Source organism: Arachis hypogaea, chromosome 20 (genome assembly GCF_003086295.3).
Source record: "Arachis hypogaea cultivar Tifrunner chromosome 20, arahy.Tifrunner.gnm2.J5K5, whole genome shotgun sequence".
NCBI lineage: Eukaryota > Viridiplantae > Streptophyta > Magnoliopsida > Fabales > Fabaceae > Arachis > Arachis hypogaea.
This window is the reverse complement of record NC_092055.1, coordinates 139,960,036-140,099,435: the sequence shown is the minus strand read 5'-3', so window position 1 is coordinate 140,099,435 and position 139,400 is coordinate 139,960,036. Positions and strand designations below refer to the sequence as shown.

The window sequence follows — 139,400 nt, the reverse complement described above, 5'->3', positions numbered from 1 at the left end:
ACTGCTCCCGCTCACCCAACCTCCTCCATGAAACTGTACAATCACCGGCAGCTTTCTCCGGCGGCCTCCCGGCGCTGGCGAGTATCCAAGGTACCCTCCGCCACCGGATGCGGAGCTCAATCCCTCTCCGGTAGGGCCGAGGCTGTTCCGTCGAGGCTCCTCCCTCGGCGTCGCCCCCGCTCGCCGCGACGCGAGCGACGCCTTTTCGGCGCGGATTAATCCAGGTCCTGCCTGAGCTAATTTGTTTGTAGAGTCAGTTATGGATTTGAGATGGTGAGGCTTTGAACCGCGTGCAAGTTCGGGTTCGGCGAGTGCTGACTCGGGTAGGAATATTCGTACGGAGAGGGACGTGAAGGTGTCAATGTGAATGTCTTTGGTGGCGACGCCGTCGGAGAAGGATGGGTTTGCGGCTGCGACGGATTCGCCGGGCCTGGACGTGACTCCGAACGGGTCTGATTCTTGAAGCGAGTCTTGGATCCGATTCTGCAAACGCTGCTTCAATAGGAACTTGAAGAAGACGCTGTAGAGCTTCACCGCCACGGTCGGCATTTCCTTTTTCCCCCAACCCAAGTAACCGGAAAACGGAGGGGTATTCTGGGGATTTTGATTATCACGATAAATGCATGGGTTAATTATTACGATTAGTCTTGAAATTCATAAATTACGTGGGAATTAGGGGTCTTTGGTTGTTTTGATTTTGGTGCCCCTAGCTAATTGCTCGTTGTAATGTGAAGGTTGTTGAGATTGAATCATGGAATCGAGCACAATACAGAAACAATGCAGAGATAGAAGGAGGTTGTCAATAACTCCTTAAAATGTTATGAATAATTATTATGAAAAATATTATTTTAATAACCAAAAATTATAGTAACAACTAACAAGTAGACTAGTAGAGTGAATTCTCTAAATTGCCCTCTCAAAAAATTAAAAACACTCCATGCAGATTCTTCTTCTCATGCATGCAAATTCATCGTCTTCTCCATCCACAAACTCAAATTTAGTATTAAGATCAAAGTGACACCAACTATGGTAGGTAAAAACAGTAAAAAACTGCGGCAACGCGAGCGTCCTATAGTGTTGTTCTTGTTGCTTAGTGTTAAAGAATGAACAGTGCATTGACAAAAGTGTCTACCATTAGTAAGAAAAATAAACTACTGATAAAAGAAATAATTTAGATTTTAGATGGTTAAATATACTAATAAATATATTTATTTCTTATAATATAATATTTTAAAGAATAATCATATAACAAGTTTAATTTATACTCTAAAAAAAATTTATATATCAAATTATTCAACAGTTTTTAACTAATAACTTTACATAAAAATAACTACATGTGTGTTTTTATTTTAATTTTATTTACTTAATAAAAAAATTAATTTATTGATGATTTAAAATTACGAAGTAATTTGATTAATTTTAAAATTAAGATACTAATATGAATATATGATTACGATGTAAAAATTAAAGAAAAAATAATTTTGTTATCTTAACTTTTTAGATTATTTAAGCCAAAGATATGGTTCAAGTCTAAGTGTATCAATTTATTAATTCCAACTAAGTGGACAAAATATGCTCAGATTCAGCCTTTCTGCAAAAGAGCCATTAAGATCAATATATGTAGTAACCGGTCATTTAGTTATTTTAGTAACTATGTTTAATCAAATTAATTTAATAATTTAAAATTAATAATAAAAATAAAAAAGAAAATAAAAATAACAACATAAAAAAATTAATTAGATTTAGTTATAAAAATAATATATAAAATATATACTCAAATATATTCTATTTATCTTTTGGTTGTAAAAGAGCTTGTTTTAAACTTATGACGTTTGTGTTTTTTTTGGATTATGCAAATAACTTATTTAAAGTATTATAGATTGAATATCGTATTTATTTTCAATAATTTTCATTAAAATAATAAAGTTTTATTTGGTATGTTAATTAGATTTATACGATTGATGATATAATTAAAGTAAAGATACATTTTAAATTATTAAATTCTTAGAATTTGTTTGACTCACATTTATTTTTTATTATAATATTTAAAAAAAAACTTCCATTTTCTATTTACAATTATTTTTTAAAAGAATTATAGAAATCGAAAATAAAAATGCAAAAGTGACAAAAAGCTTCTTTGGCGATCGTATACTTGTTAATCTCACAGTATAGCCAGCGTTACCATTACCAACAACACGTTTTTCCAGATTCATAATAACAATAATTAATTACTACTATTGTAGATCGTAGGCAATTAATTGAACTCTTCAATTATTCAATACTTTATAGTAGCAAATTCAATACTATAAATACAAATCTCAACGCTTCAATTTTGACTTCGCTACAAGAACAAGAAGCCAGGCATGAAATCCAGATCTTCAAGCTTCAGGAAACACCAATTTCACATCTAGCTCAGAGGAGAAAACAATGGCGAGAGTGTTAATTGTTTCTTTGTTAGTGGGAATTGTGGTTTGCATTGGGTTTAGCGAAGCGGCGAGGAAGCATGAATGGAGGCTCCACACGCTATTTTCTGTTGAGTGTCAGAACTACTTCGACTGGCAGACGGTTGGGCTCATGAACAGTTACAGGAAGGCCAAGCAGCCCGGGCCCATAACCCGTCTCCTGAGTTGTACGGATGAGGAGAAGAAGAACTATAGAGGGATGCATTTGGCGCCAACGTTTGAGGTTCCTTCTATGAGCAAGCATCCCAGAACTGGTGACTGGTAATCTTCTTTTTTTCTGTTTTTGATGTGATGGTGTGATTAGTGTTAGAAGTTATCCAAATCTAGTAGCTTTTGTAACGATCAATTAGTGTTCAAGTTAAGTTCTGGTGGTGACTGGTAAAATTGATAACACTCAATTTTAGGTTACATTGACAATCACTTAATGTTCAAAGATATTAATTAAGTAAGCATTGTATTATTTCTTGATTAATGATGATGCATATACTCTCCTGATTATCCTCGTAATTTCTGAACTAGAAAAATATTCAAATGCATTGAATAATTTGAAAACATCAAAAGGCATTTGGTTTGAAGTTGTTAGGAAGATGATTAGAAGGATGCATTTATTAGAAGATAAATCATTTCTGTTATTTCGTTCTTAGTTTAGAAGGTGAACCTTGGCACAACGAGAAGGATGATAAGGTTTTTGGCCTTGTGACCTGAATGTAGATTGATTGATGTGGTTTGTTGAGAATGAATGCTAATGGTGCCGTTGACTTTAGTTTCTGATTGATTGGCCTATGTTGTTTAGTAGGACATCCTTTTTTTTTTTAACTCTGTAACAATGTGTCGCATGTGTAGTTATGTGATAGCTGCTACTATTGTTCTTCTTTCTTAGGTATGTTTTATGTTGGGATGTGTATGTTCTTGAAATGGATTGTGGGCTGCTGTTGTAGCTAAATTGTTCTTTTAAACTAAGGTAGAGATTTGTGTTTATAGAAGTTTTGATTGGTAGAATTTCTACTTGTAGGTTGAAAAGTGCTTCAATGAGTAGTGACATCTTATGAGGTTTGTAAGAAGTTTGCTGATGTCTCTTCTAAGTGTTGAAACTCAGATCTCTAAGCTTACTCTTTTCAGCAATTAGTGAAGGGTCTTAGATAAGTATTGTTTGCTGATCTTGCTACATTATCGATGTGTTTTTTAGGTTGTACTTTTGGTATTTTGGAAAAGTTTTGTGCTCTCTGCTGTTCTCTGTTCAAGTGTTTTGAGTTTTATTGCTTCATTGTGCCGAATCAAACACATGCATACCTCCTTGCAAATGAAGAGTAATTCCTCCGTCATATGAGCATGAGATATTAACTCTATGTCCGCCATTCAGGTACCCTGCAATAAATAAACCAGCTGGGGTTTTGCACTGGCTCAAACATAGTAAAGATGCAAAAAATGTTGATTGGGTTGTCATTCTAGATGCAGACATGATAATCAGAGGCCCAATTTTACCTTGGGAGCTTGGTGCAGAGAAAGGAAGACCTGTTGCCGCATATTATGGGTAATCACTAATTTCTTACTCATTTCTCATTCAATATATTTACTCCCTTTTCCCTTTAACAATGTGTTATGGAATTTTTATTCATAGTGTAAAATGGATTAAGCTTTACAGTAGGAGCACTTCCCTTCCCTGTCTTTAAATGTAAAATCAAAACTCACAAACTCACCCTTAATGATAATAAGTGTTAGAAGCTAGATAATACCTCCCACTACCAGTTGAGCATATCTGTAGAAGAAGGATGATGATAATGGCATTGTGCGCCTTGACATGCGGCAGTACATATACTATGAAAATATTGGAGTTTGGGATGCCTAGGTCTTTTATATGTATCTCATCTTTAATGTATCACATATAAGAGAATCAAAAGTTCAAAGTGCAAACTAGGATCCTTTGCTTGAACCTATGAAATGCATTTAACTATCTTTTAGCACAAAAAACTATAAATTTGTAGTGTGTTTCTTTCTCAGGCACTATCATTGAAACTTGCCATCTTCCAAAATTCTTTCTTCAGGTACTTACGAGGTTGTGACAATATTTTGGCTCAACTGCATACGAAACACCCAGAACTTTGCGACAAAGTTGGTGGGCTTTTGGCCTTTCATATAGATGACCTCCGAGCTTTCGCACCATTGTGGCTTTCCAAAACAGAAGAAGTGAGGGAAGATAAGGCACACTGGGCAACAAACATAACTGGTGACATCTATGGGAAAGGATGGATCAGTGAGATGTATGGCTACTCTTTTGGTGCTGCTGAAGTGAGTCAAATTCATTGCCTTAAAATGATTGAATTAATTTTTTATTTTATTATATTTACTAAACTCTACTCAAACCATTTAGCACTCCATTTGTAGTGCTTGACTATTCAACTTTTGCTGATTATTTTCTTTGCTTTCTTTTCTTCTTTCAATCTACACTGTTGGATTCCACCCTTCTGTTTACAGATAGGACTTCGGCACAAGATCAATGATAACTTGATGATCTACCCAGGTTATGTTCCTCGGGAGGGAATTGAACCAATTCTTCTTCACTATGGGCTTCCATTTAGTGTAGGAAATTGGTCATTTAATAAATTGGCTCACCATGAAGATGGAATTGTTTATGAATGTGGCCGTCTTTTTCCAGAACCCCCTTATCCCAGGGAGGTATGTAAACAAGTATACTTATGGTAGGAAATTTATGTGTGGTGGTTTAACTAATAATAATAATAATAATAATCATAATAAATTTAGCATTGGTTTGCTGAAACTAGAAAGTTTCTTGCAGGTAAGGCAGATGGAACTTGACCCTAATCGAAGGCGAGGACTATTTCTAAGTATAGAGTGCATAAATATTATAAATGAGGGTCTTCTGCTGCAGCAGGCAGCAAATGGTTGTCCTAAACCTACTTGGTCTAAATATTTGAACTTTTTGAAAAGCAAAGCCTTTGCTGAACTAACAAAGCCAAAATATCCAACTCCTGCTACTTTACAAATGATGGAGGATACCAAAGAAGATGACAATGCTCTTGATGCTGAGAAGCCGCATCCTAAAATTCATACTGTTTTTTCCACAGAATGTACCACATACTTTGATTGGCAGACAGTAGGACTTATGCACAGTTTCCGATTGAGTGGACAGCCAGGAAATATCACTAGACTTCTTAGCTGCACAGACGAAGACTTGAAGCAATATAAGGGCCATGATCTGGCTCCTACCCATTATGTTCCCTCTATGAGCCGACATCCATTAACAGGAGACTGGTAATTATGTGTCTCTGCTATTCAATTCAAGTTGTGCTGTTCTAACTTTTTTCCTGTTAGGTGCTTGTCATGTCTGAACTGATATTTACAGTTTGACTGACTTTGTTGGACGAAGTGATTATCATTAGTAGTTGCAAAATCAGGCATGGAACAAGCAAAGGATTAACTTTTGTGGTATAATTATTTTAAGGATACTAATTTAGATCAAATTCAATCACTATGACCAATGACTATCTTCAAATTCTAACTGAAACAATATATGCCATGACGAAGCTCATTATCTACATTAGTTTGCTTTTTTTTGCCCTTTGTTTTTTTTTCAATTGTGTTTATTTCTCAGAAGTCAGCTATATGTGATCATTATATCAAAATTGTGCTTGATTTTGGTATTCTAAATTATGGTTTATGGATAATTCTATTATTGTTTCAGGATACCCTCAGATGTTGTCCAAATAATCTTCATATATTTATTTTGTACTGCAGAACTGCTTAGTCTTTGTGTTATATCAATTCATGTTTGATTTTGATTACCTAAATTATATACAAGATACCTTGTGCCTCAACTCTTTATGTGCTGTTATTGAGAGCCTACCACTATTAAATGCTTCACTTGCCTGAATGATTTAGATTATAGGAAAAAAACATGATTTTCTGTCTCTTTGTTTTAGGTATCCAGCAATTAATAAACCTGCTGCTGTACTTCACTGGCTTAACCATGCAAATATTGATGCTGAGTTCATAGTGATTCTTGATGCTGATATGATCTTAAGAGGCCCGATTACACCATGGGAATTCAAGGCTGCTCGTGGCCGTCCAGTTTCAACTCCCTATGAGTAAGCTTGCCGAAGTTGATTTATGTTTATGGGATCTGTTAATTTTGTTTTCCTGGAGATGCGATTTTGATGACTAGAGTTTGCATGAACCCATCCATATATGTTTCTCATGATGTCTGTTTCTCTTGCATCCTCGCGGTGAATTATTTACATTTTCCTGTTATTGGTAGCTACCTCATTGGCTGTGACAACGAGCTTGCCAAATTGCACACTAGCCATCCTGAGGCTTGTGACAAGGTTGGTGGTGTAATCATTATGCACATAGATGATCTTCGGAAATTCGCTTTGCTATGGCTACATAAAACTGAGGAAGTCCGAGCTGATAGAGCTCATTATGCAAGAAATATAACAGGAGACATATATGAATCTGGTTGGATCAGTGAGATGTATGGCTACTCATTTGGAGCAGCCGAGGTATTTTCTCCTACTTTTTACACACTTTGTTATGCATACTCTACTGACCTGTTTATGCTTATGGGTTCCATAGTGTTACAATACAACCTAAGGTCCAGCATCTCCTCCTTAAGCCTTTAAAGCATTAATCAATTCTGTAGCTTGGCTCTTGGCTAGAGATCATTTGCTATTGAGTAACTAAGATGCATATGAACACAAACGTTTTTGTTCGTCTTGTTTGAATTGGGTAGCTATTGCTCCTACATGTTTTGGCCACCAACCACACAATTTCAAAAATTCAGTAGTAGCTTCTTTGAATCTATAAATATAAGCATAGTTTTTGCCATCATGTTTACTTTTGTTGTTTTCTGCAAACACTAGCGAAGACCAATCTAGTAAAACAAACATGAATTGAACTTACATTTGGTTTTTTAGATATCCAAAATAGAGTTAGCATATGTAATTGCACACACACACTCTGAATAATCTTAGTTAAGAGGAAACACACTCGTGGTTTAGAAAGTGAATGTTGCAACAACTTATTCAAACAAACTCTTTCATTATTCTATCAGAAAAGAAGGGAAAAGTGTTTGATAATTTCAAACAAATGATGGTGGCAGACTTTGAAACAAAGCTATTGTTGAGTGGCGATCGACTTAAGGGTGTTCCGTCATGCATCTAGATGCGAATAACTAGCATAAGACAAGTAGATAAAGGGTATATTATTTATTAGAAAACCATTCTTGAACTGTGAACCCTACACCTAACAGGTGAAGTTTTTTGGAGAACTGGTCATTGTCATGATTTTTAGAGCCTCTATAGTCAAAGTTCTGGATTGAAATGAGTCATTTCATTACCTATCATTCTGCTTTATGTCTTTCTCTCTAATGACATGTCGTGTTATGTATTGTATGCTATGTAATTACTTCCTTTCTAGTATGAAGAAACTTCACCGCTATAACCAGTAATGTTATTGATGCAGCTAAAATTGAAGCATACTGTAAACAATGAGATACTGATATACCCAGGATATGTACCTGCACCGGGGGTCAAGTATCGAGTTTTTCACTATGGGTTACGTTTTGGTACTGGGAATTGGAGTTTTGACAAGGCAGATTGGCGGGATGTTGACATGGTCAACAGATGCTGGGCCAAGTTTCCAGACCCACCGGATCTATCGACACTAGATCGAGCCAATGAGGATGGTTTTCAGCGTGATCTGCTCAGCATTGAATGTGCAAAAACACTGAATGAAGCACTGACTTTGCATCATGAGAGAAGATGCCCCAATGCAAATTCTTTATCCCCACCAAAAGAGGAACAAAGAACAGAAGAAAGCGGCATGTCAAGGAAATTTGGCATTGTAGATGAAAGTACTGATTCAATAAGCAATCATATCTCAGTAAATCATTCTGAGCAACTGAGAAAGGATTCTGAGGATTTGGATAGTGTTCCAAAAGATGAGATGCCAAGCTCTTTCAGATTTTGGGTGATATTCCTATGGGCCTTTTCCGGATGTGGCTTCGTTGTTGTCGTTTATATGGTGTATTCAGGTCATAAAAGAAGAGGATCAAGGGCAAAACCCCATAGAACACGGAGAAGAAGTGTTCATACAGGATTCATGGAAATGAACGGTCGTGACCGACATAGCCGTGGCCTCGACGTACCTCTGTAACATTCTGATCCTTTTCTTTCCCATATTGTAATGCCGGGTGGTCAGAATTTGATTGGGAGTTCAAATTGAAGGATTAGTAGGCATGTTCCTTGACTGAGCCTATATTGTTCATTCCTACAAAGCAAGCAAGCAAGCAATATTGATTGTTGACCATCCAAGAGGCCTCCCATTTGATGTTTTCTTTGGACATTAATGATTGAGAAAGTTTACAGGGAGAAACTAATATTCTGTTATTGAATTTGAGAGTGCTTGTATTATTTTTGTACCCAAAATTGATAAGATGTAACGTTAGTAATGTAGAGAAAGTGACTGAAGCATGCACCTTCATGTTCAGCTTGGATGATCATGCAGAATAGGTGAGTGAGAGTATGTATACATTTCACTTTTTCTTTATGCCTTGGGATACAAAGGCATTTTGAGCTCTGACATAGTATTATACTTTGCCCATTGAAGAACTCACCTTGTATCATTTATGTAACATTTTCCACCTCTTTTACTGTTCTCCCATCTATTTTAATTTCTCATATTATTTTCTTCCTTCTCCTAATCAATGCTGCTTAGTGGAAAATACTGTGTCCCTATCCCCATTATTCATCCATCTATCCAGTGGCGGATCTACGGGGGCTAAGGTGGCCATGGTCCCCTCCAAAATTTTTTAAAAAAAATAGTAAATAGTAATAATTAATAATATTAAAATTTTTTATATATAATATTAGAAAAAAAATATAAGTTACAAAATTTTATAAATTAAAATAACTAAAAACTGCACTATGTATTAGATATTTTAATTATTGTTGTTCTTGTTAACAAATAGCCCATTCTAATAATTAATAAAAATGGTTCTATTATACTAACTCAAGCCCATACTATTAATTAAAGTAACACTAGTACATTTTTCAAACATTTTTTTCAAACCATCAGAGGTATCGGCGCCACTTTTCTCTCTCTTTTAGTGGCTCCCAGACTTTTGGTCTTCTACTCTTCTCATTTTAATTTTCTTTTCATACCAAAACAAGATATATGAAAAAAAACCACTGAAGAGAAATAAACAGCAAAATATTAACCATTGAATGCACAACAAAGATTCAAAGAGGTATATTTCAGTTTTTTTTAAGTTAATAATAATGTCAAGTATTATTTATATTATTTATTTAAAATAATTAATTTATTTTTTTTATAATAGACAGTGTTCAAAGATTGAAGTGAGGGCAAAACTCAATAGAATTATTTTTAGGTGAGACTTGGAATAAAAAATAATAAGGTAAATCAATAACTTTATTTTTGGTTATTATATACTTCTGTTTCTAAAGTTATTTGTTATTGCTCAATAGGTTTAATATTTTTTTTTAAGAAAATAACATATATGCAATTATTTTTGTTTTTTTAGATAGTTCAAGTTAAGTTAAAAATGTTAAAGATGAAAACAATTCACTCATTTTTCAAGAGAAAAGAGAGAATATATGATGAACAAAATTCAGCTTCAGATTCTTTGAGTAATGTTCAAAATATTATTGAACAACCTGTGACACAACTTGTTCACTTCAGAGATGATAATTGATAATTTTAGTTCCATAAAGCATCGTCCAACAAGTTAAAAAATATCAAAATCTTAAAGTATGTAGTTGAACATTGACTTTTATATAATATAATTACTTTTTTGATATATATGCTACAAATCATATTTTATTAATTTTTTTGTTATATTTTATATTTAATTGACCCCCTCTTATGAAATTTCTGGTTCCGCGCATCTATCCCTTGATTGTTATCTCCAAAAACAATTAGAGTACCACGTATTAGAAAAGTGAACACATTATATTATAAAATAATAAATAGGACTAAGAAGTATCCCTTGAAGAGTTAAAGATGCTACATATGTATCAATTCTAGCAACAAGTATTCCGAAAATTCTCAATTTTTTTCTCTCAATTAATGTTACACTGTAATATCTTATTATATGACATTTTTTACATCTTCTTTCAACAAAAATTGACATTGTTCTTTTATAATAGGAAAATTCAACGAAAAGAAAAAAATCATACACAATCCACATATTTTTTTAAAAAAAATTAGTAAAAATTCTTATTCTTTACTCAGTTCTATTTTTTACCAAAATATCTTTTATCTTTTTTTTTTAGTCCCGCTTAAAAAGTATATATGGTAAAAGATTAAATTTTACAACATTAATTGAGAAAAAAAATTTACTAGAATCTATTCTCGTAATACCATCATTAGCTCATTACCATTCAACTCTAGCAAATCATCCACACTACAAAATCCTTCTATATGCATCAAAATGGCTTATATATTATTTTCAAATTACCAACTATAGACATCCATAGATAAATAGTCAATATCCTAAGCTAGTTATTTTCACCAAGGCGATGTTGCAACTAACTGTGGTTCAGCATGTTACATCTTAACCTTCTACAACTTTGACACTTTGTAGTTGCCACCAACTTTCTCTTAAAACCCTTTTAATACGAGGGTTGAAAAAATGTTACATCCATATCAAAGAACTCTCTTCCTAGGTTGAAAAGTTGAACCACAACAACATTTTTTATTTGAATTGAAGGCAAGCTTCACCAAATTCAAACATAGCCGTTATAGAGAATTTTTTTTATAATTTTTTTTTTTTAATTGTCTCATTTCTCAAATATGTGGGCCCAAACTTGGGCTCCTCTTCCAACCGTTTTGTTAGTGGGCCCTACACATATACTTTGCAAACTTGTAAAAAAGTTTACACACAACGCTCTCACTGCACATCTTGTTTTTAATTAATTTATTTTTTTTTATAATGTGTTAAAGTTGTGTCAGCTTTTCCACATCGTATTGGACACAGAATGCCTTTATTATTTTGAATTTCAAATTTGAATGTGTACAAAACAAACGGCCACATTAGCATAAAAATATTAATAGAAGAATAATACTACTAACATTAACATGGTGAATCACATCATATCATATCATATATCATCATAGTAATATTAATTATGATTATAATTTGTTATTGTTAGTGGTAAAGTTTGGACCTTTCTCAGGTTATAGTTACTACGTTGCGTAGTGAAACTGAAAAACATGGGGGACTCAACTTGTCTCATGCAAATGCAACAACCATTCTGTTATGCTTCTGGGATTATCAATGAAGCCAATGAGGTTAATTCAAGAACTTGTCTCATATTATATTCTCATGCTTTAGTTTTAGCTGGTGTTAGTTTCTTATTTCACTAACTGCTTGCAGAGTTTGTCTTAGTTTCTTTGTTTTTTGGATAATTTAGGGTGCAATTGATCAAGAATAAACCATTTATTTTTTGTTGTTTATATTCTTTTGCTATTTTGAATGTTTTCTTTGTTTTCCTTTTTTTTAACCTAATTTTTTCCTTAAATTTTCACCTGAATGCATGTGATTTTGAAAGAATGGGAACAGAAGATGAAAAATTCTAATTCAAGCTGGTATTCATTTCTTTTCTCATTATATGAACTGCTTGAAATTGCAAATCTTTGCTTAGGAACCCTATATCTGATTTTTCATGGACCATGAATTTTGCTTATTATTTTTTTTTGTTAATCATTTGATGAGTTAGGTTTCACATGCATGATATTATTGGGTGCAATTAATCATGAAAAGACATTGTTTTTTTTCTTCTCTATGTTGTATGAAGGTGTTTTACCTTGAAAAAACTGTGAAACTTTTCAGAGAAACCCAATTCATGCATTGGGGCAATCATCAGTTTCCTTTGGGAGGTTCATGTCAGAGTCTCTTGCATGGGAGAAATGGTCAAGCTTCTCTCACAACCGCTACGTCGAAGAGGCAGAGAGGTTCTCAAGACCTGGCTCAGTTGCTCAGAAGAAGGCCTTCTTTGAAGCTCACTACAAGAAACTCGCCGCTCAAAAGGCGGCCGCGGCAGCATTGCTCGAACAAGCAAACAATGCTGCTGCACAAAACAATAATGAAGATGAGCATGTCGATCAAGTTGCAAACAGTGATGTTGCACAAAACAATGCTATTGATGATAATTCAGAGAGAAGAAGTTCAAGGACTAGATTGGTTGTCAAAGAAGAACAAGATTCCATGATCAGTGCCAATGGGAATTACTCAGTTTCGGATTTAGAGGCAAGCAGTACTATTTTGCCTCAAAGTAACAAGGTAGAAGAAGCTGTGTCAAAGATGGAAGAAGAACCTTTGGTTGGGAATTCAATGAAGATTGAATTGCAAAGCCAAAATGAAGATGCTGAAAAGATACTTGAAACAACTCCAATTATGACACCATTACTGAAGGTGGTTATTGATATTAGTCTCTTGGTTCACAATGTTTGTCTTTTTAGAAAGTTTAATCTTAGTGTTTTATTCTTTGGTTTGATTGTTTAAGATCAAAATATTGATTTAATATTGATTATTTCAGCAGGGTTCAAGATATGATCAAGAAATTTTGCCTTCAGTTAGCAAGAAGAAACCACCAGTTTCTTCCTTCAAATTGCTAAAGAGCAATGCAACCTCCAAAGTTGCTTCTACACCAATCAAATCAACAGCAGCTACTCTTTCTTCAAAGAGAGATAACAGTAATATTGCTGCTACCCCAACTAACAGCAGCAACAAGCATGCTTCATTACTAAGCTCTGCTGATAAAAGAAGATCTACTCCTTACAAGTCGGTCAATTTTACACCGATTAGAGAACTTAATAGATTGACTGCATCAGTCATGAAGAAATTTGAAAGTGCAAGAGCTAGTGCTGGTTCCTCAAAGGCTTCAAAGGATGCATCATTAACTCCTCTAAGAACACCAACTATGGTTTGTCAGATTCTTTGCCATGTCTTTCACAATCTATATTTCTATGATGTTAAAGTGTTGTTTTTTAAATGCAGGCTTATAAGAAGGAGATGCAGATGCATTCTGCATTGACCCCATTAACAGAAAAGAAAAGGTACCTAATTCTAGTAAGTTATTAATTATGATGTAAAACTGTTTTTATATCCTGATTCGGTGCATTTGAGTTTTGTTAAACGATAGGAACAAAACTCCTCTTGATTTATCAAGCACAGGCAAAAATACAGCCAGCTCTAAATGGCGCTTGCTCTCAACAGAGTAAGTCATTTCCACTCTGATTTAAGGTGTTATAAGATTTTTCATTGTGCTATATGGATTTGGATTGTTCCTATGTTCAAATATTATCCATGCTTGACATAATGTAGAGTTTGTCAATTAGTTGAAACATGCTATCTTTAGTTTCAAGGACCACAAGTTTACATAATCTATCTCTGGCTTAAAGAAGTTTTATGGCTTTTGTGAATACTCTTCTTTACATTAGTATTTACAATGTTTCTACTTGAATGCAGAAATAAAATGAGATCCCCAATGATATCCTCACCTTTCAGCTTGAGGACGGAAGAAAGGGCTGCAAGAAGAAAGAAGGTTCTGTCATCAATCAAATTTAGTTGTTTATGAGCTTTAATTAACCTTACTACAAATAAAAATGAGAATTAATTAACTGAGTTACTAAATTACTTGCCTTTCCTTTCTCTATTGATCTAAATCAATCTCAGAAACTTGAAGAAAAGTTCAATGCCAATGAGGCACAAAAAGTGCAACTTCATACAAAACTCAAGGTTGGTTGACAAATAAAATTTAATACCAAGTGTCTGTTACTATGAACAATATCTAGTTCCTCGGTTCAGTTTAGTCACCAAATCATTCAATCCCCTCATTTTGCAGGAAAAAGCAGAGACAGAGATCAGAAAACTTCGCCAAAGCTTTTGCTTCAAAGCAAGGCCACTACCTGATTTTTACAAGGAAAGGAAAGAATCAAACAAGGAGACACAGAAGGTATCTTAAACTGTTTGCAATAATAATATAATCTTCATTCCCATTTTCTCCTCAAGCTTTGTTTGGTTAACAATATTGTTCTTAATCTCCATGCGGTTCCGGATAATTGAGTCCTTATAAAATTTGATTTGGTTCATAGAACAACAAAATTCTGTTTTCTGTCCTATTTTCTCTTTCATTTTCACAAGATCCTGAAAATGAAAATAGAAAATAAAAACGCAAACCAAACAGACCCTTAATTTTTCTAATTGTAATTTATACTTTCAGGATCCACATATACAATCTGAATCCAGAAAGGCTACTCCTCATAGTCAGAGACCTTACAATGGCAGTGGCACCATTAAGAATTTCCAGGAAAAGACTCAGCGCCGCACCTTTGCTCATCATCTGAGTACTACTCTTGAGAATACATCACCAAATATTCAGCAAGGAAACCTCAAGAATAGGAATCACAAACAATGATCATGCTCCATGATGTTTGCTCTCTGTTGTAAATGTAGCTTGAAGGAAATGCACCACATTAGGCACCATTTGTTCTCTGTTGTATTCTTGGTATATAACACATTAGTAACCAACTCTGACTGTTGTTCTTCCTTTTGTTTTTTGTACCCTCAATATATTCAATTGAGCTATTCTTACAATCCTTTTTTCGTTCTCTTTATAATTTGGAAAGAATAGTAAAGTAAAAATATCTAATGAGTCATACTGTATACTTTAGAACTTATTCATGCACACTAGCTAATTAAGTAATTTTATACGGAAGTACTTTTTGGTCATTTATCAATAAAAATACAGTTAGACGAAATTCATAATTCGAAATTACATTGCATCATTTAAAAAACTGCACTTTAATCGAGTTTTCTCTGTGAAAATACTCTCCATCCGATCCTAACCTAAATTTATGTGATTAATAGCTAATGCGACATTTTAATTTATAGGTTATTAGTTTTAATCAATATTACAAATCAAATAAAAGTATCAAAAATAGTTTTCTGTATGATATAATATTTATGGAATTTTTGCAACATAAAACCGTAGCTTAGTGATTTTGAACATCATGCAAAATAATAATAATAATAATAATAATAATAATAATAATAATAAATTTCCACTACTTGTATTGTACATGTTATATTTTGAAATATCTATCTATCTATTATAATATGTAAAAAGAGATGCAAATAGTGTTTATAGTGAGTAAATAATACGTTTAAACAGTGGGTTGATAGCTTGATGCATTGGTAATATATTCCTATTTTTAATTGCTTCTCTTCTTTGATGGTTTGAGGTGGAAACTTTCAGCTTTTCTTGATTCTCAAAAATTTTAGTGCTACTATTCAACTGTTCACGTATCATAAAGTGGGATAGCTGTTGCTGCATTATTGACTAATTTTTGTTATTTTTCTAACAAAACATGCTATTCTTAATCAACAATGCACAAGAAAATAGAGAAAAAAACAAATCTTAGACCATAGGTTTAACCGTTTATGGGTGCAAAACAACTAATCTCATTCCTCCAATATATAAATTCCAAGCAAGGTAATTCAACAATATTTATAGCATGTGATACATGTAAAGAAAATTTTTAAAATCCCCCAAAAAAAAAAGAAATACATGCATTCAAAAGAGATTAGAGTGGCTATTGATGAATTAAACCCCAATAATAAGAATCTGCTGTCAACTAATGGAGCAGGTTAGTGAATGCAAGTGGACAGATGATGGCATTCTTCAAGATTGTCTTCATCATCATCTTAATTCATTCCCTTTTAACCATTTAAATATTCTGCATTGCCTATACTTTTCATTTCATTGGTATTGTACTGTTTCATTTGTGAATTTTTGCCACTCTTATTTTACTACAAGTATAACCTTCCAGACCATGAACATGAGAGTCTCAATCTTGAAAAGGGAAGGTTCAGAAAAACAAACAAGGTATTATTTTACAATGCAATGGTTATGTGACACAGTGACAGAATATGTTGACCTGATTTCTCTTGATAAGGTTTTGAATTAGTCCAATTTGTTCATAGCCACCAATCAATATCCCATTAACCAAAGCAAAACTAAATTTATCTGCTAAACTTTAGTTCATGCGCCTGAAATTTATTATCAGATGGTTTGGAAGAATTTTAGAGTGTAACATACACATGAACCGAAATTCAAAAGGTAAATATGACGATGATCAATAAGAAGGACAACAATCAATATTTTTATTTTGGTGACTGGACAATAATCAATATGAAAATGATCAATATCATGAAGGCAATGAAGGTGGACTTCCGATATTCTTCTGGTGCTTCCTTGCAAACTGGAACGGCTGGACCCACCGCAGACATACGAATTCGCTCGTCACGTAGCTCTCTGTCATTGAGTTGCTTACCTTGTGATTGGACCAAAACAGCCATGTCCAAGAACAGTTGATGAAGTTCATTGGGGCTCCGCTCTATATCAATCAGTGAGTCATGCCGCTCTTGAATCTCTTGGATTGTGACCATGATTGTCCCTGGTTGCTAAGTTGCTTTCTGCAAGAAAGTTTCAACCACCACATACAAATTTTCATATTGAGTAATCAAAGTTATTCCAACATTATAAAGTAGATATTCCTTCTCAGGTAATATGCAAATTTTCATGAAATGATTTGAAGTTCAGCCATCCATACCACTTTTATCATCAGGTTTCTTAACCACTTGTATGAAAGCAATCATGGTGAGAATTCCATTCTCTGTTTTCTACCCTTATGTCCTCAAGAACCTTCCTCTGTTGCAGTTATTATCATTGTCTTGTTTCTCAGAATTCCTGTGAGTATTAGAATGATTGAATATTATGGATGCATCAAAAGCAAAATCGTAACTGCACAAGTTATCTGTTGTTGGAAAAGCTGTATGAATGATACAAGACAGTAATAACAATGAAGAATGAAAAACCAGAGACTGGGCATTGGGCAACACAGAATAACGTTGTGTGAGACAGAAACAATTACCTGTTGAAGTTGTTGGATTACCAAATCCATCTGTAATCAACTTGAATGGCGGGGATGTGGGAAATTTTGGGCCAAACCTGCGGGTCCTTCATCTCACACCGTTTACCCAGAAAAGGGCTTCCAAATATGGTGAGTCGTAACAGAGAGGCAGGCAGCTTTTCTCCATCAATGTTCTCCAAATTGGAACATTCATAAATATATAATTGTTGGAGGGAGGTGAGGTGGGCAAGTCCCTTGCATTCCAACATCTCCACACTTTTAATGCTATCCAGTCTGAGATACTCAAGGCTGGCAGGCAACCAACCTTCCTTTGGGAAAGACTTCACACTCTCATATTCATATTTAATACAAAGATGAGTAAGCCCATGAAACTGCGATGCTACACAGCTGAGTTGTTTCTTGCAGTAGCTGATGGTAAGATATCTCAAGCTACGCTGTGGATCCCCTTTAGCACACAAATCAATCTCTGGGCAACCAAGTAATCTGAGATCTTCTAGCTGAGGTGATGCCATCCATAGCGTCTTGAGGGATTTCAAACTCCCACAATTCTTTATCAGTAAAAAACGGAGACATGAAAGAGAGCGTGACACCACGAGAGACTCCATCTTTTCACACTTGCTGATTTTGACACGCAGGAGATTTGGAAAGGAATCCAGCGACAAGGATGTAACCGAATCACAGCTGTTATGTATGGTTAGATCATGCAATGAGTGGTGTTGGCCTTCCATTCGGAATTCTAATTTGTTGCAATTCGATATCGTCAGCTCTTGTAGTGATGCGGGAATACTACTCACTGGAAACAATACGTGGGATGAACAACCTGAGATGCATAAATATGTGAGGCAAGTGAGTTGGGTGTGCGCAATGGCCTCCATCACCGACTCCGCTTGATGCTTTCCATCAATTGATAGCTTATCCAGCAACGGAGGCAGCTCCCCAATTCTCACTTCATTGCTTCCTTCTATGCCTAAAGAGGTAATCGCGGGAGCTCTTGGAACACAACAACTGAGCTGCTCGCAATTCTGAATAAAAAGATCTTCCAAAGATGGTAGTTGATTTGGCAAATCTCCTCTCAACATGGGACAATTCCATATGATAAGCTCCCTAAGTCGAGGAAATGCATTGAACTCCAACGAACGCCATTCCTCCCAGCAAGGCATTGAGTAAAATCTAAGAGTTTCAAGCATTGGAAATGGAGTCTCCAGACAAGATTCATCATTTCGGTAAAACTCAGCACCCACAATAGCAAGCCTTTCAAACTCAAAAATTTTTAGATGCTTCAAAGAGGGCAACTCTCCAAGTGAAGGAAGCATAAAACAATTCCTGCAACCTCCCAGAGTTACTTCGGTGATGTCGCCATAGGAAGAACGTCCGAACCAATCTGGAAATTTTGTACCCCTGTAACCCCAAATTTGTAGTTTTTTCAAATTACTATGAGGTCGTAACTTTTCAAGTACATCTCTTTCAATTAGGGAATCAACTGTATTCTCATATTCATCTAGCGACCAGTTCAAGAACAAAGATTCAAGGCCATCCTTATCAAACATTCTTGCTCCCAACGCTTCGCTGCTATTGACCACATTCTCCAATTTGTCAATCAAAATTGTTTGGTGTAGATTTGCAAGTGCTCCCAATTCATTAATCCTGTTCCCTTCACGCTTCCCAACAACATAGTTGCTTAAAACCTGCAAACTTGTCAATTTGCTCATGTCTTCCGGCATCTCACGCAAATCAGTCCCGCTAATATTAAGGTAATGCAAATTTGTAAGATCTTTCATGCCAACAGGAAGGGCTTTTAGTTTCCGACATCCAACCAGCTTCAACGTCTGTAAATTGTACAAGTTGCAAAGTGTATCGGGCAATGTCATGATGTCGGTCCGAGACAAATCCAAGTAACGCAAATGAATCAACTCGCCTATTGAATCAGGCAATGACTCAAGAGGAAAGCAATCGAACGACAAAGCCCTCAGGTACTTCAACTTTGACAACAAGATACAAGGTGCATTTTCCATGTTAAATGGAATCTGTGAATTCAAATTGAGTCCAAGAAATGTCCTTGTGTGTTTTACTCGGTCACAAACTCCCAAAAGTTTTGAGATTGGATAATTGCCTTTGGCATTATGTGACAAATGGCGATTTTTAATATCAACCTCAACTGCATTCTCAAGCTCTTCAGCTCTGAAATAGAATTCTCCAGCAAACATCATTGCCAAATCATGCACCAGATCATGCATCACAAATATGTTTTCAAGAGTGCTATGAGGTTGGAAAAATGATCTCGCAATCAATTCATCAAAATATTCATCACCAACTTCTTCTGGAGTCTTTTTTCCTTCTGGTTGCAAAAAATTCTCTGCCATCCATAGCAATATCAATTCATATTTGCTAAATACATAGTCTTTGGGATACAAAGAACAATAAACAAAGCACTCCTTTAAATAAGAAGGAAGATAGTAATAACTGATTCTTAATGCAGGAACAACCTTTATCTTATCATCAGAGAGTTCCCAGATCTCACTCTTCAATAAATGATTCCAATACTTGACATCAAAATTTCCACGCAATAAGCCTCCAAGGGCTTGAGCTGCCAAGGGCAATCCATCACACTTCTTTACGAGATCTTTGCCGACTTTTTTCAAGGTTGGATTCTCCATAGAACCAGTTGGGAGACGTGCATGTTTTGAAAACACTAACCAACAATCTTCCTCAGACAATAAGCTCAGTTCATAAGGTGAAACAGTTTGCACCACCGAAGCCACTCTTTTACTTCTAGTAGTTATGAGAATTTTACTTCCCTTGACCCCTTTTCGAAAAGGTTTTAGAAGTTTATTCCAATCATCATAACTTTCACTCCATACATCGTCCAAGACAACAAAGAACTTCTTCCTTGATAATTTTTCTTTTAAATCATGCTGAAGCAAATTTAAATCTGTCAAGCTGCAAAAACTTGAAGTTATTGCCTCGATGATAGTCTTGGTGACCTTGAAAACATCAAACTCTTCTGACACACAAATCCAAGCTTGAAAATCAAAATTCTCCTTCACTTTGCCATCTTGGTAAACCAATTGGGCCAAAGTAGTCTTTCCTATCCCACCCATGCCCACAATGGGAATCACAGATACATCACTATGACCACCAGTATCATCACCATCATCATCCAACAAGAGTTTTACTATGGCCTCCTTGTCTTCTTCCCTGCCACATACATCAGATGTTTCAACTAGAGATGTAGTGATCCTCCATGACATGTTCTCCTTAGGAATCTCTCTGAGACCAAGAGTGTCTTTTTGAATCACAAGAGACTCTATCCTATCAATGACTTCCTCCATCCTGTTTGCTACATCCCTATCTTGCAAATTGAGAAAACGAGAGAGGAAGGTACCTGGATCCTTCTGAGTGGCAGCTTTGGTGAAGACTTCATCCAGCAAGTCATCAGCAACATACATGGCATCTTTGAGACTATCAAGCCATTCCTTGACAGGTCTTTCCTTGATCTGCTTCTGCTCAGCATCGATGAGAAAGGCTCGAACAGCATAAAGATTAGTCTTCAACCTTTCAATGAGCTTGTGAGTAAGCTTCTTCCCTTTGATCCAGTTAACAACTTCAGGGGAGGACATCCTGTCAAAAACAACATTAAGAACGGAAGACAAAACAGCTTCAGCAGCCATGTTTCTGAAGAGAAGTGATGAGATCTGAAGGAACAGATGGTAAGCAAGGGGTTGACTGGAGGTTGACTGGTTGTAGTAGTATGTGGTAGTGCCTTAACTGTGATCTGTGTTGAGTAGTTAAATAAATGTGTTAGGTGTTGAATATTTTTGGGGAAAGTATAGGTAACCAACAAGATTTTTGAATAATGTGTAAACAATGTGAATTAATAGGGTTAAAAGAGTAAATTTAATTAGTAACATTAAATTAGGGTGTAATGTATTTTCATTTAATTGGTGGTTGTTCATATAGTTCAAAATTTTCATTGTTCCCTAGCACTCCCACTTCATGCTCTTATTGGTCTTCGAGAGATTCTTCACATGACATCCTGTATAATTCACACGTCATATTATATTATAGAGTAATACTACGTCGACACCAAAATCAGCCACTAAAGTTATAAAATACATGTTAAAATATAAATATATATTGAAAATAAATTAAACTACACATTTATTTATATACAAATATATTAATGACTTATTGTAGTGACTTATTTTAATGTACAAATAGTATTTTTTTGTATATTATATTATACTAAGATTGCGTATCTATAATTCAAATTTATCTAAATAATCATGTTGTTTTATGTAATAAAATTTAAATTTTAAACAATAGAACAAAATTACAAACTAAAGTTTGATTTGGTAAAATTTTTATTTTTAAAATAATTTATAAAAGTGATTTTAAAATATATATTTTTAAAAATGGTTACATTTATATTTATATTTGATAAATTAAATTTTAAATGACTTTCTAAGATGGTAAAATAATTGTTGAAATTTAAAAATATTATAATAGACACAAATATAAGAGTTAAATTTAAAAATTAATTTATGTATGAGATTATGTTAGACTTTTTATTTTGATAAATATAAATCATTTTTAAAAAATTTCACTTTATATACTTTTAAAAATACTTTTATATTTTAAAAACTGCAAGTATAATGACATGATTTTTTTTATTATTTACCTAATACAAAATAAAAATTTATATTTTTTAAAAAATTTTACCAAATCAAACTTAAATATAATATTTGTAATTTAGATGATTATTAAATTTGTGATTCTTTTAGCTGTTTTTTTTTTTTTGGTAATATTTAGAAAACAAACGTGATATAACTTCTTTTTCTCATATTCCTTTTTTTTTTCTGGTAAGAAAATAATAGAATTAGGATAATTGATTTTTTATCCAATATTATCATATCTAAATGAAATATTATAGGGAGCTCTTTTTCATATGTTGATATGAATGCTTTTCAAAAATGAATAGCATGAACTTTGAGTATCTAACCGTTACGTTTAGTAACACAATACCATTCGATTAGTTGACATAATATCATTCTCATCTAACTTTTATCCGCTGATAAGCACAAATTTTTTTCAGTTATTCATTTTTAATTTTCCCATCATTTTTCTGCAATCATGAATCCAATACCCTATTTTTTGTATTATACAAAGTATTTTTTATAAATTTTTTTATTACTAATAAATAATACATATTATTGAAATTCATAATTTGAAATTATATTGCATTCCTTCTCGTATAAGATGTTATATGATAGGCTTACTAAAGGATGTGGATCCCTTAAGCGCCATCCCTTAAAAAATGCACTTTCTTTCTGCACATATACATAATTATGAGAGTTTAAAAAGAAGAATTTTGCAGGGAGCCAATAGAGTATTTGTACAATATATACAATAGGTTATTTATTTAGTTCAATATAAGTTAAAAAATGAATATTTAGAATAAAATACTATTAATTTCTTAAACACAATATATCCATGCTATCTAAAATAACCATCTGGATATCAGGAATAATAAACATTTGATATCCTACTGAATTGAACATCTCTAAATCCCCATTGTACACATTATACTCCCGATACTTCCTCTAAAAAAAATTGCCCTTTGGCCTCGTTGAAGAGTTAGGCAAACATGTAATGGTATTAAACTATTAACTGTTCCACCGGCAATAAGTGGGATATAGTAAGATAAGTTTAATCATGATCAGAGGCGGCATAAACAATTCTATCTATAGGTAGCTAATCTAATTCAACGCAGTCAAATAGAGTTGTTAATCCGACTCGCTATATAAAAAAATATATTAGAGATGAGTATCGAACCAAAAACCTTTTATTCGAATAAAAAACTATTAACACTTTCGTTTATATAAAAGTCAAATTTATTTAGTGATATATAAATACCAAATTGTTTATATAAAAATACTCTCCATCAAACCTTGCTCATCCAACCCGCTAAAAAAAACACTAAATTTATGCGACTAATAGCTAATGCAACATTTCAATTTAGGCAAAAAAAAAAAAAAATAGTATGGGAATAAAACATAATATTTTTAAGAAGAATGAAGCAGATGCTAAATCTAACAATGAGAATCACATATATCATGATACACACTTCATAATGGTGGATAAAATTCAGAAACTTCCTTAAACCGAGCCTAAAATCTAGGGTGATTCATCCTAACTAATTAAGTGACATACCATAAATGTTCCAAAAACTTATACTTACTTAAAGCCTCTTCTCATTAGATGGAGTGGATTACATGAATCAAAAGATACCATTGTGTTGTATCTTAGGATGCGACGAAGGTTTACATGAGCTATGGCAAGATTAATACAATCCTACACGGATCTAAAGGCATTCTTACGTGGCCATGCACCTTCGTCTGGGCATCTGGCTTCTGATTTAAGGTAAAAGAGAATAGCAAGAAAGACTTCCTGAATTTGACCTTTCTTGATCCCACAATTTGGAGGGTCAAAAAATGTTTCGTATGGTAAGAAAGGTATACTTTTGTCTCTCCTTAGGTAGGACATTCACACCACTAAACGAAGTTTCTTTATCTAAATGTATTTTACAAGTATAAGAACTTCGGCAACATTCTGCAGAATGTTGGGAAATACTAAGATCAGCATTTCAACTAAAGAGAATCACAGATGAAAGGACTTGGCCCTATGGGTTCTTAATCAATGTTTTGGTTTCGTGTTTAATCATTATATTATATGCAATTAGATTGACAATATTTGGAGTAAACAAGACAAAGATGCAACTTTTCATACTGGATAAATAACAATCTTTGTCCTGTTTCACATGATCACATCATTGCCTTGCATTGTTCCTTTACAATTTTTCACAAGAGACTAAACATGAATGATCCGGAATTTACAATTGTTCAAAAGAGACTAAAGATGAATGATCTGAAATTATACTAAGCAAGCATAAAAAATTCCACTCTGGTAATGATTTCTCAGCTGGAAGTTGTAGTAATTCTCGAATCCCTTCGAGAACCTACGATTGAAATAGTGGAAGAAAAAGTTCTCATAACTCCAAATAAAGCAAGTAAAATCAACAATATTTGGATAGAATTACAACTTTGCTAATCAAAGTAAAATCATCAAAGTACCAATCCCTTTAGTGGGAAGAATGGCCACAACAATAATAATAATAATAAGGGAAACCTTCAACAAAACATACCAGTTTGATATGCGCTTTAATGGATGCAACTGACTAATTGTACTCATCTATTTGCTTGAAAAAAAATAAGCCATGTCCTAAATTTGAATTTGCAACATTATTGTTGAAATCAATTAGCATTATTTTCAGACTTCAAATGAAAAAGCAAATAAGAGAAACTCATTGCCCCGTCTAGACAAAAAGAAAAGACAACAAAAGGGCAAAGATTTTTCACAATTGATTGCCAAAGTAGAACAAAGAAGTTAAAATCTTCACAGATTCAATTACATAACTAACAGTCACAAGTATCTGCATGCATATATAATTGTTCCCAGGCCAAAATGACGTGACATAGTTTCAAAATTTTGAACCACCCGCCAGGGGCGGAGCTAGAATTTTTTTTGGGAGGGGCGAACATAAAAAATATTAGTTAAGAAGAGAGAAAAATTAAAAATTAAAAGAAAACTAAACTAAAAAGTTACAGGTTTGGGAGGGGCCATTGCCCCCCTTCCCACAAACGTGGCTCCGCCACTGCCACCCGCTGATTAGATACCATCCTTTTATAACACCACAATGCTCAAAATGCTCAGGCTATATTTTCTTTATTTTGCTACTCTAGCCTTTTTAATCACTCTTTTAATGACGACTTGGTAAGTGACCAAATATTCCAACTTACAAGCCAGAGTAAATAGTAATTCTATACACTGATCAATTATCAGTTGCGACCTTTCAGTCTAACCACGTACAAAAATCATGCAAGATAGAAAGAAAAGGCACACAAAACTTGTCATAAATAAATTCCCTCAGCATACTTGAAATAAGAACTGCACTTAAATCTTGAATATGATCATCTACGACACATCCAAGCCATAGTACTAATGTCAATGTCCAAGGAAAATCAAGTAGTTCAGTTCATGTTTATCACTTAATTTGAGATGTATAATAAAACGCTCATGGTGGTCATCGATGCAAACGATGTTCAGCACAGAAAACATGAGGATCTTGGGCTACAATTTTACTAAACATTTTGTTCCAATCCATTGTCCTTTAAACCACTCCATTTAAGTAAGGCATATAATGTTGCTTAAAATTTCAAAAGCAAACCTGGAAAGGCATAATAAGGCTGATTGATCTTTATGTTTTAGCTATACAAAATATGTTAAGTGAAAATATCTTACTTAGCTATCGTTTCTTCCCTTTTCTGCATGTAGTTCAAAGCTTCAGACCAAGTAAATTCAACATGGAATCCCAACCCTACATCCACAAAAATATGCTGTGTATTGGGCCTGCAAAGTTTTATCAACATTTAACATAGATTAAAAATGGGAATTTCACTAGATTAAAGAGAGAATATGAAGGTCTATATTTATTGATGCAAAAGTGAAAAGATAAAGGAGTGGACTATGTGGGGAGAGGTTTCTTAGAGCAACTCCAATGCAGTGCTTTTTAGAGTTTTAAATCTGACATGTACATGAAGTGAAATGGCTCGAAATTTCACTTTACATTGGAGATAATTGATGAAATGAAACTGGTATCACTTTAGAGAGACGGTCTCACTTTGTTGAAGAACCAATTTAAGTTGTGCAGTTCATATAAAGTTTTATACAAATTAAAACCAAACATTAGAGTGAAAAATTCTCATATTTAGTCTCAAGTCGGACAAATGCTAATGTGACATTTTGCGGGATCCAAAATGAAATTAAAATAAAACCAACTTAGAAATGCTCTTAGTTTGCAAGGTTGTAGGTTCACGAAAGAAAGATAAAGCAGATATGAAAGTTGAAGCATGTAGCATATATCTTTGATGAGAATATGGTGATGAGTAATGACTAAAAAGTAGGGATTTAGATTCTCTAAAGTTTGAATTTCACTTTAGAGAATAAAGTGTGATCTCTCACCATTTATTTCATAGGTGGGACCAAAAATAAATATAAAAGAGAAACTATTCAAAGGTAGAAGATCACACTTTATTCTCTAAAAGTAAAATTCAAACTTTAGAAGATCCAAATTCAAAAAGTAGATACATATATCTTTATAACACATAACATATGCTTCATAATAAGGATTGATGATAAAACACATGTATGCCAAGAGCAAAGTCAAAAGAAATAAAGAAAATGTGTAATTTGAAGAATTGAAAAATGCAATTGGTCACCAACACTGAGAAAAGAAAAACAGCAGCGAAATAAAATGAAAATATGATATGATCACGACTTACACTTCTGCTTGCAAGTACACCTTGGATCCAAGATTGACCAGAGTTCTTAAACTGGTAACACTATTCTTCTCTAGGTTTTCAATGTTTCTTCGCAAATCAGCACTGAGAACTAAAAGTCAAGTGAATCCCTTTATAACACAAGGTACTTTATAGAGTGCAACATTGAATTCATAGATGGTATGTAATATAACAAGTTTCACATGAATATATAAATAATTAGATACATAATATGAAGAAGAAGCTGTGTCAAAGATGGAAGAAGAACCTTTGGTTGGGAATTCAATGAAGATTGAACTGCAAAGCCAAAATGAAGATGCTGAAAAGATCCTTGAAACAACTCCAATTATGACACCATTACTGAAGGTGGTTATTGATATTACTCTCTTGATTCACAATGTTTGTCTTTTTAGAAAATTTAATCTTAATGTTTTATTCTTTGGTTTGATTGTTTAAGAATCAAGATCATAACATTGATTTAATATTTGATTATTTCAGCAGGGTTCAAGCTATGATCAAGAAATTTTGCCTTTAGTTAGCAAGAAGAAACCACCAGTTTCTTCCTTCCAATTGTTAAAGAGTAATGCAACCTCCAAAGTTGCTTCTACACCAACCAAATCAACAGCAGCTACTGTTTCTTCAAAGAGAGATAACTGTAATATTGCTGCTACCCCAACTAGTAGCAGCAAGCATGCTTCATTACTAAGCTCTGCTGATAAAAGAAGATCTACTCCTTACAAGTCGGTCAATTTTGCGCCGATTAGAGAACTTAATAGATTGACTGCATCAGTCATGAAGAAATTTGAAAGTGCAAGAGCTAGTGCTGGTTCCTCAAAGGCTTCAAAGGATGCATCATTAACTCCTCTAAGAACACCAACTATGGTTTGTCAGATTCTTTGCCAATATTTTCACAATCTATATTTCCATCATGTTAAAGTGTTGCTTTTTAAATGCAGGCTTATAAGAAGGAGATGCAGATGCATTCTGCATTGACCCCATTAACAGAAAAGAAAAGGTACCTAATTCTAGTAAGTTGTTAATTATGATGTAAAACTGTTTTTATATCCTGATTCGGTGCATTTGAGTTTTGTTAAACCATAGGAACAAAACTTCTCTTGATTTATCAAGCACAGGCAAAAATACAGCCAGCTCTAAATGGCGCTTGCTCTCAACAGAGTAAGTCATTTCCACTCTGATTTAAGGTGTTATAAGATTTTTCATTGTGCTATATGGATTTGGATTGTTCCTATGTTCAAATATTATCCATGCTTGACATAATGTAGAGTTTGTCAATTAGTTGAAACATGCTATCTTTAGTTTCAAGGACCACAAGTTTACATAATCTATCTCTGGCTTAAAGAAGTTTTATGGCTTTTGTGAGTACTCTTCTTTACATTAGTATTTACAATGTTTCTACTTGATTGCAGAAATAAAATGAGATCCCCAATGATATCCTCACCTTTCAGCTTGAGGACAGAAGAAAGGGCTGCAAGAAGGAAGAAGGTTCTGCCATCAATCAAATTTAGTTGTTTATGAGCTTTACTTAACCTTACTACAAATAGAAATGAGAATTAATTAACTGAGTTACTAAATTACTTGCCTTTCCTTTCTCTATTGATCTAAATCAATTTCAGAAACTTGAAGAAAAGTTCAATGCCAATGAGGCACAAAAAGTGCAACTTCATACAAAACTCAAGGTTGGTTGACAAATAAAATTTAATACCAAGTGTCTGTTACTATGAACAATATCTAGTTCCTCAGTTCAGTTTAAGCACCAAATCATTCAATCCCCTCATTTTGCAGGAAAAAGCAGAGACAGATATCAGAAAACTTCGCCAAAGTTTTTGCTTCAAAGCAAGGCCACTACCTGATTTTTACAAGGAAAGGAAAGAATCAAACAAGGAGACACAGAAGGTATCTTAAACTGTTTGCAATAATAATATAATCTTCATTCCCATTTTCTCCTCAAGCTTTGTTTGGTTAACAATATTGTTCTTAATCTCCATGCGGTTCCGGATAATTGAGTCCTTATAAAATTTGATTTGGTTCTTAGAACAACAAAATTCTGTTTTCTGTCCTATTTTCTCTTTCATTTTCACAAGATCCTGAAAATGAAAATAGAAAATAAAAACGCAAACCAAACACATCCTTAATTTTTCTAATTGTAATTTATACTTTCAGGATCCACAGATACAATCTGAATCAAGAAAGGCTACTCCTCAGAGTCAGAGACCTTATAAGAATTTCCAGGAAAAGACTCAGCGCCGCACCTTTGCTCATCATCTGAGTACTACTCTTGAGAATACATCACCAAATATTCAGCAAGGAAACCTCAAGAATAGGAATCACAAACAATGATCATGCTCCATGATGTAGCAGATGAAAGATCAGTTTAAACTTGTAAATGTAGCTTGAAAGAAATGCACCACATTAGGCACCATTTGTTCTCCGTTGTATTCTTGGTATATAACACTAGTAACCAACTCTCACTGTTGTTCTTCCTTTTGTTTTTTGTATCCTCAATATATTCAATTGAGCTATTCTTACAATCTTTTTTTCGTTTTCTTTATAATTTGGAAAGAATAATAAAGTAAAAATATCTAATGAATCACACTGTATACTTTAGAACTTATTCATGCACACTAGCTAATTAAGTAACTTTATACGGAAGTACTTTTTGGTCCTTTATCAATAAAAATACAGTTAGACGGAATTCATAATTCGAAATTACATTGCATCATTTAAAAAATTGCACTTTATTTCCGCTAATAGAGTTTTTGACAATGTAATTGCTCAAATACTCGAGTTTTCTCTGTGAAAATACTCAACATCCGATCCTAACCTAAATTTATGTGATTAATAGCTAATGCAATATTTTAATTTATAGGTTATTAGTTTTAATCAATATTACAAATTAAATAAAAGTATCATAAAATAGTTTTCTATATGATATAATATTTATGGAATTTTTGCAACATAAAACCGTAGCTTAGTGATTTTGAACATCATGCAAAATAATAATAATAATAATAATAATAATCATAATAAATTTCCACTACTTGTATTGTACATGTTATATTTTGAAATATCTATTTATCTATTATAATATGTAAAAAGAGATGCAAATAGTGTTTACAGTAGGTAAATAATACGTTTAAACAGCTGGTTGATGCATTGGTAATATATTCTTATTTTTAATTGCTTCTCTTCTTTGATGGTTTGAGGTGGAAACTTTCAGCTTTTCTTGATTCTCAAAAATTTTAGTGCTACTATTCAACTGTTCACGTATTATAAAGGGGGATAAACATAGTTGTTGCTGCATTATTGACTAATTTTTGTTATTTTTCTAACAAAACATGCAATTCTTAATCAACAATGCACAAGAAAATAGAGAAAAAAACAAATCTTAGACCATAGGTTTAACCGTTTAAGGGTGCAAAACAACTAATCTCATTCCTCCAATATATAAACTCCAAGCAAGGTAATTCAACAATATTTATAGCATGTGACACATGTAAAGAAAATTTTTAAAATCCCCAAAAACAAAATACATGCATGCAAAAGAGATTAGACCCAATAATAAGGAGCTGGTGTCAACTAATGGAGAAGGTTAGTGAATGCAAGTGGACAGACTATGGCATTCTTCAAGATTGTCTTCATCATCATCTTAATTCATTCCCTTTTCATCATTTAACCATTTAAATATTTTGAATTGCCTATACTTTTCATTTCATTGGTGTTGTACTGTTTCATTTGTGAATTTTTGCCACTCTTATTTCACTACAACTATAACCTTCCAGACCATGAACATGAGAGTCTAAATCTTGAAAAGGGTAGGTTCCAGAAAAACAAACAAGGTATCATTTTACAATGCAACGGTTATGAGACACACTGACAGCATATGCTGTTTTGAATTAGTCCAATTTGTTCATAGCCACCAATCAATATCCCATTAACTAAAGCAAAACTAAATTTATCTGCTAAACTTTAGTTCATGCGCATGAAATTTATTATCAGATGGTTTGGAAGAATTTTAGAGTGTAACATACACATGAACCGAAATTCAAAAGGTAAATATGACGATGATCAATAAGAAGGACAATAATCAATATTTTTATTTTGGTGACTGGACAATAATCAATATGAAAATGACCAATATTATGAAGGCAATGAAGGTGGACTTCCGGTATTCTTCTGGTGCTTCCTTGCAAACTGAAACAGCCGGACCCACGGCAGACATAAAAATTTGCTCTTGCCACGTGGGTCTCTATGTCATTGAGTTGCTTACCTTATGATTGGACCAAAACAGCCATGTCGAAGAACAGTTGATGAAGTTCACTGGGGCTCCTCTCTATATAAATCAGTGTGTCATGCCGCTCTTGAATCTCTTGGATTGTGTCCATGATTGTCCCTGGTTGCTCAGTTGCTTTCTGCAAGAAAGTTTCAACCACCACATACAAATTTTCATATCGAGTAATCAAAGTTATTCCAACATTATAAAGTTGATATTCCTTCTCAGGTAATATGCAAATTTTCATGAAATGATTTGAAGTTCAGCCATCCATACCACTTTTATCATCAGGTTTCTTAACCACTTATATGAAAGCAATCATGGTGAGAATTCCATTCTCTGTTTTCTACCCTTATATCCTCAAGAACCTTCCTCTGTTGCAGTTATTATCATTGTCTTGTTTCTGAGAATTCCTCTGAGTATTACAATGATTGAATATTATGGATGCATCAAAAGCAAAATCGTAACTGCACAATTTATCTCTTGTTGGAAAAGCTGTATGAATGATACAAGACATTAATAACAATGAAGAATGAAAAACCAGTGACTGGGCATTGGGCAACACAGAATAACGTTGTGTGAGACAGAAACAATTACCTGTTGAAGTTGTTGGATTACCAAATCCATCTCCAATCAACTTGAATGGCGGGGATGTGGGAAATTTTGGGCCAAACCTGCGGGTCCTTCATCTCACACCGTTTACCCAAAGGGCTTCCAAGGATGATGAGTCGTAACAGAGAGGCAGGCAGCTTTTCTCCGTCAATGTTCTCCAAATTGTAACAATATTCAATACGTAATTGTTGGAGGGAGGTGAGGTGGGCAAGTCCCTTGCATTCCAACATCTCCACACTTTCAATGCGACCCAGTGTGAGAGACTCAAGGGTGGCAGGCAACCAACCTTCCTTAGGGAGACACTTCACACTCTCATATTCACCTTCAATACGAAGATGAGTAAGCCCATGAAACTGCGATGCTACACAGCTGAGTTGTTTCTCGCAGTAGCTGATGGTAAGATTTCTCAAGCTACGCTGTGGATCCCCTGTAGCACACAAATCAATCTCTGGGCAACCAAGTAATCTGAGATCTTCTAGCTGAGGTGATGCCATCCATAGCGTCTTGAGGGATTTCAAACTCCCACAATTATTTATATTTAAAGAACGGAGACATGAAAGAGAGCGTGACACCACGAGAGACTCCATCTTTTCACACTTGCTGATTTTGACACGCAGGAGATTTGGAAAGGAATCCAGCGACAAGGATGTAACCGAATCACAGCTGTTATGTATGGTTAGATCATGCAATGAGTGGTGTTGGCCTTCCATTCGGAATTCTAATTTGTTGCAATTCGATATCGTCAGCTCTTGTAGTGATGCGGGAATACTACTCACTGGAAACAATACGTGGGATGAACAACCTGAGATGCATAAATATGTGAGGCAAGTGAGTTGGGTGTGCGCAATGGCCTCCATCACCGACTCCGCTTGATGCTTTCCATCAATTGATAGCTTATCCAGCAACGGAGGCAGCTCCCCAATTCTCACTTCATTGCTTCCTTCTATGCCTAAAGAGGTAATCGCGGGAGCTCTTGGAACACAACAACTGAGCTGCTCGCAATTCTGAATAAAAAGATCTTCCAAAGATGGTAGTTGATTTGGCAAATCTCCTCTCAACATGGGACAATTCCATATGATAAGCTCCCTAAGTCGAGGAAATGCATTGAACTCCAACGAACGCCATTCCTCCCAGCAAGGCATTGAGTAAAATCTAAGAGTTTCAAGCATTGGAAATGGAGTCTCCAGACAAGATTCATCATTTCGGTAAAACTCAGCCCCCACAATAGCAAGCCTTTCAAACATTGAAATGTCCAGGTGCTTCAAAAAGGGCAACTGTCCAAGTGAAGGAAGCATACAACAATTCTTGACATAACACGGAAAAATACCGCCCAGTGTTATTTGGGTGATGTTGTGGTAAGAACAATGTCCCAACCAATCCGGAAATGTTGTACCCCTGTAACCCCAAATTTTTAGTTGTTTCAAATTACGATGAGGTTGTAACTTTTCAAGTATATCTCTTTCAATTTGGGAATCAACTGTATTCTCATATTCATCTGGCGACCACTTCAAGAACAAAGATTCAATGCCATCCTTATCAAACATTCTTGCCTCCAAAGCTTCGCTGCTATTGACCACATTCTCCAATTTGTCAATCAAAATTGTTTGGTGTAGATTTCCAAGTGCTCCCAATTCATTAATCTTGTTCCCTTCACGCTTCCCGACATCATACTTGCTTAAAAACTGCAAACTTGTCAATTTGCTCATGCCTTCCGGCATCTCACGCAAATCAGTCCCCCTAATATCAAGGTAACGCAAATTTGTTAGATCTTTCATGCCAACAGGAAGGGCTTTTAGTTTCTCACATCCAGCCAGCTTCAAGGTCTGTAAATTGTATAAGTTACAAAGTGTATCGGGCAATGTCATGATGCGGGTGTCAGACAAATCCAAGTAACGCAAATGAATCAACTCACCTATTGAATCAGGCAATGACTCAAGAGGAAAGCAGTTGAACGACAAAGCCCTCAGGTACTTCAACTTTGACAACAAGATACAAGGTGCATTTTCCATGTTAAATGGAATATCTGAATTCAAATTGAGTCCAAGAAATGACCTTGTGTGTTTCATTCGGTCACAAACTCCCAAAAGTTTTGAGATTGGATAATTGCCTTTGGCATTATGTGACAAATGGCGAGTTTTAATATCAACCTCAACTGCAGTCTCAAGCTCTTCAGCTCTGAAATAGAATTCTCCAGCAAATATCATTGCCAAATCATGCACCAGATCATGCATCACAAACTTGTTATTATAAATCTTATGAGGTTGGAAAAATGATCTCGCAATCAATTCATCAAAATATTCATCACCAACTTCTTCTAGAGTCTTTTTTCCTGCTGGTTGCAAAAAATTCTCTGCCATCCATAGCAATATCAATTCAGCTTTGCTAAATTCATAGTCTTTGGGATACAAAGAACAATAAACAAAGCACTCCTTTAAATAAGAAGGAAGATAGTAATAACTGATTCTTAACGCAGGAACAACCTTTATCTTATCATCGGAGTGTTCCCAGATCTCACTCTTCAATAAATGATTCCAATACTTGATATCAGAATTTCCACGCAATAAACCTCCAAGGGCTTGAGCTGCCAAGGGCAATCCATCACACTTCTTTACGAGATCTCTGCCGACTTTTCTCAAGGTCGGATTCTCCATAGAAACAGTTGAGAGACGTGCATGTTTTGAAAACACTAACCAACAATCTTTCTCAGACAATAAGCTTAATTCATAAGGTGAAACAGTTTGCACCAAAGAAGCCACTCTTTTACTTCTAGTAGTTATCAGAATTTTACTTCCCTTAACCCCTTTTCGAAAAGGTTTTAGAAGTTTATTCCAATCATCGTAACTTTCACTCCATACATCGTCCAAGACAACAAAGAACTTTTTCCTTGACAACTTTTCTTTTAAATCATGCTGAAGCAAATTCAAATCTGTCAAGCTGCAAAAACTTGAAGTTATTGACTCGATTATAGTCTTGGTGACCTTGAAAACATCAAACTCTTCTGACACACAAATCCAAGCTTGAAAATCAAAATTCTCCTTCACTTTGCCATCCTGGTAAACCAATTGGGCCAAAGTAGTCTTTCCTATCCCACCCATGCCAACAATGGGAATCACAGATACATCACTATGACCACCAGTATCATCACCATCATCATCCAACAAGAGTTTTACTATGGCCTCCTTGTCTTCTTCCCTGCCACATACATCAGATGTTTCAACTAGAGATGTAGTGATCCTCCATGACATGTTCTCCTTAGGAATCTCTCTGAGACCAAGAGTGTCTTTTTGAATCACAAGAGACTCTATCCTATCAATGACTTCCTCCATCCTGTTTGCTACATCCCGATCTTGCAAATTGAGAATACCAGAGAAACGAGAGAGGAAGGTACCTGGATCCTTCTGAGTGGCAGCTTTGGTGAAGACTTCATCGAGCAAGTCATCAGCAACATACATGGCATGTTTGAGACTATGAAGCCAGTCCTTGACAGGTCTCTCCTTGGTCTGCTTCTGCTCAGCATCGACGAGAAAGGCTTGAACAGCATAAAGATTAGTCTTCAACCTTTCAATCAGGTTCTGAGTAAGCTTCTTCCCTTTGATCCAGTTAACAACTTCAGGGGAGGACATCCTGTCGAAAACAACACTAAGAACGGAAGACAAAATAGCTTCTGCAGCCATGTTTCTGAAGAGAAGTGATCAGATCTGAAGGAACAAATGGTAAGCAAGTGGTTGACTGCTGGTTGACTAGTTGTAGTAGTTTGTGGTAGTGCCTTAACTGTGATCTGTGTTGAGTAGTTAAATGTGTTAGATGTTGAATATTTTTGTAATAAAATAAAATGACTTCATGCTCTTATTGGTCTTCCAGAGATTGTTCACATGGCATCCTGTATAGTTTTGGGGAAAGTACGAGGAGCCAATGAAATATTTATACAATGTGTACAATGGAGGTTTAGGAAATATTAGAGATATAATCATTAGTGTTACCCTTTCCTATCAGCTAAAGCTTTTGGGATGAGTGGTATCATGCACGGTATTAAAACGCTTGTATCTATAATTCAAATTTATCTAAATAATCATGTTGTTAAATATTAAATAAAACTATTTGTGTAACAAAGTTTAAACTTTAAACAATAGAACGAAATTACAAACTAAAATTTGATTTGGTAAAATTTTTATTTTTTTAAAATAATTTTTAAAATATATCTTTTTAAAAATGGTAACATTTATATTTAATAAATTAAATTTAAAATAATTTTCAATAAATACAAATAATAATTATTTTCAGTAAAATAATTTTTAAAATTTATAAATATTATAATAGATACAAATATAAGAGTTAAATTTAAAAATTATATTAGATTTTTTAATTTTGATAAGTATAAATTATTTTTTAAAACTCTACCTTATATATTTTTTAAAATACTCCTATATTTTAAAAATTGTGAGTATAAACACATGATTTTTTTTATTATTTACTAAATATAAAATAAAAAATTTATATTTTTTAAAAAATTTTACCAAATCAAACTTAAGTATATAAAATAATATTTGTAATTTAGATTATTATTAAATTTGTGATTCTTTTAGCTGTTTTTTTTTTCTTTTGGTAATATTTAGAAGAGGAATGCTAGGGGGCCAGCAACATTTAAGATTTATAGCCATCAAATAGCCATCAATGAGGTTTTTAATGGTGTGAGATTAATGTGAGATTTCATCCAATGGCTCACTCTTCTTTGATGGTTACATGCTGGCCAAAATTTGATAAAATTGCTGGCCCCTAAACTTTTCCTATTTAGAAAACAAACGTGATATAACTTCTTGTTCTCATATTCTTTTTTTTTTTTTGGGTAAGAAAATAATAGAATTAGGATAATTGATTTTTTATCCAATATTATCATATCTAATTGAAATATTATAGGGAAGTCTTTTTCATATGTTGGTATGAATGCTTTTCAAAAACGAATAGCATGAACTTTGAGTATCTATCTAACCGTTATGTTTAGTAACATAATACCATTCGATTAGTTAACATAATATCATTTTCATCTAACTTTTATCCGCTGATAAACACAAATTTTTTTCAGTTATTCATTTTCAATTTTCCCATCAATATCCTGCAATAATAAATCCAATAACCTATTTTTTTATTATATAAAGTATTTTTTATAAACTTTTGTATTAATAATAAATAATACATATTATTTGAATTCATGTTATTATGATAGATTTACTAAAGGATGTGGATCCCATAAGCAGCATCACTTAAAAAATGCACTTTTTTTTCTGCTAACAGAATTTTTAAAAATATAATTGCACATATACATATGAGAGTTTAGAAAGAAAATTGCCCTTTGGCCTCGTTGAAGAGTTAGGTCATCATATAATGGTCTTAGGGCTTATTTGGGTGAGCTTCTAAAAAAAGATCTTTTTTCGAGTTATCTTTTTTTAAAAGATCTTATAGAGAAGTAAAAGTAATTTTATGTTTGGATATCTCATGTAAAAAGGTCTTTTTATCAATCAATTATGTTTGGGTATAACAATATAAAAGTACTTTTTTGTTTATTTATTACATGAAAAACATCTTTTTTTTAAGAAAAAAAGATCTTTTAAAAAAAATGTAAATTACAGCTTCTCAAAAAAGATCTTTTTTTTATTTTACTAGTGTTTTTATTTTTACTACTAGAAATTTGCCAAACACGTTAAAAAATAAAAAAAAAATATCTTTTTTTATTGAAAAAAGATCTTTTTTTAACAAAATAATGGCGCCCAAACATGCACTTAAACTATTAACTGTTCCACTAGCAATAAACGGGATATGGTAAGATATGAGTTTAATCAGAAGAATCAAGAACGGCATAAACAACCCTATTCATAAGTACTTAATCTGATTCAATCCAGTCAAATAAAATTGTTAATCCAATCTACTATTAAAAAAAAATACATTAAAAATGAATGTTGAACCAAGAATCTTTTATTCATATGAAAAACTAGTAACACTTTTATTTATATAAAAATCAAATCTATTTAAAGATATATAAATACTAAATATGTTTAGTGATATATAAATATTAAATTTGTTTATATAAAAATATTTTCTATTCTCTAACATTTCAGAAGATGTCAAACAGCATTTGAATACTTATAATCTGAATTTGAATGCTGGAAAGAGTTCGGATTGGTCGTAAGATGCGGTATTTTCTAGACTCTACTCAATTAGGAATGGGTACAGTTGGCTAGCCAAAAGAAAGTTTGACTAGAATGAGCATCTATTTTTAATATATAAAAGTAGGTACCACATTACTTCTAAGTTATTTCTCTTCTTCTACTAACGTCATGTCAACACTATTGCTTACTTGACAAAATTTTAGAATCCACCACTCAAATCTTGCCAAATCAACTTTTATTTTCAAATAAAAAAAACACAAAAAACAACTAAAAAACACAATAAAAACCAACAACTTAACTTTTTTCAAATCAATCCTTATTTCTAAAACAACAAAAACACAAATTAACATTTACCCAAAAAAAACTCTGAAAACCCCTCTTGGCACCTCTCTGTACCAAGATCCTATTTCCTCCATACTCTTCCGGTCCCATGAGTCATTGTTTTTTCCTCAAAACAAATTGTCCATCACGATGTCCATCTCCAGCGGAGCTGCATTGCATAAATTGCAGAAACCAGGGCAAACTCCATTCCTTCTGTTGCGGTTTTCCTATCAGAGCTCGATTCTGGGTCTCAAACTAACGTTACCATTCGGCGCTGCCAACGTAGGAAATTCGTCCCAGGTATCTTCCTAAAGATTTTTAACTTTGCCGTTTACTCTTTTCATTCTGTTGTTCAATATCATTTTTAATAGCCCTATTTATTTGTTATAAATAATAACATTTTAATTGTGAACTCATTGCAAGTAGCACAGGTTTATGTATTCCTCCTTTTTAAACGGTTCTCTCCAACAGTCACAACCAAAATTAGGTTTACCCACATTACTTCTAAATTATTTCTCTTCTTCTACTAACGCCATATCAGCACCATCGCTTACTTGACAAAATTTTAGAATCCACCACTCAAATCTATCTATCTATCTATTTATAAAAGCTGATACTAATTTTTTCCACAATGAGTTTAAGCCATATTTTCTTTGCTAATGATGCAACATCAACAATTCTAATGACGACTTGGCAAAAGATGAAAATCAACCGATCACTATTTAGTAAAATGTTTTAAAAAAATTAAAACAAAAAACTCTTATCTATTATTATTCAAGTACTAATTAAATGAAATAAACATACATTAAAAGTATCATAATAATTATTATTATAAAAAATTTCAGTTATAAATATTCAAATTCTACAACTTATACATATTAAGACTCCTACTACTCTTCATTTCTTAATCTCTCATACTAATTGTCAAAAATTTTTTAAATTTAATTTAACATTTTTATAATATATAAAAGCTGATACTAACTTTCTCCACAATGAGTTTAAGCCATTTTTTCTTTGCTAATGATGCCACATCAGCAATTCTAATGACTTGGCAAAAGATGAAAATCAACCAATCACTATTTAGTAAAATGTTTTAAAAAAATTAAAACAAAAAGCTCTTATCTATTATTATTCAATTGAAACATCAAGTACTAATTAAATGCAATAAACATACATTAAAAGTGTCATAATAATAATTATTATAAAAAATTTCAGTTACAAATATTCAAATTCTACAACTTATACATATTAAGACTTTTACTACTCTTTATTTCTTAATCTCTCATACTAATTGTCAAAATTTTCTTAAATTTAATTTAACATTTTTATATGTTTTTCATTCTCATTCATTCATTTTTTTAATTATTTACAAACAAAAAAAAACGCAAAAAAAGACAGTGTAGCAATTAATGCAAATCGAAAAAAAAATGAAAATGCAGTTTTATATAACTCTAATATAAATAATCTGTCTTTTTTAAAAAAAATAAATTCAAAATCTATTTATAATATGTTCTCTAAAATATTTTTAATATAACATTTATTAAAATTTATTTATAATATAAGTAATCTACCTCTCCGCGCATTGCGCGGGTCTCAATCTAGTGATAATTGGTTGTCGGTATGGCGACTGCATATTCCTGAGAAGTACAAGTTCTTGATTTGGCTCAATTTTCATAATGTTCTTCCTACGGCAGAGTTTCGTTTGGGTCGTGGCTTAGCTTTATCTAGCACCTGTCATCGGTGTCAGAATGGTTCTGAATTCATTCTTCATTGTCTTCGGGAGTGCCCTAGTGCCAAGGAGGTCTGGAACCTTTTAGGCCTGTATTCAAATAATTCAGATTTACGTGATTGGCTCTACAGAAGTGCAAGGAGTGGAGATGTTTTTCTTTTCTTTTCGACCATCTGGTAGATTTGGAGAAGTAGAAATGATGACTTATTTAATATAGATGACTCTTGGAGTGCTAGTAAAGTGGTGAGTTTGATTCGTAGTTCAGTAAAGAAGCTCCACACTATTTTTGCTATGCATCAATCTTTGTCTCCTCCTTCGCTTTGTTTGCATTGGGTTCCACCTCCATTTCATTCTATTAAATTGAATTGTGATGCTAGTTGTTTTGTTCCTTTTGACTATGCTGGTTTTGGTTGTATCATTCGCAATTCTGATGGATGTTGGTTGAAAGGTTGCACTGGAAAAGTCGAAGTGTGCAGTGTTCTTTTTGCTGAATTGTATGCAATTTGGAGAGGTTTACTTCTTGCTTGGGATAGTGGATTTCGTGAGATTATTTGTGAAACAGACTGTTTAAAAGTTCTTTTCTTGGTAAACCAAAGAATGCTTGATAAGGATATTCTAGAATGGGATTTGGCAAAGCATATACAGGAGGTTATGAGTTGGAATTGGAGAGTCTCTATTCTTTTAATTCAGAGGAATGCAAATAGTGTTGCAGATTGTATGGCTAAAGCAGCTACTTCTGGCGCGGACATTCACTCGAATTGGAGTCAGTTAACCATGGAGTGAGATTCAACATCTAATAGATTTAGATATAAACATAGCCAATTAATTTGTTTTTTTTTTCTATTTTTTTTCTTTCTTTTTTATTTAGTCACAAAAAAAAAAAAAAAAAAAAAAAAAAAAAAAAAACTTGCTCATCTAATTCGCTAAAAAAACACTAAATTTATGTGACTAACAGCTAATGCAACATTTCAATTTAGGCAAAAAAAAAAAATATAATATGGAAATAAAATATGATTTTTTAAGAAGAATGAAGGAGATGTTGAATCTAACAATGAAAATCACATATATCATGATACACATTTTATAATGGTGGATAAAATTCAGAAACTTCCCTTAAACCGAGCCTAAAATCTAGGGTGATTCATACTAACTAATTGACATACCATAAAACTTCCAAAAACATATACTTACTTAAAGCCTCTTCTCATTAGATGGAGTGGACTACATGAATCAAAAAATACCATTGTGTTGTATCTTAGGATGCGACAAAGGTTTACATGAGCTATGGCAAGATTAATACAATCCTACATGGATCTAAAGGCGTCCTTACGTGGCCATGCACCTTCGGCTGGGCATTTGGCTTCTGATTTAAGGTAAAAGAGAATAGCAAGGAAGACTTCCTGAATTTGGCCTTTCTTGATCCCACATTTTGGAGGATCAAAAAATGTTTCGTATGGTTAGAAAGGTATACTTTTGTCTCTCTTTAGGTAGGCCTTTCACACCACTAAACGAAGTTCCTTTATCTAAATGTATTTTAGAAGTATAAGAACTTCGGCATCATTCTGCAGAATGTTGGGAGATACTAAGATCGGCATTTCAACTAAAGAGAATCACAGATGAAGAGACTTGCCCCTTTGGGTTCTTAATCAATGTGTTTAATCACTATAATATATGCAATTAGAATGACAATATTTGGGGTAAATAAAATCTTTGTCCTGTTTCACATGATCACATCATTGCCTTGCATTGTTCCTTTACAATTGTTCGCAAGAGACTAAACATGAATGATCCGGAATTTACAATTGTTCAAAAGAGACTAAAGATGAATGATCTGGAATTATACTCAGTAAGCATCAAAAATTCCGCTCGGGTAATGATTTCTCAGCTGGAAGTTGTAGTAAAGATTCGAGAACCTACGTGGAAATAGTGGAAGAAAAAGTTCTCATAACTCCAATAATAATAATAATAATAATAATAATAAACAGGGAAACCTTCAACAAAACATACCAGCTTGATCTGCACTTTAATTGATGCGATTGACTGATTGTACTCATCTATTTGCCTGAAATAAATAAGCCATGTCCTTTTTAATCACTCTTTTAATGAGGACTTGGTAAGTGACCAAGTATTCCAACTTACAAGCCAGAGTAATTCTATACACTCATCAATTATCAGCTGCGACCTTTCAGTCTAACCACGTACAAAAATCATGCAAGATAGAAAGAAAAGGCACACAAAACTTGTCATAAGTAAATTCCCTCAGCATACTTGAAATAAGAACTGCACTTAAATCTTGAGTATGATCATCTACAACACCTCCAAGCCATAGTACTAATGTCAATGTCTAAGGAAAATCAAGTAGTTCTGGTGGTCATTGATGCAGACGATGTTCAGCACAGAAAATATGAGGATCTTGGGCTACAATTTTACTAAAGATTTTGTTCCAATCCATTGTCCTTTAAACCACTCCATTTAAGTAAGGCATATATTGTTGCTTAAAAATTTCAAAAGCAAATCCGGAAAGGCATAATAAGGCAGATTGATCTTGATGTTTTAGCTATACAAAATATGTTAAGTGAAAATATCTTACTTAGCTATTGTTTCTTCCCTTTTCTGTATGTAGTTCAAACCTGCAGACCAAGTAAATTCAACATGGAATCCCAACCCTACATCCACAAAAATATGTTGCGTATTGGGCCTGCAAAGTTTCATCAACATTTAACATAGATTAAAAATGGGAATTTCACCAGATTACAGAGAGAACATGAAGATCTATATTTATTGGTGAAAAAGTGAAAAGATAAAGGAGTGGACTATGTGGGGAGAGGTCTCTTAGAGCAACTCCAATGCAGTTCCTTTTAGAGTTTCAAATCTGACGTGTACATGAAGTGAAATGGTTCGAAATTTCACTTTACATTGAAGATAATTGATGAAATGAAACCGGTCTCACTTTAGAGAGACGGTTTCACTTTGCTGGAGAAACAATTAATTTTGCCACTTCATATAAAGTTTTAGATTAATTAAAACCAAACATTCGAGTGAAAAATTCTCATATTTAGTCTCAAGTCGGACAAATGCTAATGTGACATTTTGTGGAATCCAAAATGAAATTAAAATAAAACCAACTTAGAAATGCTCTTAGTTTGCAAGGTTGTAGGTTCACGAAAGATATAGATAAAACAGATATGAAAGTTGAAGCATGTAGCATATATCTTTGATGAAAATATGGTGATGAGTAATGACTCAAATGTAGATACATATATCTTTATAACACATAGCATATGCTTCATAATAAGGATTGATGATAAAACAGATGTATGCCAAGAACAAAGTCAAAAGAAATAAAGAAAATATGTAATTTAAAGAATCGAAAAATGCAATTGGTCACCAACTCTGAGAAAAGAAAAACAGCAGTGAAATAAAGTGAAAATATGATATGATCACGACTTACACTTCTGCTTGCAAGTACACCTCGGATCCAAGATTGACCAGAGTTCTTAGACTGGTAACACTATTCTTCTCTAGGTTTTCAATGTTTCTTCGCAAATCAGCACTGAGAACAAAAATTCAAGTGAATCCCTTTATAACACAAGGAACTTCATAGAGAGCAACATTGAATTCATAGATGGTATGTAATATAACAAGTTTCACATGAATATATATAAATAATTAGATACATAAATATTCTTTTTCTCTTTTGAAATTCCTAGAATTATGTAGTATGTAATAATAATGAACAAGATAGTTTAAAGAGGCAGTCTTGGGATGCAAATTGCAAACTAATCCCGAAATCAGCTTATTGGCATGACATGATCCACTTGATAGGGGGATTTGATGTAACCATGGATTTTACAAGACATGGATGATAAAAATATATGGTCGTCACCAGAATACATAAAACTGAAAAAGGATACAAAATTTTCTGTTGTTCAAAGACCTTGTCCCTGCAAAAAGGAGAACAAAGGAAATAGGTAAGAAAAACTGTGGAAACACATGCAACAGACAAGAAACACTCAAACTTATGGATGCACATGTAAACCGCATCGGCGCATCTAACAATCCATTTCAAGGAAATTACAGACTTAATCCTAAATCATATAGTAGCACAATACCTAAACAATGCCATGTCAACAAGAATGAAACTATGTAACTCTTTTGATTTCAAACTCATAATAAATCCAATGGCATCATATATATCCTACTAGAGCTTACCCTAATTGCAGAAAACCAACATTATTATTCAATAAGGTATACATACACATCTATTTGAACCAGAAAACAAACAAAATCAACAAATATAAGACAAATACCGCTCATCGATAGCGCGTTGAAGATCAGGTTTCAAGCGACGATCAACGAATTCTTCTTATCTTTGAACCTCCTGTTGGGTAAAGAGTTCCATATGGTGAGTCCTCCTCCCTCCAACTAACTTACCAAAAGGATGATGACAAAAAATAAATAATCAGGAACATTTGGATATGCATACATACATACATACATAAATGCATAGAGCAATGCAAACACAAGAATGAATAAACAAATAAATTCAGAGAAAAGAGTAACATGTTAAATGTGAATGATTTAATAAAGGGGTCTATGTTGATTGTATTGTCCAAGACATAGAGAAAAATGTAATAATAAGACTTGAGAGTTTTCTTCAAATATTCACAATTCTAAATTCTGACTAAGCTCCAAATTTATTACAACAGTTTATCAAAGGAAAGCAAGCAGCTTCAAGGGAATAGCCTATAAAGATGCAGCAAATCCTTTTACACAGGCACATATTACAAGTTTTTAGGCATTTGAAACGCATGTCCAAGATCCAAAAAGGAACAAACATAAATCAAGAACTGCAACCAGTCACATGCAAGCCACTTATTTCATTGTGTTTAATGAAGATGGAGAAGTGAACCTAAATTGCAAGCGAAACAGAAGCAAATAACACTAATCTCTAACAAACTATTAGTTCCTAGCTATTCATATTTGACAGAAGAGTAAACTTCCAGAATTTAAACAGAAGAAAAATCAGAAGCCAGATGCCCAGACGAAGAAGAAGCAGCAGAAGCCAGTTGAACCAGCAGAAGCAGAAGCCAGAAGAAGAATCAGTAGCAGAAGCAGAAGCCAGAAGAAGCAACCGAAGAGAAGAAGAAACCAGAACAGAGGAACACTGGAACAGAGACGATGAACAGAGGTGAGGAAATCGGTGAAACGACGGGGAGGCGACCGAGGAACGTCAGCGGCGAGCAACCTCCGGCATGGCAGCGCAGAGCATGAACGAGGATGATGGTGGTGTTGAGGAGTCGCCCAAAGATTAGGGTTTCACTTGCGTCATATTTTTTTTTGGAATAAGATTGGAAGCCACAATTTTTTTTTATCAAAGATACACACCCGAACTTGCAAATTCTTATACGAGTACGAAAAGATTATACTATTTAAATGTCTTAAAGTTCAGTATACAAGCGATTAGGGCTTATAACTATTACAAGTTCATTAACGCCTAATCTATTAAAATGCGCTGCAATTTGTACGTCACTTCCACACGCTATATAAAGATTCCGTGTTTGTATAACTACCAAATTTAAAAGATTTGTTTCTTTCTTTGTTTTCCTTCTTTCCAAATTTCATCGTTCTTTCATCGTTCTTCTTCTTGCGCGTCTTCTCCTGATTTTTCGATCGTTCTTTTCCTCTCCTTTCTCATTGGTTTGTTCTTCGTCATTGACGTTAGTTCTTCTTTCTGTAACTCCAGCTTCGTTTTCTTTTCGATTTTCTGGTTTCTAAAATCAAAGTTTGAACTCGTTTTAAAGATAATGGATGATTCAACCTCAGATTGTCAGCTGAATCAGGGCGAAGTGGATTATGAATTTGAATCTAACGAAGTTCCTTAGATTTGATTTACATACGATTACTCTGAATTTTGTTGCGGTAATTTGTATAGCATTGTGTAGCTGAATAATTCGTGAACATTGACTGTGAAACTTCCCCGTGAACATAAATCTGTGGATTGAATGTAATGTATTAGTTTTGATTGATTATCTGGAATTTATAGCAGATGCTCGGGTGTAGATCAAAACTTTTTTGGGTGTATTTTTTCGGGAGTGTGGGTGTATTTACAGTTTATGGCTTTTTTTTGTTATTTTAGTTGAGTTGTTGTCGTTCGGGTGTATTATATCAGACATGATTGGGTGTGTTTTTAGTTTTTGTCATGGTGTATTCTGCAGCCTGTGTATTTACAGCTTATGGCTTTTATTGTCATTTTAGTTGAGTTGGTGCCGTTCGGGTGTATTATATTAGCAATAATTGGGTGTATTTATAGTTTTTGACATGGTGTATTCTGCAGCATCTCTCTGTTGTTGATGACCAGTTTGTTCCGAAGGTTAGAATTACCTTTACCACCCTTGAAGATGCTGAAAAATTTTACAGGAACTACGCCAAGGCTGCAGGTTTTTCTACAAGAGTTCGGAGCACAAATAGGAAGGAAAACGAGATTAAGAATCAATTGATTACATGTAGCAGAGAGGGAAAATGAAACTCTCATATCAAAGACTCATTTGATAGGAATTGGAATGATTTTCTGCTAAATTTTGGTCTTGTGGACAACAAGTGACTTTCAGGTAGTGTTGGGTTAAAATCTGCAGCAGAGGTGTAAATTTAATTTTTATCGGGTGTATTTATAGTCTGTGTTTGGGTGTATTATGCAGATCTCTATGCAGACTGTCATATATGGGTTCCAATCTATCTGGATCACCACTTCTGGGCAGGGATGAGAAGCACACAAAGGAGCGAGAGCATGCATTCATTTTTTAACAAGTTTATTACCCGAAACAGCTCGCTTATTCAATTTGTCAAACAATAATATAATTACCCTAAATCCTAAAATTCAATGATTTGGGTATAGTAGGTTGGGTGGTTTAGGGTTTAGGGTTTATGTTTTAGGGTTTAGGGTTTAGCGTTTTAGGGTTTTAGGGTTTAAGGTTTAGGGTTTTATGGTTTTAGGTTTTAGGGTTTAGGGTTTCATTTTTAGGGTTTAGGGTTTATGATTTAGGGGTTTAGGGTTTAGGGTTTAGGATTTAGGTTCTTAGGGTTTTGAGTGTATAATCAACATTCTTTGGGTGTAAAATGCCAGGTTATGGGTGTATATTTGGTTTGATGTTTTCCTTCATATTATAGTACCTGTAAATCAGACATTTTGAATACACCAGAGAGAGTTTAATTATGGAAAAAAAATTTACTTATAATTGGATCAAATATATTTACACCATGTGTTCAATTTCTTACAAGAGTATATAACAGTTACATTAATCAGTGACAATATCATTAGAATCTATCTGACAAAATGGACTCAATAACAATGAGGATGGCCTGGACAGTCTTATTGCATCACTTCTCCTCGCTCATATTTCTGAATTTCTCACTCAACAGATGGGTTGCACACTTTAGGTCCTTGATTTGCTGTAAACAAAGCAAAATTAGAGTTAGATATATTTCTATTATGAAAAACTGATTTGATCGAAAACATATATTTGTTCTTACATTTTTTTCAGCTTGGTTTTTGCCTTCCATTTTTACTGCAATGAAAAATACACCCATAGATATCAGTCAGATACACCCATAGATCAACCACATACACGCAAACCGATTTTATAAGTATTTAATGAGATCAGTTCAAAATGATGTTCAATTGACTCAAACAACGATAAATATACAAGCTCAAGCAATATTACAATGTCAAGCAATATACACCCAAGGACAAGCAGTATTAGAACATTTGCAACAGTTGACTATATTAAATTATATGAGTTCAGAAATATACACCCAACAAATTATGCCATATACACCCAACAATCAACCATATACACCCAACACATTACTTCATATACACCTAACAAATTACTCAATATACACACAAAAATCAGTTAGAAGAAGAACTAGAACAAGAAGAACAGTAAAAGCTATGAACGGTAAAAACTTAGATGAGGTACATACACCCAAACCGATTTCATAAGTATTTAATTAGATCAGTTCAAAATTATGTTCAATTCACTGAAACATGGATAAATATACAAGCTCTAGCAATATTACAATGTCAAGCAATATGCACCCAAGGACAAGCAATATTAAAACAGTTGCAACAGTTGATTATATTACATGATATGGGTTCAGGAATATAAACCCAACAAATTACGCCGTATACACCCAACACATTACGCCATATACACCCAACAATCAACCATATACACCCATACAAATTACTCCATATACACCCAATAAATTAAGCAATATACAGCGAAAAATCAGTTACGAGAAGAACTAGAACAAGAAGAACAGTAAAACCTAGAACCACTTTGAAGAACAGTAAAACCTAGAGGAACTTACAAGAAGAGTAAAATCTAGAATAAGAAGAATAGTAAAAACAGTGATATGAGATTTAGAACAAGAAGATCAATAAAACCTAGAAGAACATAGAAGAACAGTAAAACCTAGTTCTTCGATTTCGAAATTAGAAACAGAAATGTGGAAAATGTACAAGATGAGTAAAACAATAACGTACCTTGAATAATATTTTGTTGATGGTTTCTGCTATTATTCGCGACGAGTTCAAATGTCTCTTCGGTTTGGAATGTTGCTCGAAACTTGAGGATTTGTGTTATCTTTGAAGGAGAAGAGGAAGAGTGAGCCATAACGAGCGGTTTTTTCGAAGTGTAATTGTTTGAGGGACGCGCGTGGAATTGACGCTCCATTTAAAGGGAGGGAGTGCGCGTGGATTAAACCTGGGTTGGGCCAACTTGTAAGGATTGTATGCGTTATTTGCATGTATGTGTAGCGGGGCCCTAAAAAATTTTATGTCATTTAAATTATAATTTATTAATTAATTAAGTTATATTTAATTTTACTAGTTTCAAATCTTTGGTACGAATGTTTTAAGGTGAAAACTCAGGTGAAGTCGGCTTCACGTGAAGTTGATATTTGAGAACTGTTAGATGAAAATTTAGTCAAATCAATCAAATCATCTAACGGCTCACAAGTACCAACTTCACATAAAGCCAACTCTATCTGAGTTTCCATCATGTTTTAAATTAAATTAAACTCTAATCATAATATAGTGATAGAAGGGAATTAGGGATTATGAAAATGTAACATGCTAATAAATTACCATACATGTTGAATTTTATTTTAGGCTGAAAAAAGACTCGTCAAATAAAATATGTTTTGCATGAAAAAATAATATTATATAATTATTATTCATCTTAACACAAAAGTATTAATTTTTTATAAATATTTTACATTAATTTTAATTCTAATTATAAACCTAAACTTTAAATATTATACACTAAATCAGTAAATTTTAAATTTTAAATTATAAATTTTAAATATTAAATTCTAAATTCTAAATCGTAAACTTTAACTTTAAAATTCTAAATTATGAACTATCACTACTAATTTTGAAATTATAGATTAAATCACTAAATTTTAAATTCTAAACTATAAATTTAAAATATTAAATCTTAAAACCTAAATCATAATTTTAAAATCCTAAATCTTAAACACTAAATCCCAAACGTTAAAACATAATTTCAAAATCATAAATAGTAAATCTTAAATTTTAGACTATTAAATTTAGATCAAAATGAATCTGCCCTGTATAGCATTTGATGACAAGAAATGAATCTGTCCAGAATAAGGACCCTATTATTAGGCTTTCTAAAATTCAATCAATATTACTTATCAAACAGACAAACACGTAAAGAAAACGGAAAGTGATATTTCCTTTTTGGCTGCATAGCCCTCACAATCAAAACTGAATTAAGCACAAATTTTGTACCAGGTGCATGCAGACATCACAAAGAGGAAAATCCAGTCTCAGAAGGAAAATTTTACAAGCTACTGCCTACTAATAATGCAAGTACATATTTGAACAACTCAAATACCCCACTTTCAACCAAAGCATTTATATTACTCTGATAATCAAACTTATTAAATTTTAAAAAATTAAGACATATATATATATATATATATATATATATATATATATATATATATATATATATATATATAATCTAACCATAAAATATTATAATGACATATCAAATCAATTTTAATTTTCAATATTATAACGCTAGGGGCCAGCAATTTTAGTATTTTGTAACCATCAATTAGTCATCAATTAGTGTTTTTAATGGTGTGAGATTACATCTAATGGTGGGAGATCACTCACTTTTGTTTTGATGGTTAAGTGCTGGCCATAAAACACAAAAGTTGCTGGTCTCCTAGACTTTTCTATTTTTTATCGTTATTAAACGATGTAAATTACGTCAATAAATTATAGTTCAAATCACATAGTCTCCTCGTACTCACACAAGAGGTTGTAGGTTTAAATCTTTCTATCTTTCGTTAATTTTTGTGAACAATATAAACAATGGACTGTAAAATTAACTCAATAAAAAATTATTTATAGGACTTGAATCTAATAATTCTTAATTAGAGTATAATATTTATCATTTTTACCAATGATAGGAAGGATGAATTAATATATATTTGTGCGAAAATATTTAGCAACCAAAATAAATTAGTTAATAACAGTTTAAACTTGTCTAATAATTAATAAATATTAAATAAAATAAATTCTAATTAATTTAAGACGTGAGATCCAAAGAGTGGAATAATGATGAATAGGGTCCCACAAAACTTTGCCACAAAAGTTTGGGAGTTCCAACTTGCTTGTAACATTGGCAACGCAGAAGTTCCTCCCCATCAAAGAAAGAATGGCTTCATGGAATTCAGTTCCACTGGAAGTAACATACCAAGTGTTTGGTTGGTTGACTTTCATTTCATGGGGCATATCTTGTTACCCACAAGTCATCTTAAACTTCCGCAGAAAAAGGTCTTCTCATCATACTCTTACTCCTTGTTCTGTTTTTTCTTCTTCTTGGTTTTGCTTTTAACTATCAAGTGTTGTGTTGAACTCATTAGTGTGGTGGGGTTGAACTTTGATTACGAGATTCTAAACACGATAAAGCACTGGTCATATCTCATATACAACGCTTCCCTCTTCTTTAGTCCTGTTATTCAGAAACAATATTTTGATAAGTATGGCTACCAACAGGTTTGTGTCTTCTTCTTCATTTTTTTTAATGTACTGTTTTAGTTTGTTTAGGAGTTTTACAAAAATACTATTAGTGAGATAATACTCAATTTGGTTCCTGAACTTACACACGAGTCTCAATTTAGTCCCTGAAGTTTCAATTGCCTCTATTTAGTCCCCAAACTTTGTGAACATAACTCATGTTAGTCCTTGAAATAATTTTCAAGGTACAAATGTTAACGGAACATTGTCGTGACAGCTGGATGCCACACTAAACTTTGTAAAATGATGTCATTTTGGTTTTGACACTCAAATAACCCAAAAATAACATCTTAAATGGTGTTTATTAAAATTTTACCTAACAAAATAAGTAATACGATGCCGTTTTTGAGCTATTTAAATATCAAAACCAAAATTGCATCATTTTACAAGTTTTAACGTGACATGTGATAGTCTACAACAGCGCTCTATTAACGTTTTTATACAAAAAATGGTGTCTGGGACTAATATGAGGCATGTTTATAAACTTCGGAGACTAAATAGAGGCAATTGAAATTTCAGGAACTAAATTAAGACTCACATATAATTTCAGGGACCAAATTGAGTATTATCTCACTATTAGTACACTAAAACTAAGGTAATATTATAAGTGGACAAGTCACTAGTTTTGTATTGATCTTATGAACATGAAAATGAACCAAGCCTGTTAATTATTAATCTCCTAAATCATTTGAATCTGATATGATCTCTTTGTTTTTGTAGATGATCCCTGTAGCGGCTAATGATGTTGCTTTCTCAACTCACTCTGTTGTAATGAATTTAGTTGTATTGTTCCAACTTGCAATCTATGAAGTAAGTATTATCAAACTTCTTCCTAAATATATCTTTTATTTTTCTCTGTTGTTAATAAAGTTTAGATTTAATTACTCTATTATTCTATTAGTTCTTATAATTTCATTGAATTTGTATTTAGGTCTCTATAATTTTTTTCTTTCAACTAGTCTCTACACTGTTTTTTATTTTGTAATTAAGTTCTTATTAGTGTAAAAAATGTTAAAATTAACTAAATATTTCTTCGAAAATTGAAGATATCCACGATTAAAAACCTAATTATATCTTTGACCACATATTTTTTGGGAGAAATGTTCCGTAAATTTTAAAAACCGTGTAGGGATTCAATTGAAAAGAAAAAAATATAGAGATCTAATTATAATTTGGTGAAACTATATGAACCAACGTAATGATTAAACCTAAAGTTTAATTTGGTTTATTGTTGAGTCTTAGAATAGTTTAAAAAATGGTTCCTTTTATTTGTAACTTTTTGCAGCGTGGAAATCAGAAATTCACCAAATATGCCATTTCAATAGTGGCTATTGTGTGCATCATTTATTCAATTTGTTTTTTCATTGCATTACCTTCCCACTCATGGCTTTGGCTAATCTCCATCTTCAAGTAAGTTTGATGATTCTCTTTGGTGACTCAGTTTCTCAATCAATCTTTTGAGGATCATGAACCTGTTTCATTTTTCTAGGGCCATTATTTGAACAACAAAATCTTTGGGAAGTAGATGCATTAGTTACTGGCATTACAAGTCCTGTATTTTTTAGTTATAAGTGCGAAATATCTCTGATCCGTTTAATTAGTTTTTGAGATTTAATTAGACTTATTTAATCTCGATTCTAATATGATATTGAAACCTGGTGAAAATTCAGGTGCAATTAACTTCATGTGAAGTTGATAACTAAGAGTCGTTAGATGAAAATTTAGTTAAATCAGTCAAATTATTTAACCGCTCTCAATTATTAACTTCACCTGAAGTTAACTGCACCTGAGTTTTCACCTCGAAACTTATTTGATTCAACGCTATTAGATCACTCATCTGCAAATGTGGCATCTCTCAAGGATATTAAATCAATAAATGATAGAGTATTTTGTTTTCTAAGACATGCATTTCTATTCCTTTATTTTCATTCTATTATAAGTTTATAACTATTGTTATATATTCATTTAGAATAAGTATGTCAATCATTTTTTAATTGAATTAGTCAATTTTTTTTTTATTGTAAAACTGTTGTTTAACCCTTTATTGAGGCTTGGATTTAGGATTAAAATTTAGAGTTTAGAATTTAAAGTTTAGGATTTAAAATTTAGAATAAAAAATTATTTAAAAAAATTAGATAATCGACCAAAAAGAATTTTCCCTCCTTAGTTGAACTCATTAATTTATTTATTGTAGTTAACTTATATATAATGTATTATGATTAAATTTTCCTCTGATAATACTGTGGAAAAATCAATAAAATGCAGCTCAATTCAAGTATGCATGACAATAATCAAATACTTTCCCCAGGTCAGAATGCAAGCCTTACCCTGCATGCATGCATTTATTACTTGATTCACATTATTCTTTTTATTTTTTTTAATGTTAATTAAGTCATAATGATACTGTATTATGGAACATAGGCATTCATGAACTTCTTGAGAAAGAGCACAGATGGATTCAGCATTGGTGGTGTTCTTCTTGATTTTTCCGGAGGAGTCTTTAATTATTCACAAATGGCTGTGCAGTCTATAGATCAAGGTTAGGTTTGTTATTTTTTTTTTATTATTTTATTAATATAGATCAAGGTTAATAACAAATTTTAGTGAATTAGTACATACTTCATTATACAATATCAAATTATATAAATAAATAATGTGTGTTGTGAGTTCTAAGTTCTAACTCAATGATGTACCTCGCTCTAGGTTCATGGGTGAACTTCTATGGAAACATGGGAAAAGTATTGATATCCTTGGTATGTAATTTACTCTCATTTTCAATATTTTTCTTTAAAGATGATTAATTTCCTTATTTTCCAATTAATCCATGCAATAAGAATTCATTCTTCAACTCTTTTGTATGGAAGAACTAGTTTAAATTAAGGTGGATTAGCTATATATTGATCAATGAATTCTAATTTGTTTTCTTTGTTTTTTTTTTCTTCTTAAATCATTTTAGGTGACTATAGTTTACGATTCAATTCTAATGCTTCAGCACTATGTACTTTATCCGGAGAAGAAAGGGGTTACTTGTTCCAAAAATTACAAAGAAATCAAGCAACCTCTAATCTCTGAAAGTCCAATTCCAATAGATCAACAAATCAAAGATTCTGTTCCTGCTCAAGAAGTATAACTTGGACAAAATGCATTGTATTTGTACCATTCCAATATTTTATATTTCTATTCATTGAATTTCGCATTGTACGTAAATTCTATGAAACAAGTTTTTTACTTTGTATAATTAGTTATTTCATGCAATAGATATGTCTTAATTGCACCACTTAGCATTTTCTTTTGATTTTAGTTTATACATTTTGACGTAATATAATTTTCTTTAAACTTTGGCAAGAATTTACCAAACTCTAAAAGACTTATATATGTTTATTAATTATGCTTAAATTTATATTCAATAGGGATAACTAAGGACAGTTTAAAACTAGTACTTCAGTATACATCAGAATACACATCAACTCGTTAAATCCAAAAAATAAAAAATGAAAATAAAATAAATAAGGAATTGGATTTCATAAAGATTTAAGATAGAGACAATGAATTTCCTAAGTGGGTTAGAAATCACATAGTTTCTTTCTTATTTATGTTTTCTTACACTGCATAGGGTACATAAATATGACATGATAAGTGATAACCCATCCATTGAGAAAATTCAAAGCCATCTCTACTTAATGGTAGAAACTCTCAAACTCACATGCAGTTGTCTTCATGTGAAGTTAATATTTAAGAACCGTTAGATGATTTGACAAGTTTAACTAAATTACCATCTAACGGTTCTCAACTATCAACTTTATATAAAGACAACTGCATGTGAGTCTTCACCCTACTTAATTACCACCAACTAGAATCAAAATCAAGACACAAAATAACTTAAAACAGACAATATCACTCTGATAAGGCCATAAAAAAACACAATCCAAGATTTGAAGTCCTTACTACAGAATGCAATTTGCGCCACCAATTTAGTTGCTCTCCGAAAGAGGCTTCCGAGCCAAAAAGAAGTACATAGGTGTGAATATCTCTTTCCTGAAAATTGAAAATAGGTAACAAAAGCAAGTCAAGTTTCAGATAGTCCTCCTCTAGTGAGAGTTGTTGTTAGATTAAACTAAATCACATTTGATTCCGATGTGCTTCGATCGAAACTCAGATGTTTTCATATTAGTGTCCTTCCAACTTAAGAGTCAAGAATGAGAATGAGAGACGAGATCAAGACCGGATGGGTCACTGAGAGAGATACCACTATCCTTCCTTTTAAGATGATACACACTGAGACATTATATTTCAGTTCTATCGTGTTTCTCGCCATCTCTGTTCTGTGCAACTATACATCTTTGTGCATCTCTATGTCTATGTATTTTTGTATCTGAGACACTAATCAATCGGAGCCGAATTGCCAGGAATGGTTTAAGAAATAAGAACATCCCAACCTTAGCTCCAATTGAAACAAGTATATAATATATAAGCTTCAAATATGGATAGAAAATGACATTACAAAGATAAATGAGAAACTTACTTTCCGCCTTCAACTAGTCCCTCAGCAGCTTTCTCTAGAAAATCTTGAACCCTTAGACTTCCCTTTGGAGCCAATCCAGCAAATTCCAAAGCCTTGACCTAAAATAAATCAAATTTACGGTCTGAAAGACTGAAACTAATATCAAATTGAGTAATACAAAAGATCTTATCTTATATATATATGTCTGAGAGGATAATGCTAGTATGCCACTCTAAAATTAATAATGCTACTCTAACTTGATGAAAATTTGTAATAAATATGTTTGGTAATTGAGATTAAGATGTCTCAATTTGGAAGTGGCAAAATCCACTCCTAATTTTATTGTAATTTTCAACTACGTGTTGCCAAATCACAATAGAGTGGAATTAAATCCGAATAAAATAATAGCTATGGTGTTGAGTAACAATACCATGTTTCTGGTAAAAAATCGTCCAACAGCGGTTAGACGGAAGCTACTCAGTGAGAAGTGATTTGTGTCTAAAGGCTGGTACCAGGGAACAGGAGACTCCTTTGCAAGATCTTTCTCCCATATTATCTTCATACAGAAAAGGAATGATTCTCCTCTTAGCCAATTGTCTATCTTTTAGAAAATCAAATAACAATATCGTCAAAATTACTACTAAGATTTTATTGTTCACCTCAAAACCTGCTTGCTTAAGAGCTTCAAGACACTTTGTAGTCGACCTAATGTCTGGAAGGCCATCACCAATCTCAACTTCTGCCTGCAAGAATCAATTTTATGTATTGAATTACAAAACATGAAGTTGTTTCCACAGAATTAATAGATAACATCTTTGTTTCGTCCATTTTACCTTGATTTTTTGATGTTCTTGGTTATTGGGATCATATGCATCGGTCATGCACCATTCGTATGCAGCAAAACATTGGCCGGGCTTCAACACTCTATAAATTTCTTTATAGCATCCATACTATTCCGAATGCATGAGGTTTAAATATGTTAGAACATAAAAATTCCATCATTGTTGAAATTTACTGCCAACACATTTACTTCATGCAGTTATATGTAAGGCTACGTTGAAAATTGATCCATAATTATTGATAACTTGCAAAAGAAGTAAGAATAAAAAGTTGTAAGTGTATGAATTTCGGTCACATACAGCATCAGGTGCATGGCAGGTGGCTTCAATTGCATATACTGCATCAAAACTGTTGTCTGGAATAGGCATTTTCATGAAATCAGCCTGCATTATCAAACTACTCTTAGCCAAAATCTATGTCTTATGCATTTTTATATAAGCTTTTCCGAAATAACTATCTAACATATATAATTGGATAGGAACAATTTTACAATAATCTTGGATCTACATGTTGTGAAAACTAGTAGGTTTCCAACTTGGAAAACAAAAATGAATTGATTTCTCAGTATCAACCTTAATGAAGTCGCAAGTCTTGTCTACTCCAACTATACGATTGAGTTCCTGTCAAATAACAAAAAACTGTAATGATGGAAATGCTTTTGAAGTTGCCGTCAAGCAACACTTCTTATTAATTATTTTTTATATAACCCAACAAACAAAAAAATAATCATAGTTTTGTAGTTAAAGAATCTATATAGTGTATAACTTGAAGAAACTAGGTTTGATTTCTCACAATGACCATTTTGGAATTTACAAAAATGTGAGAGAGACCAAAAAGATGTGAGGAACCAAGATTCAAGTCAAACTACCCCAATTCTCTCTACATATAGGTATAGATACTATCATCGTTTAAGAAAATATGGAAAATCAACATAAATACTTCATCAAGAAGGTCAAAATAATGGTTCAACTAACAGGAAGCTTATGATGATAGACTTTGTGTATCAAACACTAGAAGACTCATAAGTATACTACAAAATTCCCAAGCATTAATGTGCTAAATACATAGTAATACTCAAATCAATGCACGTATGTGAGAAGACTCAACAATTTTAACAATGATAGATATAGTGATTGAACCAGAAGGTCAAATAGTTTTGCCAATTACTTCTCAAAAGTCAAAACTTGTGTCAGCGCGTTACATCTCACAACACATACCTTTCCTCTTGATATTTGGTACTCATTGTTATTCAACCCTGTAACTGATGTTGAGCTGCAGAAAAATTCATTTAACCAATTTTTGTCAAGCAGTAAAGGCAGAGCAGGGAAGAGCAAAAGGAGAGGAAGCCAAAAATGAAGAGTTATTGTTCACCTAAAGCGAGCAATTTCTCTCAATGGTCCTCCAATTCCACATCCAACATCCAAAACCTAAGCCCAAAATTAAAAAAGTTCATGAGTATTTACTAAAAATATACAGATAACCAAATAACAAGATGCTACTTTATTCTATTGAAATATCAAAGGTGGAAACTCAGGCGCAGTTAACTTCATGTGAAGTTGATAGCTGAGAGCCGTTAGATGACAATTTAGTCAATCCTGTCAAATAATTTAACGACTCTCAACTATCAACTTTACATGAAGTTAATTGCACCTGAGTTTCTACCAATATCAAAACCTTCTGCCCAGGCTTCAAGCCAAGTTGCAAAGCAAGGAAATGCTCGTGACGTTTGATGCTTTCTCGAAGAGACTCACCATTCCATCTGAAAGAGAAGAAAGACATCAGCATGACCCAATTAACAGCAAAATATTGAATTTGAAATTGCAGAATGAAGCAAACAGACCTGTGTGCAAAATGGAAAGATTCTCCCCACCCAAACTCATAAAAGCTCGTAGCAAGATCATAGTATTTGTTAACCTGAAAAATATGCATTCTTATGATATCCTTTCTGCAAATAATCAAAATAGCTACAAGACGAGAAAATATAAACAAACATCACTTGTGTGATGGAAGGAGGATAGATGAAATAAAGAAAAAAAAAACATATATCCATCGATTTTCTCTTTCTAAAAAGTAAAAATGAAAAGGAGATAGCTATGCGTTGATCATCAAAACATAATTGTGACAGAATAACCAATCTAATTAACTAGATATCCATAATAATAGTTCAGAGCCATAATAATATATTTTATTGTTTTTTCTTCTTAATCTCTCACCATATCAGTGTAGTTAGCATTCCTATCTTCTTGTTTCCCTCCATAGTGAACATGATACTTCTCATACCTGAACAATAAGATCAATAACAGACAAAACCAAGATTACTACTCCAACCAATGTATGTATAAATAAACTGAGATTTATATAATTTCCAAATTTAATAGCAGTAGAATCACCAATTTTCTGAAGCGCAAATGACTTTAATCTTAAGGGCTTAAGAACAAACAATTATCAAGTTATTTTACATAACCAACACAAGTCACCCGATTATATTAGCAGCAAAACCAACAGAGATGCAGAACATTTTCAACAGTCTGTTCTAATTTTATTTTGTGTTGTGCTTAAAGTTGTATGGAGGCCTGGAGGGTAAAATTGAAAGAAAGATTTGATAATGTTACATTGATTAGTGAATAAATATCCAAATTTCCATTGCGAATAGAAAAATTCTTTACTCAATGTTATAACATTTATTATCAAATCAAATCAAGTTATCAAAAGCCAACCAAGAACAGAGAAAATTTGAGTAAATACAAAAAGATGTGAACAGATTACTGAAATCACACAAAATTTAACCAAATTGCATGTGTAATTATCAAGCTAAAAATTTAAATATAAATCTAAAAATTTCTTTACTAAATGTTGCGACATTTATTATCAAATAAAATTATAAAAAAAAAAACAACTGAGAACAGAGAAAACTTGAGTAAATTAAAAAAAAAAGTGATCAGATTACTGAAATCACACAGAAATTCAACCAAAATGCGAGTATCAATATCAGAAACAAATTGCATGTATATATAGAGCTAAAAAATTAAATATATAAATCTAAAAAATTATTAAAATAAAGAGAAATGGCATACTTATCAACAGCATCTAGAACTTGAGCTTTGTTGATCTTGCCACCAACACCGGATGCCAAATCCATAGCGATGACTTAATTCAAAAACAACCACCTTTGAATCTACACACACACAATTCCCAAATCAACATTCAAACATAAATTAAAAAAGAAAAAAAAGCGGAAAATTAAGAAAGGAATGGGAATGCAGAAATAAAGGAAAATCAGGAATGTAATTGTGCAAACTGCAAAGAGTAACAACTAGCATTGAATGCTAGAGAGAGTGTGAAAATACCTATGCACTGTTGAGATTTTGAGACTGTGTCTGAGTTTTAGAGAAGCTTGTTTGTTTATAACTTTATGTGGAGAAGGATGGTTTGTTGGCCACTAAATTCTAAAATTTCACAAACCAGGAACGAATTAAAATATCCATTTAACTATTAAAATTTTATAATAATAATGAGTATTTATATACACATGTCTTCACGTGAAGTTTAACGATTGAGATATGTTAAATAATAATTTAGTCAAATATATTAAATTATGTAATGATTTTTAACCATTAGTTTCACATGAAAACATTTATTCGTGAGTTTTTATTCTTTTTAATATAATTTTAAAAAAATTATTATTTTATTTTAATTTTACTTTTACTTTAAATTTTAATTTCCTATACATTTAAAACAAGTGACTGTGGTCCCATGGAAAAGAGTTCCATCTGTTCTGTTAAGTGTTGGATATTCAACCGTGGAAACTTATTTCAAATTGATCACCATGTCTGTCTTATCAAAAAATAATTGGGAATAAAAGAAAAATAATTAGATCCAGTGTAGTAAATAGTTTAATTAATTTTTTTAAAAAAAATAACTTAAATAATAAATATTTATATTAAAAATAATTTGTATTTAATTTTTTAGTTTTAAAAATGTTTATTTTAAAAGAAGAATAATAAAAATATTTTATTACGAAAAAAATTATTTTTTTAATTTCTCTATAAACACTAAAATAACATTTTAAAAAACTGTAACTTAATTTTAAAAATTATATCAGATTATACTATATATTTTTATAAATTAAAAATAAAAAAATAACTTAAGAATCTATAAACAGGTCCTTAATCATATTTGATATTTGATGATGGAGTCATAGAAAAGGAAAAAAAAAACACATTTTTCATTATTGTAAAAGAAATAACACAAACCAACGATTTTAATTTCACAGTGAAATAGCAAGAAAAAAAAGTAGCTAACATGCGTATTTTAATAGCTAATAGCCTAATATTAAAGATTAAATTTTATATTTTTTATAAAAACTTTTTAAATTTATAATTAAACAAAAGTATATGGGGGAGTTAATGTAGCGTGACACTATGAGCACGTGAAGATGCGTTGGCTTTGTGGATTCATCCGTGTAACAGCAACTTTTTTTTTATTGTATAATTAAAATTTTATTTAAAAGTTTATAATTAATTAATAAATTACTGTAAATATAAAATTTAAATTCATAACACTTATTTAAATAGATTCTTTAAAAAATGGGAAATAGATTTTTTAATTATTAAAAAAATTATGAATGTAAAATTTAATTTCTAATCTTTTATTATTATTTTTTATATTTATTTTTAATTTTATTTATAAAATTAATAACGTAAAATTACACTTTACTCAGTCAATTATTAAAACATCCATTCCCTAAAAAATGAACGTGCAAGTCCATGTCAACGGGCCCCGCGAGAGCCGTCCTTGTATCCCCCTAAATTGGTAATCAGTTCTTTAGTAGTTATTATTGATAGAAAAATATTTATTTGTATATCCGCTGATATTTTCAAACATTTAAATAAAGAAGTTGGAAAAACACTAGCTGGACTTCAATGGCAGAATAAGGACACTCACATAGTCCATGTCGCATAACGCAATAACACAGAGAAAATGACAAACAGGTCTCTGATCTTTTGTCTCGCAGATATTTTCGTTCTTAATCATTGAAAAATATTTTTAAGTCTTTGACTTTCATAAAACTTGGACGGATCAGTCCCTGACGGAGGCATTTGAACAGATCAGTCCCTGATAGAGGCATTTGGATGGAAGGACTGATCCGTCCAAATTTTGTAAAAGTCAAAGACTTAAAAGTATTTTTCAATGGTCAAGAACAAAAATATCCGCGGAACAAAAGGTGAGGGACCTATTTATCTTTTTCTCTAACGCATATTACGGAAACAGAAGAAAAAAAAACCTTTTTTCTTGAAAGAACGATAACAAACACCCTAGTAAGTTAGGATTCAGTGGTAATGAATTTTGTCTTACAATTTATCTAACATGTGTTCTTAGGATAATTAAGATAATAAATTAAAATTCTTTTTTAAAAAATATAAAACGTTTAAATTTTAATACATTTATTTTTATTTATTAAATACAAATATTTAAAATATTTTATTAACAAAATAATTTTATTATATATTTTTAAGACACATGTTAGTTAAATTTTTTGTATTATAATATATATATATATATATATATATATATATATATATATATATTTGAATTCAAGATTTGACTGAGATTAATAGTATGTAAATATAAAAAAAATGAAAAAATATAGGTAAACAATGTAAATGTTAAATAATATAAACAATGATTTAAAAAAGTTAAATTAATTATTAAAATTAAATTTTTAATTTATGAGAATAATCAATTTTTGAATTTCAATTATTAGGGTTAGCCAACGTACCCTCTACTTAATATCAAAGTTCTAGAAACCGGACTAAACTGCCAGTTCAATCGATAACCGAAAACCGATCACCTATTCGATCCGGTCCACCTTCAAGACTGCTCTGCAAAAAAATCGGCAAAAAAATTACTGTCCTCTGGTAGTCGGGCATCTATGTCAACATCGTTGTCGGACATCTGGTAGTCATCTGGCCTTCTGTGCTCTCCCGACAACGATGTTGACAGAAGCCAACGACCAGGATGACAAGCCAACGACCAGACGACGCCAACGCCAGAAGCTTCAGAGTTCATAGTTCAAGACGACGACGCGCTGACAGTTGCTTCGATCTGCGACGGTGACAGCTGCTTCGATCCGCTGACAGCAGCTCGGATCCGGCGTTGATTGTGGTAGTGACGGTGGAGTTTGTTGGAGGAAGGTGGAAGAGGAAATTAGGGTTGAGATAGAAGAGTGTGTCTTCGAATGGGTTGGGGTAATGGGTAAGGTTCACCCTTTTAGCACTTCAGCTTTTTTTTTTTCTCCCACAGCGTCAAAACGACGTTGTTTGGTGGCTTTTGAGAAAATCGACACTTGTAAAAACTCGGTCGGTTCAGCCGGTTCAGCAGTTAACTACCGATTCGACCGATTTTTTGTCATTTTTTGCAGAGCGATTTTGGAGGTGGACCTGACCGGACAGGTGACCGATTTCCAGTTGAATCGGCCAATCTAGTCCGGTTTTCAAAACCTTGTTCAACCCTCTTCCGCTCCTCCACTCACACTGTCGTTCATCCTGGTCCTCCCCTCCACCACTCAACTCGACACTCCTCCACCCCCGCCGGTCAGCAGGATACACCTCTTCCTCCGGCGCTCAGCGCAACGCGCCTCCCGCTCACCGTCCATCCACTGTTGCCGCTGTTTTCGCGCCACTCTTCATTCTCCTCATACGAGATCAGCAAAGTTTGTACAGTTTTACTCTCTTAATGATTTCTTTTTTTTTATCCAATCCTTCATTCTCATCGATTAAAGGAGCAGCAACAATGTTAGTCATTGTGGGGTTTTCTACATCAATGGCCACTTGAGTTAGTGATTGCGTGGTTTTCACTTGAGTAACTGGAGAAGAACATTTATCCTCACCGGTGGCCGCCGCCAATAGTTGTCGAACCGTTGAAGGAGTAACAGCAGTGTTAGTCGTTACGTCATTTTTACCACGGCCTTTCACTGAAGCTACTTCAAAGGCCAGTTCAGGATTGTCATTTTAGTATGTATGTAGATGTTTATTTTAATTCTTATGTTAATGGTTATTTGATTAGATTGGGTTTAGTTATATGCAATTAAAATATACTGGATATTCAATTCATTAGGTATGCTGATGATTATTTTTATCCTTAAGTGGATGATTATTTTCACTAGGGGTGGGCAACGCCGTTCGTTTCTGGTCTAGAGGAGAGTGACGCTGATAAAAGTCCTTGTTAACGAACTAGCGGCAATGATGAAAATCAAGACAACGATGGGGGCTGATTAGTGACCAAGCGACAATGACAACAACAAAGCGTTTGGGGTAGAAATTGGTGCTTTGGTAAATTGAGATATAAAAGATGGTTAAAATTTTTGAATTACTGAATGGAAATTTTTGATTGAGTCATTTAAGTAATTTTTTTTTTTTAACTTCATTAGGCTAAATTTTCAACTCATTATTCACTGATATTTAGATTTTTTGTTGTCTATCTAACGAAGCCGTTATTATAAACGGTAAAATTGAGTTCTTCCATAGACCATATGCATACAGAGACTTTAAAGTTTTAACCAGGGACATCAACCCCCGAAAATTTTTAGCATTATATAAAAGAAGAGATTATTCGCACAAAAATGTCTTTATATAAAATTAGTTAAAAATTGTTCAATAATTTAATACAATACATATCAATATTTTAACTATATTTTTATATGAAAACATTTCTACTGAACACAGATTTGCTGTACATATGGACAAGCTTAAAATTAACTTGAAACTAAACTCTTTCCAATGGCACAGGTGACCCAAGTGGTGACTTAATAAGGGGCTCTTTCACTCTATTATTCTGTTTGGAAGGTGACATTGATGCTGCTTTCTTTGAAGGATACAACAAGTAGTGTTGACACATGAAAAGAACATCAAAGAATACAGAAACCTGAAAATGTGTACATAGCAATGATTTCATGCCAAGGGAAAAAAAAAAAGGTTTCAAATTGGTTCTTATCAATTTTTGTTAGAGACAAATTACTATGCAAAGAAATTAATACAATTTAGTTTTTAATATCTAAAATATTAGACAAAACAGTCATTATTAAAATAAAATAATAAATAATTTTTGGTGAAAACTCAGGTGCAGTCGACTTCACATCGACTTCACATGAAGTTGATAGCTGAGAGTCGTTAGATGAAAATTTAGTCAAATCAATCAAATTATTTAAGGGCTCTCAGTTATAAACTTCGCGTGAAACTGACTGCACATGAGTTTTCTTATATTCCTTTAAGATTTCAAAAAATTTAATCTCTCTGCAAAATTAGTATAAATAAAATTGAAAACTAATTTGACACTTTTTTAAAATATTAAAAATCATTTGGTCAAGTGTATATATAGTACATACCAGGGATAGTAACACTTTGCCAATGTTACCAGAGAAGTTCACCCAAGAATCTAGAAAGAAAAGTAAGGAATAATCAAATTAATGCAGAAAATCAAATGACTATATACTTAATTAAATTGGAAAAGAAGACAAACTTTGATCAATTGACTGGGCAACCATTTGGGCATAATTTGTGACTCCTCCTGAGAAATCAAGTAGCACGTTTCCAATGCTAAACCCATCTGTGCTCTTTCTCATGAAATTCATAACTGCCTGTATTTTATTGTACAATAATTACTTTTATGCCAATAACAAAATGCACAATGGCTAATGAGTTATAACTCAAATGGCATAGACTCTTCATACTCAGTTAAGAGGTCGCGGGTTCGAGTCACATAGTTGCAGGTTGGAATCTCATATCTTTGATAAAAAAAAAAAAAACAAAATGCACAATGGTATTTAAAATTAATCAAATTATTAATTTAAGGTTAATCAAAGTCTACCTAGCACATATAAATATTGTAATACAATGATTTAGTGTTAGTTTGGATTGGCTTTTTGTTGGGAATAAGACACAATTCCCCCTTGAGAAAACACCTTTGACAGAGAAATAAAATAGACACAATCACAACACAAGAATTTAACGTGGAAACTCCAATTACCGGAGAAAAAACCACGGCCGTTGTCAAATGACAACCAGAGAATATCACTATGTGAAAATTGTTACAACACATAGACTTCTTTCTCTCACCGGCACCCCAGTACACCCACACTCTTTCAAAGCAAATATCTAACTACACCTCACAACACTCTCTAATCAAAGAGTACAGAGGAAAAGAAAAATCAGATACAAGCTTAAAGTGTTTCTGACTGGTGCAAAAACAAATGGAGAACTTAGCCTCATATTTATAGCCTAGGCCACCCACTCCATTTGCTATCCTAAGCAATGTGGGACTAATTCAACCAAATCCTAACAATCTCCACCTTGATTGAAATAGTCACACATCTTCAGCTTCCATTGTCAACACCGACAATTCTTTGCTGCCATTGTCTATACCGACAATCATAGTTCAGAGAACTATCATACTCCACCATGAAAGTATACTCACTTGGAATTAGACCACTCCAAGAATTTCGCCTTGGTACAGATCGAAACCTTGCTGAAAATTCATGGTGCAACTTCCAAATTGGCTTTTCCTGGAAGTTCTTCAGCCATCGACCTAACTCCGCCACACACCTTGCATCTCAACGCCAACCAATGCCCGTGTGCAATTGTGGACCCGATTGCCACAACTTATCCTTATCCATGGCAGTGCGGTAATACCATGAGGATACTTCTTGTCTTCTAGAGAACATCATCTTCTCTCATAGAGAGAGCAACCAGAGATCTTCTCCTTCAACGCCTTGTGCAAACCTGATTGTATCAACACATCCTTGACTTGTACTTGCCACAAGCCAAAATTGATTCTTCCATCAAATTTCTCTATTTCAAGCTTCACAGCACTTGAATATCCTGACATTGTTGCAACCGTATACTGGAATAGTATAACTCAACTGTAGACCGTGCACTAGGAAGGGTCCCCAGGAAAGAGAGGTGGGTCACAATGGACACACTTAAATACCAAGTCTTTCCTTAGCCAGAACCTTTTCCAAACTGCACTCTCACCGAGTCACACTGCCTTCCAGCAACAACAACAGCAACCAAAGAGATTAGACTAGGCTGCAACCACAGAGCATACTAAGAATAAATCCCACCGAACCGAAGCTCTGATACCACTTGTTGGGAATAAGACACAATTCCCCCTTGAGAAAACACCTTTGACAGAGAAATAAAATAGACACAATCACAACACAAGAATTTAACGTGGAAACTCCAATTACCGGAGAAAAAACCACGGCCGTTGTCAAATGACAACCAGAGAATATCACTATGTGAAAATTGTTACAACACATAGACTTCTTTCTCTCACCGGCACCCCAGTACACCCACACTCTTTCAAAGCAAATATCTAACTACACCTCACAACACTCTCTAATCAAAGAGTACAGAGGAAAAGAAAAATCAGATACAAGCTTAAAGTGTTTCTGACTGGTGCAAAAACAAATGGAGAACTTAGCCTCATATTTATAGCCTAGGCCACCCACTCCATTTGCTATCCTAAGCAATGTGGGACTAATTCAACCAAATCCTAACACTTTTTTAGTGAAAAAAGCATTTTTTTTTAAAATAAAGTATTTTTATTCAATTTAATATCTATTTGGATACGCCTTTTAAAAAGTATTTTTATTTAAAATTCTTTTTAAAAAGCCTATCTAAATGTGAAATAATTTTTGTCTATTAAATTTTTTTTTTAAAAAAATGAAAAAAATAAGTACTTTTTCCAAAAGTAAATTTAAACTGATCTTTAATATGGTATATAAACAATATAATGCTGCTAATGAAAATGGGCTCAATTGAGCCATTTTATTGAACAGTTGTCTTTTAGGGGTCACAAACCAATTTCTTTTTTTTTTAAGATTTTTTTTTTCAGAAATGTAATCCTTTTTATTTTAGCACTTCACTCTAATAATAAATTAAAAAAATGTTAGCTAATTGAGGTTAGCAGAAGTAATAATGAGCTCATGTATGGATATATATATGAATATATGACTATAATTTGATTAAAACAAGAGTTTGCTCTTGAGATAAACAATATTTGTTATTTGATTCAAACAACAACTTCACATTCATGTCTTAACTTTGGAAAGAGTTCATTAAATATACCTAGAAGGACCAGTTGTGAGTCCAATTAAATGTCTTTTTTAGGCACAACAGAATGTGTTTCTGACCTGTGGAATATATTTGATGACTGCCAAAATTACTTGCATTGTGCTGCACCAACATATCAATTCAATAGTTGAATTTATTTCAACATCTAACTATATGAATTAATTTAATAAATTTTGAAATTAATTTGATATATCATTAGAACATCACTTTATTTGTACAAATATTATAGTTTCAAATGAATGTTAGATCATATATTTATTGATATTTGAATTTTTTAAAATATGATAAACTTGATTACAAAGATAGTAGGACATAATTCAATGGTTAGATTGATAAAATTCATAATGAATACAAAGTAGTGTAAGATGTGGTGTCTCATAGAAAATGTGTCATATTTTATTGGTTTAATAAATATTTAGAGATAAAAAAAAGAGTTAATATTCAATCTGGTCACTAAAATTTAATGTCAAACTTAAATTGACCGACCTCTAAAATTTTAATGGACCCAATTTGAATTTCTAAATTTAAAGTCATAACTTGCGTTAGTTCATGGGAATTGATCATCTCAATTGTTAAAAAAAAATTGAGTGTAAAATATGATCTCCAACTCTTCATTGCTCTCTGTTTCATATTTATTCTTGGTCTCAGTTATAAAATTAATAGTGGAAGATCACACTTTACTCCCTCAATTATTAAAAAAATTGAGAGGATGCATTTCTTTAGTTCATAAGCTTATCTCTGTTAATGACGTGTTCATACTTTAACTTACTGAAATTTGGTTCTTCACCCAAGTTCTATTATAATATATACCTATTAAAACTCTCATAACTTTGACTACAACTCCCAGAGCTTCAAAATTTTTAAATTAAATTTGTTATTATCGTGAGGATTTTGAGAAACAGCAGCCAAACTTCTAGGAGTTCTAGTAAATCTCAATCAAATAGAACTTGAACAACAAATCAAATCTTAACAAGTTAATGTGTCAAATCAGTGCGTCATTATTGGAGTAACTAATGCAAATTACTCTTATAAATTTTAGAGTCTAAATTAAATCAACTGTAATTTAGCCACCAAAAAAAAAAATCAACTGTAATTTTATAAATCAATTATAATTTTAAAGATCAATTTAAATTTGATCTCAAATTTAAGAGATTAAATTAAGTATTAACACTCACTTGAAAATGGAGATAAGCCAAAGCCAAGATTTAGTAGGAAGTGATATGAAGGAACAAACTCCGACAATAATCCACACCAAAGAGATTATCCCTATGCTCACTTTTGATAGTGATTGATTCCCACGCTGCACAAAGAACAACACATGATTACAACTTAACAAATAATTAATGGAATCAAAATATTGAAAATACCTCATATATTGCACATTGAAACAGTAACACTCCCGTCAATAAAACAGCATGTGTTGAGAATGCAACATCATTTGCAGCAACAGGTACCATCTACAACATTTCAGAAAAATCAAAATAAGTTTTTTCTTGGTGCTTTATTTTTTGTGTTTTTTTATAAAATAACAGTTAAATATATTTTTGAGTGAAGACCCCTGATAATTATCTCGAAAGGACAACGAGGTCCCGGATCGTTTTTTTGGACTGATTAGTTCCTGTGAAAAAAAACAACATTGATTTTTTTTGGCACATGGACTAATCAGTTCCATAAAAGTAAATTTCAGAGGTCGGATTGATATTTTTTTTTTGTCAAGGCCTCGTTGTCTTATGAGATAATTGTCAGGGACTATTTTAGATTTTTTTTTATATTTTTTTATAACATTTGAGAAAAGAAGTTCATTAATTAATTAATTAAAATAATAATAAATTAATATAATAATACCTGGTCGAAGCCATATTTGAGATGATACTGAAACCGCACAGAAGAGCTGAAGTACAAGGAAGTGTTGTAGATGAGATACAAGGTGTGCTTGGTATTGTTCAACAACAAATAATTGAAATTCAATCCAACCACACTACAAAAAACCAGAGGAATTGAAATTAAATTGAAAGCGGTGCAAATTGATCATTCATATTGTGTACAAAAAAAACAATATATACCTCTTCCTAAAGAAATTCAAGAGAAGCTGAGGGTAGAAACTGCAGGACCAAAGAAAGAAACCACTCCATCCTAACACTCTGTATGCAACTTCAAGGGTATGAGAATTCCATGCTATTCCCATCATAATATAATTTTCCCTAACTCTTAATTGTTAAAAGCTTCAAACTATGCAAAGAAAAATAATGTGATGGGATAAGTGTATTTTTTTTTTTTTCTCATTAAAACTAACTTGAATATTGGTGGTAAAATCAGAGAAGATAATGTTCACCGGCACAGCTATCAGTGCCTAGACTACATTGGAAACCGTCATGATATAATTGCTTATTAATTTTAACATTTTCATATATTCCGAATTTGATAAGCGGTTCTGTTACTTCTGTAACATACATTTTGAAAAGGACAAAAATAGTAAGATGTTTTATGTAAATGGGTCTTCCCAACAAATATTTCAAGAGCACTAATTAAGAATATTACCAGTGAAAAATTATGATAGAAAATACAAGTTAAATGCTAAAACTAATTTTTTTTTCATATTTTCTTAAACTAATGTATTTAGAATAAATAATTAAATTTGGTGCACAAATTATTTTAAAAATATTTTTAATATTATATACAGTGGCGGAACTAAAAATTTCATAAGAGGGGGCAATTAAATATAAAATATAACAAAAAATTAACAAAATATGATTTGTAGCATATATATCAAAAGAGTAATTATATTATATAAAAGTCAATATTCAACTACATACTTTAAGATTTTGATATTTTTAAACTTGCTCGACGATGCTTCATGGAACTAAAATCATCAATTATCATCTCTGAAGTGAACAAGTTGTGTCACAGGTTGTTCAATAATATTTTGAACATTACTCAAAGAATCTGAAGCTGAATTTTGTTCATCATATATTCTCTTTTTTCTCTTAAAAAATGAGTGAATTATTTTCATCTTTGACATTTTTAACTTAACTTGAACTATCTAACAAAAAAAATAATTGCATATATATTATTTTCTTAAAAAAAATATTCAACCTATTGAGCAATAACAAATAACTTTAGAAACACAAATATATAATAACCAAAAATAAAGTTATTGATTTACCTTATTATTTTTTTATTCCAAGTCTCACCCAAAAATAATTATATTGAGTTTTGCCCTCACTTCAATCTTTGAACACTGTCTATTATAAAAAAAATAAATTAATTATTTTAAATAAATAATGTAAATAATATTTGACATTATTATTAACTTTAAAAAAAATTGAAATATACCTCTTTGAATCTTTATTGTGCATTCAATGGTTAATATTTGGCTGTTTACTTCTCTTCAATGGTTTTTTTTCATATATCTTGTTTTGGTATGGAAAGAAAATTAGAATGAGAAGAGTAGAAGACCAAAAGTCTGGAAGCCACTAAAAGAGAGAGAAAAGTGGCGCTGATGCCTCTGATGGTTTGAAAAAAATGTTTGAAAAATGTACTAGTGTTACTTTAATTAATAGTATGAGTTTGGGTTAGTATTTTTTTTTTTTGGTGACTTTTGTTCTGAGTTTGGGTTAGTATAATAGAACCATTTTTATTAATCATTAGAATGGGCTATTTGTTAACAAGAGCAATAATAATTCAAATATCCAATACATAGTGCGGTTTTTAGTTATTTTAATTTATAAAATTTTGTAACTTATATTTTTTTTTTCTAATATTATATATAAAAAATTTTAATATTATTAATTATTACTATTTACTATTTTGGGACCATGGCCACCTTAGACCCCTGATCTGCCATTGATTATATATATGATAAATTTTATCCAATTTTTTTTAAAAATAATATGTAGTTTATATTTTATAATGTGTTAATTTTTTATTAGATGTTATTTTATTCGAATAACTAACTATACTTATAACTTGAGTTACTTTATTTAATTAGGATTAATATCTTAATTATAATAAAATTATTTTGTGATAAAATTATTATTTAAAATTGATAATTATATATTTTTTAAAATTTTCTTTTTTTTTTCTGAAAATAATTTTTCAACATGTGTCTAACATGTTAGTTTGTTTTTTTTACTACAGGGTGATATCCAGTTTCCACCGCACATTGTAAGGCACTTCTCTTTCTTCACAACCACTGATCTCTACTTCATAGACCGTCAAGACAACTGCCTCCGTGTCAACCCAAAGACAGAGGGTGATAAGTACTGGATTAAAGGATCGGACATAGGGAGCATAAGATCCCTCTATCGATCATCTTCGCTGCTTATTGTGAAACTGAGTTACGTTGGTTGGGGTATCTTCTACATGCTTGTATGAGACAATACTCATAAAGAGGAAAGCCCAGAGCGGTTGACGAGATATATGCGTCCAAGGTGTTGCCTGACCAAATCATACAATGGCTGGTGGACCGATGCAAGACACACTTCAACAAAGAAGCACAACTGTTCGAGACCGATCGATTTTTACGTTTGCAGCGTCCGAGGCAACAAGGTTCACCACCGGGTTCGACATGTAGCAGATGGTATATTTTTCACAGAAGCATTTTGGAGCCACACCATCTTTTACATCCCCGGGTTGCAGCGAACATGAGGTTGCATATCCAGCTTTGAGTTCGTGTAGTCCGCTGTCTCCACCTCTGCTTCATCTCGTATTTGAGGAGCATGCATCACTAGCTATCAATCTAATTAACATTTAACACCACGAACAACTATGATCAACTACTGCGTTCGAAATTGAAACAATCTTTTTCCATGACAAGTGATTACAGAAAGTGAGTAATAGAACAAATAACGCAAAATTGGTAGTGAAATTTGAAAAAATACAAACGCATGAACTACAAGAAGAAACAGTAGGCCTTACAAGAGTTTTTGGAGAGGGTTTTGCATGTGGGTCTCCAGATTTGGCCGGCAAAGGGATGAGTTACGGTCTTCGACGGTTTCGAAAAAACTTAACCCTGAAAAGACAACCGCATGAGCTAGACGAAGAAACAGTAGGCAATGTCTTCGACGAGATTCGGAAAGATCTGGCCCTGCCCTGTCGGTGAGTCACCAAAGAAAACAGACAAATGAGGTAGAAGAAGAAGCAGTGGGGCAGTCGAATGGTATTTGGAGAGGGTTTTGATTCGAAGAATCTAGGCTTTTGAAGAAGAAGCAGTAGTGGAAAAAGAATTTTAATTTGTAATTTTGTCAAAATCAACTATTTACACATTGTACCCATTCATATTAGAGTTCATATACGTTATGTGCTATAATGTAAATAATATAAAATACAATACAGTGTAAAAACATTTAATAAATCAATTAATGAACTTTTAAAAACTTTTCTTGATCAACGGCTGTGATGGTGGCACCTAAGTAAGGATAAATCACGCACAAAATTACCATGAACTTAAAAGAAATTACCTATTTTTTCTTTCTTCTTTTTGTACGTAGACCGAAACTCTTCAAGCTTTAACCAGTTGAAATTCGAAAACAAACAAGTATTTTGGAGTTAAGGATTAATGGACACTGAAAGGGACATTTGGACAAAATTTTGTTAATCTATGAATATGAGTTTATTTATTCATCAAACATATCTACGGACATATTTTTTTTCATATTAATTTGATATTAGGGTGAAAGACCCTTACCAGCTGCATTTTTTAAAAAGTACCGTAAAAATTTGGTTTAGTATTGTGGTGTGTGCAACTTAAAATTAGATTTAAGCAAAAGCGCATTTTAAAAAGATCATTTGTTAGCATTATTAGAAATTAAGGATGCATAAGTTCAAATATTAAGATGAGTAAAATAGTAAGTAAATATAGTGACATGATCAATGACTAAATTGTAAAGTTTCTGATAAGAGTAGTAAAGTTGATGATGTAGAAAATGAAATTGTAGAATGCAGAGAGAAGAACAGAGAAGAAGTGAATTGAGAGAAAATCAGAATGAACTATCATGTATTAAAAATTCTTTTTTATGTACAAGGTATTGTTATTTATAAAGACATATTGTGTAACTAAATTTTGTAACAGAATTTCAGTTATTGACTCAACTACACATAGTTAACCAAAATCTGTAACTTCTTGATCTTGATCCTTGACAGCCCTTTCCCTCAAACTGAGTGTAGGGGATGAACAAACACGAAATTTGCCACAAAATTTGGAAAAGAGAGTCATCGATAGTGGCTTGGTAAATATGTCAGCCACCTGATCTTAGGATGAAATATTAGTGACAAATAATTTCTTATGTGTAACTTGGTCCCTCACAAAGTGAAGATCTAGCTCGAAATGCTTAGATTTCCTGTGTAAAATTGGATTTGCAGCAAGAAGGCAAGCACTTTGGTTGTCACAGTAGAGAGTAGGAGCTGTGGTGAGAGAGAGATGTAACTCATGAAGCAGATTTTGTGTCCAAATGACTTCAGATTGAGCTGCAGCAAATGCACGAAACTCAGCTTCTGTGCTTGATCGGCTAACGGCACGTTGCTTGTTGCTTTTCCATGCAATCAAGTTTTTTCCTAGGTAGACAAAATATCCAGTAACACTTTTTCTATCATCAACATCTGCTCCCCAATCAGCATCTGAAAAAGCAAATAATCGAAAGTCAGTACAGGCTGTAAATAAGAGACCATGATCCATACTTCCTTTAATATATCTAAGGAGTAAATTACCAATTATGCCCCCGAATTTGTAAAACGCTGACAAAAATAACCCTAATATTTGATAACGACAATAATACCCTCCAAAAATTTTAAAATGGTACAAATCTGACCACCCGTGAGGAGAACCCTTCTCCGTTGAACGGCGCTTGGTGATGTGGCAAACGGAAGTCCAACGTGGCCTCCCTATTAGGCTTCACTCCCTTTACTCCCTTATTTAGAAATCAGAATGAACATTTTCCCCAAATTGAGCATAAAGCAAAACCCTAACCATTGCCATGCATGCTGGAAGCTCAGTCATGTCCAGTTATAATCGAAGGACACAGTATATGGAAAATAGTGGATCTGAAGGGCTCGAAGAACATGTGAGCAAGCCATATGATGGCACATGCTTCTGTCGTCTTCAGGTGGTGGCATTGAAGTCGAAGACGAGGAAAAACCCAGGTAGATGGTTCTTCAGGTGTCCTCTGTGGAAGGTAAGTATGAATTTTGTGCTTCATTTGTTCCCCCCGTCGACAACTGAGCTTGATGAATGGTTATTGTGTTGGGCAGACGAAGAACAGTGGGTGCTGTTATTTTCAATGGATGGACGAAACGGGTGAGGAATCTGCTGGGGTGGAGGAATGCTGTAAGAATGGCACAGTAGGATGCAATGCATGTGGAGTATTGGAAGGGAGGTTTACCAGTGTTGAGAGTGAGACGACACAGAGAGATCGAAAGATGTTGATAGAGCAGATGAAGAGAGTTGAATTGCTTCTGTGTTTCGTACTGGGTGGACTTGTACTGAGTTTGAGTTTGAGTTTGATGTGTTTGGTTAGATAGGACAACGAATGCATGCAGGACAGGGTTTATTGATGACTGTTATGTGTTATTGTTGCATACTATTTATGTTGACATTGCTGTGGTTATTTTGCTTACTTGTTAATGAATTGGACCTGTGACTAGAATTTTATTGCATCACCAAGAAAATCATGAATGGAGTGAAGTGCAACTAACCAAAAAGGCAACTCAGACATGTTAAATAAGTTCAAATAGACCTAAGAAATCAAAATTGGTAAAAGGACAAGATAAAAACCGAGACAACTGGTCTGCATAACATCAAGCATTAGCACAAACTGTTCCAACCAAAATACTCTATACATGTTAATCAGTCTTCATAGCTGATACCAAAATAAACAAAGAGTCCAACAAAGGGCAATAACCCATACTAAATATCAACATACATTCCCAAAAACTGGATAAAGTTATAACTAAATACCAAACATACTAAATATCAACATACAACCCAAAATACTCAAGTTGTCCAACAAAGGGGAACTACAGATCAAGTTATAACCCAAAAGATGAAGTAATTATATAGCAAAGTCTCCTTCAAGCTGACTGATTTGGCATAAACCTTGAGAACCTAGAGGTGGTTGCCTTAGATGCTCCATTCATGGTTTCATTTGACACAAGTGGAGTCATTGTGGAGGCTGGAACTCCTGAACCAGTAGCAGCATTTGCAGATGGTGCGACGGGCCTTATTTGTGGGGGCCTAAATGGTGGGTTGGGCCTTGGAGTGGCTTGTGGGCCTGGAGCTGTGGGCCTAACATGGTGTTGGGCTGCTGTAGCTGTAGCTGTGGGCCTGAGATCTGGTTGGGCTAAGGGGGTTCTCCTGATAGGCATCTTGACCCTGATTGTTTCCCTGCTAGTAGATGCTGCACCAGCCGCAGCAGTGTTGGAGGGAGTTTGAAGAGTTGTTGCAGCAGCCTTGGTAGATCTTGCTGCTCTCCTTGCAAGGTTAGATCTAGTAGCTCTCCTTCCTTCACGATGACTAGTTGAACCGGAGGTGTTCATGTTTGCCTACAGTAAATTAAATTTAAGTACTAGATCTGAAGTTAGTGTAAAGAGCAATTATTGAAGAATGTGCTACCTCTTCATCAGCTTCAGAGTGTGGATGGCCCTGTGTGAGATCCTCTTCGACTGCATCCATGGTTTCCTCCCAATACATCTCCTGCTCTGAGTCTGACATGTCTTGTAAGCCCCTGGGTGGAACAACTCCTCCTGTTGCTGGCTGACCTGATTGAGGTGCTTCTTGTGCATCTGCATCTGCCCCAGCTGCAACATGATTCTTATTAGGGCAGGTCCTGGAATTGTGTCCCACCTACAAAAAACAACATCAGATCAACTTGAAGAGAACAGATAACAACAACAGTTGTGTAAGAAATGAGTTTTTATTTACCTTTCTACAATATTTACAACTTGTTTTTCCATAGCTCCTCTTGAGTTTGTACTGGCTCCCACTCTGACTCTCTGATTCATGTCGTGCTCTCTTCTTGGTAGGCCTTCCTATTGGTCTCTTATAAGGTGGAGGGAGACACGGGAGGTCCTCTGCATCAGCCCAGTATTCTTGACTAGGGACAGTGTTGATGTGAAATTGATATGTTCTGTTGTACGCTTCCATGGTCAGCCAATGGTGGGCATACTCATCTGGACGTTGATTTTTTCTTTGAATTGCAGCAACTCCATGACAGCACGACAGACCTGTGAGTTGCCACTTTCTACAAGTGCAAGTCCTGTCTTGAGTGTTGACCCGAACTGTTCGACCATGCCTTCTGACTTCAAAGACATTGTGGTCATCGTCTCCCACCCATTGAGCCTCCCAGTAATTTCCTTCCTTCTTTTCCTTCTCCAATCTGCTCATTTGGATAGGAGCCAGTTTCCCCGTGTAGGCCATGAGTGCATCGTTATGCGTTGCCATCGTCTTCATAAGGTAATATCTAATTTCCTCTAGCATGGTAATGATGCTCTTGCCTCTTAGCCCCACCATGGTTGCATTAAGTGACTCAGCATTGTTATTGGTTATGTTATCCACTTTAGGCCAAGTTAAGAATCTTGATCTTGACCAAGTTTCTTGCTCATACTTAGAAAGATATTCCCAGGCAGAAGTATTAATTTTCTTGATAGCATCCATACCTTCATTAAACTCCTGATCAGTCAATGCCCTTGCACATTGAAATAGAAACTGCTTGAGTTCTAAGTCCTTCCAGCGCTTGTTGAAATTCCTCTACATATGCATAGTACAAAATCTGTGATTAACCCCCGGCATAACTTCTTGTAGAGCAGGAATTAGGCCCTGTCAAGAACTAAGTTAGTCAGCATATAGTATTAAATAACTTAACACACAAGTTACAGACAAGATACCTTCTGTTTGTCAGACATAAAGTGCCAATCAAATTGCCTGTGATCCCCGATATCTTCCAACAAATACTCCAGGAATTCTTTCCAATTATTCTTTGTTTCTGCATCAACTACTCCATATGCAACTGGGAATAGATGATTGTTTGCATCTTGAGCCACGGCTGTCAGCAGCTGCCCCCCAAAATAACCCTTCAAAAATGCTCCATCAAGGCATAAAAAAGGCCTACATCCTTGCTTGAATCCTCGTTTGCAGGCATCTAGACATATGTAAAGACTTCTGAACTTAGGCAACCCTTCTTGTTGTGGGGTTGTGCTCATACGGCAGGTGGATCCTGGATTGGCCTTACGGAGCTCATTCAAGTAAGTCCTTAACTTCAAATATTGTTCCCTTTCTGTGCCCTCAATGACATCCTTAGCCTTCTCCATTGCCCTAAATATCATCCTCTCTCCGACACATATATCAAACTCAACCTTGAACATATCACGAGCCTCTCTATGAGACAAATTCGGACAGACTCTAATCTTGCTAATCAACTCCTCGGACACCCATTTACACGTCACTGACCTGCTTTTGTTACTCCTTGGACATGTATGCTCATCGACCAATGTTTTGATTTGGTAACTCGGGGGCTGGTTTCTCCTTGCACAGTAAACTTCCCATGGACAAGTTTCATTGTAACATATTACCCTGCACCTGTGTGGTTCAACCTTGAGAAAAAAGGCCTCTCTGCCCAGCTGAATACTGTACTTCCTGACTGCATCCTTAAACTGCTGCATCGTGCCAAACTCCATTCCTAATTCCAGTCTAATTTTACCAAATTTCGTATCTGGATTATACTGAGGGAATACCGGGTTTTCATCCTCAGAATCAGAACCAGGTGGGGTGTGCAGCTCTTCAGAATGATACTGATACTCAGTGGGTTCTTCATCCTGGTCATGAGGGTTAGGAACAACCACCCTTGGAGCCTGATTCTCTTCCCTAGGTGGAAGAATCTTCTGTCCAGATGGACGGGGTCTTTGATGATACCTCCGGCCTTGAACCCCACAACCTGCATCGTCATCTAATTTTACAACATAAAGCATTCATATGATTAATTTTTTAATTAGCAAACATCTTATGACAGGTAAAACACAGTCCCAACAATATTCAATATTTCAACTAGGATCTACAATTCATGTACTTACCAGCATGTGCATCACTATTGTTTTGTGGTACAGGTTGAGCTCTACCAGATGGTTGGGGCCTCGCATGTTTCTTCCTGGGTTTTCTTCCCCTGCCTTGGGCTTCTTCAGGATTAGATTGACCCGCCTGGTCTTCAACATGTGTCTGATGGTTGTCTCCTATGTTGGGGGCCTCGTTTTCCATTGTTCCAGCCTGAGTTTCATTACAAACCTTTTCAGTAGCAGCCTCATCTGGCAACGCAGAATCATACCCCCCTTTGTTCAGCATTGTTTCGTCCTCTTCTTGCTCTTCTTCCTCCTGATGTGGGGGATCATCATCCTCTTCTTGCTCTTGTTCCACCTCTTGTGGGGGATCAGCTTGATGATTTGATTGATTTTCTGAAGGATCTCCCTCTACTTCTGTATTTTCATATCCTTCATCCTGTTCATTTTCTTCGGCTTCCTGCTGATGAATTTGCTGATCCACTAAATCAAGAGTCTCAACTTCTTCGTTACCAATAAGCTCAGCCTCATCAACATACTCTGGCTCCGCATCAACTGGATGCTCAAAATACAAGTGGACCCTGTTTTCATTCCTCAATGCAGCTTCACACAACTTAACCACATCGTCATCCCTCCTGAGCACCCGTAACCCGTTACCTAAATCCTTCCCGGGCTCCAACCAATAAACTTCAGTATACCTAGTATACCCTAAATCTAGAAACAAGCCTTCCACAAGGAATAGGTTGCATGTATCAACGTGCACCCTGTCGATGATACTCACTGTACCACCATTATACTTCAGCACACCATCCGCATCTTTCTCTAACCAACCCCGATGGTGATAAACAAATGTGATATGTGTAGCCATCTGACAAAAGTCATCACAAAAGTTATAATGAGCTAACACAACACATCAAACTACCATCATCATACCTCCATATTCAAACCCCAACTGGCTGATAATAACAACAACAAAAACATAAAATGCTTACCAAAATTTTCGTTCTTCCACAACGATTTCTTCACTCCGAATCAACGCCAAACGTGTCACTGCATATGACGTTACGAAATCCAAGAGACGGATATAAAGCGACAGCAGACGAACACAGACAGAGACCACCACCAAGAAACTCTTCAGTTTCGCGCGTCCAACTTCGTCTTAGTTACATATGGTCTTTCACTAAAGGGTTAATCTAGTAATTTCATTTGAATTGTCCAATTAGGGTTTTAAAAATTAGGGATTTAGGAACAAAACGGATAGTGAAGCCTAATAGGGAGGCCACGTTGGACTTCCGTTTGCCACATCACCAAGCGCCGTTCAACGGAGAAGGGTTCTCCTCACGGGTGGTCAGATTTGTACCGTTTTAAAATTTTTGGAGGGTATTATTGTCGTTATCAAATATTAGGGTTATTTTTGTCAGCGTTTTACAAATTCGGGGGCATAATTGGTAATTTACTCTATATCTAAGTATCCTTTTTAGTGCTTTCCAATGATTGACAGTGGGATTGTGCATATACTGACAAATCTTGCTAACAGTAAATGTGAGGTCTGGCCTAGTAAGTGTGAGATATTAAAGGGCTCCTGCAATAGAATAAAATAATTTTGGATCTTCAAAATGAGAGGAATCATTAGCTGACAATTTTGAAGAAACAACCATAGGAGTTGGGGTTGAATTAGCCATAGTCATTTTGGTTCTGTCAAGTAAGTCAGTGATATATTTCTTTTGATGCAGTAAAATTTGAGAATCATTCACATAATTGGCTTCTAAGCCAAGAAAAAAACTGAATTTGCCAAGGTCTTTAAGAGAGAAAATAAAGTGAAGTTGTTGAATTAATAATTGTAATTCAGAGGGGTTATCTCCAGTTAATAGAATGTCATCAACATATGCACATAATAGAGTTACAGATGTATTAGTATGTCTTATGAATAAAGAAGGATCTGAACGAGTACTAATAAAATCAAACTTCTTTAATGTGGCAGATAAGGTTAGAAACCAAGCTCTAGGAGCTTGTTTGAGTCCATAAATAGCTTTTCGTAATCTGCAAACAAGAGAAGGGTTAGTGTCACAAAATCCTGGAGGTTGTTGCATATAAACAGTTTCATGTAAATCACCATTGAGAAATGCATTGTCAAAATCAAATTGTCTCAATTGCCAGCCTCGAGACAAGGCAATTGAGAGCACAATTCGGATAGTTTGAGGTTTAATCACAGGACTAAAGGTTTGCTCAAAGTCCACACCCTCTCTTTGATGAAATCCCTTGGCCACAAGTCTAGCTTTATATCTAATGACTTGGCCTTGAGGGTTCTTTTTCAATGCAAAGACCCATTTGCTGCCTATAATGACAGCACTAGGTGGTGGGGAGATTAGATCCCATGTTTGGCATTTTAAAAGTGCAGAATACTCAGTTTGCATTGCCTGTTTCCAATGAGCATGGTTTAATGTTTCTGAAGCTGTTTTTGGTATATGATGTAGAAAATTTGAATCACTATGCAATGAGGAAGTGATAGTAGAAAAGGCTCGAGGTTTAGAGATTCCAGATTTAGATATGGTTTTCATTGGGTGAATGTTGGATGGTGGTGGAGGAAGAGGTGGTGATACTTGTGATGAAAAAGAAGAGATAATGGGTGGTTGAAGAGGTAACACTATTTCCATATCTGAAGTTGGAATTGGGCCAGTAGGCATTGTGGGAGATTAAAGGTCACGATTTACTGATGTAAGATGTAAAGCTGAGTGAGGTAGATTTGAAGAGGGAGGGGAGGAGATGGAGGGAGAAATTGGTGGTTCTAAAGGAGGTGTGTGTGATTGAATTGGTGATGATGGTCCAGGGATAACTTGTGGTGTAGGTAAGAGAGGTGAGGAGTCTGAAATAGAAGAATGTTGTGAAGTAAAATGGGAAGAATATAAGAATCTTGTTTCATCAAAAACAACATTTCTTGATATATATAGTTTACCTGATGGAGAAAGACACTTATAGCCTTTGTGACTAAAATCATAGCCTAAAAATAAACATAAATGAGATTTGTAATCAAATTTATGTTTGTTGTAAGGCCTCAAGAGAGGATAGCAAGCACAGCCAAATACTTTGAGAAAAGTGCAATCTGGTTGCTGATGAAAGAATTTCTCCAAGGGAGATAATTGATTGAGAATAGGAGTGGGAAGTCGATTAATGAGATAAGCAGCAGTTTGGAATGCATAATCCCAGAACCGTAATGGAAGAGCAGCTGTAGCAAGAAGTGATAGACCAACTTCTGTAAGATGTCAATGTTTTCTTTCCACTGTCCCTTGTTGTTGATGTGTATAAGGACATGAAAGTCTATGAATAATTCCCTGCTCAGTCAAATAAGTCTTGAAGGAATTAGACAAAAATTCAAGACCATGATCACTTTGTATAGCTTTAAGCTGATGTCCAGTTTGTCTTTCCAAAGTAGTTTTATATTGCTTAAAAGCTGCTAAGGCTTTAGATTTATTAACCAGAAGAGAAAGAGAAGTGTATCTACTATAAGCATCTACAAAACTAATATAATACCTAAAACCATGGTCTCCAAATATCTATGTAGATAAGTTCTAAGGGATGCACATACACAGATTGAGAATTTGAAAAAGGTAATTGATGTAACTTTGCCATATAACAGAATTCACAAATAGATATAGGAGTAGAGCATTTTGCATGTAAAATTTTATTTTTATTCAGAATATGTGAGACAGTTTTCATAGAGGGATGGTCAAGTCTCTTATGCCATGTATCTATAGAATTATTGAGAATTGAAGTAGCAGTTAATGTAGTTTGTTGCTTTACACAATTTGGGGTTGGAGAAAGAGTTTTTAGTACAAACAGATTGGAAAACACATAAATTCCATTCTTAGCTATCCCTTGAAGTAGATGATTCGTGGTAGCCTGATCACGAACAAAGCAATGGTGAGGCCAAAACTCAAAAAAGACCAAGTTATCAGCTGCAAATTTAGAAACGCTAAAGAGATTTTGGGTTATTTGAGGCACAAGTAATAGATTAGTTAATTTGAAAGAAAGAGCAGTATTTGAATCATAAAGAATAGAAGAACCAGAGTTAGAAATCTTGATACCTTGACCATTACCTATATACAACTGATCTGACCTAATCTGATTCTCAGCAGCTTGAATAATGTTATTAGGTTCAGCTGTCACATGGTGACTGGCTCCAGAGTCAGGATACCAAGCTGTATTTTGTGACGATGATGATGATGGTGGTGCTGCCAAGAATGCCCTAAGTTGATGAAAGGATGGTGGAGGAGCTGGAGGGTGATATGATTGAGCTGAAAATGTTGCATTAGATGACTGAAATTGCTGGTCAAATCTGTAATAACAACTCCAAGCAGCATGTCCGGGGCAATTACAGATCTGACAAAACAAGCGACTTGAGTTGGTAAATCTACCACCTCTCATAAATCTTCCTCCTCTTCCTCTGCCTCTAGAAGGATCGTAGTTTCTTTGGAAATTCTGATCCGAAGGGATAGAAGATTGAGATAAATTGGCTAAAGAAATTGGTTGTGAAGGTTTCTTGAATCGATTTAGCATGTCTTCATGTAACACCCTAAGTTATATCCTATCTTTGAAGGTCTTTAAATAAGGTGCCACACTCGATAGAGAAAGAGACTGAACTTAATCGTTATGCAAGGAAGGGAGGAAGTGCGCGTGAAGAAGAAAACAAGTAGTACTAAAACGATAATAAATATGAAATAATAAACTTATCCATGAGTACGGTTCAAAATAAAATGCTTAGAGGTAATTAAACAAAGAAAAGAAAATAATATGTCCTAACTAATTTCGTCGAAGAGGCTCCCATACTTGTGTCATATCCTATCCTTGATCAGGACCCTTCAGTTATTCACGAATCGAGGTATCAGTGGTTTTTCTCCAACATCTTTTCGCGCAGTGAAGATCTGGTTCCGTTGTGTGGGATGAACTAGGACTTGACGGCAGCTGGGGTTCTCCTTCCACGAACTCTCGACCTAAGTAGATAGTTTGGAGCACGGTAGTCGTAGTCGTAACTACCCACGCGTGCTTCGAGGGGGTCATACTCAGAAGTTACCTTCGGGGGCACTGCGTCGTCTCTATCCGCTATGCCATGTTCCTCTGGAGACAGTATGGGAAAAGAAAAAGGGATGAGAACCTAACGTCTCAGTAGGAGTGCTATGCAACACCTCCGTATCTATCTCCAGCCCACGTGCAGGATTTTAAAAGAAACTCGTACGATATGACATGTAATATGAACCTCTTGTAAAGCGTAAAACATATAGGTAAAAAGGAAAGAACATAGAAAGAAAATAGAAGGATAACATCTTAAGTAATATCAACATAATCATAAATAAATCTTAAAAAAACATAAAAATCAAACTTTCATTCATGCTTTCTCCTTTCTTAACTTATAATTTTTATGGAATGTATTGAGTTCAAACCGGTATAAAATGAGAGTCCCCTTCCCTTATCGAAGGTTCTTATCTCGAATGTCTTGGCGATCACCTTCCCTTACAGAAGGATCATCTCGATCTATCACCCTCCCTTACCGAGGGATCATCTCGATATCTTGTCTTTGGGGGTCACATTCCCTTACCGAAGGATCATTACCTCAGTTCAATTTACAATCAAGGTTATTTTAAGCATACATAAAAAGAGAGTCATACAAGAAGCATTCATGAAGATGGATAAAATTAGGATATACTAAATGTAACATGGTAAAAGGTATGTACTCTCAACATTAAAGGAACATAAATGATATACTGATATGAAAAGTCATGTAAATACACAGGATAAAATTAGGATATACTAAATAATTAAATAAAACATGGTAGAAAGGTATATACTCTCAACATTAAAAAAACATTAATGACATAATGATATGAAAAGTCATGTAAATGCACATGGTAGAATTAGGGTATATTAAATAATTAAATAAAACATGGTAAAAAGGTATGTACTCATGAATCAAGAGATTATGAATGACAAAAATAGATGGACATGGTCAATATGGATAAGGGATGAAAAAAAAGGTACTTAATGCTATGAGACACATAAAAGATAAAAGATAGTAACCATGCATGGATGGAAGAAAAATAACTAGAGCATACTACATGCCAACATAAAGTGAGAAAGGCATAATTCCCTACTCTTTTTCCTAACGCTTCTTCGAGCTTGCCTCTTGTGTTTGCACACAGAATATTATTTCTTTGTAGAGAGAAGTGAGAGGATTATTATTTGAGAGGAGTGATTTTCTACCTATGGGTGCTCCCCTATTTATATACATTTGGGGATTAAATTTCAAACGGAGGCTGGTTACTATGTTCCTATACATACATTCAAAATTCTAAACTTATCTCCTACCTGATTTTCAAATTTCGAATTTAATTTTGTTTCTAGAAGGGGTGGTTGTTACACTTCATATGCTACCAGGTATGATTCTGTTTCAACTACTGCAAACTTGCCCATTTTTGCCATGACAGTGCCAATGAAGCCTTGATATTCTTCGGTGACTCCATCAAGAATGGTTTGAATATATTCATCTTCAGAGAACGGTGCCTCTAAGGCAATTAATGAATCTACTAATTGCCTAATTTTTATAAGATATTCAGTAGTAGTAGTAGTGAGTCTTACAGACTTTAATTGTGATAGAAGACTCTGAATTTCTTGTCCTTGATAATGCTGTAAAGAATTCAAGAATAGTATCCCACATCTCATAGAAGAATTTGCAGTGCACAATCTTGTTTTTGAAAGTTGTATCCATAGATGCCAATAGCCATGTCATAAGAGATTTGTCCTGGAGTCTCCATTCTTTGAAGGTTTCTGATTCAATCTTTGTTGGCTTTGCTGGGTCTCCAGAATCCACCATTTGAGCTGGGATGTTCTCCTTCTTGAAGTGGTCTGACTTTTCATTATGATGATTGCAAATTGTTCCACGTTAGAAAGTTGTTGCCATTGAGCTTATCAGAGATAACTGGTAAACAATATTTGGAGTTGGAAGCGTTAGAAAGGATCATAGCCATGGTGTCAACCATTAGGCTCTGGATACCATGTAAAGTTTCTGATAAGAGTAGTAAAGTTGATGATGCAGAAAATGAAATTGTAGAATGCAGAGAGAAGAACAGAGAAGAAGTGAATTGAAAAAAAATCAGAATGAACTATCATGTATTAAAAACTCTTTATGTACAAGACATTGTTATTTATAAAGACATATTGTGTAACTGAATTTTGTAACAGAATTTTAATTATTGACTCAACTACACATAGTTAACCAAAATCTGTAGTTTCTTGATCTTGATCCTTGACATAATAAATATAGAAAGTGATCACTTATATTACATGTGGACACATAATATTTAATGTATTTATTAGGTAGTTGATTCATATAAAAATGTAAAGATAAAAATACTAGTAGATACAATAAGAACATGTGATTTGTGGTGCATAGATCATTGGAAACTTCAAATTAGTTGGATCAAAAAATAATACAAACTTTTTTAGTTGACCAAAATCTGAGATTTTAATTGCACAAAAAATATCTTTAAAATCGACAAATGATACAATACTATTTGTAACTTATTGAGATGTAACTTTATGACCGTTAATGATACATACTATTTGTCAACATACTAAACTGGATCTGACTTTGCACTAACGAATTTTAATCCATAAAATTTAATGTCATGAATCAAATTACTCCATGAGCAAGTTTTTTTTCCTCATTTTCTTTTACAAATTCAAAATTTCTAACTTTTTTTAAAACACACTAATTTATTTTTATTTTTGCACAAATTGTTTAAATGCAAGTAGTTTTATAAATGTTTTTAAGTTTAAAATTTTGATGGTGCAATTATTTTTACAATAATTTAATTTTATAAATTTTATAAGAGTAAATAAAATATATTTTTTTCTTGAAATTAGTATATATGTATTTGACTACGCTAAGAATTTTTTTAAAAGCAAATATTAAAATTAGCCTACATTTATATTTTAAGTCAAATTTTTTTTGTCTCTTAATCTTTATCTATCTACTATTTTACTGACAGATTATTTGCACAAAAAATTACTTTTCGAACAATTTTATTAGAAAATTTTCAATTATTTTATTCGTTAAATACGAAATATATATTAAAATATTTTTGGGCAAAAACATATTTCAAATTTTAAAGACAGAAACTGAAGCTTAGTCCAACCATTAGAAACTAAAATATTAAATAATAATTTATCCAGCTTATTTCTACGAGGAATGATGGGTAATCTTTCAACGAAAACGAACCAATTAATCAAAATTCTAATAAACATGATTCCTAATTGCAAAATTGGGAAGACATGAAAAGAATAAGATGACCATTTCAAGCTGGACTATTCCAAATATGATAAATGCATTCACTATTCAGCATTCAACAATCCAGCGACTCATACGAAGGTATGCGTGTGCTTTACAGTACAACAGGAACCTTGATTTATACAGTAGACCTCACTTGGGCTCTTTTGGAAAATGCAGCTTGATAAGCGCAGGGAGTTCTGCTAGCTCAACCCGAGGTTTCCCCAGCAAAATACCTTTTAGCTTTTCATCACAGTTGACTACATTCTTGTTGTTTGGATCCTGTTCAAATCAGTGAAGCAACTCATCTTTTAGTCAATCCATCAAAGCTACATCTTAATACATCAAACAAAAGAAGGTCAACTCATGTCTCAACCTGATACTGGACAATATAAATTCTCCCGTATGAAAGAACATACTTTTCAAAATAAGGAAAGAACCTGGAGATTATTGGTTTTGATGTAGGACCAAACGCGCATGAAGCAACCCAAGCGAGAGATCTGAGATTGACCTACAAAGTCTCTGAGAGAGGATGGAAGGTTGACAAGGTCAATCAAGTTGGCAAGCTTCTTTGGGTTATCAGTGACAGCTTTCTTCATGCGCTGAGGAAGCATTGCTTTTTGCTCTCAATATAAAATAAGATGTCGCTCAGAAAAAGATTTTAGGCTGAAAGAAAAGGGGAAACAGGCGAACTAACATGAGGGTACGGAAGAAAAGCTAATGGATAAATAATTAACAACTACTACTACTACTAAGTCCTTATTTATTTATTTATTTATTTTTGTGTGTGTGGGGAGGGGAGTTTTGAATTTTGCAAACATCTTAACATTTAAGGGGAATCAAAATCACCATGTATATAATTTTAATAATAAGCAAGCTCATTACAAATATTAATGCCAACACAAGCATTAAAATATACTGCATTGTCAAGTAAAGAATATGTCATTGTAAAAGGGTTTGCTTTTGCAGCCATTTAATATTGACAATCTCCCACTTCGAAAGAAATACAACAACTTGTCCCACTTAGGCATGGATCATACAACACTACTGCGCCCTTTGAAAGAAATAACACATAAAACGGAGTGCCTACAAAAATTTTGAAAATATAAAATCATACTTATTGAGAAAAAAGAAACTTATAACCACAAAAGATTCCTAAGGCTTATTTGAATCTAAAGATGTCGTTTCAACCATCCAAGTTGGAGGTCCAAGCACTCAGACATCTCGCAAACAAGGTTTTTCTACCTGATAATCAATGTATTTCTAAGGCTTATTTGAATCTAAAGATGTCGTTTCAACCATCCAAGTTGGAGGCCCAAGCACTCAGACATCTCGCAAACAAGGTTTTTGTACCTGATAATCAATGTATTTCTATGTTTAGATAAAATAAAAATGCTATGCACTAGCTAAATAATTCTTACGAAGCTTCATGTTAATATGTCAAAGATAAGATAACGAAATGTGAGACAAAAGTTAAAAAAGCATTAATATTACAAAAGTTGGAAGGGCATCATGCAAAAGAGCCATCATATCTGGACCTTTGCCATATATATAGAACATTTTTGCTATCCCTACACCCCGAACCAACTTTTCAGACAACTCGTCACATGGCCCCCAAATGTGTATACAGTATCCCGTGTGATTTCACATTATCACACAGCTCCTTGTGTGACTTCACACAGGCCGAGTGTAGACCAAACAAAAGAAAAAAGTTTCACTCATCACTCATCAGCAAAATTGTTTGGGGTTTATTTTCATATGAATATATGATGAGATCAGAGCTCATATAATTATTAACATATTTGGTCCACAACCTTACATATTTCTTATTGAATAAATGAAAAACTAGAACTCAGCCTGATCAATTATATTGCAACAATGAAGGGGGAAATGGGAAATCTATCACTTCTCTAAAAACAGTGTGTATTATGCAATTATAACAAATCATTCAAGAACTAGTTGCAGAAGAAATACTTATTTTGTGCAGGAAAGGCACTTAGCATGGAATAAGAGAATAAAAAGAAGAGCAACTGGATCAGCAGGGCTTGTATATCTATCCCTTTACTTCTTTTTCTCATCCTACCATTTATAAACTTGAAATGATGTGCAATTGATTCACTCTCAAATTCTCAATAAATCCATGTAGAATGTATACTACAATGCTAGATTCTCAAAAAGGATTAGCTGAAGGCGGAAACGAAGACAAGCTAGTTGATAGCAACTACATACCGAAAACACAACTATTCTCACTTTTTGACACTGAACTACAGTTATATTAGAACATGCACCCATACCTATACCTACACAATTTTTTTATTGGAATTGCTCCAATCATGAAAGCAAGACAAAGAAAATCTTCAGAATTTGATTACACCAGTAGGATGAGTATCAAACCCTAAAAATGACACTAGTAGGCAATAGAATCCCAACAATTCAATCAAACCTAGCCATTAAATCACATCACAAAGAACAAATAATCAGAATTGTTTCAGAGAAAGAAAAAAAGATAAATTCACCATTGGACACGGCGGAGCAGAGGAAGAGGCGCGGTGGATGGAAGAGGGAGGAGGAGAAGGAGCCGAAGTGGAAAAGGGAGGGGAGGCAGCGGAGTGTGTTTGGACTTTGGAGGGTTTGGTGTTGGACGCAGCAGCGAAAAATGGTAGTTTATTCTTCAAAATACTAATTTGTATTTAGTATTGGAAAAGTACAGGGGAAGCAACTTTTGTGTTTTCTGGCACTTAACCATCAAAATAAAAGTGAGTGATCTTCTACCATTAAATGTAATCTCACACCATTAAAAATATTATTGATGATCAATTGATAGTTACAAAACATCTCCCTAACATTTCTCGTATGTATTTACTAAGTAATTTTAATGCACTCCAAAGAGTTTTGGAGAGTAATCTAATTACCTTATTTTTTTAAAGACTATTTTTTTTTTACCAAAGATAAGAGACTCGAATTCGTAACCTCTTAATTGAGTATGAAGAGACTATGCCATTTGAACTATAATTCATTGGTAAAGACTATTTATGTTATAAATATAAAAAATTTTAATTTTAACGATAATATCACTATAAATAAATTTTATACTTATATTTAATTATTTAATAATACATTATAAAAAATAATTTTTTATATTAACTATATAAATAATTAAATAATTATTAGTATATTAAAATTAAATTTATATAAAAAATTATTTCTGTTAATATAATATAATATAATATAATTAGTACACTATTTTTACATTATATTAAAATTAATTATTTGTATTTTATTTTTTTACAATAAAAATTTAAGTGTAATTTTTTTATATAAAATTAATAATTAAAAATATTTAACTAAATTGTTGTTTTTTTTTGGTGACTAACTAAATTGTTGTTTAAGTGCCTTTTGCGGGATTCTAAATTTCTAATTAAACGGGTCATGGACTAGCTTCATTCCAAAGCAGCCAACTCGTCTGTCTGAGACCGAAAACCCCTTCCAAAATTCCTTACTATCAACGACCACCACAAACAAAAAAGAAATGGCAAATTTAATAACAAAATCCCTGAAATCAATAAAATCCCGAACACTACTCATCCCACTCTCATCATCCCTCTCACACTCTGTCCGCCGCTCAACCTCCGCCGCGCAGCACCAACAACCACCCGCCTCTGACTCCTCCTCCTCTTCCGCCTTCACCTTCTCATCTAACGGCGACAACAACAACAACAACCAGAGCATATATGTGAAAGGGCCGGATCGACGGTCTTCTTCATCGGTGACGATGCCGATGTCGTTCATGACGGGGTCGATAGTGGGGAAGCGGTTCTACAAGAAGGTGACGACGAGGGAGGCTGACGACGGGAACGGGTGGACGGTGATGCTGGACTACAGGACCCTCAAGACTCCTTCCAAGAAACCACTCAAGCTCCCAACTCTTGCACTTGCTAAAGCCATTGCTGCTGAATGGGAATATCAGGTATTCGCAATGTTTGATTTGTTATGACTTATGACATTGGTAATTTAGCTCTTGAACACTGTTTATATTTGGACAACCATGAATGCATTTCTTTTTTCCATGGACTAGATTGTCAGTAATATTATTTTCTGGGAATAAATTGGTGGTTTTCTCTTTATTGTTGCTGAATAGTGTTCTGTAACACCCCCATATAATGTAATTGGCTTGGAAGTAGGATGAAGCTGAATAAATTAATAAAAGATGTTGAAATATTGCAATAGTTTTAGTCCTTATAAATTTAGAGTAATAGTAATGACATAGCATTACTATGTGGTGAGTAACAGTAATGATATAGCATTAGCATCCTGAGTTCATAAAAATAATGATATAGCATCCTGAAAATGTTTTAAACATCATACAAGAATGAAGTAGTATATTAAAATATTGGTTTCAAGGCTCTGAGTCACTGACTATTATGGTGGATATCGATTTGTCGTCGATGGAAAATATTTAGGAAAAACTTTTAAATATACTAGTTGAATGAGTTGCAAATAATGTTTCATCACCAATCAGGGATTATCACAATCACAAAAACTACTTGCTGCAGTCCTGCAGTCGGTGATGAAATGTGCATAGCCAGTTATCAACCATTAATAGTCAGTTCCAAATTCCTGTGGCTTAATTTAATTCGACTTACTATGGCTTCTAATAATGTTGCATACTCAGCTTAACTGTAATTCTGGTTGCTTAGGAGTTAGGAGTCTATTGTTGTATGTGGACTGTGTAATGACACTTGATTTGTTGTAGCAAACAGATGGTATTAGACCCTTCACAATGCCTCTTATGAAACTTGCTTGTACCGCCCTGGAAAGAGTTCCACTCACCAGGCCGAAAATAATTGAGCATTTGATGAGGAAATTTCATCAAGATTTAGTCTTTTGCCATGCTCCTGCTGACAATGATTTGACAAGCCATGTCCATGGTATGTTATTCATTGATATGTCTTTTCATTTCTGGTTGCAGTTAATGAATTAATGAAGTTTATAGTTAATGCTAACATAGTCTATTATTGTAAAAATTGATTAAAAGAAAAGAAAGGTTGTATTCTATTAAAACAAGTTGAGTATGTTTCATTAGAGAAAGAATAGAACTAGAACTGATAATTTCAACTTGAACATTTGGTTAGTCAATTAGAATTGGAGGACCAAAACCTTGGGAATCAACATTCTACAATTTATAGTATAGGGTTAATATTCAATAATTCTATGAATTGGTATCTCAACCTCTACCATAGTATAGGTGTCCAACAATGCTTAGTCCATCTGGTCCATCTATCTGTTTAGCTACGAAATCATTAAGGCCAAAGATATACACCATCCTGTTTCGGAAAAGTGTCCATTTAGAAAAACTAGTCAACATTATTTAATATTTACTGTTTTTCCAGTTCCCACTGATAACTTTATTTGTTGTTGTTGTTGGGGGGGGGGGGGGGGCGGGCGGGGAGCATAAGAAAATACTTAATACGGGTAATTCGTACAATTAGTTTAGTGCAAAATCAAGATGTTTTCAATTATGTCCCTAATCCATGCGCGTATTTATAATATTATTGCGAAACAAAAGGAGTACTACATTGTTAGAAGTAGATTTCAGTGCTTCTTAAAGTGATGATTATTAGACATGTATTTGTTGCAATGTTATTTGGGTTAAAAAGAATCCAGTCTCTTACGAAAATAACCAAAAATAACTAGCATGGGAAAAACTTGAGAGATTTTATTTTTGAATCTTCTGACTTTGCAGATCGCCAAGTGGAAAAGTTGAACCCTCTGCTTTGCTGGGTGGAATCAGAATTTGGATTCAAGCCAGTTGTGTACTCAAGCTTTTTTGGTGGAAAGCAGGAAGATGGTCTGGTAAAAGCCGTAGAGAACCTTCTAAAGAGATCAGATGACTGTGAATTGGCAGCAATTGATGCTATTGCTGCTGCAGCGCATTCTTTAGTTATTGCTATAGCTGTTGTCCGTGATAAATTGCAGATTGAGGAAGCTATTGAGCTTATTAGACTTGAAGAAGATTTTCAGGTTCTTAGATTCGAAACACCCTATATCGTCCCTTAGATATACTTGTTTTCATTTTTTGGAGATTAGTACTGTACCTTATAAAGTTACAAGGTTGGTATGGTTGAAAATTTGTCCTGTCTCTCATCAACTAAAATTAGTGCATCATGGATCAGTTTATTTTATCTTTTCTGTTAGGGACTAATTTGTTTGAAGCAAAAATTGTTACAGACCAATTTAGAGTAATTAGCTTTTAAAATTTTAAAAAACTTGTGTCCAAATATTAGACTATTCATTATATCAAAGGTATGGATAACCCTATATAAAGAAAGGGTACCCTAACACATTCCCGTTATTTTATGATTTTTATCAATATAACTTGATTCTTTTCACAGGTGGAAAGATGGGGCCTGGTTGAAGGTGGCCATGATGTGGATATTGCCGACCTTAGGGTACAGGTTTCGTCGGGAGCTGTATTTCTCGGTTTGTCTAGGAGAACTTAAATTTTTGTCATCCACTCATCCTGTCTGTTTAGTGTTACATTCTTGAGAAGTAGCTAGCAGCTAGTTTATGAAATAAGGTTTTGTCGACATAGATATCCAAAACTTTGCAGAAGATCATGCGCAATCTTCGCCCTGGGATAGGTTGAAACGTTAAACCTTGTTAATGTGCCTTTACTCAGCATGATTGCAAACAATTTTTTTGGATTGCGGATTGGAAAATGCCAAGAAGAAATATAGCTGCTATATAAAGGAGTTTAGAATATCATAGTGAAATAATTTTGCTTTTTAGCATGTGATTGCAAGTTTGAACTCATGAAAAGTGGAAAAGTGTTGTACCAATTCGGATGATTGCTTTTTATGCTTATGATTCTATATGCTCTATTTTAAGACATAATACAATCGTGTAAAACTCTTTATGCTACTAGGATATCAAAATTAGACTATAAATGAAACAGAGATCAATACACCATATATAACAGAAATGCATAATAGGTTCCAATACAAAATCCCTCACTACTACTGGAATGAAAAACACCTAATAAGAACAAATCGCATCACACACAAACACAATAATTTTCCTAATAAGAACAATACTACACTAAAATCACATTACATTACATTACATATAGGAACCAAAAGCATCACAAGCCAAAACAAAGGGAAGGAATAAGAGGGTTATTATTATTCCAGAGACTCCAGCAAAGGGTGTAACTGCATCATGGTGTCCATGAGACTTGTCATGGTCATCTGGAACCAAAACCCTGATAGCCATCTTCTGTCCTTTCTCACAGTGCCCGGTGGCGCCACTGATGAAGTAGAATGTCCCGGAGTGTTGGAACTTGAACTCAGTGTTGCCAATGTTGGAGAAGAAGGTTGGGTGAGTTGAGTTGCATCTCTTGTAATCTTCCTCACCCACCTCCATCACTGAGTCCTTCCTGTACCTGAAACCTGCACACACACACAACTCAGAATTAGTCGCACTTGATTTATTTTATTTTATTTTTTTAAATATAGTACACAATTTTGTTTAAAATTTTGTGTTTTGATGTTGTATGTTGAACTTGTGCAATATGTTTATTTTGGGTATTCATTGAGCATATTTACTTTGTAGTTTGACGTTTTGTTTAGATTAATTATTTATAAATATCAATTTAAAAATAATAATTTGAAAAAAAAATTGATGGGAGTAAAAAATGATCTTAAGATCCCGAAATTTAAATAAAACAAGAAGTGCATGATATACCCACTAAGATAAATTGTGGGTTCAGGTGGAAATATTAACCGATTTGTTTTAGAAGGAAAATGAATTCTCAGGTCACAAATATAAATATGATTATCAACCTCTTCCCTCATGAAGAAAAATTTAGTTTATAATAAGACATGCACACACACATACATCTATTACATAGTGATCCTTTTGTTTTATCCATATGAAAGGTGAAAAAAAAAGTAATTCAAATTAAACTCGTAGAAAAGCAAATACTACAACATTGATCTATGCTGAAAATCGTTAAATAATTTGAAATTTATCATTTTCAAATATGATGATGATCCATTTATATGAGATGATGAAAAAAAAGTGATAGGGTTTAATAACCATCATATTTATAACCTATGGAATAAAAAAAATGAATAAATAACCATTTGTATCCATGAAATATGACACCGTTGACATATGTATCCACACTAGATCGAAACTAAATTTGTACCCATACAAGATGTCCTTCATGTGACAAAAGTACCCTGTCTTTGGAGGGTTGGAGTGCTACGTAGGGTACTTTTGTCACACGAAGAACATCTTACATGGGTACAAGTTTAGTTTCAATCTAGTGTTGATACATATGTCAGTGTCAGTGTTTTCATCTTTTATGGATACAAATGGTCATTTATTCTAAAAAAAATTATGTGTGGAAGAAATAATAAACAAGAAAGCATGGAATAAATAAAAAAAGAAAAGTACTTACGGATGGAGTCACCAACTTGGAACCTGTTGTGAGAAGCCCAGATATTGTAGATGTTGGTGTCATTAGAAGGCGGAACAACCCACCCCTTAGGGCCACCCACGTCGAACTCAAGGGAAGCCACATATTGAAAACCCAAGAAAATGGCCAACACAAACACAACAGAGGTAGTCATGGAACTCATCATCATCATCATCAAAGAAGAATGGCAAGAAGCGAATGAGTGCATATGCAATGAAACTGGCTGAATTTGATGTGTATATATAAAGGGGTTGGCGAAGTTGGAGGAGATATAGGGGTAGTGGGCAGTTACTACTTACTACGTTACACTAGTGCCATGCAAGCTCACATGGTTAGAGCCTTATTTTTTCTTTTTCTCTTTGGTTTTTAATGATTTTTTTTACTACCCTTATTATTCTTTGGCTAAAGTTATAATTGATTATGTCTGATATGTATAGTAGCATTATCAAAAAAATCAATGTTTTTTTGTAGTCATAGTCATTGTAATAATTATAGCTTAAATGAAAAAAACTCGTGTGTTCTAAGAACAAATGAATGTTCTTATTTTGTATTTGTAATGTAAATTAGCTTGGGATTAATTTTTGTTTAATCAATCACCTTGAAGATAATTAATAAATTAGAATAAACACAAAAAACTGAAGGGATCAATAACCATGTTAAAATTACTTTTTAAAATTGTGTATACTGAGAGAAAAAAAAGGGTTAGGAAATTCAGATACTCTAATCTTTTATCTCAATAGAGTATTTTTAGTTTTTTACACCTATTAACCTAGCTTCATCACGTAGGTTTGAGATATTGGAACAAAGTGGAAAATCAGTGGTGGTAATTACTACACATAAAGACACAAATTTTAAAATTTGATAAAATATGAAGATACGATATATATTTTTTTGGTGACAAGATACGATATATATAAAAATAAAGTATAAAATATTGTTTAAATAAATTATAATTATATTTTGATATTTTATTAATATTAAAATATAAAATAAATTTTTAACTATTTTTAATTTTTTTTAAATTTTTTTTAAAATATATATTAAGAATAAAATTAAATATATTGACATGTGATGATATTTAAATGTGTCTAAATATATTTAAAATTTTTTATTTTTTTTAAGATATAATATATATACGTGTCGGAGAAGTGTGTCTAAAATGTTTCTGGTGATTGTGGTGGGGTGGTGGAGCATTGGTTATTTTTAATTGAAGGTATACGTAACGTCGGAACCAACTCTAAATCTGTTAAAAATGAAACAACTTAATTAATTATTAAATATTTCATTACATTTAAATTAAGAGAAAATATGTTCAGTATTATTGCAATGTGAATTACGGAATCTGATTCAATTAGTTTTTGTCTCTTCACCTTCTTTTTTCTCTAACGATCTAAAACATAATAAATCAGAAAATAGATTTAGAATCATTCAATTTATAAAAAAAAAAAAACATTCTAATGCTTAACATAAGTATCATCCATGTAAAGATTTTAAATTCATTCAGAGACATTTGACTAATTTTTAGTTGAAATCATCTTGATTCCTAGCATTATTGGGTGTGAAATTAGCAAAATCACTAGTTCATAATAAGAATTAAAAAAAAAAAAGAAAAAAAAAACTTCGGAGTGGGGACTAGAGTTCAGTCCACCACCACTTAAGTGATGTTGTCCCCAGCATAAGTATGGTGTGGTTCATCTTCATCATCCTTCTCCTTATCCAACGAAATTAAACACAACACACACCACCACCGAGTCAAACTCGTAGATACACAGATATGGCCACTGCAAACCTTGTCTTCCCTCTTCTCCACCCAATCAACCCCCGTTTCCTTCACAACCCCTCACCACAACGCTTCCCTCTCTCCCCAAACGCCTTCTCTTCTTATTCTTCTTCGCTCGTAGCAACTCGCGCTTTTAACACCAACGAGTTCTTGGGCGATTTTGGTGCCAGAGACCCTTTTCCCGCGGAATTGGAGAGTGGTTTTGGTGAGAAAGTCATTGGAAACGTTGACAGTGAGCACAAGATCCTCATTCCCAATATCTCCGCCCTCTCTCTCTCACAGCAACAATGCACTCCTATTTCTCCTCTTCAGTCTCCTATGTCTGAAGAAGATATTCAGAAGCTTGTAAGAAAGGTACCAATTCACTGCACCAACTATTATTGCTTTTGTAGTGATTGCTAATAGCGTTTGAAGGTTTGAACTTAGAATGAATGATTGCCCACAAAGTAGTTGAATTAGTTAGAGTAGTTAGATTCAGTTAGTTTGTTAGGAGCTGAGCTGGCATTTGTAACAGGCAACTTGAGAAACAAGTAAAATAAGTAGTTACTAGTTAGTGATGTAGGTGATATATGTGTATTAAGCTTACATGAATTCACCAATTAGGTAGCTTACCGCAAACCAACTTGGGTTGGTCAGGTGGTCAGCTCACTCATCTGCTTAAGCAAGTGTCGGAGTTCGAATCCCGCCATGTGTATGCAGCCACCATTGGCCAACGGCAAACCCTTAAATGGAGCTCCAATCCGTAACAGGTTAATCCTTGACCTGTTGGACTAGGAGATAGCGTGGGTAATCCAAAAAAAAGTAGCTTACCGCTAACCAACTCACGCTTACCGTATTTGTTTCCATACCGGAACGTATTGTGTTCCATGTAACTATGGTATTAAGCTAGTTAGCTGAGTAGTTTTCTTGATGAGTTTTTCTTCTGAGATGTAGTTGAAGTGCACTCCTTCTTCCTTCTACCTTCTGTGTTCTCTGATTTCAAAAACTTATGTTTAACGAGTACAAAAATTTAGTCTGCTCTGATAGACTTGATTATTCTATTATAACAGATTTGATTATTCTAGTCGCGGATTATTTTGTTGAAAAAATATGTAAAAATAACATGTATAAATAGACAGAAATATATAATACCGATTTGGTGATTGATACGTCGCGATCAAGCAAGTTTCTTCTCCCTCAATGGTAGAGGCACACTTGCATTGTCCAGCTTAAACTTATTTTCTCTTGGTCTATGTAGGTTGTGGGTTGGAGACTATTGAAGGAGGAAGGTGGATTTAAGCTTCAATGCTTGTGGAAATTGAGAGATTTTAAATGCGGAGTTGAACTCATTAACAGAATCTCTAAAGTAGCAGAGCATGCTGGCCATTTCCCAAGTATTCACTTGGAACAACCCAATCAAGTTAGAGCAGAACTATGGACAGCTTCCATTGGTAAGCCATATAACCTTGGAACAACAAGTCCAGAACAACCCTTCTTATATACTCCATCTGTTTCACAATGTTTGTCTTTTAAGGTTGTCTACGAGAATTAAGAAAAATCTTTCAGTTTATTATAATATTTTTATGAAAAATATAGACAAATGACTCTGATAACCCTTTTAGACAAATAGATCTATGAAGAATTTTGTGATAAACTTATAGGTCCTTGAGAAAAATTTGCAATGGACTTATAGGTCCTAAACGGAATGGAAGATTAACGGAAGAGTGTCATAGGATAAAAATGGTACAAAAATCATGCTTTCAGTTGAAATTCCAAAATGATAATGAATTTAAAATATGCTAAATTTTCTGAAAGAACAAAAATGCACTACATTCGGTTTCATTGGATTTCACATTATTTATTTTTGCTGAATTAGAAGTTTGATGTTGCAAAAGGACACTAGAAATGGTTTCAAAATTTTGCAGGGGGATTGAGCATGAACGATTTCATTGTAGCAGCAAAGATAGATGAGATAAAGACATCAGATCTTGCACCAAAGAAAAGAATTTGGGCATAATGTGTCCAATAATTAACTCGATGGAACATTTTGCCACTATTCTTGAAGATAGAGTTACCATTAATTTGCGTTATTTCAAGAAATGTATTATTCTTTTCGCTTATTTCAAAGGATGTAATTAAGGATCTTCTCTTTGTCTTGCCCCCATTTGTTATCTTTTTCTCCTCATTGTCTCATTCTGATAAATTCCTTTCTTAATGGCAACACCACCTTGTGGATCACTTCATGGTGAGAACAGAAAAATTGTCTGCCTTTTTAAAAAAAAAAAAAAAATTACTCCATTAGTTTTATTAAAAAATTAATATATTTGGACGATATTTTTTTCTGTCTAAAACGTGTATTTTTATCTCTCAATTAAATAAGAGAAAGAACATTTAAATAAGTTTTAACAGATTAAGGTATATTCTCTCTGGTCAATTAAAAGGACAATTATTGACACATGACATTTAATCATTTAGATTTTAGAATGAGTTGCGGATTTAGCTAGATTTTATAGACTTAAGGTTTAGTTTGGTAAAATTTTTATTTTTCAAAAGTAGCTTGTAAAAGCTAGCTTTTAAAAGATGATTTTTTAAGAAGTGTAGTATTTATGTTTGGTAAATTAAATTAAAAATAACTTTCAATAAACACAAACAACAACAATTACGTTTGTTAATATAGCTTTTAAAATTTAAAAATACTATAAGAGACATAAATTTAAGCGTTAAATTTGAAAATTAGTTGATATATAAAGTTATATTAGACTTTTAAATTTTGAAAAGTACAAACCAACTTTGAAAAGTTCCACCTTAGGTACTTTTAAAAATATCTTGATCTTTTTAAAAGTTGCAAGCACAAACACATTGATCTTTTTTATTTACCAAACACAAAAAAGAGCTTGTGTTTTTAAAAAGTACAAGCACTTTTTCGAAAAGTTTTACCTAACCAAGTCTAATAATGTCATTCGTCAGATTAACAAGCATTGTTTCTCTTTTGGACTAACATTATGTGCATATCTCAATAATGAATTCATTTACAATATTGTATTTCTAATACCCGACTGATGTAACAAGATCAATGATATAACTATTTACACAAAAATGAAGAAGAGGACAAAATTGTTTTGTTTCCTTCATCTTATTGGGGATATCTTAAGAGACAAAAGACTATTTAGATCCGAGGTATGTGAATTCTGAGTAACAGGTGGTCCAAAAACATCCCAAAAGCGAAGAGTCTCATCTGCCCCAGCTGACACCACTGTTAACCCATCAGGGCTCTGCAAGAAGCCATATGAAGCTATTGTAATTGATCAAGCATACAAATCTATCACTTGAGAAAATACTAATAATAATTCAGACCATACCTGAGATACATGGAGGACTCTAGAAGTGTGTCGATCCAAGCCACCGATTTTGGTCATCGATGGATACCTCCACAAAGAAAGTTGGTTTTGATCTGCACTTGTACTAAAGCCATGGCCACTTAATATCTCCTTGTGATGCCTATTCCATTCTAAGCCACAAACCTGAATTGATCAATAAGATGGTAAGTGTTGCCAGATACAAGCAAGGTGTGGCAAAGTTTGTGTGCACTTAAGTAATTTGAGTTGTTTCTATCACATTATGTCACAGAATATTTTTATACTTTAGAAGCAGAAAAATGCCAAACTTACCTGAGCTTTGGTATCTATACTGCGAATGCAGGTTCCTTTTTGCACATTCCATAACTTAATACATCTGTCATGGGTGCCACCTCCAGAAGCAAGTACATCTGAATCATAAGGGCACCAAGCAAGGGCCTTCACTGCAGCAGAATGATCCTTGAAACAGTTCAAGAAGTTGGAAGAACTCATCTTTGATGAGTCCCATAAATAAATAACATTTTCATTGCCACCACTTGCCAATATGTTCCCCCTGCTTGACCATTTCAAGCCACAAACTTCTGCTGTGTGTGCTTTTACTCTTGAAATCACATTTCTTGCTCTAACTGCTTACAACAACACACCAAAAAGAAAAGAAACAAGATATGATGATATTATAACCCTATTTTATAAACAGCTTATAGGTTAAATAAGTTTTAGTCCTTGCATAATTCATGATTCTTTTATTTGTCTCTATAAAGTATAAACTTCTGTTCTTTGGTTTTTGTTTCTACCATTATTTTAGTCAATGCAAACATGATAAAACAAGAGATATCATTTTTAACTTTTCACATTTATATTTGATTTGTCACATCAACATTTAATGTAGGACTAAAATCAAGCACTTTAAACTATACAAGCACCAAAATTCCCTAAACACTATTGTCAAAACTTTGCGAAAACAATAAAATTCCATTTTCTATTCTTTGTTCACAAACCAAACAACCCTTATTTAACACACATCTTATTATACTATAAATGCATCAAAGGAGCGGCTGAAAGGGGTTTCTAGTTACCATCATGATTGATTATAGATTTGTCATGGCTTCCAGAAGTTAAAATATGACTATTCCATGCAGTGGTTGCAACCCTTTGATCATGACCTTCCAGGTTTCTTACCTAAGTGTACATTACAAGAACCAAGGAGTTAAGTACATCAAGACACTTTGTACACCAAATATCAATAGAGAGGTGCATTACCAGCTTTGAAGTCTCAGGATCCCAGAGTTGAAGATTAGAGTGCATAAATCCTATTGCAATGTATCTAGTATCGTCGGACCAAGCAACACTAGCCGGATAATTGTTGTTAGTGACTGTAAACAACTTAAGTACATTGCTATTCTGTGAGTTCCAAAGGTACATTTCTGAGCCTAACGCAACCGCTAGAATGTTGTTTTTCCCCCAGTCCAGAAGGTTTGTGTAGTAATCATTTCTAATATTTGGTGCATCCAATATCCTTGATTCACCCTGCATTCACAGTAGTTCAGTTTACTCAACCAGAAGATAACTCTAGAAAATGATGAAGAAATTAATGGATTTGATTCCAATTCTATTTTCTCAATGTATGACTCTAAGAACGTTTGCAGGGATGGGGATTGTATACTTCAAGAAGTATATATAGTGACACATGAGAGACTTGATTAGAAAGGACTATATGATATGATATTAATCTCATCTTTCTAATATTCAAATTATATACTATATAAATATAAATAAACTATAACTATTACAAGGATTTTGCTTCAGCTAATATACTACAAGAAAATTTGAATAATATATGCAAGGTTGCTTGCAAGATAAGATATATCTAAATTTAGAAAGTCTTCGCAAACAACCTCCAAATTTCTACACTTTTGTTGTTCAGGACAGATTGCAAAATGCAGTGAAAAAAAGTGAACAGAAACCTTTGGCAATTTACGAAGCATATATGGATTGCAACTGTTTTGAAGCGCCCTTGCCTCTCCCTCTCGAATCTCATCGATATGCCGGATGGATTTTCTACTTGATTTGGGGCTTCCCCTGAAAACCAGCATCTTGAAAGGATTACCTTCTGAATCCAAACTCAGTTTCTCATCCACTTTCTTTCTGTACACATCCTGCAGAGGAAAAACACAACACACACACACACATAAGTTAAAGCTCCTAACCCTAAACACATGTAATTTCTCTAATTTGATCCATTCCATTAGTTCCACAGAAAATAAGGGGAAAAAGAACACAAAATTAAACAAGAACCAATGATTCTGAGGCATCCAATATTCTAGAATGGGAAAACGTTTCTTGGCAGTGCGTAATCAAGGCTTCAAAGTTTGTTTCTTGGCATGAAAATCGAAAAGAAAAGAAGTAATCAAGTACATTGAACTGCTTGTTATGAATCTTTTTGGTCCTGTTTGTGAGCAAACTCTGGGCTTGATCAAGATCCATCAAACTCCTATTTGGTATGAACCGATCACCCTTCACCATATCAAAAAGCAATTCATTACAAACAAATAGAAGAAAGAAAGAATTCACAAGAGAGATGGTGAAGTTTTGGAAGTACTGGGAGATCATAATGAGTGGGAATGCTGAGGAGGCTCTTGGGAGAGTACCAATCACACTCGAAATTCCACATTTTGATGTTGTTGCTTCCAAGAAGAAGAAGATGGTGATGCTAATTTTGGTGTCAATGGCTGTGACGATGATGAAGAAAAGTGATGAGTGAGTGAGGGAGAAACGGGTTTGCGCCAAATACAGTTGGTGCCATTAAAGGAGCAATTTTTCGAACGTTGCAACTTTTTAATTTTTCTTTACTCAATTAACCAACAAATCCATTTGTAATATGAAAAATTTGGGCTTAAATACCAATATTCATCATTTTTGTATAGTAGGTATCAAAAAAATAAATTCAATTTTCATGTAAAAATAACTAATCATTATGAAGTGTCGCATCAGCAAAAATAATTAATTTTTAAATTTACTATTTAAAACATTACTTAAATACATGAATTTAATGGAGTAATCATGTGAAAAAAATAAATATCTTTACATAATCCCACATCATAAAAGATTTTCTTTTTTACTTTCATTTCATAAAGGTAAAAACTCAAGTGCAGTCAATTTCACATAAAATTGATTGTTGAGAACTGTTAAATAATTTGATTAATTTGACTAAATTTTTATCTAAAAGCTTTTGGTTATCAACTTTACGTTAAGTTGACTACAGATGAGTTTCACATTTCATGAATAGTCATAAAACAATAACTTATATTTGACAATCCTTAAAATAGTAGATGGTTTATGATTGTGCCAATTACTAAATATCTTTACAACACTTTTACACTAATAATACAAAACAAATATAAAGTCATTCATGTGTTTTTATTTTTTATTCTTTTTTTATGTAATAATTAGTTTTTGAGAGAATTAGTTAATAACATAGACATCAAAGGCTCTTCTCACTACAAAAAGAAAATAAAAATTTTATATGAATAAATTATAATGGAAACTCAGGTGCAGTCGACTTCACGTGAAGTTGATAGCTGAGAACCGTTAAATGATTTGACTGATTTGACTAAATTTTCATCTAACGACTTTCAGTTATCAATTTTAGTGAAGTCGACTGCACCTGAATTTTCATCATAAATTATATACTTAATATAGAGAGTAAATAGTCATGCATATTAACTGAAGCAAAATAGTGACATTGGCATTACGTGTGTAAATACTAAAGACAAATGCAAATGAATTGAAATGTAAGACATTCTATTGGACCCATTTTTACAATATTCTTATTCTTACAAACATATTATAGACACAAATATCATTCTTTGAGCAAAACTGCTATCTGGAGAACACACATTGTTTTCCTTCTTAAAATGAAGTATCTAAATCTCTTGCATGTTCAGATGCTTCATCAAGACCGTTAGTTCTTTTGCCTTTGGAGGATTTCATGCTCATAATTCGAGGAAAGGCACTCTTTGATCTGGTGATTGTTGTTGATGATGCTCCTCCATGTCTCTCAGCAAGCTCATGAGACAATGTTTTCACCAGATCATCGAACCGCCGCTTGAAGGTTGGTAACCTTGTCATGTATTTCGTGATCCCTTGTAGCCTAAGAAACAGAAATTAAACAAAATGATTGACGAAGGAAAAATGATACCCAATTTTGATATTGTAGCTACTCACATGAATATAAGCTAAGATGTAGACACGTAACCTATGATGCATGAACAGCACGGACATGAAACACAACACGACACAAGACACAAGACACGCGGACACACAAATTTTAAAATCTTATAAAATACATGTACACGGCATATATATAAAATATAAAGTATTTTTTAGATAAATTACAATAACATTTTGATATTTTATTGATATTAAAATATAAAATAATTTTTTAACATTTTAACGTCTTCTTTTAATTATATAAAACATTTAAAATATTTTTTGTTTTAATAAATAATATATTATTTCTAAACTCATCTCAAGAATACATGTTAAGAATAATGTTTGACATGCTAACATGTGATAGTATTTAGGTGTGTCCAAGTGTGTTCGAAGAAGAATTTTTTATTTTTTATTAAGGCACGGTTGGACACAGCATACAAACGTGTGTCAGACGAGTGTCGATGAGTATCGTATCTAAAATGTGTCTAACACGTGGATACGACAACTCAACAAAGTGTCCGTGCTTCATAAAATGTAACAGTCCAATAAAAACTATTCAAGATTGTAACATTAAGTAACTTACACAATGTCATTTGAAGAAAAGTTACATCATTCATGTCTCTATAAAAGTTTACTTTTACCCATGGTTCTTAGACCGGAATCGAACTGGCCGGTTCAACTGGGTAAATTTGGAACCTATCACCAGACTAGTGCGGATCAGGAAAAAATCGATTGGCAATGAACCAGTCAAAGAATCGGAAAACCCAATAAAAAAATCAATTACCGATTGAACTGGTTCGATTTTTAACAACTAACCGGTTTAAAATAATAAAATACAAAAAAAAATCAAATTTTCTTCTAAAAATATATTATACATAAATATATTATTTATTTTATTCGATTCAACTCTGGTTGAACCTTTAAACCCTTGAACCTCTACCTCTATCAGTTCAATGACTAGTTCGGATTTTAGAACGTTGTTTTTTTTTTTTTCAATCATATATGTATGTATGACATACCTTCTGGCCAATGCATCAAGCTCAGCACGTTTGCGGTCAGATTCAGGAGCTGCTATTGTTGAATTTTCTACCCTATTTGGATGACCATTCAAGAGAACCAACTTGCCGAGGTAGTCCTCTTCTGAAACAGAAAGATCTTCTGCTTTGATTTGTTCTTTAATGATCAAAAGGGGATTAATCAACCATTCAAAAATCTTAGCTTTTGGCTTGTTTGTGCCAGTTAGTTCGGTACCATCACCTATATCGAAAAAGAAAAAGAAGAAACCAAAAATCTTACATACCTAAAGCCAAGGTAGCATGTGAAAGAGCATAAAAGAAAGTGTAAACCTGAAACTTGGGGAAAAAGTAATATCAGTGGGACAAGTCTTCTACTTACTCAACAATAAACCCTCAGAATCGGCCTTCGCAGAGCGCAAGAGCACCTGGAGAAGGCAGTATGCTGGCAAACCAATACTAATGACTCTACTCCCTTTACCAGACTTGGCCGCTTCTATGTCGTCGCGTGTTATCAGCTCTTCGGAAACCAGTGCTTCAGCTTCATTATAACAGTCCTTGAACAAGGCATCAAACAGCTACACTAGTCATGAACAAATATTCATTTAGAACAAATGCTGAATTCTTATGCAGAACTTGAACATTCAAGTGGGTAAAAAAGGTGTCCTATTTTCGAGTCATGCATCATTGGACGAAATTTTGAAAAGAATACCTCCAGTGGTTTCAACTCAACAATATTATCTTTCAGTGAAAATGTTCGAGAAGGAGTCTTTCGTAGGCGATTTAGCTTTGACAGGGAGTCCGAATGGGAAATTGTCCGCGATATTTTGACCTTTTTCCGATATTGAGGCCTATCAAACACCAAACTTGTCAAAAGCATTAACTGCAGAATCATAAGGACACATTATGCAGCATAACAGAATAAGAACCTAGGGAAGCAGGATCCTTCTGGCATGCCAAGAATGTCATTGCTGTATTCATCATAAAGGGATAAAGCTGCAATAATGTACCGAAGGCCAAAGAAGATAGACTCCTGCATTTTTAAGGAACAAATAAAGACATCTAATCCCCAAATCAGATCCAAGGATGGATACTTTTAGTCTTACTATCAAAATCTATTCATCTGAATTGTAAATTACATGTTTAAGACAAGGCACAAAAATGGTAGGCTTTTTAAGATTCAGAAAATAGAAATCCATTTAAGGGGTCGTTGAGTTGCCAATCAGCGATGCTAGTGAGAAAAGGATTCGATGTTGCCTATGTTACATGAGTATTGAGTACTAACACTACCTATGATATTAACAGAGATACAGAAACTTATATGAGGGCTGACCTGATAGGTCACAACACCTGCATAGGCACCAAGAAAGACACTGGCTATAATGGATGCCAGAACGGCCCCAATGACAGCCAGTGGCCACAGAAGGATTGCAAGGCCTGCAAAAGGCACACATATTGTCTCCAGGAAAGGACCTTCACGGCCGAGAAGATCATGAAACAAACGATTCCACCCTTTAAATAGCATGTAAGGACCTTTGCATATGGCAATAAATGATACCGCTGGCGTATCAACTATGATCCCAAGGACTGCAGCTATAACAGCACCAAGTAAATAATGCAGCCTGCATCAGCAAGGAAACATGGATTTCACACCTTCTTAGCCAAATGGTTCAAGCAATGACTTCAGTATGGACATGATAATATAACAACCAAAGTGAGAAATAAATGACATAAAACCTGATCTCGTAATATGTGTCATCTGGAGGCCCTTCTAGTCGCAAGTCGTCCATAACATCAAAATAAGAATGGTAACAAAGATTTTTTACATCCTTGACAGTATCAAAGGTCTTTGAAACAGTGCTCCATGTACCATCCTGTGAATGCAGCATCATATTTTTGGATTGACTTACCACAAGAGAAGACAAATAACAAACAAGAATTTTGTTAACTTCGAAAGCAAAACATACAATAAAACAGTGCCAAAGTTTATCTTCTTTTCCTTCCTCTACAGCTTTCAAAGTAGCGAAAATTGGCGAAAGAAATCCATAGGCTGCTCCACCTACAATACTCCCAACGATGCCAACCGCCGGCCACAAAACCAACAGCACCGGTAGTACACTTATGCATGTAACAATCTTCAGAATAGGCCCTAATTGTGTAGTTCTGTAAGTTAGGGGAAAGAGTAAAAAGCTCAAATCAACGACGATAAATCCGAGACACTGGAAGCCAAGAAGAGCACCTTGCAACAGAATGATATGTCCAAATACAGTACCTAGCAACACAATAATATGTCCAAATACAGTGTGCAGTCCAAAGACCAAGTATGAGAGCTGAGTTTCCAACTGCCATTATTAGGCATATGAATGGGCAGAGAAGTAAACCTGAAGTAATATTGCAGTTTGAGAGCTGGTGAGGAAGCTTGACAAACAAGTTATCATATGATTAATTCAACAGAACTCACGTTTGTTAAATTATCATTAATTAAGTAAAATCAGTCATTGAACAACTCATGTCAAAATGGAATACATGCATGAAACACCAATCTCCACCCTCATCATTGTTAAAGGAAAAAATTAAGATTCTAAACTCCACCAAAAAAAATAAAATAAAATGAAATCCTCATTTAAAAACACTTGAAATTAATAGAAAGAACTGCCATAGATGTTCCACTATATTGGTACATGTTGTAAAGCAATAATCAAGAAAATCCTTCTCTAGAGTTCACTTTCTATCTCAAAAACTAATAGAAATAATCATGAAGAGATGTTCCATATTCAGTGCTGCATTTTACCAAAGGAATCAACAAGAGAATCCTCTTTCTATGTTTCACACTTGCACTACTACTATTTCCCAATCAAACCAATAAAAACCAAATATCCAAGAAGAATAGATCCATGGTCATGGAAATTCACCTTTAATGGTTCCTAGAAGCATAAGGCCAATGAAATAAGGCAGAAAGCAGATAAAGCTCCACAATGAAGCCCAAATTCCCTTAGGAGGTTCCATTTCTACCACCCCCACAGAGAAGATCTCTGATACACACTCCCTTCACATAATCATCTTCCTTTAAGCACCACAATCACCACTCAAAAGTGAGAAAATTCAAAACTTTAGTCACTTTAACCCTCACCAAGAGAGAATAAAGATTGAAACTGAAATACCCAGATTCTAAAACTCAGTTTTATGCAAGCACCGCTAGCCACCTTTTCACAAAATCTCAACTTGATCTTCATTTTGCACCTAATGTCCATCTGTGTAGGAAAACAACAGGTGGGTCACTCTTAAACTCCATCTTCTCTTTTTTTCTTTTTTTCTTTGTTTTCTTTTATTTCTCTTTTAATAAGAATAAGTTGGAGCTTTAAATTATTGGAAACTCTTGAAAAGGGCACACAGGGAAGTGGAATAGGATTGTGTTTTTACTTTTTAATTTATTTAGGATTGTGTTTTTTATTTTGTTTGAGAGTGATGTAACCAAAGCCAGAAACCAAAGAAGAGAAGGTAACTTTGTGGTTTTGTTTGTGAATAAAGCAATTTATTTTTATTTCTTTTAGTGAAGAATGAATACAACAATGCATACATATATTTTTTTAATTATATTTAGCATCTGTTTTAAAAAATATATGACAACTTATTTCTTATTTTTATATAAATTTTAGTTATTATGAATAAAAATTTATATTTATGCTTAAATTTAGAATATTTATTTTAACATAAAATATGTTTAAAAAAATATTATATATATCATTTTTTATATACCCTTTTAATACATCTTTTATTTTCAATAGTTAAAATAATTGAATAAATTAAAAATTATTTTTTATATAATTAAAAAAAATAGATATGAACTCTTATATTTTAATAATGTTACTCTTTTTTATATATAAATTCATGTAAATATACAATATAAAAAATTCATATATAATCATGAATAGGCGATATCATAAAAAAAATGATAATATTATTTTTATTAAATATAAAAATATATATACAAAATAGTACAAATATTTTTTAAAAATAAATATATGAAAGAATTTCTTATAATGACGTATCTTTTCCAACCCCAATGACTCTTGTGATGTTGCCATGTAATGTTTTGTGCTCAGCTTGGGCATAAAGCAAAGCATAGCAAGTGTGTGTTACTCATTGGTGACTTGTGAGGTGTGAGTTTGTTTTGGTATGAGGAAAGGAACGAGCACTTTGCAATTTTGCATGTAATTGTAAGTGTCTTTTCTTTTTCTTTTCTTTTTTTAATTAAGATTTGGAGTACAATTCCAAAATAATTTCTAACAATATATCGGATAAATAAGTTTTTTGAAAAAATGATAGATTAATTGATTCCTACTTTTTTTAAATATCAGATAAATTAATTTCCGATAAAATAAAATGATAAATTAATATTTAACTTTTTTTTTAATGATCAATTAGTCTTTAACTTTTTTTTAAAAAAAAATAGCATAATTAAGAAATTGAATTATCTAAAAATCTGAAAAATAAAGAAGTAAAATTTTTATATATTTATTTAAAAAATAATTATCTAATATTCTAAATAATAAAAAATCAATATGTCAAATAATTTGATTGAAAACTAATTTGTCTCAATATAAAAATCATGCACGAATTCTAAGATTGAAGTGTTATTGTATAATTGTATGTTGCGGCAGGCAGAATGTTCATTCAAATGTAGGATAAGGCACGTGTGAGCATATAATATTACTTTTTAAGGGAAATAAAATAGGTGCCTAATCTTTTTATGCATGACTAGCCAATGAAGACAAAGCCATGGCCTAACTTGGCCTTGTTCAACAACTCTTATCAGATAGGAGGCATGGGAACAGAGAGGCCTTTAAAGGCTTTTTATTTCTTGTATTGTAGTAGCAGAGTATTTCTCGATAATGTAAAAATTTAATGTATTTTTATTTTGGATGAATATTATAAATTTGAGGGTTAGATTTGTAATTTTTTTAAAAAAAATTTACAAATTTAAAGATCAAATTTATATTCTAACACTGAAAATTTTTCTAAACATGCAAATGATCCTCTGATCTGAATTTTTTATTTTTTTTTTATTTTTTATCTAAAATTAATTATTAGTTTTTTATTCTTACCCAAAATTTAACCTTCAATTTTTACCTTCACCCAAATCTAAACTTTCAATTGGTAGTTTTTTATTTAAAAAAAATATCTTTATATCTATAAAAAACACACAAATTCTTCATAATTATGCATAACACACGCCTCTAATCTATTATATATAAAAAAAAAATAATGTTAGGGGCCAATAATTTTTGTGATTAGTAGTCATCAAATAATCATCAATGATGATTTAATGGTGTGAGATTTCATCCAATGGCTCACCTTTCTCTGCTGGTTACATGCTGGCCAAAATTCAATAAAATTGCTGGTACCCTAAACTTTTCCTAAAAAAAATTAGCCTCATTTAAAATGTTCCAATTAAAAGTAAATGCACTCCGTCATCTTCATTTATAATAATTAAAAGATACCTAAGAAAAATAAAGATCTATTGGTTATAATTATTTCTTTGAGCATGCACTACATTTGTCTTTTATTTTAGTATAAGATACAATGTTAGTTTTTAACGTCTAAATTATTTCTCAATTTTACTATTAATATGTAAAATGTCTTATTTTTATCTAAAAATATTTTAAATAGACTTACTATTATTCCTCCACTAAATCTTAAAGAAATACTTAATATTCTTAAGCACATGTATATTGATAACATAATTTGTTAAATAAATATTGTCAATTAATTTATTGTCATCCTATTTATGAAAAATGATAATGACTTCTAAATTGATAAGAAAATTTTCTCTTAATTCTTTTTTTTTTTTCAAAATTATCCTCAATTCTTATTTGTCATATTAATATTTTTTAATTTTTTTGGTGTCATTGTGAATAACAACAAACAATAACAATAATGTCTTATCCACTAGGAGGGATCGACTAAATGGATCAGACGATTTCATGGAACTATATCATATATTATGTCTACAGAAAAATTATTTACATGTAGATCTCGTTTAACCATCTTATAGATAGTTTTTCTCTGTCTTTTACTCCTTATCTATCTTCCATCTCATCCACCCTCCTAACTAGCTTTGTCGGTCTTCTTCTCACCTAAGACACGATTCTACCATCTTTTTCACAAATAGGTGCTACTCCAACTCTCTCCCTCTCTTATATCTTCTCATCTCTGCCACACTTAACTTACATTCGTGCTTCCCTTTGACCACCGAACACTCTGTACCATAAAGCATAGCCGGTCTGATAGTAGTGCGATAGAATTTATCTTTAAGTTTTAAATGCACTTTTTTGTCACATATAAAACCAGACGCACACCGCCATTTTGACCAACCTACTTGGATCTTATGATTTACATCCTATTCAAACTCTCCATTATCCTGTATGATGCATCCAAGATACTTAAAACTTTTAATTTTTTGTAGGATATTTTCTCCAATCTTCACCTCTGTATTAAGGTTTCTCCTTCGGTGGTTGAATATACATTTCATATATTCCGTCTTACTACAGCTTATGCGCAGACCATACACTTCTAGAGCTTTTCTCCATAAATTCAACTTCTTATTTATGTCTTCCCTTGATTCTCCCATAAGGACAATATCATCGGCAAAAAACATGCATCATGGCATAGGCTCTTGGATATGCTCTATAAGTACTTCCAAGACTAATATGAAAATGTATGGACGTAAGGAAGATCCCTGGTGTAATCCTATACCAATAGACTATGAAGTACGGACACTTCCCTGAGTTACCGCGTCCGCGTGTTGGACAAATTTCGGACACGACACTCACCGACACTCGTCTGACACATGTGTTTGCTGTGTCCAACCGTATCTTAATAAAAAATAAAAAATTCTTTTCCGGATACGTTTGGACACACCTAAATACCATCACGTGTCAGCGTGTCCAATCTTATTCTTAACATGTATTTTTAAAATAAATTTAGAAATAGTATAGATTATTATTTATTAAAACAAAAAATATTTTAAATACGTTATATAATTAAAATAAGATATTAAAATTAATTAAAAAATTAATTTATATTTTATATGTATATACCCGGTGTCTTATAAAATTTTAAAATTCGAGTATCCCGTATCGTGTCATGTTCCGTGTCCTTGTCAGTATCCGTACATCATAGCCAATAGAAAATTCATTTATTACACCACCTTGAGTCTTCACACTAGTTGTAACTCCATCGTACATGTCTTTAATTGCACGAATATATGTAATTCTTACTCTTTTCCTTTTCAAAACCTTTCATAAGACCTTTCTTAGCACCTATGAAGCACGGACACTTCGTTGAATTGTCGTATTCACGTGTCGGACACATTTTAGACACGACACTCACCGACACTCGTCTAACACGTGTGTCTGCTGTGTCCAAACCGTGTCTCAATAAAAAATAAAGAATTATTTTCTGGACACACTTGTACACGCCTATATACTATCACGTGTCAGCGTGTCCAGTCTTATTCTTAACATATATTCTTAAAATAAATTTAGATTAGTATATATTATTATTTATTAAAACAACAAAATTTTAAATACTTGATATAATTAAAATAAGATATTAAAATAATTAAAAAATTAATTTATATTTTATATGTATACATGTCTGTGTTCTGTGTCGTATCCTGTGTCCGTGTTAGTGCATCATATATATTGTACACTTTTTTCAAATTAATACATAATTTGAAAATGGTAATATTGAAAACTTATTCATCAAATAAGTTATAATTTCTTTAACATAAATATTATTAGCTTTTTACTTAAACAATCACAAAATAAATAAAATTAATAACATTTTCATTGCATATGCATTAACGACATTAAGTATTTCATTTATATTTAATGATAGGCCAATATTAAGTCTATTTAAAACAATTTAAAAGAAAAATAAACGTGTCAATAAAAAAAATTAATATTTAACCCAAACGTCACCTACTTTACCCATCATTTTATTAGTCAAAACATATATGAGTAGCAGTTTGTCTCCAGAGAAAATGAAGCAAAGGATAACCAGCTGGTTGATCCAGTAATTTTCATTAAAATGTATAGTCAACTCAACATACATGGGTGTCAGTTATACCAATATTCAAAGAACGCCCAACAGGACCACAATATTTTCTTTCTTCCCCATTTGTGACAGAAAATTACTCCTAAACTACACAAAAAACTTCCAGACTAATGATCCTGTACGAAGTGAAATAATGAACTGTGTAGGTTAAACGTACTTCATTCTCCCAAAGATCAGATCAATCATTATAGAACTTGATGGTTAACATGCTTTCTGCCCTAAGTCCCCAGAAGTGGTAGACAGTGCATCTTCACAGAGAAAGAACAACTTTTGTGCAACAAGTGCGCAGAATGAAATTGGCGGCGACACTCTCACGGCATAACTCGACATGGAAAGAGGCTCAAAATTTCAAATGAAGCCATGTCTGCTCTTACCTGGCAAAAGGAAAAACAAACCTTACACCTGTTCATACAGATGCAACTGGCATTTAGATACCCTCATTATATCCTAATTTCCCAGTAAAAGGCAGATTTGCAATCTGTTTGTTAATGCTTGGTTCATAACTTCATATACATATATATTCTCATTATCTGAATGCAATTGCTTATATTTTCCTTTTATCTTAAAATCAATATGAATTAAAGAAAATATGAAATGGAGCTTGCGAAAACTGCTGATCAACCAATCAACCATTCAAATAATGATAGTTAGTGACTCATGCTTGAAATTGATTTCACTGGTCAACTAAATTTTTACATATATAGATTACACAACAAAGCCCTTCATCCACTAGGTGATCTCAGTTTCCATATCTAGATACTAATCAAACAACAGGCACAAAATATGCAACAAATTTACTCCCCACAATAAAAAAAGCTTTAGGGATTAAAATACACACCTCAGGTTGGTAGCGAGGACATATGAATTTGACTATCGAATTCCCCATTTGATAAATCTGAAGTTTTTATTGAATCCGTTCTACTGCGATCCAATGAAGTTGCTTCATATATCCCTAAATAATTTAATAGCAGGAGCCAGGAGTTAACAAAAACAAGTTAGACAGAAACAACGCACAGTGAGATAATGCAATACTGTGCAGAGTTGGAACAACACCATATGTATTCATGATTAAAGACAAACTATCTTCAAGACTTCAAACATATAACACCAAAGCCTTTTTTATAGATATATAGCTATATTTAAGTCTAAGTCCAGTTATTTTTCACAAAAACATAATTACTTAAGCCATTAACATTGAGAACTACTTTCAAGTTATTTGAAATATCAAGTTCTTCAGTTATGGCTGGTAAGTAGGTACTTGAAATATCAAAACTCTCCCACTATCATATTTATAAAGACACTAGTAAGAAGGCAATAAATAAGAAGATAATATAAATAATTAAGCATCCACTTATTCAGGATAAAAATGATTCTTGAAATAATCTCTTCCTAGAAAATAACCTCCATTAGAACGAGGCAACAGGGAAAATCCACAAAAAGAGACTCAAAAGGAATAAATTACTTTAATTCTTGTTTTGGATGAAAAACTTTGTAAGAGAAGCACCTTTGGGAAACTAGCATATACTAATCTTGTCATTAGGGCTTATATTAGAGAAAGAAAGCACAAAATTAAGAAATAAATTGGTATTCTCTAAACACAATGTAGCAGGGTTTGCCCAGCCTGTCTGTAACTTCGAGATGGAAAATCCCTCAAAAAAGAATCACATCTATAATACCAAAGAACAGATAAAACAGATAAAGCCATTTATGAGTTAGCTGCATTTTCCATTATCAAGGAATGTGTTATCTGCAAGTGAGAACAAAAACCAAGAAACCTAATAAGCTACAAATGGTACCCCAAACTCGTGACTCCAACAACTAGCTACAGCACTTAAGTGGTTATTTTAACATACCACAACTTGGAAGTGCAAACCTATTGAAAAATAATTAGAACAGACAAGACAATGAAACAGCCACTTCATTGCTACAAAAAATTCCATGGGGAAAAAAATAGGTGAGGATATTTGTATTTAAAAATAATGACTGGACATACCAAAACCTAATATTAAGCAGCAAACCGTGAAGCCAATGAGAGAAAAATCCATCTTGTACACATTCTCCATGATGATGATGCATGCACCAGCTACTGTTAAATGTCTTGGTGAAGAGAAAACCATGTGCAATCTACAATAGAACTACAACTTTCAGTTGTTTCAGAACCACAAAGGGAACCCTAAGAAATCCATCATTTTATTGTACACCACACAGAACTCTTATTATACTTCGGAGCTCATCATATTACTTTAGAACTAACCCTACCAGATCTGAAACCAATATTTTTCAAACATTCAATGGAGTCAGACAAAGTAAGCAAATTATCTCCTGGACATGGAACTCTAAATTCATATCTGAAAATTGAAGCCGATTTTCCAATAAGATGAGCTGAAAATTACGGCTGAAATACAATTAATCAATAGTTAGCAAGTACAACCTTGTCTAACAATCTAATGAGCATACAAAAAACAACTGCCAACATGAAAGTTTGCCGTTCATTCACCTTGTCTAACAATCTAGAGAGTATACAAAAAACAACTGCCAACATGAAAGTGTGCTGTTTTTTCATTCATTTATCCACTAGAACTTATGGTAACAGTGTCTCAACATACCTCTCCTCTGCTATACTGTCAGCATAGAATATCACAATGTTTCCAAAGAAAATAGTGCTCAAAAAGGCCCAAGTAGAGAATGGCAACTTTCCACTATCGCCAGAAGGTGAACCCTGATAATCAAACAGATGGAGAAAAGGATTACAGATAATTGTCAAACACCAATGAACCCAGGAAATTAAAATAATAATCAGAAACATGTCATAGAACTCACTATGATCATGTCCCACATGGCAAAAGGAAACATAAAACATGTTGCTGAGGCAATTGTTAAAGCATGAAGCCGCCTTTTAAGTTGATTCTGAAAACATAAAATGATCAGTGTGTCAGTGATAGATAGTATGATCCAAACAAAATAACTGCAATTACATTAATATTTAATGCTACTACCTTAATTGAAACACGTCTCGCAATCACCCTTCTGAGGGCTGATAGGATTCCAGCCAAAATAGGAACTAGCATTTGCCTCAAGCCCAGAGCTTGTTCAGTTTGAGCCTCTGAGTCCTCTCTATCTTCCCATGGTGAGTTCCAGTTAAGTTTACAACACTTATGGATAAGATGAAAAGATATTTTGGTAGCAAAACTAGCTAATTTATACAATAAAATAAAATGAAAAGGGTGAAAATAACTAAATCTGAATGAGGATATAGAATGGAGAATAAGTTGCTGTAGCCCAGCCTTCAGAAAGCAGGTATAGAGATGCCAACATTGCAACTAGGCCACCTATCTGGTTCAAAATAAGAAAGTATCAGCCTGATTAGGGAAGATGTTAAACATATTGCATAAATGACAACCAGTAGGACACATCACAACATTTGATCTATATACAATTTGAATTTTCTTTTTTTTTTTTTTATTATGAAATTAGAAGTTATACAAGTTCACATTTTCTTTTAACAGAAAAACAATGTTGTGTTCCATTGGAGAGTAAAGAGGAAACTATATACGAGATCTTTCAAAATTGGAAGCAAGAGATAGAACAAGGAACATGAAATAAATCAAGAAACAACTTTCTATTTGGATTTGCAAGTCACTACCAACATATTATGTTTGAAAAGACAGGAGGGGGAAAATCATTAGAAATAGTGGGGGAAGAAAGAGGGGGGGGGGGGGGGGATTCAAGGATAAGTCTTTTAATTCATTTGGGACACATTTGTATGATATATCTATGAATGTTACAATCTGAAAGTTTCACCTTTTTCCACAAATTGCTTCTCCTCCCATATAACAGTGCAGATAGTACCCCAAGGACAGCACCAGAATACTCAGACAGTATTGCTCTGAATTAGTAAGAAAGAGAATAACTATGTTAAGTTCATAAATAAAAAATTAAAAATCTGATTTCAAGCATCACTCAACATGCGCAATACTAATATACTGAAGAAATAACTATATAATGATGGCAGCTGACAACAATTGGTCAATGACAAACTGTAAATCAGTTATCAGGGATCTATGCGAATGAATTTCATTCAAGATGCTGCATGAGTAAAAAGACATAGTTAAAGACTAATAATATGGCACACTAATCTTACAAACTAAAATTTTCTACAAGCATACTAAAACCAACCTAACTGGTCCACATGATCTCAGTCCCTTTCCCCACAAGACAAAATACAGTGCTGTTATAGCACCATTTATTATGGATGGCACAACCTGAAAAACAAATGGTACTAGTCAAGGACTGTTCATATCACTAAAACCTTTGGATATGAATGTATTGGTTTGTATATAGCACTCTGCCCTAAGATGAAAACAGTTAAATTTACCTGTGTATTAGAAAGTGGCCTGCCCTTCCAAGGCTTTTGCAAAATCAAAAAGAGGATTGCTGCAGGAGCTATGCAGGCAAACAAGAAAAGAACAACCGAAGCTCCACTTTGGGTTAAGTAGCGATACATGGAGTATATCGACCATATCCTCATGAAATTTGCAGCAACATGAATAATTTGCAATGGTGTTTGTCTACAAACGGAAGATTATCATCAGCACGCTAAGAACAAACCCAGTCACTAATCAGTATGGCATAGCAGAATGTCACTAGACTCAGAAATTCCCGAGTACAATAAAGCTTTTCCCTACTGCACCACATCAACTACATAAATCAAACAATATCTTTGTATCTTACCAGAAACCATATCCACAAACACTGAAACACACCATCTAAATCCAAGCTCTTCTTACTAATTTTGTCTACAAGTTAGAACTGCCAATTTTTAAATATTTTCCTACCAAACATCCAATATAATCTTCTTAATCTAGCATCCACTATCTTGTTCTCCCAAGACCAGACCACCCAAGACTTTCTTATATTATCATTATTAATTGATAAGTCCCATAAAACTAGATAGTCATGTCTTTCCTACAGTAAATGATACACCAAATTTGTCCACAATCCACACTGATTCCTAATATTATCTTGTCTACTGTGTCAATGTGTCACAGTAACATACTAGCACTGAGCCAACTACAAACACAAATCAAACTAATCTAGTACATATTAGACAGCATGGTAAATATTGGTAGGAATAATCATCATAAAAAGTTTGAACCAGTGGCTACAACCGAGTTCTTAAAACAACTGAAACATTAAGATAACGACTACAATCAAACGCTAAAACATTGGCGCACTAAAAAACACCATAAAGCAGAAATCTCCTATTCCATTGTCACAGGATAAAACCCAATAATAATAAATATTGCCACAAATTAGAAATAACCGTTTAATAATGTGCATATCCAAAAGCAAAATATTAGAGAAATGGGGAGAATTTTAGGTTTTTCTCTTGAGATACAATTTTACCTTAGAGGTTGAGGAGGAGAACCTCGATCCGCCGGGAATTTGTTCGGGGACATCATCGTTTACGGAATCCAATAGACGCAGAGAAAGATGACGATCGAAGGGAGAAATGAAGAGTGAAGAGTGTGACGCTTCAGAAGAAGCAAGTGTAGCTGAAATGAATCACAAATCCATGGCAGATTTCAGAGCTTAGTTGTTTACATCGGAGTCTTCTCTTTCACTTCTCTTCTTTTTTTTTTTTTGGTCGTTCCTTTCTCTTTCCTTTTTTTCTCTTCTATTTTTTTGGTCAGGATCATGCCTTTCTCTTGAATCTTGATCCTCAAGTTTCACTGGATTTTGGGCCTATATTGGGCCCCCAATCTACCTCTCTTAGAATTTATTTTTTTTTTACCAAAGATAAGAGACTCGAACCCGCAATCTCTTAATCGAGTATGGAGAGACTATGTCACTTGAGCTATTATTCATTGGTTCCTTTCTTACAATTTTATTTGTAATAATAAAAAAAGATTAATTTTAATGCACTCAAAGTGTTAAAGCGTTTTACATTGTTGTATTATCACATTTATTATTTTAGATGATCATTCATAAAGTCAATATAAAAGATAATTATTTTTAATTTTTTATTAATGCAGTATTACATAATTAAATACATACATCAAAATTAAATTTTAATAAAAATTGAAGAAAAAAATATAAAAGATCAAAATAAATCTTTAAATTTTATTAGTTAGTCAAATTATTCCTAAAATTTTTAGGTGTTTGCTACGATACGTTGATAAATTAATACGTATCGATACGTTTAAAATATGGACAAATAACAATAAGACATGTGGAATTTATTTTTCACGTCAGCATTTAATTTTTTCTTTTTTAAATATATAGTATATCACCACTTTTACTAAAATACCCTTTTAATTAAATAAAAATAAAAAATATTTATTTATTTAATTTTATAAAAAGACTTAAATACCTTTTTTGTATATATTAGACAAAAATTATTTTTTAAATTAATTAAAGTGTTTAATTTTATAATTTTAAAATTTAAATAATTTAAAAAATAAAAATAAAAATACATTTAACAAAATCATTTGTCTTTTCATAAATCCTAATCAATCATTCATACCAACAAAATTAAATAAATTTAAAAAATACTAAACAAAATCATTTTGTTCTTTGTTTACTGGTTCTCACGCAACCTTCATCTATAATTGTTCATACAAAAAAGTCATCTGAAAAACTGAGAAAAAAAATAAAAGAACAGAGCTTCGTGTCTTCATCTTCTCGGTTTCTCACCAGCACACTCTCAACGAACGTCTCTCTCATTCCCAATTCTGAGACTCAAACTGTCTCTTCTCTCTCACTGCCACTAGAGTCTCTCTCGATCTCACTAGATTCTCTACTCGTTCACACTCACCAGCGTCTCGTTGCTGCTCTCGTCTCGTCGCCGGCATTTCAACGTCTCACGGCCTTCCCTGGGCTCCTCCTCGCCGGCGACAGAAGCACTCATCAGATCGTCGTCGCTCATCGTCTTCTGGTTTCAAGTACTCGCTGTCGCGAGTCGCCGTGGATCGTGGACCGTCATAGGGTCGTCAATTGCTTCGTCGCTCGTCCTCTTTTGGGGTCGGGTCCTCTTCGTCACCCAGTCGCCGTTGGTAAGTCCATGCATCAGCACTTTCCCTGTTCTCCCTTTCCCAGATTCCCTTCTCCTTGTATTTTGAGATGATGTTGAATTGGTAATCAATTAATTTGTTAGTGATTGAATCTTGAATTTGTTGCTGTCTTGCTGAATAATCACCGAGTTTAATTTTTTTTCTTTGCTAAAAATTATCAGAGTTGAATTTGTTGCTGATTATCATCGAACCTTGAATTTGTTGCTGGCTTGCTCAAACACCCCCTATTATGTTTTCTATGCACTACTTGTGTATGTTACAGTTTTCATATGACCGGGCTTACAATTTGTTGCTGTCTTGCTCAAACACCCCCTATTATATTTATCTCTACAGTTTTCATATTGTACATTGCTTCATGATTTCAGTTTGTTTTTGCATGATATACTTCAACTGATAGCTTATTTCCCCTGAATGAATTAAAAAAAAAATTGTAAACTGAACATATACACCATTCGGGTATTTGGATCAAATAAAAGCAAACAAGCTAAACCCCCAATTGACAAAAGGAAAATACAGCCAGTCTTATTTCCATTCACATTTCACATATCTCTAAATTTTATAATATAGATAGAAGATGACTCCAACCATTGGAAGGAAAATAAAATCTTGAATGCAAATTGACATTCAGAATTGTAATGGTTCATATAACTTTAAGGAAGCCAGTAAATAACAACAAATTCAGAAATTAATAAATATGATAATGATAAAAGTAACAGTTAAGAGAATATATGAATATGTAAACTTTTAACATTAAAAATGCAAAGAGATATTTTTTCTTCTTATGTTCTAAAACATAATGCAATCGGATTACCAAATGTTCAAGCATCAAATACTAACTAAAGATTAATGTTTCTCATTTATATGGTCTAACTTCCCTGCTCACAACATACATGCTCATATTGTACATTACTTCATAATTTCAGTTTGTTTTTGCATGATATACTTCAACTGATAGCTTATTTCCACTAAGGTAGTTAGTGATATCAGTGCACTTAGGAGGTTGTATTATAATATGTACAAATTTTCTTATTTCACAAAAATAGTTTTGCACTTGGTTGACTCAGTTAAGTAACAATAGAAGAAGGAAGTATGTAATGCATGAATCATAATAAAATAATGGCCCAATTAAGCAACAAGATCCATTAGTTTGCCTTAGGTTTCTTCAAATTTATTACCATGATAATATTCTGGGGTAAAAAGTAAGTGAAAGATTACCGTGCAATTTTATGTTCATCTGTCCTGGTTTTTTTTCCTTGGTACTGTTCACTAATTTAGACAAGTGCTTTTCTCTAATATGCCTTCATTTTCAGGATTGTCACAATACACATATTTCATAACAATTTGATCACCGGTGAAAACTCATACAGCAAACTCTCTTGTTGATTTGAGGAGCTGTTTAATTTAGCCAACTCAGATTTAAGTGCCACTTCTCAGTACCAATTTAGCATTACCGGTTTTGAGCTCTATAATGAATAGGTCCTGTTCTCTTTTACTTACTGTATACAACTTTTCTGGTATCCACTGTTTGCTTCCTGGTTTTGGTTGGCAATTTTCTTGTATACAACTCTTAAAGTTGTTTATTTAAAAAAAGCCAAGTTCCTAGTTGTTTATAAGTTATCTTGGAAGTGATTATACTCCCTGTACAGATTGCACAAAATATAAGAACTCAAGTAAGACTTTATGTCACTATCTAGCTATTCTTTGTAAAATGAGTGGAGAAACTTTAATTTTCAGGAGGGGGAGACTCACATAAAAATGGCAAAAACAATTTTTTTTTGTAGTTGCTGACGTGTTACTCTGTAATTGGTTATTTATGTTACATTTTGTAACTTCTCTTTGTAACAAAAATTACAACCAAAATATATATTATTAGAGATGTCAACCAACTATTTTAATGGTGTATGCATGGAAATGTGGAACTGTATTATGTAAGATTATTATATATCTAGATCGCATGCATGGACTTCTTCAATCAAAAGGAGGGAAGACATGGTAAAGGATGATGACACTAAGAGGCTCTACCATTTCTACTTTAGCAATAATTTTGTATATTATTATTACTATTATGCATAACAAGTTTGAACTCTTAAGTTAGCTAGCTGAATTTGATTTACATATAATGGTTTTTCATATGAAGCTATTCCATGAAATATTTTCCCTTAAATTTGTTTGTTTAGTTGCATATTTTAATGCACAATCTTCTCAATGAACATTACAATGAGCATGTAACTAATTTAAAAATCATGGCTTGTAACTTTATTGTTGTATTGATGTGAACAAGCTTGAAACTTACAACCAAAGGTCATAACAACATTCAATTAAAATCAATCCCACACATAAATGGGGACACCTTGTTCTTGCCACAGAGAAGGAGAAAAAAAATTGTATTTCATACAACAAAAATGGTAGCATACAAAGAAGGAAATTTTTTCCCATTATTTGTTACCTAAAAGTACAAGGGACTGGCCCCAGAGAATTAAATGACACCAGGGTCAAGCACAAAAAATGAACTGTAAAGAATAGACTAAAACAAAAACAAGGTTGGGGAAAAAGAAAAAGAAAAACCATTGACATGCAACACACTTTTTTTTGGTGTTTGTCAGAATCTCTCAAAATTGTTCTAGCCATATTAGCCATTAAAGGTGTGAGTTAAAGCTTCTTCAAGGGATGACTTGGCATTGCCTTGCAAATCCTCGAGTACAGCAGATTTCTCACCAGGTGACAGCTTGTACGGTGATTTCTTTAAGGTGTATTCAAAGCCGAAATTGCAAGTATCTTTGTATGAGGAAGTTGACTTTTCAAATTCTTCAAAAAGTGGCCTATACGAGCAAAAGCATAAATAGTAAACACAATGCACAAAAGATAGCACAAAGGAGGATTCAAAAGTATATAACAAGCAATACAAACCAGTTGTTTCACTCAGGATTCTGACTTACCTTTCCAGGAGCGTCCCTTTGACCTGTAGAACCAATGCTTCGATGTGATAATGATGCACCATGGGATGCAAGCATTCCCTTAAATCCATGCCGCTTCATTCCACCCTGGTAAAAAATGAAAAATGAAAATTGAAAATCATATAACTAAGAGATTAAGGTCTATAAGACCAGTAGCAAACAACTGCCCCCTTTGAGTACAAAGAAGGATTCAACACACAAAGGACTATGCACATACATATCCAATGAATAAATAATATAAAAACAGCAAAAGGAGAACTACAAAGACCCTTGTTTCAAGATTTGTTGGATTTATTAACTTATTCTTGCAACTTCAGGACTTAGATAATTGGTAGCATCAAAATCAATATTTGAGCTTAATTACAATTTGCTATAAGAACTTTCACCATTTTTTAACCAATTGACAATTGGAGGAATGGTAAAAGCATTACTAAAAACAAAAAACAATAAAAAAAAGATGCCATGCACTATCCTATCATTGCATGAGAATAAATCCAATCACATTATACATATGAGCAGTATTTAACATTAAGATAAGAGATAATCACCTGAAAACCTTTTCCTTTTGTGATTCCCGTTATATCAACATACTGGCCTGGCACAAAATGACGAACATTTAGCGAAGTACCAATAGGAAGAAGTGCATCCTCTGTCACCGGAAAGTCCCTTAGCTTCCTCTTCATCGGAACTCCTTAAGCCCGAAAATGACCCACTTCAGGCTTGGTCAAATGCTTCTCCTTCTTCTGCCCACAACCAATCTAACTAGAAACAAAGCAGCCAAAAACTTTATAATTAGATAACACAAACTTAACTCTCATGCAACTTGCCAAGACAAAAGAATACTACTCCAGTGAGAAAAATAAAATCATACATTGAATTTCTGCGAGTTTGAGCTAAATTAACAATCAGGACATCGTCCTTTATTTACACTCTACTATTCCCTTTGGTGTAAATGACTCTAACCTCAAAATCAAGAACAAAATAATATATGACCTAAACTTTTTACAAGCAGAAACCACCAAAGGAATGCAATTTTGTTTTTAACACTCAAAAAAATGACAATGCTACGCACTTGAAGGGCAAAGATTCCTTCCTTCTCAGGAGTCTTAACTTGAGAAATGATATTATCATCGACCCAAAATACGGTTATTGGAATTCTAGCGCCCCATTTATCCCAGAGTGCACTCATACCACACTTGAGGGCTATAATCCCGGTTCGTTTGGAATTTGGGGTCATCACCCCTGGCTTCGCATCGATAATCCGAGACTTAGGGACGGCATCGGAGCTGAATCCCCTCAGAAATCGAACAGGGAATGGTGCCGCCGCCGCCGCCGCCACCGCCTCGGTTGCGAAGAATTGAAGACGAGAAACGAGACCTCTCGAAAGGGCCAGCATCGCAGAGCTGCATAGGAAAAATAGAGAAAAACCAAATTCAGAAGTTTAGCTTAGATAAAATGAAGAACAATTTGGATTTTTTGTTTTTTTAATATGTTTAACATAGATGAAGAATATTTTTGGTTTTTTATTTTTTTAATATGTTTTTGTTTTATTGTTTTAATTATTTAAAATTATAGAATTAGAATTAATTAAATTTTAAAATTTGATTAATTTAAAATAGTATTTTTGTCTAATTAAATAAAGGAATGATGTTTAAGTCTTTTTATAAAATTAAATAAATAAATGTTTTTTATTTTTATTTAATTAAAAGGGTGTTTTAGTAAAAGTGGTGATATATTATATATTTAAAAAAGAAAAAATTAAATGTTGATGTGGAAAATAAATTCCACATGTTTTATTGTTATTTGTCCATATCTTAAACGTATCGGTACGTATTAATTTATCATCGTACCGTAGCAAACACCAAATTTTTAGTCAATTAATTAGTTAGTGCTACAAATTTATTAAAGTTAATCACATTTTTCTATCCTCAACTTTATATCCATATCTTGTTCTTTTTCACTTATTTATGAGAATTTAATTTTTATTTGTGAGAGTTTTAAATTCCATAACACTAAACCTACATTTTAAAACTATTTTAAAATTTTTAAACCCACAATATGTAATATATTTTTAAAATAAATTAAAAATCCTCCAAAAATTATATTAATTCAATTTCCAAATTTTAGTTTTTCTAAAAATCTTATCATTTTATATATTAGAAAAGAAAAATAATATTGTCATTCTCATTTTTCATGATATTATTTTGTAGGTGAAAACTCAGGTGAAGTCGACTTCACGTGAAGTTGATACCTAAGAGCCGTTAGATGAAAATTTAATCAAATCAATCAAATCATCTAACGGCTCTTAGGTATCAACTTCACGTGAAGTCGACTGCACCTGAGTTTCCACCTACTTTGTATATGAGCATAATTTTTTTTGCATTATATAGTTGCATGAATTTATAAAGAAAAAGGGCTATTATCAAAATATTAATGATAATATTTATTTCTTAAATATTATTTAGTTATTACTTATTTGTATAGCATGGTTATTTTGGTTGAATCCTGGTTAATCTACTTGAATCTGTAAACCCGTGGTCAAAACGGTTCGACCAGTTTTCCTAAGAAACCAACATCAACTAAAAACCAACCAAATTCCAAAGCAAAAACAAAAAGAAGAACAGAGTTAACATCCAAAGCTACCCAATTCTCCAGAAGTGAAGTTTTCTACTCTTTCGTTATCTATTTATATATTTCAATGTCTTAGCATTCAGGTGAGCAACCATTTCCTCCTTCTCAATTTCGTGTTTATTAAATTCTTACGATTTCCTTGTTGCTAAAATAATGCTCTTTCAAATTTCAGCTTTAACCGATGGGACACGTTAATCTACTCCATGGCACAGTCTTTCTAAACAAATTAAGTTTCCATGACTTCCCCAAGTTGTTTAAGCAACGAATTTGCTCTTATACTAGAAAATTTCCGAAATTTCATAAGCATTATGCTGCTTCACTGGCTTTGCAAGGTTTATTTATTTATTAATTATTATTTATTATTGTTATTATTATTGTTTAGTTTTGCTCGTGTCTTATTTGATGTTAATTTTTTTTTTACAGTGGGTGAGAAGTTAGCAAGTCATGTTGAGAGCACACTTAAGCATAAGGTGATTCAGTTTCTGGATCCCTACTTTTTGCTACAACTACAATCTTATGGTTTGATATTGTTGGAACACTAAATTTAGTTCCTCATGTATTAATCATCCTACTTGATTTGTTTACAATTGATTGCATATAGAGGAAAGCAAGAAAGGATTCTCTTATGTTGATTTTCACATGACCATGTCACATGTCATGTGTGATTTCCCACCATTCATTTAAATATGGGAGCCAAACAAGATGTGATATTAGAGAATGCATGGTCAGTGATAACACATGATCAGGTCATGTGAAAAATCAATTTGCAAGGATTCATTCACAAAGGAAAACTGGTATTTTCTTGTTCTGGATGAGTTGCATATAGGGGAAGAGAGTGAGAGCGAGACATAGAGTTAGGCATAGTGAAAGGTAGATTGCAAATGTATGAAGTTTGAGACACTCACTAAAGCGATTCTGGCTTCGCTTTGATGTTATCGCATGGCATGGCCGGTTAAAATGAGTTATGTTGTTAATGGTTGTAGTCTAGGCTTGCTTCTTGTCTCTTCTCTCTTTCTCTCTTTTACATGAATGTATTTTGTTGTGGCTCTAAGTATAAAGGTTTCACTTTTAGATTTATGTTAGTAAGGGAGAAGAGTTGAATGGTATTCCTCATATACAAACTCTTGGAGAATTTCCTAGGGAGGAGCTTATTGGAAAAGTTGTCATGGTCAGATTTGATTCTAACATATTACTCAAGCCAGAGAGTGACCAGAAGATTCAATCAGATTTTAATGCAAGGTTTACAATTAAATATTTATATGATGCGGGAGCAAAGGTAATCTTGGTCAGTGATTGGGACATGAATAATTCAGAGTTTCTTTGTCAAGCTTCAGTTGCAGGTACACTAATCATTTCTTTATGATCTGTTTATATTTGCAAATTTGAGTCTTTAGCATTTTTCTTAACAGAGACAAAGGTGGGAAAGATTTATTTAATATTGAAGTGCTAAGATGTAATCAACATGAGTGATGATATTAAGAAATTGTTTCCTTTATATAGGTGACCTTCTATATTATATAATTTATGGTATTTTCTACAGATTTTTTGACAGAAATTCTTCAACTACAAGTTGTTCCACTGCAAGGCATTTCTTGTAATAAACTATCAAAGATTACAGACCTCAAGAAAGAGAATGTTTATTTGCTTGAGAATCTTTCTGATTTTAAAGAGGAAGTTGCCAATTCTTTGGAGTTTGCTACAGAATTATCATCAGGAGTTGATATCTTTGTCAATGACTCCTTCTCCCAGTCTCATAAAGTTCTAGCATCAACTGTTGGTATTACTCGTTTCTGTTATGCCTGTATAGCTGGTTTTCACTTTGAGGAGAGGCTTTCTATACTGAAGAATATTGCAGAAGCTAGTAGGAAACCATATTTTGCAATTGTATGTCTCAGCCACTGATGTAGCATTAGTTCTCAGAGACAACTCTTCCATTCAAGATGGCTTGTATTCCTTTAATCTTAAATTTATTCACTGTTAGTTTCTTATTCAATCCAGATTGGGGGCGGAAACTTCTATGATAAAGCAGCTTCCTTTGAGTTTCTAGCTTCCAGATGCCAGGGGTTTGTCTTTGTCGGAATGATGGCATTTCAAGTAATGCATGCATTAGGAGTATCAGTTCCTCAGAACTTGGTGGATCATAAGTCATTTAATAAAGCCTTGGATATAGTTAGACTTGCTCAGGATAAAAATATAGAGATTCTGTATCCAAAAGATTTTTGGTGTAGGAATAAATGTGATCCTAAGCAATTGCAAGTATTTCCATCTCATGGCATTTTGGATGGTGAGCTTTTTTCATCAAATTGATAATGCTGGTTGTGACATTTAGATATTGAGTCTGAGATATGATTTTTCCAGCAAAATAAAACTGATCCATAATTGATTTTGACCTAGTTTGGGTGCCTGTTGACCTTGGACCTGCATCATTGGATGAAATATGTTCCTCTCTTGCAAATTGCAAGGTATATAGTAATTTATTTTGAGTAGAGTCTAGTGCAAGCATAAGATGCTGTTGGTTTAATTTCTTATAAGTTGTCATAGTAAAATATCATAATAAGACATCTGGGTCGATATCTTATTTGTGGCTTATAGGATGGCTAATTTGTAAAAGGCATTTCATGCCTTTGGATTATCTGCTAATTTTAGTTCAAATTTGTGCTTGTAATCAATAACATCCAGTTGATATGCGCAACATACATAAATAAGTAATGATATTTCAATTTAATATATTGTACTCTACATCTGTTCAAAATGTCATGAGGGCATGTGACACCACATAACATCTTTTATTTCTTTGAAACAATACAGAAAATTCTTTGGATTGGTCCAGTGAAATTTGTTGATTCCAATAAGTGCACAAATCAGGCCTCTAAATTGGTGGAATTTCTTGTACAATTGAGCCAAAGCAACTGTAACATAACCATTGTTGGGAACACGGCTTGTCAACTGATGAGCCAGGAAAGAAGTCCGATGTCCTCTACAAGTATGATTGAGAATGCCTCAGTTGTATGGGAATTTCTCAAAGGAAGAAAGCTCCCTGGTGTTATGGCTCTAGACAGAGTAATAAACTGTTCCTTCATATTTTGCATGACCTATCTTGCATGTATCTTGTGGTTCAATTGTATATATTTTGGCCTGAGAATTTCTGGATATGATTAACTTTCTTTCGATTATGTTAATGAGAAACTATGACTGTAAACTGAAAATATATGGACCACAAATGAATGAAGCAGTTAAAATTGTAGTCAAATTGCACAATTCTGAATCGTGAATTGTGTGAGTCGATATGAGTCAAAGGGTCTGTGATTCAGATCAATGGCTTGAATCGTACACGCTTCAAAATTTGTAGATTTGGTATTGGAATTGTATTTTACAAGCCAGAACCGTGAATCACAGCTTCGACAATGATTCCGAAAACTGATGCCCTGATGCACTAAATAATTGCTATTTTGCTAGTATTTAATACTGTGTCTATTGTTAGATCTTTATTGCTGAGTATTTGGTGTTTTTGGAACTTACGTATGCTTTTATGATGACTATATATATGTTTATGATGAAAAAAAAATATTAAGATAAGGAGAAGAATAATGCTTTAAGATAAGGAGAAGAATAATGCAAATTGGGGATAAATATTGATATTAACATAGTTCCAGGATCATGGGTAACTTTCTTTTAGCAACTCAAAGCATTAAAAATAATTCTGCATTAATGATATTATTGTCACCTATGATTTATATTTTGCAGGCCTATCCATCTGAAATCAACTGGAAGGATGTTTATTCTGACCCTGCTCAGCCTCTGGTTGTTGATATAGGAAGTGGTATATTTTTCTTGTACAATTTTCACTATACAAGTATTTAGTAAAATTATGCAAATGAAAACATATATATTCTAGAAGTTCACAAATACTATAAATTACATGAGCAGTTAATCTGAAAACTTTTGTCAATAAATAATATTTAGGGATTTTAAGAATCAGTTTGTTGAACTTTCAAGTTTCTACCACTACTATTGTTGTAAGGAAGTTCCCGTTTTAGGCGGCAGAAGGGAGTGGAAGTGGAAGCTTCTAAAGTGATACATCTTGGTGACTCATTTGACATGTGTTTTAAATGACAGGTAATGGACTTTTTCTTCTCGAAATGGCTAGGAGGAGGCAAGATTTAAACTTCCTTGGTTTGGAGATTAATGAAAAGGTTCCTACTTGCTATATCCCCTTTGTTGTGGCCTGTTTTTCTTGCAAAATACAAAACTTCTATCTGTCTCTTAACGATTAACATCTTTTTCAGCTTGTTTTGCGCTGTTTGGACTCTATTCTTCAACTTGGCATAAAGAATGGGTAACACTCTTGCTATCCAAGTAGAATAGAAGCAGCATCGATTTGGTTTTTAGATGGCCAAGATAGGATGCAATTTATCTTTAATCAATACCACGACCAAGTGATGGCAGTCATTAAAACCTTTTGAGCTTATTTAAGGGGACATAAGATAGTGCATCACGGATTTTCAAGTTGTTTTGTAGTTGAACTGTTGTTCTTTTGGCTAACTTTGTAAGTTTTGCTTTATTGGTTTCCCTGTTGTAGGCACTTTATTGCTACTAATGCAACATCAACATTCCGTTCAATTGTTTCTACTTACCCGGGAGAGTTAGTTCTTGTCTCAATACAGGTCAAGCTTAAATTTTGTTACATTTTAAACTCTAGCTTCATTTTATTATATTTGATTTCTGTTACACACCCTGAAAAGGATGAGGTCAGCATAGAAGGGTCAACCACTGAAAAACCAAAGAAAATACCACCTTACCCTTTTAGCTATGTGAGAAAGAATTCATTTCCTTTCCCTATCTCTAGAGACCAGTTTTACATCTTCCTATACTGAACAGTCTTAAAAGATGGTTGCTGATGCAGAAAATGCTTACAATTCATGTAAGCTTTAGTCATTCCCCACTACTGACTTAGAATAGATTATTTATTATGTCACAATTTCTTCTACTTGATTTGCTTAACATCTTACAATCTGCTATGAATATAACTATATTTTACAGCTTGGATATAGGATATAAACTATTTTTAGTATGACATTACTTGTGACTTGCGAGTAATCATAACTTTGTTTTGAATGTTCTTCTACTTTATCCATTGACTACGGATCCTTTATTTTAATTTTGAAATTCTGTTTCTCTGTAGTGTCCAGATCCTGATTTCAATAAACCTGAGCATAGGTGGAGGATGCTGCAGAGATCTTTAATTGAAGCAGCGGTGGATCTTCTAGCACCTGACGGGAAGGTAGTTGTATTTTCGAGGAGTTCTACTATCATTGTTTGTCACATCTGAGTAGAGTAATGGATCTTGAAGTACAGTGAAATAGTTTCCTTGATTAGTAACACAGTTATGCATATGGGTGACTTACTGAGCTTTGTTTGTTATGTATCAAGGCTTATTTGCATTGTTGATATCTTCCAGGTGTTTTTGCAATCTGATGTCAAAGCTGTAGCAATGAGAATGAAAGAACAATTTTTAAGACATGGCAAGGGTAAGCTTGATTTGATGCATAGTCAAAACAATGGCCAAAGTGAGTGGCTTGAAGAAAACCCTTTTAGGGTTAGATCGGATTGGGAAAGACATGTTTTGGAGCGCAGGGACCCAATGTACCGAATGATGTTCTCTAAATCACATGATATTAATGAAATTTCAGCTGCAAATGATATGTAAGGTGGAAATTCACATACAGTTGTCTTCATGTGATAAGAACCGTTAGATCCAAATTTAGTCAAATATATCAAATCATATAACGGTTCTTAGCAATCAACTTCACGCGAGTCTCCATCACTATGTAATTTAGGAAGTTGGCTAATCCATCAACCCTCCAAAGGATTGCCGTGGCAGAGTAGCGCTGCTGATGGTTGAATGTACAACATGATCTGTATTTTGTGGCATGGAACAGTTGATTCATCATCCAACTAGCACTGAAATGTTGAATGTCACTACAAGTTGGGGAATACAGTGCAGGATTGTTGGCGTTGACCACATTGAAACATTTTCTTAAATTTTTGAAGGGGGTTTTGGGAGGGAAGCTACAGTGTATGGAATGAACACATAGGAATATTCATTAAAGGATTCACACCATGTTGCAAAATGTGCATATGATTCCTTAAATCTGAGATATCTCCTTCAAGGTTGAATGAAGTAGGTAACCAATGAAATCAAAGGTGTGGATCAGGAAAATGTCCAAATTTTGCATCATGCATTCTATTTGTAATCAACGTATAACTGGAAATCAAAATTGTTATGGATCTGTTGCATTTCTTATCTAATTACTCTCACTATATAGGCTCTCTGTTGCATTCTATTTGTAATATAATTTTTGTATTATATTGATAAGTTTTTGTACTTTTTTAACCAAAATTTATTTGCTATATCAATAAAGAAGCAGCAGCAGCTTTATGTGCGATTTTGTTGGATTTGGTCTAAAAAACGCTGTATTGTTATTGTTTTGAATTTAATTTAGTATGCTTTAAGCAATTAACGCATAATTCCCACAATTTTTTTGGATAACCAAAGTCCTAAGACTTTTATATTTAACTTTTTATTAATATGACTATGTATAATTTACAAAACTCTGAAGTATATATATGTAAAAAAGTATTTAAAATGAAAAATTGGTAAAATAAAAAAATAAATAAAAACGATCCTAAAAGATGGGAAAACATCCACATGAGGCCTTAGCTAAGACGCTCATCAATGCTCCCCGACGCCTAAGTGGCCGGACCAATTCCCAGCAACTCTCTCCTCCGTCGCTGGAGTCGTCCTCCGCCGGAAACTTCGGCAACGACACGGGCTCATTTCGCTCTTGCCTCATCTTAATGTCACTCAGATCCATCTGCAACGGAAACTTCACCGTTCCAAACATCCCGTTGTAACGCTTATTGGAACTGCAGCTCCTCCGGCACCGCCTTTCCATGCAGGACGGTGATTTAAGCAAGGCGGTAAACCCGTTGGCCCGACCGGAGTTTTGCTTGGCCAAAGCCTCTGGTTTACTGAGCTCCGGATCCGGTCCGTTTTGACGAGTTATGACTTTGCCGCAAAAAACGACGTCGTTGGGAACGGTTGGGGAATTAGGTTTGGGGAACTCGAAGTTGGAGTGAGATGCAGGTCTAGCTTCAAGTAAATTCTGGTAACGTTCCATAATTTGTTAGTGACTAATAATTCAGTTAGAGGGGATCTTTGTTTGAAGGTAGTTGTGGATGTTAATTGGGAGTGGAACACTCAGAGAGCCATTTATAATTGGTGGTGTGGTTCAACGTTTATGATACGTCATTATTTTTTTCTCCTTTTTTTTTTTAATTATTTTGTGATATAATAATAAATTAATACACGCAGAGTAAGAACTAATCTTGGCTTTGTAAGCGCTAAACAGTTTTTCTAGAATGGAGATTGTATTTGTAGCGGAAAGTTTGACTTGGTAATGTTTTGTTTCCGCGGAGTTTCCTTCAACAGCACGGCTAGCTCACTTATAAGCTAATTCTAGAAATTAAGAATGGAAAGAGATCCAGAAGAATTGCACTGTATTTTAAAATGGTTCTAGAATTTCTTCTATTATTTTAAACCAGCTTTTGTTGCACTGTATTCTTACTAGCATTTGTTGACTCCAAGAAATGTTTTCTCTTAGGCTCCTTATCATTCTTTAATTAATTGTATACTTATATGTTTTTTGCTTTTTTAAGATAGTACAAGTGAATTTGACATTCTTAGACTCATTAAAATTAGGGCCATATACATAAATAAATAAAATGATTGAAGAAAAATATTATGCAAATATAACATTTGTAAATTTCAGACACAAATACAATAAATTTAATTGTATATAATCTGCTACATTTTTTAGCGAAATCCAGATGCACATAATCCACTATATCCTTTCACGGATTCTTTTGTTTTTTAATATTAGTTTTAATATTTTTTATTTTTGTAAAAGGGTAAAATTGTCCAAAAAATATTATTTATGGACAAAAGGATGATTTTACAACGTTTTGTAACGTTGAGTATGATTTTAATAAGAAAAAAAAGATCAGGGACGAAATTGATTTTGACCCCAGAGGATGAAAAAAGTACTTATCCCATTTTTTATCTATTCAAATTTGAAAAAAAAATAACTTGACATGTTTAAATTTATAAGTATTCAATTGTACTCTATTATATTTTTTCTTCACTTTTTTTTTTTACTTTTCTTTTATATTTCGTTAATTAATTAAAAAATATATAAAATTTAGATATGTTAATTTTAGGATATATTAATTGGTATCCTACAACTACTACTAGTGGAATAGAGTTAATTCTAATGGTTGTTGATGATATGGCAAAAATAATCTTGGATTTATTTTTATTTCTGTTTCTCTATTTTTCTTTTTTTATTAGTTATTTTGTTCTCTTTATTGCTCCACCTAATTATGTTGAGTTTATTTCTTAAAAAAAAATCTACTTCATGCCAGTTCATATGTGTAAATATTGCAGTATTAAAAATTCTGCTAGTTGTCATCACTCCTACTTAATACAGATAAGATGTTCTTTGGTTCTTTAAAAAAATTCAAAATTAATAAATAAAATTATTACATATTGTTAAAGTTAAAATAAAAATAATAATATTGTTACTCTTATTTTTAAAATATACTATTTTATATATAAATTTTTTTATTTTATATTTATATAAATTTATAAAAAAAAGTAATATTATTCATTCTCTATAAAAAAAATCTTATAATTCAACAAAAAAAAAATTTATGTGGTTTTATTTCTAGTTATGAAAGCAAATAATGCTGCAATATAAAAACAAGTCATCATCTCTTTTCAAAAAAATATTTACAAAAGAAGATATCGTAGACTTTAAATCAAACTCTCTAATTAATGTGTTCATGATAAGTTGATTCGTCATCATTATCTCTAATTAAGTATTCATTCATAGCATGACCAAAATAAATAAACGGTTTCTATAGAATAGTAATTCTCCAATTAATGAATTTATGAAGGGTTGATTCATGCATCAATATCTCTAATTAGGTATTTATTTATAAAAGGGTAAAAAATAAATAGGTTTCTAATTTTTTTAATTATAAATATTTAAATTTTAAATTTAGAGAGAGATAATATCTATTATAATATTTTTAAATTTTAAAAGTTATTTTATTAAACGCATTTATTGTTATTTGTGTTTATTAAAAATTATTTTTAATTTAATTTATCAAATACATATGCCTACAACTTTTAAAAAACTAGTTTTTAAAAGTTAGCTTTTACAATCTATTTGTGCAAATGACGATTACATTTTGTATCAATTCGTTCATTTTGCTACATTGGTTATTACTATTACACAAGTTTATATAATAAGTCACTCTCCTCGTAATCCGCTGATTATTCTTTCACAAAATTTTGTCATAAACCGCTACAGGGTATAGCAGTTTATCTTATGCATGCTCTCAAGGTAATCTGCGAAAGGGTATAGCGGATTACGTGCATCTGGGTTCCGCTACAAGGTGTAGCGGATTATATACAATTGTATTTGTTGCATTTATGTCTGGAGTTTGCTAATGTTATATTTGCGTAACGTTTTTCTTCAATTATTTTATTTATGTAAATTGCTCTCAAAATTAAGATATATATTTAGTATTTGTCTATTATATAATGGGATAGGAAGAGTTTCAAGTGTATCGAAAACACTAGTGTTTCACTTGTTTTAACTGTTGATCTGAATTATAAAAAATATATATAATATATATTAATTGAAATCAATAATTAAAATAACTGGAACACTAATGTTCCTAGTATACTTACAATTTTCCAATGAGATATAACTATATAAGAGTAATTTGCTGTTTAATTTATCTTTTTAAAATATTTTGACTAATTTTAAATTTTTTATTATTATTATTATTATTATTATTATTATTATTATTATTATTATTATTATTATTATTATAATTGACTATTACATCTGTAAACTAATTTTAAATCATTATTCAATTACGTCCTTAATTTTTTTATCACTATAAGCATATAAGGTAAGACATAATAGATAATTAGATGTTCACATATTAATATTACAATAATATATGATAAAATGTTTTCATAAAATAATATATTACGGTAAAAAAACTTATTGATTTTAAAACTTAGTTTGGTGATTAAAAACGTCATAACCACTTAATATTTTAAATATATATATATATATATATATATATATATATATATATATATATATATATATATATATATATATATATATATATATATAGTGTGTGTGTGTTAATTATTAAGTAATCTAATAAAATAATAAAGAATATAAAAAGTAGTAAAAAGAATGAATAATTGTTTATCAACTAGGAGTCTCGGACACATATATCCGTTTTAACTTTTAACTAATATTTATGTTGTTTTTCTTAAAAAACAAGAGAGTGAAAAAATATGTTATTTGTTAGTTAAAATAATTATAAAATAATACTGTGTTCTGGTTGCTTTCTTTTTGTTTTCTTAGCGCTGATTATGTTTGTTTATAGAGAGACACTAAGATAAGGATATAAAAATATAGAATCGTGTTTGATAGATAAGATATGTACAGAGATATTGTATCCAAAAATATTAAATTAGTGTATTTTGTGTTTATCCTAATAGAAAAGACACAAAGATATTAACAGAAAAAATAACTTATTATTTATTTATTTTTTTATTATATTTGTTAATTTTTTATAATTTTACTTTTTGTTATTATATATTTTTTTAAATTTTTTAATAAAAAATTAAAAATAAATTATATTTTATAATTTATTTTATTTTATTACCAAATAAAATACAAGATTACTAAATTTTATATTTCTATTTTTTATGTCTTATTTTCAATATCTTATCTTATTCACAAAAAAACATATGATACATGTTTAAAGTAATCTGCCTTTTACCGATGAATAATTGTCTTTTAGAGTTTTAATGTTATCCAATAATTAATATTTATAATTAGTTCTTTTCAATTCTAACATTACTTTAGGCAACGGGTTATAGTTCTCTTTATACTCGCTTACAAAATTGTGACTTTGAGTCTTTCTATCTTTAATAAAAAAATTCTAACATTACTTTAGCAATTTACATATATCAACTTGTAAAATTTATATTACAATTTACTGATTATTAACCAAAAACATATTCATGACAAACAATTACTACTCATTTGTTTTCAAAAATAATTTAAATTATTTACTCTAATTTAATAACTTGTAAAAAATGGAGGATAATAAATTAATAACCAGTAAATAAATGTACAAGCAAACACGTATTTGCAAAATTTTAATTTTAAACCTTGCGGATGTATCTCATTGACAACTAACAGAAGTTGATATATTAAAAGTATTTCATCTCCGTACATTCTACAATCTATTGTACATTTTGTCATCAATGTACTCAAACAAAAGTAGACCAGCTAGCTTAAATATCTAATTTTTGAAAGACTAAATTCAGGTTTCTTTTGTTTTTAAAGGAAATTTATGGTTTTTGATAACTAGAAGATTTTGACGTGAGTCAGGTTAACGCGTACAAGATAGAATCTTAGGCATTACAAGGGGAAAAAAGTCCACATATTTCTAGACATGATCGGCCGGCCACATGGGAAGGAGCAATCAAGGAAAGGGATTTGTCCCGCCGTGCGAGCAGGATGCGATGGTTGACAAAACCCCTTTTTTTTAATAAAAAAATAATGATTCAAATTAGTCTTTAAAATTTTTAAAAATAGACATTTTAGTTTTTTTAAAAATTAATACACAGAATAATTTTAACATTTTTTTCATCAAATATAACAATTTTTTGTCTTTTTTTCGACATAATTCACTAATAAAAAATGTTAAATTGACATCCAAATTTATACACATATCAGTTAAGTGTCTACGTGTACGAAAAGAATAAAACAGTCTCGGACCTTCTAATAAAAGACCCTAAATCCTCCATAAGGACCCTAAATCCTCCATTACCCTCTTGGCTTCTTCCACCTCCCTCTAATCGCACTCTCCGCTGATCTCCACCTACGCATCCTCTGCATCGAACTTTCTCGCCGCAGCAACCTCCACCAACTCCTCCACTCCATTTCCAAGACCTCAAACATGAAAGTTGTTATTTTGGACTTCAAAAACTTTACTGTTACCACGCAAGTTACCAACAGACTCAATATCCATACGACCATACCTACTTTTACTTCGCTTCATGTGCTTTCTCTCTGAGCACTATCTTTTGTTTTCCAACTCTTTACAAAACCACCACAACATCCCTAAAAAATTTTCCACGCCTATTCAAATTCTTGGATACCCAAAATTTTCATTGATGATTTCCCTGATGTAATTAATGATCGTGAGAGTAGCATTTATTATGCTTTCCTTGACATATCCAAGACCATGAGAAACATAAGGGTGTTTATGGATCGGATCATATCTATAGATCTAAGGTAAATATCTGCATCTAATCTGAAAATTGTGGATACGATCCGATTCACACCTTTTAAGAATCAGATCGCGGATATCTGCTTTATATCCGTAGATTCGCACAATAATAATTAAAAATAAATAAATAAATAAAATATATATATATATATATATATATGTTAGTCTCTCAGCCTTTCAAGAATTCAATTCACATTTCACCCTAACCTAATCCTAATCTTATTTCCGGCACACATCATTCTTTACGGCGTTGCAACCCCAACTTGCAACCATTCGCCCCCAATCTCTTACCCGTTCACCCATAATCTCTCACCCGTTATTCACCCATAATCTCTCACCCGTTATCATTCACCCCCAATCTCTCACCCATCCTCAGATTCAGAGACACCAAACCACTCATTGGCCACTTCGTCTTCGTCTTCCTGATCACCGTTGGAAGCTACT

At 33.1% G+C, this 139,400-nt stretch overlaps 18 protein-coding genes, 2 long non-coding RNA genes and 2 pseudogenes across 32 annotated transcripts in view; 9 read left to right on the top strand and 13 right to left on the bottom strand.

Moving 5' to 3' along the window:
• The window catches only part of LOC112782267 (probable carboxylesterase 11), a 2,509-nt gene extending 1,830 nt beyond the window's left edge, over positions 1–679 (bottom strand). The window contains exon 1 of the mRNA XM_025824612.3: positions 1–679. This exon is cut by the window's left edge and continues 275 nt beyond it. Coding sequence (XP_025680397.1) covers positions 1–549 — 549 coding nt within the window. The 5' untranslated portion in view covers positions 550–679.
• A 1,393-nt stretch (positions 680–2,072) lies between these two features.
• Positions 2,073–9,124, top strand: LOC112782656 (peptidyl serine alpha-galactosyltransferase). The gene is made up of 8 exons (XM_025825141.3): positions 2,073–2,723; positions 3,823–3,993; positions 4,505–4,748; positions 4,935–5,135; positions 5,257–5,732; positions 6,401–6,565; positions 6,736–6,979; positions 7,941–9,124. Exons 1-8 carry the CDS (start codon positions 2,428–2,430, stop codon positions 8,631–8,633), a joined length of 2,490 nt encoding a protein of 829 aa, XP_025680926.1. The 5' UTR covers positions 2,073–2,427; the 3' UTR covers positions 8,634–9,124.
• A 2,451-nt stretch (positions 9,125–11,575) lies between these two features.
• LOC112783042 (uncharacterized) lies at positions 11,576–15,098 on the top strand. Of its 2 annotated transcripts, none has more exons than XM_025825776.3 (9): positions 11,576–11,789; positions 12,331–12,912; positions 13,040–13,423; positions 13,498–13,556; positions 13,643–13,717; positions 13,969–14,044; positions 14,176–14,238; positions 14,345–14,455; positions 14,723–15,098. In XM_025825776.3, exons 1-9 carry the CDS (start codon positions 11,712–11,714, stop codon positions 14,915–14,917), a joined length of 1,623 nt encoding a protein of 540 aa, XP_025681561.1. In that variant the 5' UTR covers positions 11,576–11,711; the 3' UTR covers positions 14,918–15,098. The 2 variants fall into 2 exon arrangements, with proteins under 2 accessions (XP_025681561.1, XP_025681560.1); XM_025825775.3 differs by having other exon boundaries at positions 13,037–13,423.
• Positions 15,099–16,523: 1,425 nt separating this feature from the next.
• On the bottom strand, positions 16,524–21,241 carry LOC112783043 (putative disease resistance RPP13-like protein 1). The gene is made up of 3 exons (XM_029296330.2): positions 17,436–21,241; positions 17,115–17,251; positions 16,524–16,977 (listed from the first exon to the last, which is right to left on the bottom strand). The coding sequence occupies exon 1, from the start codon at positions 21,101–21,103 to the stop codon at positions 17,453–17,455; it is 3,651 nt and encodes a 1,216-aa protein (XP_029152163.1). The 5' UTR covers positions 21,104–21,241; the 3' UTR covers positions 16,524–16,977; positions 17,115–17,251; positions 17,436–17,452.
• A 2,880-nt stretch (positions 21,242–24,121) lies between these two features.
• On the bottom strand, positions 24,122–26,949 carry LOC112786529 (uncharacterized; the record flags this gene model as incomplete). Its single annotated transcript, XM_072231311.1, has 4 exons — positions 24,122–24,450; positions 25,169–25,172; positions 25,794–25,901; positions 26,834–26,949. Coding segments are annotated over 4 exons (354 nt in total), but the record flags the coding sequence as incomplete, so codon positions are not given.
• LOC112786528 (uncharacterized) lies at positions 26,917–29,512 on the top strand. The gene is made up of 8 exons (XM_072230184.1): positions 26,917–27,196; positions 27,332–27,712; positions 27,787–27,845; positions 27,932–28,006; positions 28,258–28,333; positions 28,465–28,527; positions 28,634–28,744; positions 29,012–29,512. Exons 1-8 carry the CDS (start codon positions 27,086–27,088, stop codon positions 29,186–29,188), a joined length of 1,053 nt encoding a protein of 350 aa, XP_072086285.1. The 5' UTR covers positions 26,917–27,085; the 3' UTR covers positions 29,189–29,512.
• Positions 29,513–30,802: 1,290 nt separating this feature from the next.
• On the bottom strand, positions 30,803–35,573 carry LOC112783041 (putative disease resistance RPP13-like protein 1). 3 transcript variants are annotated; one of them, XR_003193269.3, is made up of 3 exons: positions 31,719–35,573; positions 31,398–31,616; positions 30,803–31,260 (listed from the first exon to the last, which is right to left on the bottom strand). XR_003193269.3 is itself a non-coding variant. In XM_025825774.3 (2 exons), the coding sequence occupies exon 1, from the start codon at positions 35,405–35,407 to the stop codon at positions 31,736–31,738; it is 3,672 nt and encodes a 1,223-aa protein (XP_025681559.1). In that variant the 5' UTR covers positions 35,408–35,573; the 3' UTR covers positions 30,803–31,260; positions 31,719–31,735. The 3 variants fall into 3 exon arrangements, 1 of the variants encoding a protein (XP_025681559.1); XR_011878909.1 differs by having other exon boundaries at positions 31,398–31,536; XM_025825774.3 differs by lacking the exon at positions 31,398–31,616.
• Positions 35,574–41,577: 6,004 nt separating this feature from the next.
• On the bottom strand, positions 41,578–44,592 carry LOC112783040 (uncharacterized; annotated as a pseudogene).
• Positions 44,593–50,582: 5,990 nt separating this feature from the next.
• Positions 50,583–54,343, top strand: LOC112784831 (cystinosin homolog). The gene is made up of 8 exons (XM_025828159.2): positions 50,583–50,823; positions 50,913–51,045; positions 51,787–51,876; positions 52,352–52,476; positions 53,332–53,374; positions 53,488–53,605; positions 53,770–53,819; positions 54,023–54,343. Exons 1-8 carry the CDS (start codon positions 50,705–50,707, stop codon positions 54,194–54,196), a joined length of 852 nt encoding a protein of 283 aa, XP_025683944.1. The 5' UTR covers positions 50,583–50,704; the 3' UTR covers positions 54,197–54,343.
• A 221-nt stretch (positions 54,344–54,564) lies between these two features.
• Positions 54,565–59,900, bottom strand: LOC112783834 (cycloartenol-C-24-methyltransferase). Its single transcript, XM_025826905.3, has 14 exons — positions 59,755–59,900; positions 59,482–59,582; positions 58,621–58,687; positions 58,248–58,321; positions 58,082–58,166; positions 57,779–57,834; positions 57,625–57,679; positions 56,980–57,027; positions 56,707–56,790; positions 56,401–56,517; positions 56,227–56,310; positions 55,998–56,123; positions 55,589–55,686; positions 54,565–55,101 (listed from the first exon to the last, which is right to left on the bottom strand). Exons 2-14 carry the CDS (start codon positions 59,544–59,546, stop codon positions 55,038–55,040), a joined length of 1,023 nt encoding a protein of 340 aa, XP_025682690.1. The 5' UTR covers positions 59,547–59,582; positions 59,755–59,900; the 3' UTR covers positions 54,565–55,037.
• A 4,114-nt stretch (positions 59,901–64,014) lies between these two features.
• On the bottom strand, positions 64,015–69,920 carry LOC112786842 (cystinosin homolog). Of its 2 annotated transcripts, none has more exons than XM_025830216.3 (8): positions 69,603–69,920; positions 69,385–69,430; positions 68,907–68,996; positions 68,715–68,839; positions 67,599–67,641; positions 64,925–65,042; positions 64,791–64,840; positions 64,015–64,330 (listed from the first exon to the last, which is right to left on the bottom strand). In XM_025830216.3, the coding sequence occupies exons 1-8, from the start codon at positions 69,725–69,727 to the stop codon at positions 64,172–64,174; spliced, it is 756 nt and encodes a 251-aa protein (XP_025686001.1). In that variant the 5' UTR covers positions 69,728–69,920; the 3' UTR covers positions 64,015–64,171. The 2 variants fall into 2 exon arrangements, with proteins under 2 accessions (XP_025686001.1, XP_025686000.1); XM_025830215.3 differs by having other exon boundaries at positions 69,385–69,517; positions 69,603–69,914.
• A 16,844-nt stretch (positions 69,921–86,764) lies between these two features.
• Positions 86,765–89,574, bottom strand: LOC112784931 (upstream activation factor subunit UAF30). 2 transcript variants are annotated; one of them, XM_025828297.3, is made up of 3 exons: positions 89,410–89,574; positions 87,334–87,559; positions 86,765–87,175 (listed from the first exon to the last, which is right to left on the bottom strand). In XM_025828297.3, the coding sequence occupies exons 2-3, from the start codon at positions 87,505–87,507 to the stop codon at positions 87,047–87,049; spliced, it is 303 nt and encodes a 100-aa protein (XP_025684082.1). In that variant the 5' UTR covers positions 87,508–87,559; positions 89,410–89,574; the 3' UTR covers positions 86,765–87,046. The 2 variants fall into 2 exon arrangements, with proteins under 2 accessions (XP_025684082.1, XP_072086109.1); XM_072230008.1 differs by having other exon boundaries at positions 87,334–88,246; positions 89,410–89,552.
• A 725-nt stretch (positions 89,575–90,299) lies between these two features.
• LOC112782843 (uncharacterized) lies at positions 90,300–93,787 on the top strand. The gene is made up of 4 exons (XM_025825473.3): positions 90,300–90,860; positions 91,647–91,821; positions 92,637–92,914; positions 93,286–93,787. Exons 1-4 carry the CDS (start codon positions 90,423–90,425, stop codon positions 93,391–93,393), a joined length of 999 nt encoding a protein of 332 aa, XP_025681258.1. The 5' UTR covers positions 90,300–90,422; the 3' UTR covers positions 93,394–93,787.
• Positions 93,788–94,012: 225 nt separating this feature from the next.
• Positions 94,013–95,529, bottom strand: LOC112786527 (early nodulin-like protein 21). The gene is made up of 2 exons (XM_025829898.3): positions 95,358–95,529; positions 94,013–94,341 (listed from the first exon to the last, which is right to left on the bottom strand). The coding sequence occupies exons 1-2, from the start codon at positions 95,527–95,529 to the stop codon at positions 94,013–94,015; spliced, it is 501 nt and encodes a 166-aa protein (XP_025685683.2).
• A 1,468-nt stretch (positions 95,530–96,997) lies between these two features.
• Positions 96,998–99,372, top strand: LOC112782844 (probable pterin-4-alpha-carbinolamine dehydratase, chloroplastic). The gene is made up of 3 exons (XM_025825474.3): positions 96,998–97,509; positions 98,393–98,585; positions 99,060–99,372. The coding sequence occupies exons 1-3, from the start codon at positions 97,150–97,152 to the stop codon at positions 99,149–99,151; spliced, it is 645 nt and encodes a 214-aa protein (XP_025681259.1). The 5' UTR covers positions 96,998–97,149; the 3' UTR covers positions 99,152–99,372.
• Positions 99,373–100,121: 749 nt separating this feature from the next.
• LOC112782353 (cell division cycle 20.2, cofactor of APC complex) lies at positions 100,122–104,151 on the bottom strand. The gene is made up of 8 exons (XM_025824706.3): positions 103,090–104,151; positions 102,906–103,004; positions 102,455–102,646; positions 101,751–102,017; positions 101,567–101,669; positions 100,803–101,116; positions 100,494–100,655; positions 100,122–100,406 (listed from the first exon to the last, which is right to left on the bottom strand). Exons 1-8 carry the CDS (start codon positions 103,159–103,161, stop codon positions 100,263–100,265), a joined length of 1,353 nt encoding a protein of 450 aa, XP_025680491.1. The 5' UTR covers positions 103,162–104,151; the 3' UTR covers positions 100,122–100,262.
• LOC140182785 (uncharacterized) lies at positions 100,574–101,341 on the top strand. The gene is made up of 2 exons (XR_011878908.1): positions 100,574–100,675; positions 100,834–101,341. It is a non-coding gene; the product is annotated as an uncharacterized lncRNA (long non-coding RNA).
• Positions 104,152–104,270: 119 nt separating the features above from the next.
• LOC112783271 (uncharacterized membrane protein At3g27390) lies at positions 104,271–109,137 on the bottom strand. 2 transcript variants are annotated; one of them, XM_025826144.3, is made up of 10 exons: positions 108,628–109,137; positions 107,988–108,096; positions 107,683–107,878; positions 107,453–107,589; positions 107,049–107,337; positions 106,645–106,748; positions 106,428–106,566; positions 106,098–106,293; positions 105,722–105,959; positions 104,271–104,640 (listed from the first exon to the last, which is right to left on the bottom strand). In XM_025826144.3, exons 1-10 carry the CDS (start codon positions 108,719–108,721, stop codon positions 104,400–104,402), a joined length of 1,743 nt encoding a protein of 580 aa, XP_025681929.1. In that variant the 5' UTR covers positions 108,722–109,137; the 3' UTR covers positions 104,271–104,399. The 2 variants fall into 2 exon arrangements, with proteins under 2 accessions (XP_025681929.1, XP_025681930.1); XM_025826145.3 differs by having other exon boundaries at positions 106,098–106,272; positions 108,628–109,053.
• A 4,626-nt stretch (positions 109,138–113,763) lies between these two features.
• Positions 113,764–119,562, bottom strand: LOC112783602 (uncharacterized). 2 transcript variants are annotated; one of them, XM_025826623.3, is made up of 11 exons: positions 119,243–119,562; positions 118,212–118,404; positions 118,013–118,098; positions 117,638–117,722; positions 117,091–117,169; positions 116,833–116,963; positions 116,657–116,743; positions 116,443–116,555; positions 115,830–115,960; positions 114,675–114,788; positions 113,764–114,238 (listed from the first exon to the last, which is right to left on the bottom strand). In XM_025826623.3, exons 1-10 carry the CDS (start codon positions 119,296–119,298, stop codon positions 114,676–114,678), a joined length of 1,074 nt encoding a protein of 357 aa, XP_025682408.1. In that variant the 5' UTR covers positions 119,299–119,562; the 3' UTR covers positions 113,764–114,238; position 114,675. The 2 variants fall into 2 exon arrangements, with proteins under 2 accessions (XP_025682408.1, XP_025682407.1); XM_025826622.3 differs by having other exon boundaries at positions 113,764–114,210.
• Positions 119,563–120,346: 784 nt separating this feature from the next.
• LOC112784055 (uncharacterized) lies at positions 120,347–123,073 on the top strand. Its single transcript, XR_003193712.3, has 2 exons — positions 120,347–120,891; positions 122,220–123,073. It is a non-coding gene; the product is annotated as an uncharacterized lncRNA (long non-coding RNA).
• Positions 123,074–123,610: 537 nt separating this feature from the next.
• LOC112784054 (large ribosomal subunit protein uL3m-like) lies at positions 123,611–125,309 on the bottom strand (annotated as a pseudogene).
• A 1,099-nt stretch (positions 125,310–126,408) lies between these two features.
• On the top strand, positions 126,409–132,803 carry LOC112783438 (uncharacterized). 6 transcript variants are annotated; one of them, XM_025826389.3, is made up of 14 exons: positions 126,409–126,577; positions 126,667–126,826; positions 126,918–126,964; positions 127,567–127,834; positions 128,035–128,378; positions 128,493–128,778; positions 128,889–128,956; positions 129,303–129,554; positions 130,239–130,314; positions 130,611–130,687; positions 130,781–130,830; positions 131,074–131,158; positions 131,684–131,775; positions 131,953–132,803. In XM_025826389.3, exons 2-13 carry the CDS (start codon positions 126,676–126,678, stop codon positions 131,735–131,737), a joined length of 1,758 nt encoding a protein of 585 aa, XP_025682174.1. In that variant the 5' UTR covers positions 126,409–126,577; positions 126,667–126,675; the 3' UTR covers positions 131,738–131,775; positions 131,953–132,803. The 6 variants fall into 6 exon arrangements, with proteins under 6 accessions (XP_025682174.1, XP_025682172.1, XP_025682170.1 ...); XM_025826387.3 differs by having other exon boundaries at positions 131,677–131,775; XM_025826385.3 differs by having other exon boundaries at positions 131,677–131,778.
• Positions 132,804–139,400: the final 6,597 nt, after the last annotated feature.

Excerpts from the sequence above, each read along its gene's own strand:
- LOC112783834 (XM_025826905.3), bottom strand. The coding sequence starts at position 59,546 with ATGGATTTGGCATCCGGTGTTGGTGGCAAGATCAACAAAGCTCAAGTT. Across the intron at positions 58,688-59,481 it reads GTTCTAGATGCTGTTGATAA|GTATGAGAAGTATCATGTTC; the intron begins GTATGCCATTTC and ends CTTATTGTTCAG. Across the intron at positions 57,028-57,624 it reads ACCAAATATCAAGAGGAAAG|GAACTCAATCGTATAGTTGG; the intron begins GTATGTGTTGTG and ends GTTATTTGACAG.
- LOC112782844 (XM_025825474.3), top strand. The coding sequence starts at position 97,150 with ATGGCCACTGCAAACCTTGTCTTCCCTCTTCTCCACCCAATCAACCCC. Across the intron at positions 97,510-98,392 it reads TTCAGAAGCTTGTAAGAAAG|GTTGTGGGTTGGAGACTATT; the intron begins GTACCAATTCAC and ends TGGTCTATGTAG. Across the intron at positions 98,586-99,059 it reads ACTATGGACAGCTTCCATTG|GGGGATTGAGCATGAACGAT; the intron begins GTAAGCCATATA and ends AAAATTTTGCAG.
- LOC112782843 (XM_025825473.3), top strand. The coding sequence starts at position 90,423 with ATGGCAAATTTAATAACAAAATCCCTGAAATCAATAAAATCCCGAACA. Across the intron at positions 90,861-91,646 it reads CTGCTGAATGGGAATATCAG|CAAACAGATGGTATTAGACC; the intron begins GTATTCGCAATG and ends GATTTGTTGTAG. Across the intron at positions 91,822-92,636 it reads TTTGACAAGCCATGTCCATG|ATCGCCAAGTGGAAAAGTTG; the intron begins GTATGTTATTCA and ends CTGACTTTGCAG.
- LOC112786527 (XM_025829898.3), bottom strand. The coding sequence starts at position 95,529 with ATGACTACCTCTGTTGTGTTTGTGTTGGCCATTTTCTTGGGTTTTCAA. Across the intron at positions 94,342-95,357 it reads CCAAGTTGGTGACTCCATCC|GTTTCAGGTACAGGAAGGAC; the intron begins GTAAGTACTTTT and ends GTGTGTGTGCAG.
- LOC112786528 (XM_072230184.1), top strand. The coding sequence starts at position 27,086 with ATGGAAGAAGAACCTTTGGTTGGGAATTCAATGAAGATTGAACTGCAA. Across the intron at positions 27,197-27,331 it reads TTATGACACCATTACTGAAG|GGTTCAAGCTATGATCAAGA; the intron begins GTGGTTATTGAT and ends TTATTTCAGCAG. Across the intron at positions 27,846-27,931 it reads CCATTAACAGAAAAGAAAAG|GAACAAAACTTCTCTTGATT; the intron begins GTACCTAATTCT and ends GTTAAACCATAG.
- LOC112782353 (XM_025824706.3), bottom strand. The coding sequence starts at position 103,161 with ATGTGGAATTTCGAGTGTGATTGGTACTCTCCCAAGAGCCTCCTCAGC. Across the intron at positions 102,647-102,905 it reads TTCATAACAAGCAGTTCAAT|GATGTGTACAGAAAGAAAGT; the intron begins GTACTTGATTAC and ends TTTCCTCTGCAG. Across the intron at positions 100,656-100,802 it reads GTATAGATACCAAAGCTCAG|GTTTGTGGCTTAGAATGGAA; the intron begins GTAAGTTTGGCA and ends TGATCAATTCAG.
- LOC112783042 (XM_025825775.3), top strand. The coding sequence starts at position 11,712 with ATGGGGGACTCAACTTGTCTCATGCAAATGCAACAACCATTCTGTTAT. Across the intron at positions 13,424-13,497 it reads CTCTAAGAACACCAACTATG|GCTTATAAGAAGGAGATGCA; the intron begins GTTTGTCAGATT and ends TTTTAAATGCAG. Across the intron at positions 13,718-13,968 it reads TGGCGCTTGCTCTCAACAGA|AAATAAAATGAGATCCCCAA; the intron begins GTAAGTCATTTC and ends ACTTGAATGCAG.
- LOC112783438 (XM_025826385.3), top strand. The coding sequence starts at position 126,676 with ATGGGACACGTTAATCTACTCCATGGCACAGTCTTTCTAAACAAATTA. Across the intron at positions 129,555-130,238 it reads GTGTTATGGCTCTAGACAGA|GCCTATCCATCTGAAATCAA; the intron begins GTAATAAACTGT and ends TATATTTTGCAG. Across the intron at positions 131,159-131,676 it reads TAGTTCTTGTCTCAATACAG|TGTCCAGATCCTGATTTCAA; the intron begins GTCAAGCTTAAA and ends GTTTCTCTGTAG.
- LOC112786842 (XM_025830215.3), bottom strand. The coding sequence starts at position 69,727 with ATGATGGGAATAGCATGGAATTCTCATACCCTTGAAGTTGCATACAGA. Across the intron at positions 68,840-68,906 it reads TTCAATGTGCAATATATGAG|CGTGGGAATCAATCACTATC; the intron begins GTATTTTCAATA and ends TTCTTTGTGCAG. Across the intron at positions 64,331-64,790 it reads GCAAAGTGTTACTATCCCTG|GTTTCTGTATTCTTTGATGT; the intron begins GTATGTACTATA and ends ACACATTTTCAG.
- LOC112784831 (XM_025828159.2), top strand. The coding sequence starts at position 50,705 with ATGGCTTCATGGAATTCAGTTCCACTGGAAGTAACATACCAAGTGTTT. Across the intron at positions 50,824-50,912 it reads TTAAACTTCCGCAGAAAAAG|TGTGGTGGGGTTGAACTTTG; the intron begins GTCTTCTCATCA and ends TGAACTCATTAG. Across the intron at positions 53,606-53,769 it reads TGTGCAGTCTATAGATCAAG|GTTCATGGGTGAACTTCTAT; the intron begins GTTAGGTTTGTT and ends ACCTCGCTCTAG.
- LOC112784931 (XM_025828297.3), bottom strand. The coding sequence starts at position 87,507 with ATGCTTCCTCAGCGCATGAAGAAAGCTGTCACTGATAACCCAAAGAAG. Across the intron at positions 87,176-87,333 it reads TCAAAACCAATAATCTCCAG|GATCCAAACAACAAGAATGT; the intron begins GTTCTTTCCTTA and ends TGATTTGAACAG.
- LOC112783043 (XM_029296330.2), bottom strand. The coding sequence starts at position 21,103 with ATGGCTGCTGAAGCTGTTTTGTCTTCCGTTCTTAATGTTGTTTTTGAC.
- LOC112782656 (XM_025825141.3), top strand. The coding sequence starts at position 2,428 with ATGGCGAGAGTGTTAATTGTTTCTTTGTTAGTGGGAATTGTGGTTTGC. Across the intron at positions 3,994-4,504 it reads CCTGTTGCCGCATATTATGG|GTACTTACGAGGTTGTGACA; the intron begins GTAATCACTAAT and ends TTCTTTCTTCAG. Across the intron at positions 4,749-4,934 it reads ACTCTTTTGGTGCTGCTGAA|ATAGGACTTCGGCACAAGAT; the intron begins GTGAGTCAAATT and ends TTCTGTTTACAG.
- LOC112783041 (XM_025825774.3), bottom strand. The coding sequence starts at position 35,407 with ATGGCTGCAGAAGCTATTTTGTCTTCCGTTCTTAGTGTTGTTTTCGAC.
- LOC112783602 (XM_025826623.3), bottom strand. The coding sequence starts at position 119,298 with ATGATGTCCCCGAACAAATTCCCGGCGGATCGAGGTTCTCCTCCTCAA. Across the intron at positions 118,099-118,211 it reads GGCCACTTTCTAATACACAG|GTTGTGCCATCCATAATAAA; the intron begins GTAAATTTAACT and ends TTTGTTTTTCAG. Across the intron at positions 116,964-117,090 it reads AGCAACTTATTCTCCATTCT|CATGGGAAGATAGAGAGGAC; the intron begins ATATCCTCATTC and ends ACTGGAACTCAC.
- LOC112783271 (XM_025826144.3), bottom strand. The coding sequence starts at position 108,721 with ATGGAACCTCCTAAGGGAATTTGGGCTTCATTGTGGAGCTTTATCTGC. Across the intron at positions 107,338-107,452 it reads GACACATATTACGAGATCAG|GCTGCATTATTTACTTGGTG; the intron begins GTTTTATGTCAT and ends TTGCTGATGCAG. Across the intron at positions 104,641-105,721 it reads CTTGATGCATTGGCCAGAAG|GCTACAAGGGATCACGAAAT; the intron begins GTATGTCATACA and ends TCTGTTTCTTAG.